The sequence below is a fragment of the Tachysurus fulvidraco genome, chromosome 15, assembly GCF_022655615.1.
Source record: "Tachysurus fulvidraco isolate hzauxx_2018 chromosome 15, HZAU_PFXX_2.0, whole genome shotgun sequence".
Classification (NCBI taxonomy): domain Eukaryota; kingdom Metazoa; phylum Chordata; class Actinopteri; order Siluriformes; family Bagridae; genus Tachysurus; species Tachysurus fulvidraco.
Genome location: NC_062532.1, coordinates 7,188,939 through 7,320,882, shown reverse-complemented (window position 1 = coordinate 7,320,882; position 131,944 = coordinate 7,188,939). Strand labels below are relative to the sequence as shown.

The window sequence follows — 131,944 nt, the reverse complement described above, 5'->3', positions numbered from 1 at the left end:
GATTTGGTGAATATTCTGTACAGCTCAACAATGGATGGTAGTTAGCATGCTCGGTGGTTAGCTTGTTAGCTTGAGGAAATCAGGAGTGTCACAGTCCTGTTATTCCTCACTGTTCTGTTTCTAATAAGTGTCCGTAATATAAAAATATGTGTGAAATCCTAGTAAATCGTAATAATCATACTATTTTACCTGAGTTTTCAGAGGAAATTCTGTGGTAAAGTTAGCAAGACAGAAGGGCTATTCCACAGCTGGGGTGCCATTTTGATTTTTTGCCCTGTTTTTGATACTGAATTCAAGAAAACGTGCTTTTCACCATACACAAAAAATATGTTAAACTATCTCAGGTGACAATATTTAATTTTTAACATGTTTCTTTGCTGACAACGACTGCACTTTGCTTCTATAATTAGTAATATGGTTGAGGTTTAAGCTTGGAATAAGAAAATACACATTAACATGGTTAACTAGCATCCATGCTAATGTCATGATAACATTAAGAACCATTAATTTACTGATTTACTTTAAATCATTTCTCATAAATGAATTGTTTACTTTTAATATTACGTATGTAGTAAAGGTTGTACATTCGTATTGACCCTGGCAGTTAACATTGCCTTTCTTTGTCCCCAGACCTTTTGGGAAATTCCGACTTCTAAATGAACATATCTGACATTTTTAATCAGTATAAACAAATGAATTATTTTATTGTCACATGATCTTTTATAAGATTTGTCAGGATACTGTTAGGTTTCTGTGTAAATAGTAATAATGACTCCTGCTGGGCAAAGAAACAATGATAAAACACTGTATAGAACAATAAATATATTTGAAAAAATAATGTTAAAACATTTCCAACTAGTAGATTCCTGTGAATTTATTTAATTCAATTCGATTTTCTTTGCATAACTCTCATAACTGTTAAAAGAGTTATGCAAAGAAAATCGAATTGAATTAAATTGAATAATAGCAATTAATCACACAACCACTGATACAAACGACTCTGAAAAAAATTACACACGTTGTCTTTAAGTTTGTTGTCACTCATTTTGCTGTTTCTACATTTCAAGTGGCTCTAAAGATGACTTTTTTTCACCAATAAGTGAAGTTAAGCATGCATGTTTATAATACATCTATTTATGGTTTATATGCATAGTATTTTTATTGCCACAGAGGCCCTTTAATACTCTGAGACAGCAAGAGGGATTATAAAACTTAATCCAGCTATGTGGCCCTCACTGAAAACACATTACAAAAGAACAAAGCTCCTTTTTGTGTTTAGCATGGCCTTCTTATTAAATCAGCTTAACATGCTATAAAGAATAGAGCACCGTGATCCCAGAAATCCACTCAACCCTGTCTGCTATAATATAGTCATAAGACTTAATAAACATGCACTTAACTGGTTAGTAGCACAGGCCATGAGAAACATTGAAACAGAATAAAACTGCTCTTGTAGTACTGAAAGAAAATCTCAAAAACTAAAGGCAGTTTTATGATAAAGGGAAAATACAAAACCATACACATCAATACTACAAGAGCTAAATAAATAAATGAATGAACAAATGAATGAATGAATGAATGAATGAATGAATGAATGAATGAATGAATGAATGAATGAATAAATAAATAAATAAATAAATAAATAAATAAATAAATAAAATTATTATTATTATTATTATTAGTATTATTATTATTATTATTATTATTATTATTATTATTATTATTATTATTATTATTATTATTATTATTATTATTATTACATTTAGCTTAATATAGTATAAAATTAGATCACAGGCTAGCACTCATTTCTTCCATGCTCGAGACTACAGCTGGCATAACGATATATAACTAACTCTAAAATATAAATGGATATCATTATTAATTACATCTGGATTTATTAATATCCTGATATGTTAATATTAATAGGATCTTCCTAATGCAGGGACTGTGGAACTTAAATCTGACTCATCAACCATATATTCCTCTCTGTAGATACGAAACAGTAATAATAGCTTCAGTGTGGCACGGTGACATCTCATTTACAATGATGGGTCACTATCTCACATGTGGTATACAGAGAGACTGTAATGATATGGAGACAGACAGAAAAATAGATAGATAGATAGATAGATAGATAGATAGATAGATAGATAGATAGATAGATAGATAGATAGATAGATAGATAGATAGATAGATAGATAGATAGATAGATAGAAATCAGACACCAAACACATCCTAGTTAATCAAGTTCTTTATTTTCTTATTAAATGGTCATTGTGCACGTTTCAGTTTTGCCTGATCTGTTCCTTTAAGGCATTATTAAACATACAATATCAGCTTTCTTTCTTGTCAAACATGCATTGATTTCTTCAGAGCAGTGCTTTTCTTGTTCAGTGCTTTGTCCTGATCTCATGCAAAATTCATAACAAGTTTCCGGGATTAAATCTATAGACGCCGAGGCGGATTTGTGGCGTACAGTAGATACAACAGCAGCAGACATTTTCCATTTCACAAGACAATCATGAACAGTCTGGAAACCATAGAAAATATGATCCTCTGGCAAGATCTGCTGATTGAAGATGAACATGGCACAGGTTACGGTAGAGCTTTAGAGGTTCTCTAAACCTCAGTTCTCCTCACCTGATTAACGGCTGGCTATTTTCGGACAAGTGCGAACAACCTCTGTTTGAACTTTGACCATATACATGTAAAAGAGCAGAATTGCAGAAGCAGCTAAATCAGCAGTAAGAACAGAAGAACCTGCAGGCTGGATTTGGATAGGTTATCTTAACCTAAAGGGAGAAAGGTGTCTCCCTAAGAGGCAGGTGAAATCAGGACATTATGCAGAAAGGGTGAAAGAAAGGACAGAACATACACACTGTGGCCTACACATGAATATATATAACTTCGAACCCAATGACAAAATGTTCCCTATAGCGAGTGATCGTTTTTTATTTTGCTTGAAGTTTGTCTAATGTGGGTGTATAGCAACCATTATTGATTTTGCTTGTAGGGATGTACTGAACATAGTAGCCTTATGTACTGTATATATAGTATAAACATAAATGCTATATACTATATTAGTGTAATATAATAATCAGTGAGAGAAATTACATGTTGTCTTTATATGTAGGTAGTAGTCTTATCTTATGTAGCATATAAATTATATGCTACATAAGCTAAGACGACTACCTACATATACTCACCAGAGGCACCAAAGGTCTTTACTTATTCCTTCCTAACTTTATTTTTCTTCATAATGTCTCCATACATATTTAATGATAGGTTGTAAAAAGCAGGATGAAATGCAGATGAAACCATGGGGTTATTTTTTTTTTCCATTTTGTGCACCAACTATAATTGGGTTCTAACTAGAACAAATCATCAAGCCAGCAGTTTGGATTTGTCTACTTAAAATTGAGAAGTGTTATTCCTTTTGTGCTGTTGCTTTGTTGCTTAACTACATCACAGCAGGAGTTTTTTTAAGTGGAAATTTATAAAAAAAAAAAAAAAATTTGTTAAGAGACAATATACCACCGGTTATTTAACTATTAAAACAAGGCAAACCAGGTACTGTATCATCCTACTAGCTAGCTAGCTCCTGCTACCATTATTTCGATTCGTGACTTTAATCGTAATCGTTAATCATTAATAAATATTGATTAATCGTTAATCATTAATATATAGAGAATGATGGATTACAGCTAATTGGCCATATGCAAACTTTTTTCAATGCCTTTTAGAGACATTTTGAATTTTCACACATCTGATCCAAGGAATGAATAATGTGTGTCACCCACAGAAGTGGAGGCTGGATGAATTATATAAAGTCTTCCAAAAAAAAATGCAGGGAACATAATGATTTCTCTATTCAAAAATATTTTCCCAGATGGCAAGGGGGTGTAGATGGCATTGGCAGAAGTTACGGAGTAATTGGTCCATTAGGGATTTTTTAAATAGTTAGATATTTCTGTTTCACCTACCTAAATGACTAGAAGTGTTACTGTAAATATCACCTGGATTACGTTCTCGTCTGCATGCAAGATTAGTAAAGGTACCCTGTCTTACAAACCTGGTGAAAGGCTGTTTGATTTTGGTGATTGTGATTTTTCCTATGTCTATTGTCTTTTTTAGAAGTCAATTAAGAAGTCTGGTAAAGCTGGTTTGAGTGGGTTTATCATGTTAACTTTCTAGTCTTGGTAGCTATCAACTGCAGTTTTTCACATCACACCTCTGGGTCTAAGAACCTGCAGTCCTGTGAATATGTACATGCTGGTGTCTTTGACAGGTTCTCCCTCACCTTACTATGCCCCGTGGTTATTGCAGCTGGTGTGTTGGGTTTGAAAATCTGCAAAATCTTCCCTATGTCTTAGGGTCCCAAAGAAGCTCTGGAGAGGTGAATGTAGGGGCATCCAGTGTTGAGCAAAAATATTGCTCACTGGGCAGCAACTACATTGGATCAGTGGGATTACATTGATGCAGGGGTACAAACCAACCTATTCATCGCTTACAGTAGGGCCTCATCAATATTAGTTCCCATCAAGTGTGCCAGAAGTTCGTTCTCTCTTGGACAGAGATGAAATTAAATGGGTAAACCACATGGTGTAGAACAGTTGCTTCCACTTAACATAGTTCTATAATTTAGAGGAAGAAGATTGTTTTCTATCTGATTCTTGAATCAAAAGGGCTGATCTGGATCCTAAACGCCCTCCTTTTCACATCTGATGTCATTCAAGCCATGCAACCACAGGACTGGTTCTAGGCAGTAGATCTGCTTGGTGCATATTTCCTTGTAACCATCGCATCAGACCACAGATGCTTTTTGAGTCTTCCAAGGACAGGCATTCCAAATATTAATCCTAATCTTATGGCAACTTTTTTTTATGTATGCAGGCAGCGCTGTAACCTCTATTGGCCAGATTCTGCCTTGTTTGTTTGGAATGTACCCATACCAGGAAGCAAGCCATCTGGTATATGTCTTCTTATTCTGCTATATTACACAGTGCTGACTCAGAAAAGAGCTCCCAATACACTGAAACAGGCCACAGAATTCATTGGTGTAAAGCAAGATTAACTGAGAATACCAGCCACACTCTCTTCCCAAAATGTGTCAAGCAACACGCTCGCAGTGGCTCTTTTTGATGATGCTACAATTGCTGAGTGTAGCCAAGTAAAAAGGATATAAGCTCTAGCTTGTTGAATTCCCCTCTTCATTCAAGTGGGTCTACCAAGTAAATCACATGATTGAGTACTTACAGCACAAGACAAGGGGTGTGTATACTGGAGTGTTCACACTAAAGCCTAAATAGCAGAAACAATGCAGATGAAGTGATTACTTCTAAGATTGCATGATGTAATTCCTTTTAACTCTGTGGTTAAAGTCATGTTGCATTGCTAATTAGCTTGAGTCTTAAGTAGCTGTTTTGCAAACAAAAGTTGGGTCAATTGAACTAGATCTCTCACTCAGTATACAGTATTTACTATAGATGTACTGTATAATGTTCTTTAATTTTAGATGCTAATGTGATGTACTAAATGGGAATGTGCAAACTGATAGGACATAACCTAAACTGGTTGGCCTTTATAACAGCAATGTTTTACATTTTGGTTTGGTTAATTGTGTGTAGCATAAATGCTAGAGATGGATTTAAAAATATTCAGATCCTGCTGTCCTCTAATATGTGCATTATGTTACTTGATTTCCACACATTCCACTCAATACATTATCCAGTATTACTGATTTACACCAATTTGAGACAATACTTATAACAGCTTGCTATGTGGCTAGGCCTCTTACTAGCATGATAACTTCCTAGTAGTTAGTTGAAAAGGACAAGGTCATATTGATGCCATATGAGAAAGTTCTGCACCAGAACTCTGTAAAGTGATGGAACAGTCATAAAGGTGGCTGAAAGAATTAGCAGATATGCAAGGCTAATTGGTACATGTTAGAAACAGGACTGGAAAGCATCCTAGGACAGTTTCTGGTGAGGACCACACACAGCCCACATGTATCACAAACACAAACCCGATGCATAAAACACAACTCCTGAGCGCTGATTCTGTGTTAATCGTGTAGGACGGCTGAGAGAATAGAGTCGAGATTGCGCATGATTCAGCCTGAGAAATGTGAAAATAGCCATGCTGATCTTTCACACAGTGTGGAGGAAGACACTCGGCATTCAGCCAAAGTAAGAATTATGCAATTACACAGCATGATGGTACGCAGAGATTTAACTTTGGTGTCTTATCCCAGCACAGAAATGATTTTAGATAAGGATACCCATCGAATGCTGACAATGATTAACTTTAATTCAGTAATAAAAATAGATAGGACTGACTTTTATCCTTTATGTGACTTTGTGTAATATGCTGAACTTTTGCTGACTTTTCACTAACAGGGAATTTCCTACACTAGGACGATCTTTTTTCTGTATGTGGGTTAGCTCACGTTTCTGTGCAAGCATGAAACAGAGGTCAGGAGAACACTCTAGTGTACAAAGGGCAAAGTGACAGAAATCTAATTATTCTCTCCATCACATATGATATGTGTGTAGGGGATAGAGGGGTGACACATACTTTAATTTGGTTCATTGTCCAATTATAACCACAGGCTCAGGCTCTCTTGGCTTTAGATGCCATACATCCAGGTGTGAAAAAATTTTAACTCATAACGCTTGTCAAGTCAAGGCAAGTTAAGAAGCTTTTATTGTCATTTCAACTATATATAGATGAAACAGGCCAGTACATAGTGAAATGAAATAATGTTTCTCCTGGACCATGGTGCTGCATAAAACTTTACAGATCTAAGGACTTAAAGGAAGTTGTCCTATCCACACAAAGGGTCTTTCATCGTCTGCAACCTAGTGCATACAGTGTGAGACAAAAACCAATGCAAACAGACAATATAAAACACTACAGGACAGATACACAATATAGTGCAGACCAGTGTACATACTAAATATATGGTTGTAAACAACAGGGTACTTACAAACATATATACGCTTATGTTATAGCAGCAATTGGATGTGGTGTTGAAATGTGTGTGTGTGTGTGTGTGTGTGTGTGTGTGTGTGTGTGTGTGTGTGTGTGTGTGTGTGTGTGTGTGTGTGTGTGTGTGTGTGTGTGTGTGTGTGTTCAGTAACCGTTCAGATCTGGTTGTTGAGGATTCTGATAATTTACAGTAAGAAACTATAGGATTGAAGAATATTTCAATCTTATTTTAATAGCATAATGACTAGTCAACATTTTGTCATAGTTTATCCTGTATTCTCTATCATATGCTGGTAGCATAGCTAGCTATAGACTCCTGAGTGGTAGAATTTTAACCAGTGCTTCCTGGTTGTAAACAGGGTATAGGAAAATCCAGAAAGAATAGGAACGTGTTGAGGAAAATCCAGAGCAGATGAGAAAATGCAGTGTGTAAGAATGAAAATGTAGATTATATGTGGTCAAAAATAAATACACGTCTTTTTGGGTTTCTGAATCCGAAAAGTGTTTTGAATTTTTACAGAGTTCAAGTCAGTAGCTAACTGTCCTATCAGTGAGTTTGGTTTGCTAACTAACATTTCTCATTGTATTGCTTTAACAAGCCAAAAAAAGATAAAGTCTACTTTAAGTAGATTATTCAAAACTATGAATAATAGTTAGTGCTGCATTCAGTTATAAACAATAGGGAATACGCAATATTGTGTGGTACAAACATTACTGTATATTAATAAACCTATTGATGCTACTCACGCTTGCTATGTAAGCTCTGGATGTAGCATTAGCACATTCATAAGCACATTAATACCTGTCTTTATTTAGTTAAAAATAAAAGCTTTCCTTTAAGGCTTCCTTTATTATCTTTGTCATGATGCTTTGTTAAAATGGGGGTGGGAAAAAAAGTATATTTTTATGTCAGATTACATGACTATCATGCCAGAACAAAACATGTCAGCATTATATTTATTTTTCATTAAGTTTCCTCTCTGCCTACATCTTACAAGCTAACCAGCTAATCTGCATAATATTAGCATGTTCATTTAATTACAAATGAAGAATATCCTCATCAAACTCCACAAATGAAAGGTCAATTTCTTAGCCCAAAAAACCTACAAAATCCATCTCATTGTAAATGTTTATCACTAACCAAGCCAGCTATAGCTAACATTCTGTGACAGACTAAGAGGAGGTGGATCAAAAAATTACTGTATAAGTCACAAACAAACATTTGAACCAAGAAACACAAACATAAACTGAAAATGAGGCAAAAAAAATACATAAAGACTACAAACACCTATGTGGCACAAAGGGGGATAAAAACCACTAAAGCGAAAAGCTTGACAAAAAAGACGATGATACTAAAGAAGGTGAAAAAGGAAACAGTTGTGTGATTATTAACATAGAACATGCGTGTGGATAAAATAACAAAGATTTCTCTTTTTTATTAACCATCCAGAAAAAAATTAGTCGATTCGTCTGGAATCAGTTTGAAGCGAACAACATGCAGCTCTAACATGTACAGTATATAAGGTTTGAATATTTAGTAAGTTTTGTCCTCAACACAAATGTTTGGCTTTTTATTACCACCATAGTAATTTATTTTATTACCAGGTATGTGTAGTACTGAGCTAAATCACCCTGTCATGTATTCCTGATATTAGTTGCTGTATGCAAATAAACCACACAACCACAGCTGCTCCAATTCTCACAGGTATAATTAAAAATCAGAAATTACTTCCTCTGTGTTCATTTGGTTCAGTTTTTCATCATCACGCTAAAGCAGAGGTTCAATGACAGTGCAGTGGAACAGATGTAATATCGAATATAATGAGTTCTCAAAACTGAAGCAAACAAACAACAACAAAAAAAGGCCCCTTGTGGATTAACAACCAGGTCTGAAGACATACCATATACTATATACTAAAAAATTCTGAAATTCAACGTATATATATATATTTTAAGGTTCTAATTCTTTTCATTTTGTTGCTGATAAAAAATATGTGGAATGTTAAAAATGAGTAAATGAATGAAAATGAATGCCAAAGTGTAGTGTTTCCTCTTGTGGACCCAAAGGTACGAATAGTAAAATATTTTTTATTTGGTCACAGCGCCGCCTTATGGTCAAATCTCGAACTTTTTTAAGTGCTTGAGTTCCTGAAGCTGAAGATTGACTGATAAGTAAGTTGCTATATGAATCTTGAAGAGATTAGCCAATACGATTAGACAGAAAACAATAAAACCAAGGAACTCTTTTACACAGATGTCTTTACACAGTATCTATACAAAATCAGATGTACTGTATAGTGCTTATGTAATAATGAGATATAATCACGATACTAAAGTGTAATATGATTGCAGGTCATAGCTCTCAGGTAGCTCACATTTTCCGCCTCATCGTCTCCTCTTCCTCCGTTCTTTCATATGTTTCTTCTGTAAAACTGACTGAAATAGCAGTAAAATTGGCGTAGTGGTCCAACATGGCCTGCAGAAGGATAGATGGTCATGTGGCACCTGAGGGTTGCTGTAGAGGTTACATACATTGACGTAAACATTTCCTTCCAGAAGTTAGATATCCACAAATCTCCTATACCAACTAGCCCTCTCAGTCATCCATTGTCCATCACAGAACAGAGTGTCAGAGGGTTCTCCACCTTGTCTGTGCTGGGTTGCTCCAGGTTTTCTGTTTTTCTCCCATCTTCCCAAACATGCCGGGATGTTGGCTACAAAGCTGCAACTAGGTGAGTGAGAGAGAGAGAGAGAGAGAGAGAGAGAGAGAGAGAGAGAGAGAGAGAGAGAGAGAGAGAGAGAGAGAGAGAGAGAGAGATTATAAAACCCATATAAAACAGTTCGGCTCAAAAAAAACCCCTGGAAGTGTGTGTGTTTACGGGTTGCCGGGTGATGTGTTGGGTGTAAGTCTTACTCCAGACCTTTACAAGGGATGTGTAAGCCTAAAGGTTAAGGGGTAGGACCACCAATCAGAAGTTTGCGCGTTTGAATCCCACGTCCACCAAGCTGGAACTGTTGGGCCCCTGAGCAAGGCCCTTGACCCTCGATTGCTCAGTTGTATAAAAGTAAGTTGCTCTGGATATAAGGGTGTCTGCTAAATGCTGTAAATGTATGTACATGGTGAATCACAAGGTGGGTCCACTTCAGCCTGTGGATTCTACATATCCACAGTGACCCTGTCTACAATAAAGCTTTTTTACTGAAGTGTGAATTAATAAAAAGTTTAATGGTCAGTTTTAGTTGTATTTGTTCTTTTTGTTTTGCTTTGATTTAGTCCTGAATATGAAATTGTTAAGCAGTGATATGACACGAGACACAGTTATGGCACGGTGCTCGCTTAGTCATGGCTTTATTAAGGCTGTGATCAGAGCTCGATTAATACTGCCTTAATACTGTGGATGCGGAAGTGACAATGTAGCTTCACGTTCTCTGATATATGATTGGATGGTTAAAAATGACGTGTACGAAAAATCCACCAATTGGAACGCGTCAACATGTGTGGGCGGGACTTGTCGGAATACAGGCGTGCAATAATAGCTAACGCCCAAATTGGGTAAAATAATCACGTCTGTGAGCTTTTCCCCTTTTTGCAGGAATGGAGCTGAGTGAGATTTTATACAACAAGGCGGAATACATCGAGACAGTACGTACATGTTTATGACCTTATTACACGTTGTAGTATATTGAGGACGCTATGCTAACGTAGCTAGCAGGCTAACAGTGCTAAGTGTTTGTGTAGTGCACAATGTCTGTAAGGGCTAAGGAGTTATTTATTTATTTATTTATTTAGACAATACAAATACAACGGTGTGTTGATCTAGTTAAAGATTTTAGTTTGTAGGTTGTCATCTCTGTGGGGCAAAGAATCAAGAGATCTTTTGTCACCTCTTCTGTAAAGTCTCTGTGTCCATGGATCAGCTTTGTGCTTTTGTTGGCTCACATTATTCAGTTCCAACTGTTTCTTAGTTGGTGAAGGAAAAGAGACACAAAGTCACTGCAGCGTTTTAGTGACTCAGGGCAAAGGCTGAAAATGAATCAGGCGTTTAAACAAGCAGTTAGTTTTGTCTCCCTGTCTTAAAATACAATAACAATCTCTCTCTCTCTCATTCTCTCTCTCTCCCTGTCTGTATCTCTGTCTCTTCCTGTCTGTATCTTTGTCTTTCTCTCTCTCTCTCTCTTTTAGGATTAACTGTAGTTATAAAATATCAAAACTGTAATGTAACTCTCTCTCTCTCTCTCTCTCTCCTTCTCGGTCTGTCTGTGGAGCTCTAATCGAGACTCATTTCATCTGTCTCTCCATCCATCTTTCTGTCAATGTACCAGTAGCACACAGTCTTTCTTCATATTTTTTTCTCTAAATCAAATTTCCTAATCACTCTCTTACTCCTTTTGTCTTTCAAACAGTAGACTAAAACTGGAGAGTAAAACTTTATCCATCTACCAGATTGTTGGTCTGAACTTTACCCCTGTAGTAATTGTTGTATTTCGTCTCCCTGCAGGCGTCGGGCAATAAAGTGAGCAGGCAGTCGGTTCTGTGCGGAAGCCAGAACATCGTTCTGAACGGAAAAGTGAGTTCGTTACAGATATCTACACAAGTGTAATGTGTCATTTTCAGTCTGCCCCCTTTAACATGACATTCTGTCGCTTATCAGACCATAGTGATGAACGACTGCATCATCAGGGGAGATCTGGCTAACGTCAGGGTCGGCAGGCACTGCGTCATCAAGAGCAGGAGCGTGATCCGTCCGCCGTTTAAAAAGTTCAGCAAAGGGTAAGGACTTGTTTTTATCCTATCAAGATGGAAAAAGTACAAATCAGTCGTTTATACTAACAAGATACTTGTTTATTAATTGGTTCTGATTATTGGTTCTGTTTTTATTTATTTATAATTATCAGCATTTTAACGTGTTCTCTTGAAATGATCAAGAAAAAAATGAGCTTCTTATGTTCCCAAGAAATCATCGTGAAAACTCAACCATGTCAATGACCTGATGCTTGTTTAAGTAACGTCATCTTTACTACATTTATATGGAATGTCTGCCAAATGAGATCCCGCTGTATCTATAGAAACTATAGAAACCACATTAGCACACGGTGCTAATGTGGTAGAGATATTATTGCCTTCGGTACAAGTACACATACTCAGTAAAGACTATTTGGCTTGTTTTTAACAGGGTGGCTTTCTTCCCCTTGCACATCGGAGATCACGTCTTCATAGAGGAGGACTGTGTCGTGAACGCGGCTCAGATCGGCTCCTACGTCCACATCGGGAAAAACTGTGTCATCGTACGTAATTCGTCCGACCGCTCACATGAAACAGACGAATTCTCTATATTTTTTTTTTCTATATGCTTGCATTTTTTTTTCAAGATTACGGCAGATTTTCTGCAAGTTTGGGCCAAAAGATTTTTTTGTGTGACATCATCCAAACGAACATTAATCCAAAACCTCTATCACTTGAGTGCAGAAAAAAGTTAGCCTTAGCATGTAGCTACCTACTATCATGTGTGCCGATAATTGACCATATTGCGGAAAAGTAAAAGTGTATTAAACATTAGTATACTTAAGGTACATTATCAAATGCGCTAACAGTAACCCCGCCCACAGCTAACAGTAGCCCCGCCCCTGACAGAAGCGGTTCTTAAGTCTAGACCAGCAACGTTTTGGTGCTACATAAGAACCACTTTTCCTGGTTCAGAGTCGGTGCTTTGGCAGTCGAAAAAGAAAGAACTGGTTCTAAATTAGGCTCCGAACCAGCATTTCAAACTGCCTCGGTGGAAAAGGGGTATAAGTGACATGCTTAGGAAATGAATAAGAAGAACCACTTAGTCCAATTCACACCATTCCAGTTCAAATCCCTCTGGAATGATGAGAGAGATGATGGTAAGTCATCTTAAGGAAGTGTTTGTGTGTGGTACAGGGTCGGCGGTGTGTACTGAAGGACTGCTGTAAAATCCTGGATAACACCGTCCTGCCTCCTGAGACGGTCGTTCCTCCTTTCACAGTGTTCTCGGGATGTCCAGGTCAGTGCAGCATGGCTCTTCTTTTCCCCCTTTTTTTTCCCTCCCACTCCAAGAACATTCCTACAGTTGTGAAACAGCGTGATTGAGCAAGCTGTTCTAGGAAAACAATCAACAGCAGGGTGGCGAGTTACTCTTCCCTATATCGCATAATAGGGGAGTGTTTTAGTAATCGCATAATAGGGGTGCTCACTCACCAGCTTCTCAGCTTCTCATTTTAGTTTATTAGTAAGATTAAAATATATATAGCTTTTACAGAGAAACCTCAAAACCCAGTGCTGACACTGGAGACTCCTTATATATAAAAAAAATTATAATAATTACAAAGATAAGAAAAAAGGATGAATATAGAAATCATTCTTGATTTTCTTTCTTTTTCAGGATTATTTACAGGCGAGCTGCCTGAGTGCACACAGGAGCTGATGATCGACGTGACCAAGAGCTATTATCAGAAATTCCTACCATTAAGCCAAATCTAACCAGCGAACCGATCCGTCTCTCACACTCGGGACTCTTTATCCATCATCATTTCTTCATTTGCTAACATTGGATGAAACATGATGGATGATTCCAACCATGTCCTCTGATAAAGACCTGTATATTTGTCTGTTTTTTATATTTAAGTTTAAGCGTGATACATGGAAGCGTGTGTGTGTGTGTGTAAGGAAAATGTACTGTGCAGGGAGATTTCTCTGAGAAGTGAGTGAGTATGTGTGTGTGTGTGTAAGGAAAATGCACTGTGCAGGGAGATTTCTCTGAGAAGTGTGTGTGTGTTCACAAGAATATAGTCATGAGGTGCAGATGTTAAGATGTGGTTTTTATGAAAGCCCGTATTTATTGTGTATATTCTGCAGCACAATGTTCCTCTGTTTAAACACACACTCACCGATTCGAACCCATAGCAAATAGAGAAATTTAGCCTTAGTGGGAAATTAAAGATCAGTTTATTTGCTAGACCCCTGGGAAGTAATAGCTCTAGTGATACCCAGGTCCTGTTTTGGTTGCCAAGTATAACATTTCTGTAAGACTGCATTCGAAGTCTGAGCTCAGAACACTGTAATTTCTGCCTAATGTTGTTCGAGCTACAAAGCAAACTCGTACTGATGGATATTGATGTAGTTGAGGAGAGTTTTCCGAGTAGGATTTCTGAGTTAAGGAGCGTTTTCTTTGCTTTTTTTCCTCACCGGAGGTCAGAAATTATGAGTTACAAGCTTTATTCAGATACAGCTCAGTAGACTATTTGGCTAGTTGAGTGGATTTATACAGACTTAACGTGAACAAACAAGTATCTCATCATGTAGAACATTGTGTCTGCACAATAAACGTTTCGACTTCACACATAAAAAGTCTGACTGGAATCTGATCTGCGTCTTTATTTTGGCTTTTATCCGTATAACGAGCACATGAACATGAAGTGTTGCTCTGGCTAATGATCCTTTACAGTTAAAACACTGAGTGATTCTTAAAAATAAAGTGAAGACATGAAAACACGAGAAAAGACTCATGTGCTTCATTCGTTCTCAAAAGTAATAAGATAAATATTAAAAAACAAGGAAAGGATTAGTCGCTGAGAGTCCATTCAGAGAGCCACTGCTGACACTGCACTCGATCCTCCTCACTCTCCTCCACAGTCTTCCTCCTCCTCCGCTTCTTCTCTTCTTCACTCGCTAGCTTCTCCTCCTCCGTCTGTCGCTCGTCAGCTTTGGTTTTTGTTACAATTTCAGTCAATAAGCTCTGGAGGTTACGAACGAGTGTTTTTGGTGTCCAATTGGGGTCGAGTTTAGAGACGAAGGGATCGGAAGCCGTGACCTCGATGACCTCGCGCTCCAGAGGGATTCGGAGGAAGTAGGCGTGCAGCATCATGCGATATGGAGTGCTGTCTGCGCCGAGACTGTACGTGACGTCGCCTACGACGGCGTGACCCACGGAGCTGCAGTGCACTCGCAGCTGATGCGTGCGCCCTAAAGGAAACCGCCGACACGCGCAATAAATCTTTACTTTTCGCTTTATTGGTCTGTCAGTTATTGAATAGCTCTGTGTAGCACTGAAAGTTTTGTTCTCTGGAAGAAAGTCAAATATTTACCTGTAAGAGGCTGCAGAAGAACTTTAGTAACCGGCTCTCCGTCATATGATCCGTATTCCAACACACTTAATAAAGTTTGGCTGGGCTTGGGACTCTCACATCCTATAATTATATAGGATCATAATCATTAACGAAAGACGGGAGGAAACTAAGAAGGGAAAACTGATGGAACTTCCAATTTATACTGAAATGCAGCTATTTTCATCCAACAACTCATTTCGAGCTGTTGCTAAGGAAACAATGAGGTATTATTCATTAAAGCGAGCATGTGATGGTAAAGCTGTGGTTTATCTTACAGCCAGCAGGAATGTCAGCTTGAATCAACACGTACCGATCAATCGGAGCCCTGTGTTTAAACGTTCAAAATGTATTTGAGGTCCACATAATTCTGACCTTCTGTTCCTTCCACACACATCATGTGTGTTTTTCCCTCGGTGGCGTTTTTCCCGATGGCGGCGTCCAGCGTCATTCTGCTCTCAGCCACGGTGCCTCGAACCTGCACAGGAAACAAACAGGTTTATAGTAAAAGGTGTGTGCAAAAAGGGAAAAACAGGACTGTGTGTGTGTGTGTGTGTCAGTACCAGAGCGAGGTAAGCCTTGGTTACTGTTCTGTCTTTGAAACAGCGATACGCTCGTCCAGCTGCAGCTTTATTCAGAGCCACACACAGCGCACCGCTGGTGGAAAAGTCCAGCTGATGGCAGAACCTGCACAGAGAACACACACAGACACAGAGAGAAAACCTCTCAAGTCAAACTCTATTTAGCTTCTTATGAACACACAGATATCCAACACCACACAGGCCACTCTATACGATTACAACCTACTGAACTCTACACTACCCCACTAGGACCCTGATGTCTCACTAATACGTCACCATTTTAATGGTATAAACAGCACAGTCCATTTGCTGCTTACACCAGTTTACCTCAATCTATGTATATTATCTGTGCATACACTGTATATTTCTTGGTTCTTGTTGTACATAATGCGCACATTTGCCCAGCATAATTAATTAAATACATGTTTTAGACATGGCACAGATTACTATGCACATACTAGCAACTTTATTGTTGTTTATATACTTTTTATATATTTATCTGCACTTGTTTCTTCTAGTATTTGCACTTCTGGTAGATGCTAAACGGTATTTCGTTGCTTTGTGCCTGTACCATGCAATGACAAAGTTCTTTCTTTCTTTCCTACATCCATCCATTCATTCATTCATTCATCCATCCATCCACTCATTCGTCCATTGATCTATTCATCCATTCATCCTTTTATCCATCCAATCATCCATCCATCCAATCATCCATTGATCCATTCATCCATCCACTCATTCGTCCATTGATCTATTTATCCATCCATGCATCCAATCATCCATCCATCGATTCATTCATCCATCGATACATCCATATCCAGTAAGAACATACAAAAGTTTGTTGACGTTTGTATCAACCAATACATTATAGGTTAAAAACTTGGAAAAATTATAGCTAGTTTAAGTAGTTTAGGATCAGAATCAGAATCAGAAGAGGTAGGACTTCAGCCATCTTTTGAAGATGACTCAGTTGTTCAGACATCTCGGGGAAGTTCATTCCCCCACCAGAAGAGAGAAAGAGTCTTGATGTGTTAGTAGATCGGAGGAAGCGAGGTGTACGATTATCCATTATACTGTAGCACGATTTTATGATTTTGTGCAGGTTGGTGGTTACTATGTGCTTATATTTAAAGTTAAATTATCGGTGTGTGTTTACCTGAATCCGTAGTGAGTTTGAGGGTCTACAAGCTGAGGAAATCTGTGCTTCAGCTGTTTCTGGACTGTATGAGTTTCACTCCACAGTTTGCTGTCGATGCGAATGTCCCAGTGTTTATTCAGCACCAAGTAATCAGCACTGTGGTACAACACGCACAGGTTCTCCACACTCGCAGGCTCCATGCTTCCTGTATTAAAGATATGAAAACAGCAGAAAGGTTCATTTCTTCTTTAGGTTCCTCTTACTGCTTGGTCACTTCACACAAATACCAGACTGTAAACACAATAATACAGTGGCACATGAGGTGTGGACTGGAAATAAATGACATCCTTGTAGATATGGAATACAGCTAAAATGACATCATGTCTCTTTATGATACATTCTCATATGAGCCGCCATTTTAGATTCAAATAAAATGTCACTACAAATATGTAGCTTCGTTATAAATAAATAAATAATAAAAAATCCCCACACTCTGTCTTTACCAACGAGTAGGTTACATTTTCAAAACCATTTATAAAATCTTTGAGAATAATAAAGTATTTATAAAAATGTAATAAAACAGTGAACAATTAAGAAACTTTTATTTCAGCTCCACAACACTGACCTCACATTTAGGTTCACGTGCGCTTAATTCTTTTATTCCAAAGAAAATTGGAAAATTGTAAAATAATAGTGCATTCGATCAGATTCGTGAACCCAATTAAATTAAAAACCTGAGATAAATTAATATAATTGACGCATCAACACCTATGTGAAAGCTTTAGTTGTTATTACTACTGTGGAGAGGAACATGCTACTTCCGGTTTGTTTCAAAATAAGAGTTAAAGAGTCGGTTAAACATGCAAATGAATATCTTGGGGGAAAAAATCTGTTAGTTAATTTATCTATTTAAATTAACATAACGATGTGTTTAAAACACAAGAAAAACCTGTGAGAAAACATTATAATAAAGGATGTGAGAAGAAGGAGGCTCTGTGCGCATGCGTAAACACGCCGAATCTTTGGTTATATTTTGCTGCTATGCATTTTGGGTAAAAGTGTTTCAGTAAACATGGCGTCCCGAGCACTCGTGCGCTCTGTAAGGTTATTACAGCACAGCGGAATCATTAAATCCGCCAGCCGAAGATCACTGACTGTGGTTCAGACAGCGAAATGGACGCAGCATTTACGGGTGAGGTTTAAAAACACGCATCATTTCCGCCATAACGGCCTTGTGCTGGATTATTGCAGTGACCCTGTAGTGTCTTTGCTGCACTGTCCAATGTGTGTAGGACAAGAACGCTCTGCTCATACTGTGTGTGTGTGTGTGTGTGTGTGTGTGTGTGTGTGTGTGTGTGTGTGTGTGTGTGTGTATATATATATATGTATGTGTGCGTGTATGTATGTATATATATATATATATATATATATATATAATGTGTGTGTGTGTATATATATATATATATATATATATATATATATATATATAATAATGTGTGTGTATAATATATTAGTGTGTATGTATGTATGTGTGTATAATATATTTGTGTGTGTGTGTGTGTGTGTGTGTGTGTGTGTGTGTGTGTGTGTGTGTGTGTGTTTGGTGATTTGCTTTATGTAACAGACACCACTCTTTCCACCTGTTTGTTAACTAAGTAATTGAATCTGGTGTATACATGATCATCTGAATCGTGTATCCCACACAGGGAACCTGGAGTCTATCCCAGGAGTCTCTGGGCACAAGGTTTGGGGATACCCCGGACAGGGTTGCCAACACATCTCAGGGTCACGGAAAATTTAGAGATCCTAATCAGCCTACAGCACATTTCATTGGTCTGGATACCAGATCAAACAAATCAGCTTATGAAGTCATTCAGTCTGATACCTCAGTCAGTGGCATGATGTTCGCCATGTTGTATGTCACCAGCTAGCTTCAGCTTGACTACACGGTATAGTTTCTCTGCATTCTTGATCTTTTAGTCTAATATTCGCTACATTGGATTCATCTAAAACTGAGGAAGGACGATATCTCCTTTCCATTTTAAGGAGTTAAGAGCAAAGGCTGACTATCATCTCTTAGGTTTTAGACAGAAAATACATCACCACCTAAAAAAAATCAGTCACTAGGAATGTCACAAATCTTACAGTCTAAACATTGTTCATGTGTCCCCGATTACATCCAGTCCAAGGAAAGAATTGTGTGCTTCCTTTTCTATTGAGTAATCACTCATGATAACGATGAGCATATTTGTTGTTCGTAGGTCCCCACTCCAGCACTGCAGTTGTGTCGGCTGTATTGCGATTCGCAGCCGTTAACTCTGCAGAGCATCGAAGAGCGTGTCATGAATGTCCTTCAACTGTATGACAAGATCAAACCAGAGACGGTACGAGCTCATATCTTTACACTGGTTAGAAGAAACATGAAGGGTTAAGTAATAGGGTTAGAGCTTCAATACACATGTATACTTGGGGCAAAATGGATGAATAAATATAGATAGATACATTAGGCTAGACAGATAAATAGAAAGTAGCTCTTATCTAACAAATTACTCCCAGATCTGTCGACTGTAAAGGCCATGGAAAAAGATTTACTTCAATTTCCTTCTTAAACTGTTTCAATGAGCCTTCATAGAAAGACACGAGTCTTCATAGGACAAAGGATGATTTGAAAGACAAATATAGAGACATGGAGATAGAATAAAACCAGTAATCCTGCCACTTGTACTGTATTACTATCTTTGTCGTACTTGTAATGTATGGTGTAATGGACAATGCTACATTTATACATGCAAATAAATAAATATTTCCACCATAAGTTGCCAAGTGCTGGACTATAAAGTCGTCAGTAAATGTGCCTACTACTTGTTTCCGTAGTAATAACATTGAACTTGAGCAGTTCTTCTTTGCTGAGTTTCACTTCCAGGTTAAATATGTCAGTTTTTACTTGATTCACTGTAATCTACTGGCTGAGTAGCGAGCCATGAGGAATTCCTTGTAATGACCCAGGAAAGCTTTGCGTCTAAAGGCTACACAATATTAAAGATGTGCTGAAACCAGATTGGTGCAAAGCTCAATATGCTGAAGAGCTCCGCATGAGAGACTGTTTAACAGAAATAAAGATTTTTTTCCCACGCACTTCTTTCTGTTCACTAGATTGTAGTGTGCCTAGTGAATGATTCAGGCTAATTATGTCTCTCTCTTATCCCCCACTCCACACCACAGCTTCAGACATCATCACACTTTATGAAGGATTTGGGACTGGACAGTTTGGATCAGGTGGAAATTATCATGGCAATGGAAGACGAGTTTGGTCAGTGCATCAGAATATCTGCTTATGGCTTCCTCTATCCATGGAGGAAGATATTAATATGCTAAATAATTTCCTGGTACAACAAAAATGATATGTGACGAAATGTAATATTAGAATGAACAAAACGGAGACTAACAAATGATAATGTGGTGTTATGGGTGTGGTGTCTCCTGTGCTACATTAACAGTTTGCCAACAATTATTATTTTTTATTAATTCATAGAACTGTTTTTGTCCACCGATCGTAACATTTAATGCAGATGTGATCAATCATTCCCTCATTTCTTCTTGAAGTTAATAAGAATAAAGAATGCTGTTCTCAAAGGTGTTTTATATTGCAACTGCATTTCTTACAGGGTTTGAGATTCCAGATACCGAGGCAGAGAAGCTGATGACTCCTGCAGAAGTCGTACAGTACATCGCCAGTAAAAAGGACGTGAAGTGATGATAAAGCCCCGCTTTCCAAGTAAGCTTTCCTCTGTGTTTCTTCTCTAACGCACAGCATTGACGCGCAAACTCCTAACGACTTCCACAAACGGCCTTCCTTCCTGTTCCACTTCAGAGAAAAGATGGCAGAAATGTAGCTTGATATTTTCTGTGAGAAACATTATTTACCCTCTCTGTACTCGCCTGCGTATGGTAATGAAGGCCGGTCACATGTAAATTACAGTGTGTGCGCATGACAAAGCTGATTTGCATTTGGTAACGCCCACCACACTCCATAATCAGAATCATAAAAGGCAAACCTTGCATAACTGAAATGACAAATAAACAGCAAGTGGAAGAAGTGAAAGTCTACCTGTGTGTGTGTAATAAAACTACTCATTTCTTAACAGCCCATGAGCTGAATTATAGTAAAGGTGACAAGAAAATGGTTTGACAGGAAAACAGGGAAAAAAAAAAAAAAGAAGCAAATTGTTTCAGCAACTCTGATCAAGAACTCAGCAATGTGCCGTCCTGATGCTGTCTTGACAAACCAGGAAGACATGCAAGTGTCATGACAGGCCAGAAGGTGGCACACTAGGGAGTACATGGAACATGTTTATTGACATACCAGATCGGTCACTTATTGGACACTTAGTGCTGGCTTGAATGAATAGTGGGGAAAAGAATCATTATCATGCCGCCCTTCTATAGTTATTTCCTGGAATAGGGGTTTTACAGAAGCGTAAATAAATCGAAGTGAGGAATTGCTCCTATGAACAATTTACAAATCATATGCAGCAGTTTACAAGAAGCATTTGTAATTATTTGTAGTTATTGATTTGTACTTACTTCAGCAAGTGGTTACATGTTTCTGTGTCACTCTTTTTCACAGGCATCAACATATTCGACCTGCACCTTTTCTGTCCGTCACTGGTTTTGTGTAATGTTTATTAAATAAAAATGATCATGTACATTTGAACAATAAACAATAATCTGAAATATCAGCTTTCAACGTGTCCAGACTTTGTTTAGATGTTTGTTCTAGATGTTTATTTATACATATAAACACCGGGGCTATGCAGTATGAGGACATATCATCGATATTAATATTAGGAGCGATTATTTCACACTGCACTTTGGTGATATCGCTTTCATACTTTTTCGGAGGGGAAACAGATTATTTGATATTAACATTTTGCACTTAAACGTCTCTGCTGATCAAATTATTTTGGTTTCCATCAAAATGTCTGAAAACTTATCACCAAGAATTCATTGATACATAACAACATATTGTCACACTACTTTCCACTTTTTTCCACTACTTTTTATTGGCATACCTGATCAGACACTTATTGGACACTTAGTGCTGGCCAATTCAGAGAGAGGCAGAGAGATTCAGACAGAGAGAGAGAGAGAGAGAGAGGCAGAGAGATTTATAGACAGGCAGAGAGATTCAGAGAGGGAGAGAGAGAGCGATTTAGAGAGAGATTGACAGAGAGAGAGAGTTTGTAGCATGTAGCAACCCCAGCAGAGGGCGCCGTGATTTCTTCGCCTCAGGGTAGAGTGAGTGAGTGTGTGTGTGTGTGTGTGGGGGGGGGGTCTCTGCTGTGTAGAGGTGTGCACTGAATTTAAATTAGCTCTGGAAAAGCTGTGTGTGTGCGGTTTTCTAGGCTTCTGCAGAGGACGTTTTATTTGTAAATTAGGAAATATACAGAGAGAGAGAAAAAAAACGAGAGTATTAGAAAAAGGACGAGAGAAATAAAGGCACACGGAGACACAACGCCAGGAGGAAGTCAAGGTGACAGAAGACACAGGAAACCCGCGACATAAACAGCAAGGGCTGACTGTCAGGGTGTAATGAATATGTATGAGGTGGGTGTGTCTGCGGTAACTCCGCCCCTCCGGAGCGACGCCGAGTTTGTTTGAATACTGGTCTTTGTTAAAACGAAAGCGCGCGCGCACACACGCACATTCGGGACACCTTACGAGCCGTCACACTCGTTCCTTTGCTCAGCTCCACACCACGAGTGCCAGACAAAACGGCCATTGTGCTGAAGCCGAGTGAACACACACACACACACCTCTGCTTCTCTCTCTCTCTCTCTCTCTCTCTCTCTCTCTCTCTCTCTCTCTCTCTCTCTCTCTCTCTCTCTGCCTTTCTCGCCCTGGTACCCTTCAGCACTAACTCAACCTTGTGCAGATGGGTGTGTTTACTGGTGTGTGTGTGTGTGTGTGTGTGTGTGTGTGTGTGTGTGTGTGTGTGTGTGTGTGTGTGTGTGTGAGAAAGAGAGAGAGAGAGAGAGAGAGAGAGAGAGAGAGATGAAGGATATGAGAAGTCTTTCTCTGTCTCACCCCCTGTGTTTACATTCTCACAGCATTATCTCTTAAAACCCCAACTACACTTTTACTACCAAATAAGATCAGGGCGTCTTTAATATTTATCATCACCATAATCTTAGGCAGTATAACAACACTCTTGATGCTCATTTTACTCCATGGCTTCTGCATTATCACTCCATCCATTCATGCTTAATTTACCTGTAGGCTTTTGTACACTGTTGAAGACAGCACAGTATAACCATAATAACAGTATAACCATAACCAAGCTGCAACTGTACATTTTAATCTACATTTAATCTATAAAAACCTTTATTTATTCCACCTCAGGCAACCATATCTAAGATTTCTGGTTTCTATGCTGGCATTTCAGTCTGAAAGGAGTTCTAGTGCTGCATTTTTTTTGCACAAAAATGTGGTTAATCACCATCCACAATAATGGCTTGAAAACATTAAGGACATTATAATGATTAACTTAAAATGTATTTTTTCATTAATCATTTATTTTCAACTCTATAATTTTGTTAACAGATTTGTGCCTTCAAAGTGAACTCATTAGTCATTAGTCATAAATACAGAGGGTTTACCACAAGGCAAAGGCAAAGGCTTCTCTTTGATGCAGGTCCACCACCTCAGGGCCACCACTAACAATTTTGGGCCCTATGAAAGAAAATGAGACTGGGCCCAATACCACACCCATTTTGCACCAAACATACAAGCCTATTGGGTCCCCAAAAGTGAGTGGGCCCTTAGAATCGTCCTAACTTTTCTCCCCTTAATGGTGCCCCTGCACCACCTTAAAGAAGGGTGTTTTTTTTTTTACCTGGCCAGCTTTTGTGAAGGGGTAATTCTTTGCCAAGGAAATAATGTTTCTGCAACTCACAACTCTTGGAGTTCCTGAGTTCATCGTATGTTCTTTTTGTTCCATTAATGTACCAAATAGTTGATTTGGAATCCCCGCAGGTTTTTGATTTGTTTTGATTCGTCAGCCTTATGATTGCTCGCGTCACTGGTAGTATCAGCTCTTTGGATTTCATTAACAGCAACAGATTCCAAATGCACATGAAAATTCAATTGATGCAATCAGTTCAAGAACTTTTGTCTTCTTGTTTGTAAGTGAAATAACACACACTTGGCCATGCATCAAGCTGAACAGTCAATTGTCCAATTGGTCTACAATTGGTCCTTTAAAAAAGGGAGGAGCCACATGCACATATTCATGATTTAGCTTTAAGAGTTCACAGGCGAATTTCCAAATTTCTCGGCTGTAAAGATGTCAGTAAACATGTAATTGATTGTGTCTCAATTATTAGCTTCAAAGTGCTACAGTTTGTTATTTAGACAGTCTGACTGAACAGTCTCAGATACATTTACGGCATTTGGCAGACAAATATATTAGATTACATTTTATACAACTGAGTGATTAATGGTTAAGGGCCTTGCTCAGGGGCCATGCAGTGGGAGCTTTGTGGACCTGGGATTCAAACTCACAACTGTCTGATCAATAGTCTTAACCTAAACCTGCCACTTGCCCATTCATGTAGTTATTCGGTAAGCCACGTGGCAGCAGTACAATATGTACATAAAATCATATAGATAAAGGTCAAGAGCTCCAGTTACTGTTCATATCAAACATCTGAATGGAGGAGTCTCTTTAACAGTGGCATGGGTGAAGAAGAGAACAGAGAAGGTATCCTGTTAGTCAAGAGATCCTGATGAAAGAGATCAGAGGAAAATAACTAGACTGGTCTGAGTTGACAGGATGTCTACAGAAGCTCAAGTAAGCAATCTTTACCCATGTAAAGCAGGAAACCATCTCAGGTTACACAATGCTTCAAACTTTGAGGTGGAAGAACTACAACAACAGAAGTCCACATCAGATTCTAGTCCTGTCAGCCAAGATCAAGAATCTGAAGCTATCATACTCACAGACGCACAGTTGAAGACTAGACTAAGACTTTTTATCGTAATCTTTAATCATACAGGTTTGAAGATTCGGTGCTCATCATAGCCTCAGATTTGGTCTTCCATGATTGTAGCTCATCCACCTCAAGGTTGGATGTTTTCAGGAGATCAGCAGAGTCTTAAATATTAAAGCCAGCTCATTTGGCACCAACAATCATGCCATGATTATTTCTTCATTCTGATGGTCGATGTAAATGTTAACTGAAGCTCTTGACTTGTTTCTGCATGATATTCTGCATTGTAGTGCTGCCACATGATTGGATATATTTACTGACAGATGTGAGTGTATATCACTGTGTGAGACAACAAACCAAGCCAAGCAAATTAATACAAGATTTTTTTCCTTTTTTTGTTATTATGAATGCATCTTAATTGTAAGGCTACATGGTCATTTTACCTCATAGCTTGTAGCATTGCTCTAGCTAGATTCATTAAAGAAAATAGAATAAACGATTGTGGATAATTCATAATGGAAAAAGCATATTTAACATACTTTCTCAAAGAATATCATCACACCAATATTTTTTACTAGTAGAAACCCTTTGCTTTTGAGCCCCTAGTAGAAAAATACAACTAAAAAAAGCCGCAATATTTTCCACTCAGTGAAGCATTAAGGACGCTAGACCAGTTCTTCTCTTGTTTACTTATACATGAGGGAGTAAAGTTACTCTTGTACTTGCTGTTTCCCTCACAACGTGTTTTGTCACAAGCATGGATACAATTACACAAGCTTTATATATATATATGTGTGTGTGTGTGTGTGTGTGTGTGTGTGTGTGTGTGTGTGTGTGTGTGTGTGTGTGTGTGTGTGTGTGCTGATGCACTGAGTTACTGCAGTGTGTCAACAAACATCTTCTATTGCACCAATTAGCACACACTAGACTTGACTGTTAAGTAGGACAGGTGATTTTTCAGCTCTGTGTGTGTGTGTGTGTCTGTGTGTGTGTGTCTGTGTGTGTGTGTCTGTGTGTGTGTCTGTGTCTGTGTCTGTGTGCATGTGTAGGCTGATCAGGTTAAGAAAAACATAGGATGTACAGCATTAGAGATAGATAGATAGATAGATAGATAGATAGATAGATAGATAGATAGATAGATAGATAGATAGATAGATAGATAGATAGATAGATAGATAGATAGATAGATGGATGGATGGATGGATGGATGGATGGATGGATGGATGTGTTTGTACTGCAATAGAGTTCACCTAGTGGTTTGTGATTTCAAATCCAATTAAAGATTTAGCATTAATAGGCAGTGAGTCTGATGTGTTAGTGGCTTAATTTGCAACTTTCTGCATTATCACTCACACACACACACACACACACACACACACACACACACACACACACACACACACACACACACACACACACAAATTCTTGTGTAACACACTTCTGGGTGAAGAAGGGGAAGAGGAGGAAAAGCTAAACATTAACAGATTTAGAAAGAAACAGTTGGGTGACAAGTCACACTTCAAGATTGTAGAATATCTGCAAAACAAACTAGGTTCTGTTCCAATGTCTAGTTTAGTAGGAACACCTTGATCCCAGGAGATCAACAGTTTCTCAAACAAACATACCTGGTACAGAAATCAATGCCACGGTAAAGAGTTCACACTTTTTCTTTATCCTGATGTTTGATGTAAACATTATCTGATGCTCTTTACCTGTATCTTTATGATTTTATGAATTATGCTGCTACCACATAAGTTCACAGGTGTACAGGTGTTCCTATTAAAGTGACCGGTGAATGAAAACTTTCCCTTGTCAGAAATTTAAAGCGACTATTTGATATATCTGCCATACTGTATATACTCTGTGAATGAGCTGTTACTATAGAGGCAATACTATATTTGAAAGAGCACATTCATTTAGGGGCTGATTGGAGAAGTCTTCTTTGAGCTACTGTTGCATCAGTCTGGTTTGTGTTTAGGTCTTCATTAGAGATCATTTGAAGACTTCCGAAAAAGTCTAAACAGCAGTGGTGGCTCAACTGGTTAAGGCTCTGGGTTGTTGATCGGAGGATCTGGGTTCAAGGCCAAGCACAGACAAGCTGCCACTGTTGGGCCCTTGAGCAAGGCCCTCAACCCTCCCTGCTCCAGGGGCGCTGTATCATAGCTGCCCCTGCACTCTGACCCCAACCTCCTCAGTTGGGGTATGTGAAGAAAAGAATTCCACTGTGCTGTAATGTATATGTGGCGATAATAAAGGTTTATATGCCCTTTCTATTACTAGTAGCTTGTGTTGTTTAAAAACTGGATTTTAAAAGTATGTTGTTACATAATCAAGTCTCAAGTGTCACTGTTCTGTTGAATGTCTGCGGTAAATCTATTCCTTTTTCAATTTTTACAGGTACTAACTATTGTCCTAATTAAATATTGAGACATTTAATACTCCGGTGCTACATAGTACAGTATGCACAGAAATAGCACACCACTGTTTGGCATAAAAACCTATAGACTGTGAGTGTTACAGAGCCAGATCTGGTTTCAGGGTGGAATTGGGAGTCAGGTGCTTGTACAGTCATGTAGTGTTTTATTGTCTGCCTCCGGTATGCATAGCAGGTAAACTAGTGCATAAAGTGTGCGAGGTCACACATTCTTTCAACAGATTAACCTCGTCTAAACTCGTGCCGAGGAGCCCCGCCTTTCGGTGCTGTATTTGTTAGGTGTGATTTACAGTGTACTGTAAATCTCTGTGTTAGTAAACAACAGTATGGTTTCATTATGTATTAATTAGAGAGTAAAAGAAGCAGGATTTCAATTAAGCACAAAATAGCAACACTGCCTAATACAACGACAGTAGCTTTCAAAATCCTTGGTGTGTGAGGTTCACATTTCTGCAGACATGAAGAAGGAGAAATAGTAAAATACTGTATGGTAAAACAATGAGAAGACAAAAATAAGAAGGATGTGAAGGAAACGAATAGAAGGAAAACGGAAGAGAATGTGTATCTGACCTTCTTACTGATGGCTAGTCCTAATATTAGAAACAAGGCTCCAACTGAATAGCTATCCAAAGCTTAACAACGAAAGAATTTGTTATTTTAACAAGGCTTCAATTATTGTGAAGGCTAATTTATAGAGTTATCTGCATGTATATGTACATAAGATTTTTGTAGATCAAGAATCTTTCTGAATATACAGCATATAGCGAGGGTTATCAATTTGAGACACGGATCATGACGCCAATCACGCAGACAGCGGAAAGTTTTTAAAGAGAAACAGAGCTCTTTAGTCTGTGTTTGAAACACAGTCATTACACTTTGCCTTGTGAACAGAGATATTTTGGCTCTGATGTGTAATCTAGCGAGTATGTAAACCGTTGCACTAACTCAGCAGATGCATGAAGTATATATGCATATTTATGCACACTTAAAACCTGATTATCCCCCAGATTACCAGATTATCTTCTTGCTTCATGTTGTGGTCTGTCTGAATCTAAACATAGTAAAAGAAAAGTTTATTCAAAGTGAAAAACACCAAACATACAGGTTCGTCATCTCTTCTTTCATGTAATTAGTAGTTTTATTCCAAAATATCCAAAATAACCCACTTAAAAATTCAAATAATCTGATGTGGAGGATAAAACAAAACCCTATATCCATTTTATAGCAACGTCTTCTTAGAGTAAGTTTATACCTTCTTCAATTAAATCCATTGCACCCGATGACATCCCATTTATTATTTTTTAGAACAATTCTTAATAACAATATATTAATAAGGTGGTGTGGTGCAGAGAAGGAACGAACAAATGGCATTAGATGAACTACACAGAGCTGTGAGGAGTGAAGATGCTTTTTGCATCACAGTAATAGATTTAGATCAGAACTATATATTATGTATTTTGTCTTTTATAATTTTTATGATATTGGGCTGTAAAAATGTATAGAACAATCAGCTAGCATTGATTTGTCATATATAACATAATATATAACGTTGATTTCATTAATTAATGCATGAATGAATTAATTAAAGAAATCAACATATACACACACACACACACACACACACACACAGTGCCATACTGAACTATGATGCAGTGTGCTACCAGCCTGGACTGCTGTTGCCAAGGCAACATTTATCACACTAGCTGAAATGGCTGCACACACCTTTCGCAAGGAAATATAGTGTATGCAGTGTATGTGCAACAATCAGCAGCAGCAAAATACACTGTGATCACAATAAAGCATGCATACACATACAGTACACACACTCACACAAATCAAGCTTTTATTTGAGAATACTCTCACACCTTGCAACATCTTATATAACAAATCCATTGTTTAATGGTGTGTTTGTTTTTGAGCATGAACATGTTGCATCCTGAGTGGTGAAGTTACTATTTCCTGTGTCGATTCTGTCTGGTATGTGGTGTGTGCTGTGTGTGTGTGTGTTTGTGTGTGTGTGTGCTGTGTGTGTGTGTTTCTTCTGGTCTCTGCGTTGGATGTCTATGCTGTCAGAACCCATCTATTTGTGTCTAACTGATAATGTATTGTAAAGTAAAAGACACTTTCAATTACCGTCACAACATCTTCTACATGTTTTAGATGAATAGCTACTATATACACACTCATGTAGCTTCTATACTTACACTCATATAGCTACTATACACACTCATATAGCTACTATACACACTCATATAGCTACTATACATACACATAAAGGTACTATACCCACACTCATAGCATACAATACACACACAGATAGCTACAACACACATTCATATAGCTACAATACACACACTCATACAGCTACAATACACACACTCATACAGCTACAATACACACACTCATACAGCTACAATACACATACTTATATAGCTACTATACACACTCATATAGCTACAATACACACACTCATACAGCTACAATACACATAATTGTATAGCTACTATACACACACTTATATAGCTAATATACACGCTCATATAGCTACTATACACATTCATATAGCTACTATACACACTCATATAGCTACTATACACATTCATATAGCTACTATACGCACTCATATAGCTACTATACACACACTTATATAGGTACTATACACACACTTATATAGGTACTATACACACTCATAGCATAAAATGCACACACTTATATAGCTACTATACACACACTTATATAGGTACTATACACACTCATATAGCTATTATACACATTCATATAGCTACTATACACACTCATATAGCTACTATACACACTCATATAGCTACTATACACATTCATATAGCTACTATACACACACTTATATAGGTACTATACACACTCATAGCATACAATACACACATATAGCTACAACACACATTCATATAGCTACAATGCACACACTCATACAGCTACAATACACATACTTATAGAGCTACTATACACACACTTATATAGCTAATATACACACTCATATAGCTACTATACACACTCATATAGCTACTATACACACTCATATAGCTACTATACCCACACTCATAGCATACAATACACACACTTATATACAGTAGCTACTATACACACACTTATATACAGTATCTACTATACACACTCATATAGCTACTATACACACTTATATAGCTACTATACACATTCATATAGCTACTATACACACACTTATATAGGTACTATACACACTCATAGCATACAATACACACATATAGCTACAACACACATTCATACAGCTACAATGCACACACTCATACAGCTACAATACACACACTCATACAGCTACAATACACACACTCATATAGCTACTATACACACTCATATAGCTAATATACACACTCATATAGCTACTATACACACTCATATAGCTACTATACACACTTATATAGGTACTATACACATTCATAGCTACTATACACACACTTATATAGGTACTATACACACTCCTATAACTACTATACACACACTCATGTAGCCTCTATACACACACTTATATAGCTACTATACACACTCATAAAGCTACTGTACAATACACACACTCATATAGCTACTATACACAGATTTATATTGCTACTATACACACTCATATAGCTACTATACACACACTCATGTAGCCTCTATACACACACTTATATAGCCTCTATGCACACACTTATATAGCTACAATACACACATTCATATAGCTAATATACACATATAGTGTTATCGCTCTATACACATATAGTGTTATGGCTGTGTATTGAGTTATTTTGAGGGGACAAAGTGTCATTTCTTTAGTGTTGTCTCATGAAAAGATATAATAAAATATTTACAAAAATATGAGGTGTGTACTAACTTTTGTGAGATACTGTACTGTATATAGCTACTTTACACACACTCAAATCAAATCAAATCAAATTTTATTTGTCACATACACGTACTGTACATACAGGGTACGACATGCAGTGAAATGCTTTTTGCATCTGTAGCATAAAAGGAATGCAATTAGGGATAAAAAATAAAACCAAAACCAAAAGGAGATAAATAAAACGTATAAATTATATAAAAACTATGAAAATATGAAAAAACATATGTGAAAAAATAATGTATATACATATACATAAACATATACATAAATGCGCATGGTTTTTAATGATTGTCCTTACATTGTCTATGTCACATTTTCTTTTACATCATGTGGACAGACAGGTTTATGTCACTAATCTGGATAAGACATGACACCAGGATGCACTATGGAAGGAAGGCAACACTGCATTTTGAAGCAGTATCTGAATCAGAACTTGAATCAGAACCTCCACTGGAATAACAATGTGCAGTTTCCAAATCTTAATCAGAATATTAATTAGAGCTCAAGTTTGATCTTACATTGTTAATCAGAATCTGAATTAGTTGAAACATACTTAAACCTGAAACTGATTAGAATTTGAATCAGAACCTGAATCTTAACCTGAATTGAATCTAAATCCTAATCTGAATTTTGGCGTAAATCTAAATTTGATCCTGAAATCCAAATCTGAACGTACAGTTTATTGTAAATAAGAATCATAATTCAAATTAGAAATTAGAATCATTATCTGAAGCTACTGAAGTATAATCTGGATCTGACCCAGAATCTTTATTAGAACTCTAATCTCATTCTCAATCTGATTTAGCACCTGAATTTTAATTTGATACTGAATCTGAATGTAAATTTTATTGTAATTAAGAATTTGTAAAAGACTCAAAATAATTACTTTGTGCAATGTTCTATTGTGGGGGCACGGTGGCTTAGTGGTTAGCATGTTTGCCTCACACCTCCAGGGTTGGGGGTTCGATTCCCGCCACCGCCTTGTGTGTGTGGAGTTTGCATGTTCTCCCCGTGCCTCAGGGGTTTCCTCCGAGTACTCCGGTTTCCTCCCCCAGTCCAAAGACATGCATGGTAGGTTGATTGGCATCTCTGGAAAATTGTCCATAGTGTGTGTGTGTGTGTGTGTGTGTGTGAGTGAATGAGAGTGTGTGTGTGCCCTGTGATGGGTTGACACTCTGTCCAGGATGTATCCTGCCTTGATGCCCGATGACGCCTGAGATAGGCACAGGCTCCCCGTGACCGAGAGTTTGGATAAGCGGAAGAAAATGAATGAATGATTGTTCTATTGGGAAACCAGGGGTGACACATATCACCTACCTAAACTTTGATGCCCAAGCACATCCCTTAATGCCAACAGTATTAACCAGTGGCTTCTTCCACCAGGATGATGCTCCCTGCCACACTTTTTAGAGGTCTTGTGGAGTCCATGCCTTGGTGGGTCAGAATTGTTTTAGTCGAACATAATATAAGACAGGTGTTTTATGCCAATTTAAAGCCACACACACTGTTTACTAGCTGTGGGTTAGCTTTAAACAAAACTGCTGATTAGCCCATTATGACAGATGGAATTTAAATTTCCAATATTACATCAGTGTATTTCAGTGTAATGTGTGTTACATCGGTGTTACTGTTTCTATAACAATATATGCTTTAAAAAAACATGTGTAATTATTTATATGGAGAGGCTTTCCAAAAGGAAACATTTATTTACCTTTAATGGAGTCTCATACGTCAGCAATTGCGACAGAGTTGAGGGTGATGAGGGAACTATTTATAGCTTATACTAACAGCTAGCTTATACTAACAGCTGCTAAGAGCTGATATGTTTCACAGACATTTCATAAGGTTAACTATACCTGGATATAGTATTTTAATAAAAACCTGGGGTATACTAGTAGCTGAGATATAAGAGGAATAAAATATTTTGTTGGGCATGCTGTTATATAAAATATAAACAACATTGGGCATCATGCCACACAGCCATTGATTCTTTCATTCTTATTCCTTTCATTATTACTTATTCTTTCTGGTAGAATTATAATGTATATGATAGAATAGATTTTGAATATGAATGTATTATTCTAATACAAACACTGAGCACAAATTTTTGAGCTGAAATAGGTGAAATTGCCTTGAGTATTTTTAGAGTTGATGGAGTGTTTATAAGGCCTGTGTGTGTGTGTGTGTGTGTGTGTGTGTGTGTGTGTGTGTGTGTGTGTGTGTGTGTGTGTGTGTGTGTGTGTGTGTGTGTGTAGATGGTCTGACGAGTAATTGAGTGAATGCTGCGTGTAGTTCAGCTTCAACAAATCCATTTCACAGCTGGCTGTCTGATGGAGAGAGAGGGGGGTTGAGAGAGCGATGGAGAGTAACTATAATGATAGGGGATGTGAAGAACGAATAAAGCAAAGGACAGAATAAATCGTCCATTGCTGACAGTGAGAAGCAAAAGGGGACAAACGTCATTTATAAAGTGTAATTTATTTGTAACAATAATTAATTTTAAGAGGAGCTTAATATAATCAATTTATTTAGGTCATCGTTCACATAAGAACAGAGCAATTTAACAGCTAAAATCAAAGAAATGAAAAATTAATATTCCTGGGTTGTAGTTTTTCACAGACTAACATTAACACCTCTGTTAGTTCTGCACTTCAGAATAGAGAGAAACCGCAGACTGAACACTATCAAAGTCAGAATTAATTTTGCATGAGACCTGAATATTGATGATTAGTGTGTGTGTGTGTGTGTGTGTGTGTGTGTGTGTGTGTGTGTGTGTGTGTGTGTGTGTGTGTGTGTGTGTGTGTGTGTGTGTGTGTTAGAGGGACAGAGGTCAGTTTGGTGAGTGTAGAGAGAGGGACAGGGTCCTGGGAACGTGCATGAATCCTTTGTGTGTTTGCAGACTGGGAACAAATGACTTTGCATGACAAATGAACGTCTGGTCTCTCTCTCTCTCTCTCTCTCTCTCTCTCTCTCTCTCTCTCTCTCTCTCTCTCTCTCTCGCTTTCTCTCTTGCTCACACACACACACACACACACATACACACAAACACACACACACACACAAACACACACACAAACAAACACACGCATTTTAACCTTTCTGCTCTTGAGTGATACTAAAAAATGTTCTTTTGTAAATGTTTGGTTTTTATATATTCAAGCACATCAAAGCGAAATATTATTATAAAATAAAAATAAAATATATGTAAAATATAAAAAAAAATAATAATAATCTGAACCGGAATGTAAATTTTATTATAAATAATAAACTGAATCTGTATCATAATCTGAATTAGGACCTGGATCTAAATCAGAATTGTTATTAAAACATGAATATGAATTACAATCTGAATTTAAATCTAAATCTCTATTAGAGCTGAATAACAAATTGATTTAGAATCTAAACCTGTGTGTGTGTGTGTGTGTGTGTGTGTGTGTGTGTGTGTGTGTGTGTGTGTGTGTGTGTGTGTGTGTGTGTGTGTGTGTGTGTGTGTGTCTGCACTGAGTCAGAGTGACCTGCAGTTAACAGTATAGTGCTATGTTTTTTCCACAGCATGTGTTCTTTGTGTAAAATACGAACACGTAGGCAGATTCCTGTATGTACTCTCTACTTTGTTGCTAATGCATTTCTGTTTTTGTCTGGTGTTTTTGGCTTGCTTCTCACTTGGCTCTCGCTTTGTTCTCACTGAAAAAAAAAATGACAGACGCAGATGTACTTATGTGTGTGTGCAGCGGAATTGAGGATGACATCACTTGTAATTCATTTATGTCCCTACCATTTATCTTTATTTTGTTTTTATTTTTATGGAATTTATGTTGGTTTTGCTAACAAACACCTAAGAGAGCGATTCATTTCTTATTTAATATCTTCCTTGATGTGACTTTTATTTTCTTTTATTGTCTTTGCTTTCAATTTTTCATCCATTTCTTTGCAGCTAGTTCTTATTACCTTGTACTTTATTCTTTCCATTTGTAAAGCTATATGTGGATTTTCTATTTCTCATTTTTTTTATTTGTTTTTTTTACTATACATGAGATCCTTTTGTTTTTTGTTATGTTGCCCATAGCGTATTAAATTACCTCAATCATGTATTAGCTACATGAGAGTTATGTAAACAGATTTTCTTTAGTAACCTTTACCTGGGTCAAAGACAATATAATGATAACACATTACTGTTGCACTGTGTGTGTGTGTGTGTGTGTGTGTGTGTGTGTGTGTGTGTGTGTGTGCGTGTGTGTGTGTGTGTGTGTGTGTGTGTGTGTGTGTGTGTGTGTGTGTGTGTGTGCAACTGAAGAACCTATTATATAACGACTATGAAGTTCAGTACAATACCAAAGTTACAAACACATGTATGGATAGCTTGGAGAAATAAATCAACATTTAAGACATATGCAGGAAGACGCATGACTGAATTGTGATTGAAGTAATTTATAGCTCAAAACCAAAATGAGCAAAACATGGTCACCAAATATCTCTTGGTTCAATAAATATATTTCATGTAATATAAAGTACATTTTTTCTTCTTTTGAATCACTGATGTGAAATATTTGACGGATTCCAGGCAGGTAATCCAGTTTCCTAACCTAGAGTAAAACATTGTGTTGTAGGCTGACTGATATCTCTAAATTGTCCATAGATGTGAGTGGGTGTGTAAGCATGTGTGTGTCCTGAGTGCCCTGGGATAAGCTCTAGGTTCCACACAACCCTGTGTAGTGGTACAGAATATGGATGGTACAGATGCAGCCTGTAGCATCTCTGCCTCACAGCTTCACAGGGCTGTCAAGTGTCACGCATTGAGAGTGACAGTCACTCATTTTGGTCTTTTGTCATGTTCTCCCGTCACACATCGTATTTCTCACGCAGAAAACTTTTTGACTATTTATCATATATTTAATAAGCCGCAGCGCCCAAAATGTATCAGTCCGCACCGCTGTCTCTATGGAACCGGGCAGGAATTAAAGCTTGGGCATTCACTAAATTCCAGGGGTTTTTTTTGAGCCGAACTGTTTTATATGGGTTTTATAATGTCTCTCTCTCTCTCTCTCTCTCTCTCTCTCTCTCACACACGCACACGCACGCACGCACACACACACACACACACACACACACACACACACACACACATTAATAAATGGGAATAATATATTTATTAAATTAAATTGTGGTCAGTGATCCTTACCAAATAAAACAACTCCCCCATTATTTATTTATTTATTTATTTGGTGGAGATGTCACGCTTGCCTGATTTCAAAACTTGAGAGCCCTGGCTTCAGGTTCACGTTTCATCCTGTGCTTGGGTTTCTGTCTGTGTGAACTTTGTTTGCATGTTCTCCTTGTGTCTACATTGGTTTCCGTCCACCTCTCAAAAACCTGCCTTATGAAACTACCCTTAGGTGTAAAAGATGGCCTGTGACGGTTTGGCTCCTCATTCAGTGTTCCTGGGATAAGGTCTGGGTTTATCATGACCAGGACCAGTGTTTATTGAAGATAAATATAAATTCCACCGAAACAAATATAATTTCATACATGTATTTAATTTATAACTTCAGTGCTAAAGGTGAGTGATGCTAAGTGATTAGTGATATGCTAAGAGTGATGCTAAGTGATTAGTGCTTTGCTAAGAGTGATGCTAAGTGATTAGTGCTTTGCTAAGAGTGATGTTAAGTGATATGCTAAGAGTGATGTTAAGTGATTAGTGATATGCTAAGAGTGATGTTAAGTGATTAATGCTATGCTAAGAGTGATCTTAAGTGATTAGTGCTATACTAAGAGTGATGCTAGGTGATTAGTGCTATGCAAAGAGTGATGCTAGGTGATTAGTGATATGCTGTGTGATGCTAGGTGATTAGTGATATGCTAAGAGTGATGTTAAGTGATTATGCTATGCTAAGAGTGATGCTAGGTGATTAGTGCTATGCTAAGAGTGATGTTAAGTGATTAGTGCTATGCTAAGAGTGATGCTAGGTGATTAGTGATATGCTAAGAGTGATGTTAAGTGATTAGTGCTATGCTAAGAGTGATGCTAGGTGATTAGTGATATGCTAAGAGTGACGCTAAGTGATTAGTGCTTTGCTAAGAGTGATGTTAAGTGATATGCTAAGAGTGATGTTAAGTGATTAGTGATATGCTAAGTGATGTTAAGTGATTAGTGCTATGCTAAGAGTGATGCTATGTGATTAATGATACGCTAAGAGTGATGCTAGGTGATTAGTGCTATGCTAAGAGTGATGCTAGGTGATTAGTGATATGCTAAGAGTGATGCTAGGTGATTAGTGATATGCTAAGTGATGTTAAGTGATTAGTGCTATGCTAAGAGTGATGCTATGTGATTAATGATACGCTAAGAGTGATGTTAAGTGATTAGTGCTATGCTAAGAGTGATGCTAGGTGATTAGTGCTATGCTAAGAGTGATGCTATGTGATTAATGATACGCTAAGAGTGATGTTAAGTGATTAGTGCTATGCTAAGAGTGATGCTATGTGATTAATGATACGCTAAGAGTGATGTTAAGTGATTAGTGCTATGCTAAGAGTGATGTTAAGTGATTAGTGCTATGCTAAGAGTGACGCTAAGTGATTAGTGCTTTGCTAAGAGTGATGTTAAGTGATATGCTAAGAGTGATGTTAAGTGATTAGTGATATGCTAAGTGATGTTAAGTGATTAGTGCTATGCTAAGAGTGATGCTATGTGATTAATGATACGCTAAGAGTGATGCTAGGTGATTAGTGCTATGCTAAGAGTGATGCTAGGTGATTAGTGATATGCTAAGAGTGATGCTAGGTGATTAGTGATATGCTAAGTGATGTTAAGTGATTAGTGCTATGCTAAGAGTGATGCTATGTGATTAATGATACGCTAAGAGTGATGTTAAGTGATTAGTGCTATGCTAAGAGTGATGCTAGGTGATTAGTGCTATGCTAAGAGTGATGCTATGTGATTAATGATACGCTAAGAGTGATGTTAAGTGATTAGTGCTATGCTAAGAGTGATGCTATGTGATTAATGATACGCTAAGAGTGATGTTAAGTGATTAGTGCTATGCTAAGAGTGATGCTAGGTGATTAGTGCTATGCTAAGAGTGATGCCACAGTTACGAAATGTCCTTAAATAAGTCAGATTTTCTTTATTGCCTATTGGTTAACTCAAGGGTTAAACACAAACAAACAAAAATCTTAGTTTTTATTACTGTTATTTATTCTCATATAGTTTATTATATAGTTATGTGGTTTCATTAAATAGCGCAAAGCTAGTATCACAACCCTATCAGTTTGACTCGACTCCATATGCACCGCGCATGCGTCGGATTAGTGGGCATGCGCATTGCAGCTCAGGAAAGGGGGGGGGTCAACACTGGGGTAGTGACAGACAGATGCAATGCGAGTGAAGGAAATGGCGGCTGAGCAGGACGAATGTTTCCCGTCCTAGATTTTGCAAAAGCGTTACATTCATATAGCCTTATCATCCGCTTTCATTTGCTCTCTACTGCACTTTAAAACTTACGAGGTGAGATATGTTTTTGCATTACAGTTTTCGATTTTGTGTTTTTTTCCGTCGTGTAAAATGCGCACGAGCGTCATCGTATTAAAGCAGCTTAGATCTGCGAAATGTTTTTTTTTTCGGCTTTCAGTAACTAGCTTTAAAATTCCATCGTTTCCAGCCTGTTTTTTGTTGTTATTTTTTTATGAACTGAATAGTTGCTTGTTGTCTTTTAAGACCGATTTTAGTCGAATGTTTACGCGGATTTGAAGCAACAACAAAGCCATAAAATAAATCGAGGCTTTTTCTCCAGCACGCGCAGAATAAAGATGCCGTATGGTTAGCATTAGCATTAGCTGTTGTTTAGCTCGCGCAGCTCCCTCACTTGCACAGATATTCTAAAGAAATTCTTCTAGTCAGTATATTTTTTTTACTTCCAGGGTTTCAAAAAGGCGTTGTATTAAATGTTTAATCTGTTGGGTTTTTTTTTAAAAATTATTTTTCTTTTAAAAGCTGCCAATATTTAGTTTACATATTCGACCTCTGCACTGAAATGTTGTAAAAATACATTTAACATCTATATAAAAGAGGTTGTGCTACCCGGTAAATAAGTCATATTTTTCAGTAACATATTTCATATATCGGTGTATTGTTAGATAAACAGTTTGTCCGGTTATTCGCTTATATAATTAAGCAGCTGATGCTCTTAGTTAGCATTAGCAAGTCGCGTCGCCGCAGTAACTTGATTTATACGTTTAAACTGGGTTTAAAATGTGTATTTTGGTTTCACGTTATTGCTTTAAAAATACTTATAATGTTGCATTCGGCAAATATTAAAGTGGGTTTAACACAAGCTGGTGTTTGGGGAGTTTAACTCTGAGCTGAACGCGGTTACTGTATGAGCACAGAGACGTTAGCATGATGCTAACTAACGCGAGCCGAATGGGGACAAACATTATACAAACTTTACAGTGTTGGGTTAAATTTTTTTTTTTATTATTAAACGTTCGGGCAGTTTATATAAGTGCAGAATAAGAGAAATAAATGGTGAAGGAAGCGTCGATTGTGATGATAACCGGCTAAGTCTGTGTGCAGTGCACTAAACAGGTCGGAGGGAAAATATTCTGTAGAGCTTTGTGATATCTGCACATCTGAGATTTACATAACTCTGAGGGTTGAGCTTTAAAGGATTTGGCTCCGGTCCAAAACAAAACTTGTGTACGCCACAATAGGCGCTACACACAACTCAGTGGGGTGGAGAGCGGTTTGGGACGCGGAGGTGGGGGAGGTGTGAGAGAGAGTGAGTGAGAGTGTGTGTGTGTGTGTGAGTGTGTGTGTGTGTGTGAGAGAGAGCATTTAGTGTCTGGTTTTTGCGGATTACGAATAGGTTGAGGATCACTAACTAATATAGAATATAAGACTTGGTGCGCCGCTGTTTGAATGGTTATCATCATGTACCATAAAATCTGCACTGTTGTTCTGCATGTTGGTGTTAATTGTTGCTCAGACCAATGGGGAAAACTTTGCTTTGCGCAGTGAACAGGTAAACAGGTCAGCTTTTCTTTACTCTTCTAGATTGGTTGATGTTTTTGCTGAAAGTATTTTGTGGTGTGTTTAATGTTGCTGTGTGTGAAATTGCTAAACACACAGTTCGAGTTTGAATTCGGGTGAACAGCAATGTTATGGCTCTAACATGGCATTTAGTGGCTACTTTTAATCCTCCGTGTGTGAATGGGTCGATTTCACATGGAAGTGCTTCCTCGCAGTAGTAGACTGCTGCAGTACCAAGTCTCTGCTCAATCGGGAGGTTGAATTGTACCAATGAGGAAAGCAAACTGGAGTTCAAGTTATGTTTTTGTAGGACGTTTAGTACTTGTGATCAATTCACGTCGCATAGGAGATCAATGTATACATGAGTGCTAATGTGTTGAAGATGTATGCATGGTTGTCACTAAGAATTCCAGTGGGTACCACATTCTTCTGTAACCTCTTTATTTCTACAAGCAACATGGCCGATCCAGAGCCTCAGAGTTTATGCAGGCAATGCTGGGTGAAAAGCAAGAGAATTCACCCCTGCATGTGCATAACATAGACCTAATTTTACCACCGTTCAACCTTTATCATAAACACTTTTGTAGGACTTGCACTTGGGTTTTATTTAATCATTAAGTAGTCACATGACCTTACCCTTTGTAGGAACTCAATAACTTAAGTGTCACTTTCTTTGGCAACTCCTTTTGTAAGTTGTATACAAAACACATTCATATTTCAAACTTAAATTGCTTTCGCTGTGCCGTGATGGAATAGAGTGCCTTCTGGAACGTTTAACGAAAAATCGTAAAACCTTATATTTCCCTCAGGAGATAACGGAGTCTATGTGAACTTGTCAGTTCAGACAGGTTGTATATCCTGGGTTTCCTTCTACAGGTCATTTTATAGAAGATAAAATCTCATAACCGTTAAGACACGCATTCGTACATGCTTAAGACACATCATTAGAACACCTTAAAAAAAATGCTGCCCACAAACCAAAACACACAACATGATGTACAATTTTTGTTTATTTAATGGCTGCGTCTTTGATATCTGAAGTCCTTGACCCGGCGGCACAACGTGATACACGAGTTTCTCATCAACTGGCAATAAACTAAATTTGAACTTAGTTTGAGTTTTTTGAGATTTGTGTGTGATGTTTACATTACATGATGTTGTGTAGGCTTTCAGCGAGACCAGGTAAAAGTTATTATTAATGGAGCTGTTGGCTGACATCCAAATGGGTCCCTTTTCGATCAGTAGTGCACTGTGTAGGGCGCTGAAGTCAATATTTTACACCTTGTGTAGGGCCTCCTAGGTAGTATTGCCCATTTGGGACCAAATTACACTTCATGTTATACCACAGTCATTATCAGTTTCAGTTTGAAATCTTTTGTTTATGTTAATGTTGAATGAGTCGTGTCGAGTCGGTTTTAATAATTTCTTTCTCTTTTTACTTAGAGATTTGGATGCTGTTGTCACCAAAGACGTTGACAGAGAAGAAACAGGTTAGTTCACCTCGACTCATACATCGGGGTGTGTTTGTGTCCTTTCTGTTTTTTTCTAACTCATGCCTCATACAAAGCTTCAGAGAGTCTGCTAGCATAAGCAGTTTTTTTTTTTTTTGTTAAAGGGGTTCAGAGTGCTGCATAAGCTTTACTGATTTAAACGGGTGTGAGTGAGGGAGTAGATTTTTTTTTTTTTATGCTCACTTGACTGATTTCAAGTTTTTCCTTGATTGAAGTTAAGCTGCAGATGGATCTGTTGGTATATAAGATGTCAAACGCACGCAAGGGTCCGAAAGGACAAAAAAATAAAAGAAATGTGACTGGAACACCTTTTTCTTGAATGTTTCTAGGCATACAAAATGTGGGGTGACCATTGGGGTTCTTTTCGCTATATCTGGACCAGTTATAAGCTGCTGACTTACATTTGGTGCCTCTGACTTAATGAGCTGTCGTGTTTTAATAACGCGTGAGAGATAACATAAGCCGGTTTCACGTAGAAGTTCATTAGAGCTCGAGTTCTATTTGTGCACTCCCAGCTCCATTGTTCAGGCTAGTAAAAGCTCCAGTCTTTTTTGTAAAGTTGCAGAGTTTTGTAATGTACCACGTTGTGAAAAGTTGTTGCTTCCTGATTTGACAACATTTGCTCTGTCAAATCCCGATCGTGCTGAACGCTGTTCGTCGTCATGCTTTCAGGTAGAAATGACCGTTGACTTACTTTTGATCCATTATCAATCACAACCATTTCAGCTAATCGAGGTTTTCTGTGTGTGAGCTTGTGTGTGTGTAAAAGAGGGCAGAAATTTACTACTGATTTATCTACTGCTATTACCAAAATAGTCTGCAACACAGGTTTTCCATTTAAAAAATAAAAACATTTCTATACTTTGATTAAACTAGTGATGTCCGGCCTGTTTCTGAAGCGACACTGTTGTGCTTTTGGCAGATTTGTCCACTTTCTCTAGTCACAAGTGGACATTGTAGATGCATTGAGGCACTTGAAAAGGCTGTGTTTGAGTGACTGTCTGTCTCGGCTGGCCACTTCTGAGCTGACGACCTGAGCCGCATGTTAATGCCAGGTGTCAACGGTGCCCCTGAAAGCCGGAACCTTCCTGTATGGTATGTTTTATTTTCCCTTTCCAGAGCTTCTGGGTGTTTGCGAGCTGCCAGACAAGCGAAAGGGGTGGGGTAGTAAAGAGAAAGTAACGACTGTTGAGACAAAATGTCTGCATGCTTTGATGTAGATTAGGATGTTGTTGTCACAGTGGCTTTATCTGCGGAAGATGAGGCTGTTTACAAGAGAGAAGACGACTGAATACATCAGGGGAAAATACTTAGTGTTTGTTTACTTCAACCCTGTTTAAAACAGAACGTTCATTGCTCACGATTGTATTATAAAGATATTTAAACTTGAATGGACAAAATGATCTACAAATAAACCAGTCCAAATTTGAGAAGGTACATGTAAGTGGATGAAGTGCATCAGTGAAATGATACTATTTTTCTTTTCCGATGTGGAACCTGCCAGACAACTCGGTAGACCTGGTTCCTGTTGACAAGCAGATTATGTATCGTTTTTTCATTCATAGTTGCCTGGCAGATTAAGAAGGTTTAAGTAAGCTTCCTCTACAGTGGTCACAGCACCCAACTCTTTCCCTATTTATACTTCTATATATTCACTCATGCAGAAAACAACAAGGCATATCGATTAGCTCGATTAGATGCAAGACCGCACAGAAAAATTGGTTCCGCGGTGGAAAAGAAAACATTGTCCAGATTCAAATAATTCCAGTAGTTGCTTAGGGTGTTAATGCATTTTTGCATAACTGCATGCAGTTTACTTTGGAACCCAGACATGAGACTGGGCAAGCACCTGGTCTTGTGATCATATTCTTTACATCGTCATTGAAACACATGAGCTGGTCATCCAGAACGGAAGGACTATGTAGGCATGAAATGACATGAAATCTCTCCTCTTTCAGTGTACAATCTTTCCACCCAGCTGAGATAAAAAGCTTGCTACTTGCTGCAGTTGTGGTAACTTGTAGCCTAATTTACTTCATTTTGTTTTGCATTGCTCTACAATGAAGTCTGGGATATTTGTCTCTGGGATTTGCTTCTCTCGGTCTCTCGACCAGCATTTGAGATAAACAAGTCGGTGCCAGAAGGCAGCGTCATGGCCGGACGTTAACATTTACTCACTTTTAATAATGAATTCCAAATTTAGCTATGCTAAATAAAAAAATAAAGATCATAAATAATTGTGCAACAGAGCAAAAGCTGTTATAAAATCGAGGTTAATGATATAAACAACGCTATGTGTTGAATAGCGGCAGAGATCCTTACTGAATTCTTCAGTGTTTTTGGCCTAATTCAAAGTCAGATAACATATTTTACTCATGAGATACAGGCTTTCTTTTTGTCTGTCTTAAAGCTACAGAGTCACATTTTCTGGCAAACATTTAAAATAATCAAACTGTTTGGCCTGGAGCTTCTATCACCAATCGTCTCTAGCCCAGTCTACAGACTTTGTTGTGTTTTTTTTTCTTTTTCCCCTCCCCTTTTGCATTTTTATGTGGGTTGTTGGAGATTTCAGCACCTCCTCAACGCTCTGTAATGACCTTCAGAAATGCACAGTAGACTGCTTAGATTAGATACAGTGGCATTAGATCCAGGACTGTTTTGTTTGGATGTTCTGGCATTAGTGTTGGAGACTACGGTCTGATTAGCTACAGTGGCTTACGGTCAGGCAGTGAAACCGCTTAGTCAAGGCCAAAGCTGACCCGCTAGCTATAGATACAGGGTGTTGTGTTATAAACCAGAATCCAACATGGTGCACTTATGTTTAAATCGGTGCACTGGCTTCATTTTACTGTTTGGTTCTGAAGCATTCGGTTTGGATTCGTTTATCAAAAAAAAATTTTTTAAACCATCCTGTGTAATAAAACTTTTACCTGATCTGCAATAATATTACTAGGGTTTGTAGTGTTTTCTTTTATTCATCACTGATTGTTTGTGTCAAATGTGTGGTGAAATATTTAATGAATTGCCAGTGATGTTAGTCAATATTTATAAATATCGATGGATGAAAGTATTGTGCATTTGTTAATAGAAGGTAAGGCTACATACCTGTATCTGCCATTATAAAGCCTCCTTAATCAGCCAGCAGGCTCTCGCTTTCCTTAATGCTTCTTTTTCTTTTTCTTCCTTTCCCTTTTTGAGTGTGTAGTCAGTCGTAAGTTTTACCACCTAACCCAAGGATGTGGTTCAGCACCCCCTTAAAACCTCCATATTTCATGATTTTAAAGTGTTTAAAAATACAGCTAGTAGGAAATATTTGGTAGCAGGTCACTGGTACTTACACTATAAATAAGAATGAATATTGCAAGTACTAGCATTCAAACCTTTTTTTTTCTCCAACGTAAGGTAACATCTGCATAGAAAATCACTGTCATATACAGGGGTTAGACAAAATAATGTGAACACAAAGAATTATGTAATATCTCTATATTACTAAGATGACGGACCGTCATTCGCATTTAACACAACTTTCAACCTTCTTGGTTAGAATCATACAAGGGTACAAAATTGCATTCGAAAATATTCAGACATTCATCTTGCAGAATATCTCCTAGGGTGGTTGAACCTGCTTCTCGTTCTTCTCTTCAAAACTTACCACATTGATCTAAAGTCAGGTGATTGAGCTGGCCAGAGCAGATGTTCATACTGGTGCTCCTCAGACTCTTTTTGCTGTGTGCATAGGTGCATTTAAAATCTTATTCATTATCATTGGCAACAAGATTTGGACCATAGTATGCAGCTGATCACTTCTATGACAACGTCTATGTAAACTGATGTGGCCAGCAGAATACCAAAATATGGCTGCCCAGATCTTTACAGATTCACTCCCCATGTTTGATAGTCGGAACCAGACAGTCCAAGTTGTACTCTTCCATGGAAGTTCTCCATCCATAAACTCTGCTTTCTGTTGGGAATAATGTAATGAATCACTCGTTCTCTTTCACATGGATGTTGGCTTTGTGAAGTTCTCTGTTCTTTGTTTGGACACGATCCTTCCTAGATTTTGGATGGTCCCTATCATTGGTCCTTATGATTATCACACGGTAGCCTACACAAATCTCATTAACCACTATAACAAAGGGCGTTTGTGTTATTTTTGCCAACCTCTAGGTCAAGACGTCACTCAAATAAGACGACCGACGCATTTGGCAAAACCCAATAGATAATTCAGCCTTTAATTCTCTTTTGGAAATAGTGTGATAATTTCTAGGAGAAATCAGATTTAGTAATTGCTTAAGTAATGACAGGAACACAGAACAGATTTGCTACACGTCTTCTGAACGCCTTCCTGACTTGAGGCAGTGAGGGTGTCTGTGGCGACCGCTGACTTGCCTTGGCAACCCAGACGCCTATTGGTCGCGTCTTCTACATTTAACCAGTCGCTCGGCTCTCTTTGTTTAATGTGTAAAAGTGACTTAATTTCAAGTTGATTTTGAAGCCACAGGCTGTAGCATCGAAGCATATTTGATTTATTTCATATATCATATTTGTCCTACAAAAAAATAAATCTAAATATTTATATAGGAGAAAAACCTCAAACAGGAGACAGATGCAAGCATTACATTAGCAGTTTGTCTGTAGTGGAGTAATTTACCACTCTGATCCTGTAAGTAGATTATCCTAAGCGTTCTCAACTCATTACCCATGCGCTTATTTCTCAGTGCTAAAATTAAACTCACTGTAGGGCCTGTGATTTTAATCCATATGTTTAAGGAAATCGAAAGGAAAAGGGCACAATATATTGGGACTATTGCAGAGAAGACATCTGGGGGCACACTGGCACATGTGCCCGTCACGTCATTACAGCCGAATCGCTCATTAACGGGGTCAGAAATGCTGCAAAGCCGAAGTCAGGGCTAAAAAACAGTGTGCTGTAACTGAGCTCTTAGAAAATCAGTTATGTTTTGCAAAGTGCATTATGGTGAACAGCAGCAATAACACTTTTATTTTCTTAATTTAACCCGTGTTAATGTTTTGCAAACGAAGACATTTATCTGTAGGCTTTATCTGTTTGGCATCACGGACACAGGAAGCTAAGATGCGTCAGAGAAGGACATTCTGTTGCTCTGCTCCGAATTCAGACAGCAGGTATTTAAGGTTCATTTAGGACACAAAATAGGCAAAAAAAAAAAAAAGCAACACGTTGCGAAATACAAAGCATTTTATTTTTGTTGATCTTCTGATTGTGATATTGGACATTACATTTGTTCGAGCTCGTGTGCGACTCTAAATAATATTGACCATCATCCAGACCATACATGGTAAAGAGATTTGAACTGTTATGCTGGTGTAGTTCGTCCTCGTATGGCCTCTGTTGTGTTTTGTTGGGCTTAATGTCATATTTACTGCAGAGCTTAATGGAAAGTCTGATGATTCAGAACTTTATCTCTTGACCTTGTCTCAATTCGCTTCATAGATTCAAGCAACATGGAAAAGAAATCTTTGTGTATTTGGCAAACACCACCAAGTATCCTGCATTAAAGTGCTGTACATTGCCTTTTCTACAGCAAACTTGTTGCAGCATGACTGTTTCCTTCCCTACAGTCAGCTATTTTTGCTTCTAATTGCTCCTTTGTCTGTGTGACTTAGGGTGCTTTCACACCTATAGTTCGGTTCATTTGGTCTGGACCAAAAGCAAATAAATGATACATTGTAGCTTTTTAGCAGTTTTGGTTCCTTTTCACACCACACTGATCGTTCTGTTCCGCACCAGTTGAAACGAACCAAAATGCAGTCATGTGATAACATCCACATCACTCATTGGCCACATGTATTTCCTAAACTGCTTCTCGATTGGTCAGAATAAACGTGCAGGAAATTTCAACGAAACTCCGGAAGTAAACAAAAAGGGGAAAATACAGCATACAGTACACCATGGAGAGACGACTGTGCGCTGCAATTATGTTCGTGGTTGTAATCTACTACATCGCTTGTATACAGCATTCTATGCAAAGTCTTAATTTTCAGAATTAAGCGCGGGTTTGGCTTGAAAATATAATTTTAATGCACTGCAAATGGCTGACGCATCTCAAGACACTTCAGGAGGCGGCGAGCATTACTTTTGCGAAACTGTGACATGCTCATCTTCCGAAAATATTGCCAACGACCCACTACGGCAGCTGGTTTAGTCCAAAATGCACAATACTTTTTGCAGTTAGGTATATTCGATCTCGCACCGTATTCTCACCACAAACGGACCGTACCAGAGTTCGTTTGAAAGCGTACCGAGACCATCTCTTCAAGGAGGTCTCGGTACGCTTGTTTGGTGCGCACCAGAGTTCGATTGCTGCATTCTCACCTGCCCAAACGAGCAATCGAACTCTGGTACGATTCAACCGAACTAAACAAGGCAGATGTGAAAGCACCCTTAGGGCTGGGCGATATGGCTGAAAACTATATCACGATATCAGTCATTCATATCGGTCGATATCGATAATTATTGATTATTTTTTATGACCCATTTAAAATAAGGACCAGGAGAAAAATTTATTACATTTAAACATTTTTATTTTAAGCTAAACCTTCCTCTGATCATAATCCCCTCAGTTATTAAGGCAGAAACGTCAACAACCAGGAAAACTCAAATAATTAAAATGTAAACATAAAGTTTAAAGTCACAATGAACACAACTATTATCTCTTAACATTTAAGGTGCAAAATGAAAGAAAATGTAAGAAATGCTTAAAGTGTAATAAAATAGTTCAAAGTGTTAAATATAAACACAGGGAAACCTGAGAATTTAGTGCAAGTTTAGTGCGAGGAAGTTCGCTAGCTGTTCACCTTCTGGTGAATAAAGTGTTTTAAAAAATGTGCAGTGTTTTGTAAACATAAAACTGAGGTAGACTGAGATTAGGGCTGTAGGTGTTTTCTTTACTTTTCGATTTGAAATGACCCCAAACCTTGGACAATTTCTGTCGTTTTCTCCTGTTCGTTTCTTCTCTTTGCTCATTGCCGCACTAGCACGCGCCCTCAAATCAAAAGACCGCTAATTCCTCGCGTCTCCTTCCGCTTTGACGTAAGCGCGTTGTCACGCACACAATATTTGCACAAGAATGTGACGTAAGCTTTAAAATGAATTAAGAGGCTTCGAGGCAGATGAATTTGCCTCGATGATTTTTGTAATCGAGTTACTCGAGGAATAGTTTCCACCCTGAGATACATTTGTAATATAAAAAACAAACCTGATACACTACAGTAACATTGTTTGAAATATAAAACCTGCAGAAATATGAAAAAGTAGCTGACTTTTCCTCTTTTACTTACAATTTCCTCGCTCACTGCGGCGCTCATTTTCTGCTTATCAGTCGCCGGTTACTGAAGCGGAATCTAGCAGACCAGCACGAGACAACAATATGGCGCAGCCAAACATGATACTGTTACATGATTGGGTGTTAGCATGTCGCTCCCTATGTTGCTAGGTTACCAGAGAGTGATTGCCTTTGATAATGCAACCAAACTTGCTTTGCAACATCGTTTTTCTTTCGACGAAGGATAAAAAGTATCGAATGTTTTATCGAGCACATTTTTTATCGCTATCGTTCACGTGTCTATCGCAATACATATTATCGTTTTATCACTCAGCCCTAGTGTGACTTGATGCACCTTTTCACAGATCAGAACAGTTCCTTGTTCAGGTAAAGGAAGAAACATTCTGGGTCCTGGGTGAGTGGAGATTTTGATGATGCTGGCCTTTGTTTGCAGTCGGCTAGCATGCACGATGTCCTGTGTCCATGATGCGTTGTGCTGTTTTCTCAGGTGTAGCCAGCATACCACACGGAGACACCATATGTGTGTATGCTCTCAACAGTGCTGTGAGGGAAGTCTGGCCTGTTTCAGTTTCCGTAGCAACAGTAGTGTTTGTTGTGCTATTTCATCAGATAAGGTGTTGTTGAACCACGTGAGCTCCTTTAGAGTACACTCCAAGGAACCTGATGTTGTTTACACTCTACTACCTCACCATGTATATGCAGAGGGAGATGAATGGAGCTCCTGACGTCTACGATGATCTCTAGTTTTTGTGGTGTTCAGGACCAAGGTGTTTGTGCGAGACTTAATCAGATGTTGACACGTGTCTGTGGTTTTATAAAATTCTCACTGGAATTGCATTTTGATGTTTTAAACGTCTGACCTGTAGGTTTAGACTTTAAACATTGTGCTGCTTTGTTATTTATGACCACTGGATAAATAAATACATACAGGTGTTCCTCTGTAAGTGGCACACATTATGCTTTAAAACAATACACCTACAACCCAATCACAAAACATCATTACTTAACTCTAACAACAGACTTCTGTACTTCTCACCCACTTACAAGGTGAAATAACATTACCCTGTACTATCGGTCTTGCACTAGACTATATTCGCCTTTTCAGTTCTTGTTGTGTCTGAATGCTGCGTTTGCGGTGGGCAGATGAAAAGAAAAAGCTTTAGTTGAACATTGATAACACCGTGCTGTATTGTTTGTGTTGCATCCTCAAGTGAGCAAGCTGTTTGTGAAAGCAGTGTACCAAGTTAAGTGTGTTGTCGCCGCTCCTGACATCTCTAGAGGATTATTTAAAAAAAAAAAGGCTACTATTCTATAATCAGATTATAGAATAAATTAATCCTATGGTGCAAACAGTAGGCCGATTCTGGCTATTCTCCCTAATACAGTGAATCATAAAATTCCCCACCATTTAGATTTTTCGTCTGTGCTGGAGGCGTTGTTTTGCTGTATCTGAAATTGTTATAGGTGTGATCTCAAACAAGTGGCTTCATATTGAATTTGTTGTAACCTGCTGATGAACCAATTAGAATTTGATCCAAACCGGGTCAAGGTCACAGCAAGGTCTTTTTACACCTGGTCACCTCATGCGTTTTCTGTGATCCGATGGTAAAAAGACGTGTAAATGCACTTCGAAACGTTTGGAGACGGATATAAATCTGATCGTTCACACCACTTCGGGAGGTGGTCTGGGACTCATTTCAGATGATACTGGACAGGTGTAAATGAAATGTGGTTGTTCTCATTCGTCAGCGCTATTGTGATCCTCGCAAGTGATCCTTCACCCAGGTGTCTCGTTGGGTCTTAAAACGCAGCAAGTAGTAAATGCTGTTTTTTGTAGCATAATCGTCAAACACGTTTTTTCGTCTTCTTTTTGATTGCATTCTGAAAACCGCATACACCAAAGTGTTCCATTTCAATTACCCCGGAAATGAGGTCAAACATATTTGCATATTGGACGAGAGTAGAAAGATCAGATTGATATCCGATTCGCCAAAATGCATTTATGTGGCCTAATGTAAATGGAACAGTTTTAACAAATCAGATAGCTATCGGATCAGAGAAAACACATGAAGTGACCAGGTGTAAAAAGGCCCTTAGTTGGGTGCCAGTATTGATGTCTGGAGTGTTAAGGTTTGATCTAATGTTCTCATTCTACCTATAATGTACAGATGATTCTTCAGCTTTAAACCTACCATTAATCTGATGACCTTGCTGTGCTCCATTCCCATCAATACTGATGTATTTCGTGGTATAGTGGATGCAATAGGTGGTGTAAACCAGTCAAGCATTTAAAAACAGTTACAAAGGCTTGCTGTTCAAAAGGAAAGGCATGAACATACAAAATCAAACCGTTGCCTTCTGACCATTTAACAGGGACCTCTGGGCTTATTTATACTGTAGTGTCTGAAGATTTGCATTTACCTGGTGCAGGGGTGTATGGTTTTAGTGTCCATATGTCACTGGAATGGAATCCTGTGTCGGAATATTTCACTTATTTGAAATAGCAAAGATTACTAGTAACACTGAGTAGGCCTGAATCTAAATGTTTCCTTTTGCACTTTAGTGCCAGAACATACGGAGTGCAGTTCCTGCCAGCCTCAGTCTGCCGATTGCAAACAGCACCACCTCTGTCGAATCCTGCGCCATCAGCAATGCCAACTGGCGCAGAAACCGCCAACGCCCGCCACATCTCAGCCGGATTCAACTGCTGAAAGTTTAGCGCCGTGTCGCGGCCCTCGCCGCCATCCTGGGAACTCAAGTGCAGCTCACGTCCATTCACAGAGGGAAGCAAAACGCTGAGGGGCCTGAAGTATTCTGCACCAAAGCTCACGTCTCAGGTATGACCATTTATCTCACTGTATCCACAATGTCACCCATAATGCCATTTATTGCACATTGATTTTCTCATGAGTATCTATTTAGCTAATAGGCTAAATAGTGTCGTCTAAAATCTGACAAGTGATGATTGTAGTGTTTTGTATGGAAACAGTGCATGGGGCATGCTAATTTGAAAACATTGGCTTATGCAACACGTTGAAACTTAACGCGACATGTCTTCTGTAATCTATTCAGAAAAAACACTCTAACTGCATTGCAGCCAGTTCACTTAGAATATCTTAATAGGACATTTTGTTATGCACTGATCAGCCATAACATTAAACCCCTGATGTGTAACATTGCTACAATGACACCTGACAGGGGCTGGTGATACATTAGGTGTCAACACCTCTGGGTGATCTTTGTATCCATCTTGAGCAAGGGGTAAATTGTGAATGCTAGAGCCTGGTCCAATGAATCAGGTTTTCTTTCAGCTCTGTTTGTCTCTTACCTGAGAGAGTGATGGCAGCAGGATGCACTATGGGAAGAAGGCAAGACTAGAGGAAGTGCTTGGAAAGTTTTGGGTCCTTATTACTCTGACATGTACCACCGACCTGAACATTGTTGCAGGCCAAGTGCGCCAGTTTATTGCAATTCCCCCCTTCAGCAGGATAATGTGCCTCGTCATGCTTCAAATTTGACTTGGCCTCCATATTCTGTAGATCTCAGTCTGAACAAGCATCAAGCATGGTGGTCAAATTATGTCTCGGTCCCAGATACCACTGCACATCCTGAGCTGTTTTGGCAGCACAATATATTAGGCAGGTAGTTTTAATTACATTTTAAATACATTACTTATCTATGTACTGTATTGAGTTATCAGGATACAGTAGCATAAATATTATGGAGGAGCATGCAGAGCATTAAACGTACTGTTAAATTTTTCAGCAAGATCGAATGAGATGCTAAATTATTAGAATTTATTGCTTCACACACTCTTTTTTTTTTTACTAGCTATTTATTTGTTTGTTTGTTTATCTATCTATTTATTTATTTATTTCTGTGCTGACTGCAGGTTGACCTCTGCTTTGTCCATACCACGTGGCTTTTTGAATCCACCCAAATTAAAGTACATTATCCTAGACCAATCTGGCTTTTACCCTTGCTTTGGTTTAATAGATATTGCTAACAGATGAGCGTTAACATGAGCGCATTTGGTACTGTATGCGTTGTGGTTTCTACCTTTTGTCTGAGTTGTGAAAGGACTAGATTGTAAATCTCCTGCGCACAAAATGCAAATGCTTCTTGGGTGTTCGCACGACCCTATAGCTCCTAGTGAAATGATGGCTTACATGATTAATTTTATTAGCACTTGGTCGCAATCCTCATACCAGCATGCACCCAAGTCTGAGCACAGTAAATAACTTGGTCCTGCACAACATGCAAAGCAATAGATGAGTTTGTTTGGCAAAAACATCTGTACTGTCATGTGCTGGAATCAGTTGAGCTATGTTTTTTTTCTCTCTTCTAACTGTTAATGGAATCGCATCTACTTTCTCCAATATAAATTGTTGTTTTTTCTATATGCTGCCCCATGTAGTAATGAAATGGATGTTCCGTTCATTCTGAAGGTATCATAAAGTTTAGCTTTAGGTACCCAGTTTTAATATCTCCTAATGCATTATTTGTGAGGTCCTTTATAAATGAAACGTTATTATTGTGCTTATAGTGACAACATTGGCATATTACAAGTATATTTTTGTTGTTTCTTAGGCATGGCTCCCATTCGGGACTCGGTCAGCCACTCCCCTAACCCAACAGGTGATACTTTATTTTTGTTGTTGGTTGCTAATTTTAGTGTGCCTTGGGGGTGTATGTGGGGTGGGGTGTGAGGAGTGTGTAGGGGTGGGGGTGTGACGAGGGTGTGGGGATGGGGGTGTGAGGAGGATGAGGGGATGGGGGTGTGAGGAGGGTGTAGGGATGGGGGTGTGGTGATGTGATGGCGGTTATGTAGCACTGCTGATTGATTATTTTCATGAAATAGGGCAGTGTAACATCCCAGTAAGTTTGTATTTGACTATATATATATCAATATCTATATGTCTATATAATTTATGGTCCTGTTAGGGTCGGTCCATGTTTTTTCCTCTGTCTGCAGGTATGCAGAGTAAATGAAGGCCCTGAGGTAAATCACATCTTTCCCCACATGCATTGTGTAAAATGCTATAAGCTTACAGGGGTACTATTTTTGACCCCTTGCTATGGCATAACCAGAAACCATGCTATTACAGATAAAGCAGTGGTCAGACCAAACCCAAATTAAATTTGCCTGCCGTGAAGGCCGGTTCTCTAAAATGGAAAGGGCACAGACCCTGTGAGGCTTAATTGTTTACGAGGACAAAAGTGATCTTTGAATTTGACTTTTGAAGACTTTTGCTTTGCTGCTTTACCAAAAAAAAAAAAAACACTATCTGGAACTCAGTAGATGGAATTGAATTCATTTGTGAAATGTGGGTTACAACGATTCTGCATATAAACAGACAGACCTTGCTAAAAATTCGTTAGGTGGGATGTACGGTACCTCTTAATTTTCTTCCATTGTGTGGTGTTTTAAGCGACATCACTTTTCTACACTTTTTCTTGAAAACGTTTACTGCTGACCTAAATAATATATGAGCATCCTTGCTCTTTCTCCTGTGTTTTTAGCATATGATTTAGAGACTGATCTTATTTGGCTGATGCCAGTTCAGTGACTCTATTGTCTGCTGTTCAGAATTATACAGCACACATGACTGGTGTGCTTTAGGTTGCTTGAAAACTGCAGGAACACCTTTTTTCCCCATTGTATTCATCAGTTTAAAATACTCAGAGATTAAGTAATTTTAGCAATTAATTCACATTGAATCGATTTTGATTTAATGAAAAATAACGATGAATGCTTAAAAATATGCCTTCTTGCTTATTGTAGGCTTTGACTGCCCAGTCCTTTTCCTTATTGTAATTTCATTCAACTTCTGTCTTTGTCACTTCAGAAGGTCTACTTGTTTCCTTCTTTTTATTTTGTTTCGTCTGTTGCCAAACCTAACTGCTCTTCAGTGAGATTTGGCAGCCATTTTTAGAGCAGCAAGCACAGACTCGTAGAAATAACTTACTGGAAAAAAGAAAGGAATGCATATTTTGACTTGAACTTGCATGTTGAGTATCGTCACCTCGTTTGTCTGACCGGTGGCAAAGTTTTTTTTCTTAATAAAAATATCCGTATACCCTTAAAATATGTGCGCTCTCACTCTCTCTTGCTTTCGTCATTGTATTCACTTTATTTGTTTGATCCTTGGTCATGCTGCAGTGTCATGCTGCTTTAACAAAATGGTGGGCGCTGAGCTTCGTATTCAGCCAAGCTGGAACAAGACGCTTCCTGTGGTGTGAAATGTCTGCCAGTTTAATACTAGTTGCGTAGTATTAGAGTCTGGGTCAGTGAAGATCTGTGGCTTATCAACTTTACTGAATTTTCCCTGTGTGTGTAGAGACTATCTATTTTAAAGCACTTTGACAAATGCCAGAATCAATGTGTGATCTGAAGCAAAACCCTTAAGTGTGTGTTGCACGTAATTTTTAAAGCTTGTACTCATTTGGCTTGTTCTTTAAAAGCAATTTTAGTCAAAATGAAAATAGGTAGCAATCTGAGAACGATTGAGAAGTGGTACATAAGCGTAGATAAGAAGAAAAACATGGAGAAAGACATGCATGCTGATAAAGAAATCCCACAAACCAATCCTGAGCAGGAGGAGGAACTTGTTGTGAAACGAGGTGCGACATCCGTGGTATGGACGTGGGTCACTACTAATGCTAAATAAAAGAAAAATTAATAAAAAAAAGACGAGAGCCTATTCTTTATTTTTAAAGTGTTAAAGTGGTATTTAATATATTAAGCACATTCCTTTTGTTGATTTACCTGAAAAATTATTATTCCATGATATATACCGCTACCACGAAATAAAATTACTTATTCCGTGAAACAGATTTTTGGTCATTTCGCCCACCCCTAATAGCTAGGAAATTTTAGCTGTGCTGATATGTAGGAGCATCTGACTTCATCCACTTCAAAGCTGTTTAATGAGGGCAAACTAGATAATAGGACGAGGATTTTAAATTGCTATGATGGAAGAAATGTTTTAAGTAAGTTATACAAAATACTGTTATCAAGTAGACGTTAAAATTGTTCTTTAAAAAATTTTAAGTTATATATTGTCTAAGGTTATCTTGTTCTGAAGGGTGGGTCTGGGTGAGCACTGTGTTACTATTATAACTGTTTTGACTGAATTGTTTTGTGACTCTTGTGATCACTTGTGTTTGCAGGTTTGGATCACGCTGGTCTGGACCCTCAGTATGAGAATTCACCCTGGAGCTCTGGCTCTCCCTGCAGTGACTCAAACAGCAACTGGGGCAAAGTGATTGTAGACAGCTGTGATAAGGGAGCCTGGCCTTCCATCACTGGTAGTGACCCTGAGCTGGCCTCAGAATGTATAGATGCTGACTCTGTCTCCAGCTCTGGGTCTGAGAAAAACCTCTGCATGATGGCGTCTGGGATTGCTGGCGGTGACAGCAATGGCAATAGGCAAGGAAGCAATCAAGGTTCTCATTTTATGGTTGCAAAAAGCAGCAATAATGTGGCTAATGGGAGTGTTAAGGGTCCTTGGGGCTCAGTGCTAAGCACAAGTCAAGGTTCTGGAGAGAGCCCCAGTGACAAACTGGCAGAAGGTGGTCATGGAAAAATGAATGCATGGGGTACCCAAGGTCCCTCGACTAATGGAGGTGTAAATCCAAGCACTTTGAACCCAAATGCCAACCATGGTGCCTGGCCTGTTCTGCAGAATGCTGCTCCCAACTCCCACGGAGCTTTAGGCAATGGGAACGGGGGTGCCAACACTCAACGAAGCACCATAGGTCAAGTGCCCAACATGCAGAGTGTTAACTCTAAGATGTCTTGGGGAGGCCTGCAGGAAAAGGTGGTCGACCCTGAAGTCAATGGTACAAGCAAGGTCATAAGTGGGCAGCCTCAAAACCTTAACACTGAATTTAACGGACCAAATAACACTACTAACCCTTTGACCTCTAGTTTACCAAACTCTACAGGCTCACTGCAGATGAACGAACGATCCTGGCCTGTGAGCACAGGGGGAACCTCTCAGCTCCAAACTTCTCCTGTCTCTAATGGCACTTCCATTTCACAGAATGGCAACGGCGAGGGGATGAACAGCGGGTCCTACGGTACAGCATGGGGTGCTCCGCCCAGCACTACTTACTCTGGAGACAAATGTTCTGTCCCAAAAGGCCAAGCTGTGGGCGACACTGTGAATGCAACTCTAATGCAGTCCGGAACTAATGGATCTTCTGTGAGCGCTGCTTCTTTCAAAAATAATAATAATAATAACGGGATCATCAGTTGTGGAGGAGGCTGGGACTCTCAGTCCACTGCCTCTCAAAATTTGACTTGGGGAGCAGGCAACAGCATCGGTGCTGCTGGAGCCTCATGTCCCTGGGGTAGCACCTCCTCTTCCTCGTCATCCTCCTCAACGTCTTCAAACACTGGCACTAAAGTCTCGAGTGGGGAGTGGGGCTCATTGCCAAGCAACAATCAGCATTCCAGTGATGGCACAAGCGAGAGCAGGAAGGGAACAAATGGGTGGAAGTCCTTGGAAGATGATGCTCTTGGAATAGGGAGCGGTGGTCAGTCATCCCAAGGCAGCACATGGAACAAATCTACAGGGAGTGAAGGAAGTGGAGAAAGCTTGGGAACTCATAGTGATAGGGATGGACAGCGCAATGGCAACCGCAGGAGGAGCAACCAGCAAACTTTGGTACAAGCAGCTCTCTCAAGAACCGATATGGACCCAAGGGTGCTCTCCAATCAAGGATGGGGACAGACCCCAGTCCGTCAAAATACTGCCTGGGATGTATCCAGCTCTGAGAGGAAGACCGCAAATGGGTCCCAAGGATGGGGTGGCGTTTCACCCCAAACGTCAAGCTCCCAAAGTGGATGGGGAGACACACCCAACACCAACACTAATGATGGTGCCTCTGGATGGAGCGAGCAAAAGCCTTCCTCTGGTTGGAGGGAGACCAAAGCTCAGAATGGCTGGGAAGACTCTTCAGCTGGCATGAACAGGGCTAATTCATCTTGGGGTAACTCCAAAGATGACAAATCATCTTCCTGGAATAATGGACAAAAGACGAAACAAGGTTGGAGTGGATCTTCTGGGGAGGGTTGGGGTGGAGAAGGATCAAGAGGAAACCACTGGGGGGAGGCACAGAAGTCTGGATCTGGAGGGTGGGATAGTGACAGCGACCGTTCCGGTTCAGGTTGGAGTGAGACAGGGCGTTGTAACACCAACAACACTTGGGGAGGAAGCGGCAGCACTATCACTCCTGACCAAGGTGGTCAATCAGCTGGATGGGGAGAATCTGTGAAGACTAACAATCAGAACCAAGGCTGGGGTGAGCCAATCAAACCAAGTCACTCCAGCCCAGCCTGGGGTGAAGCTACAAAATCCAGCAACCAGTCAGAATGGGGAAAAGGCCAGGATACCAACATAGGGACCTTCAGATCAGGAAATGGCTCTCAAACTGTAGCCAAAAACAAGCCGACTGGATGGCTGGGAGGTCCAGTGCCTGCTGCTCTAAAAGAAGAGGCGCCAACAGGTTGGGAAGAGCCCTCTCCTGAATCTATCCGGCGCCGGATGGAGATTGATGATGGCACTTCCGCATGGGGAGATCCAAACAAGTACAACTATGGCAATGTGAACATGTGGAACAAGAACAACTCTGGAGAGCAGGATATTTCAAAGCAACAACCACCTCCTCCTGCCCCAAGCTCCATGGGGCAAAAAGAGAAGAGCTGTAGCTCAGGTATGGTGCCCTTTGCCCTTTTTTCCCCTCTTATTTTCCTCTCCCTTTTCCTTCCCCCCCTCCTTGTGCACCAACAGTGACTAACAGTCTGTATTTATTCACTGCTCTGTAGTCATGCCTTAGGAATTCTCTGCACACTGTCCTCCCACCTACATGCACACTCTGTTCTACTTCCCCTCCCCCTTCATCCTTTTCAGTACTTGCACTAGCTAACAAAGCCATAGTGTCATGTCATGTTCCTGTCTTCAGTGCATACTTGCTTTGTAAAAAGTTTTCTTTCCTAACAGAAATATACAAGAATTTGTTTGTAAAGTGAAATTTGGCGATCATGCATACACACTCCGATCGAGAGGTGTGTGTTAAACATGTCAAAACTAGCCAGATGTTTTTAGCATCGTTATTAGTTTTCATAGTTATGCAACAACTTTTGCCTATTATGAAGAACCTGGAGAAGACCATTAATAATGGAATTATTTCAGTAGTGTGTACATATTAGGAACAGTGTCTAATAAGGTACATTTAATATGGTTCAACCAGTATAAAACATTTTTTAGTAACGGAGTTAATAAACAAATCTGAAAAAAATAAATAAATAAAAATTAGCAACAATAATTGGATATGGAAAAAGAAGCCATGTAACCTGGTTTTCTGTCAACATCCACATAGTCATCAATTCATCAATATCAAAATGTGTGTTCATTGCTTTGGTAGTTTTAATTTTATGTGCTAACCGTCCTTTAAAGTGGTGCTGTGTGCTTGTGCGTGTTAGGCAGATTTGTATCATAGCCACAGCTTTGAAAGGTCAACATGGTGTTTCTCTGAGCTTAGCTGTACATGATGAGAAGCAGGCTAAGGTTACAGTCATATGCTAGCAACTTGAGCAGGGGAGCACGCTGAACTGAGCTATTTCCGTCAGAGAAATGCAGGACATGCGCTGAATGGTGAAAGTGCAGGAACCACAGTGTTCCGATGCAAACTGATCCAATCCGCAACACAGGAGAGTAAACATGGGTTATGTAAGTGTTTTATGGATGGGTGGTTTATTGTGAGGGCTGGTGCTAGAGGACAGCGTTGTACTTGAGCATAATCTCAGAACTGTGCATGGTAAAGAATTAAGACATGATTCATTAAACATATGGAGTACTATGTAATTCTTGGATGAAAGTTCTAGATTACTTCAAAGATCTGTTGCAGATAAGTTTGCTGTGTAGTTTTACTGGTAGTGTAATGGCCACAATTCAATGCCCTGTGCTTTCAGCCTAGAAAAGAGTTGTGATCTGTACAATCCACACCTCACACAATTTGCATGTGCTACTGGTACTAAGTGTCGTGAAGAGTGAAATCGCTACTAAAGGTAGAGGCACTCTCAAAAGTTCACTTTTAAACACCCTATCTAGCCAGCGACAATTATTCCCTAATTCAAATGCTCTATATGTCTACTTCACAAGATCCACCTAGTAAGTACTATAGTGTTTCTGATGTACCACATGTACATGTGCAGGATGGGGAGAACCTTATATTGGGCCTCAAAAAGGGGAGTCTTCATCATGGACAGAACCTGCGGTGGACGTCGGTACATCTGCATGGGGAAAGCCAGTGGATTCCGGGTCGAGCTGGGATGATCCAGGAAGAGAGAACACCGGAAATGGGTGGAACTCCCAACATCAGCACAAATCTGGTGAGACTCTGAGTAAATCTAATATTAATCGGTTGGTTAATCGGTAACGTTTATTATATTTGGGAAAAAAAATTGCAGTCTTTTTGATGCAGCAGATACATGTATATAACTTCCCCGGTGATCTACAACAGTAAACAGTTGTTGTTGTTTTTTTATTATTTTTTATTATTATTATTATTTTTGAGGACAGAGTGGTGTTTTCTCTCCGTTATTGTAAATAATTTTTGTTCCTAATATTTCTGTCATCATGTAGTCTTTTCCTTTCTCTTGATGCTGCAGGACCGAAGCCTGTGCAGAGCAGCTGGGATGGGGAGATGGCGATGCCTGCTCCCTCTAATTGGGGGGAGGAGGAGGAAGAGGTGGAGATCGGCATGTGGAATAATAACACACCACAGGAAGTGAATCAGTCAGGAAACTGGTCCTACTCGAAGAAGGTCCCTCCAAAGGTAGCTACCTAGAGATGTATGCCAGATGCTAGTGTTTATTAGCTTGTGAAGGACATCCAGAAAACTTAATTTATATTTTATTTTTCGAAGGGAAATTAGATTTTTTTTTTTTATTTGTTTGGTCCACTATAAAGAATTTCTTTTGGCTCACCTAGAAAAGCAACGATTAGAGCTTTTATTCGATTTTTAGTTATGCACTTTTATTGAAACAAATGTGGCTTAACATAGTCACTATGTTTTAAAAACAAAATAACCTGCAGTCAACTATATTGGAGTGCTAGTGAAGATTAGCATCAAAATAATCATGTTTACTATTTGCAATTCTTGATCGGGGAGGTTCCGGCGGAATACACACAATAGCCGATGAGCGCAATATAATATACTTGTTTATATACTTTGGTATTATACGTAACCTTTGTGTGTGTATGAGTGTTTATATACGTTTGTTCTTGACTGCTATTTATAATCATTTAATCTTTCCCTTCCAGATGAACAAAGGCACTGGGAAGCCTGACGATCCATGGATGAACCAGTTTGTGAAGCAGTTCAACAGCATGAATTTCCCTGTAAGCATGTTTTCTTTTAAAATGCCTGTAAAGCCCTTTTCACACATCAGGCCCTGAACATGGCTGGGTTGCATCTTGTTTTGTCCAGAACATTCAGGCACAATGGAAGTTAGGAAATGATGTCAAACATGCGGAATGGAGACCGATGCCTCTCGACACGTTTGCTCAAAACACTGTTAGCACGGCTGATTTGCCTAGTTGACTGGTTTTAGTCTTTTGCTTGTATAAATCTTTCAGGTTTCTGCTCTAGTCGTTAGTTAGATTTCAGAAAGATTTCTTTTGTTTGAACAAGGATTTCATTGGAAGCTGTTGAAAAAGAAGCTCTGTATAGCTTTCATACAGCTTTGCCATGAATATAGTTCCATCTTTTTTTTTTAGTCTGAACTAATCCAATCTGTTTTTGTGTTATTTGTAGAGGGATTCTGAAGACTCCCTGAAGAGCAATAAGATGGACATGCCTGCAGGTGTGTGATGTGACTTCTTTTTTTTTTTTTTTTTAAAGATTTTTAAAGAATTTTTTCTTTTAATATTTTGATTTTTAGATATTTTGTATAGTACATTTTATATCTTCCTCATCTTTTATCTACAGGAATGATGGATAAGAGAATGGATGTGGATAAGCATAGTGTTAACATGCAATCAGCCTCACGCCACCCGATCCACAAAGATCCGTCGCCCATCGATCGCAACTCGTACATGGAGAAGGTCAGTGACAACAGCAGTGCCCCGTTTCTCCGCTTCTCCCTTCAGCCTAGTGCTTTTGTAGCGCCCTCTGCTGTAGGTCATATGCTTCAAGCCCATTTTTCCCGCTAGACTTGTCTATTCATGGTGAAATTAATCAGTGTAATAAGACCTTTGCTGCTGTTACATTTTGGGCTTTTCATTATACAGTGTTTATAAAGGCTGTTTGTTACACTGGGGTATTATTTGGGAGAATTTTAAGAATTGGTTATTGCATTCTGCAATTTAATATATATTACTATAGACATTTCAAAATGTACAGCATTTTGCAACAGTATTTTACTTGGAAGGAAGCATAAAAGGCATTTTGTCACATTTGAAAGCATGATGGTTAAAATGCTTCTGAACTCACTGATCATTTATTAAGACTCTTTTCTTAAAACAATAACGTATAATAAAGTGCAATATCAACACCTCAGCTTGGCACTAACTCTCCGCTTTTTCTCCTGTTTTGCTGCTTTCCTCTTCTGGCTTTTTCCCTTCCTTGTCTGTGCCTTTATATGTATTTGCCTTCAGCTGTCTCTGCCCTGTGATAACTCTGTAGTGGATGAACAACAAAATGCACAAAGCTTGAGCTTTCCCCTCTCTAACTCTGCTTCAGGCAGGCAGGTGAGTCGCCGCCTGCGCTCAGGCTAACGTGTAGGAGTTCTGACCTTCGGCTGGTCTGAGAGAAAGTTCATGGCTTTCAACGATGTTTCCATTTGGTGTGTTGAAATTTTTGTTGTGTTTTGTGTTTTGCAGAACGTAAACATGTACAGTGGTGGACACGGAGCAGCACAAGGCCGAAACTCCCAGCAGCCTCCAGCACAACCTCTGAACTCGACTCAGTCCAATTTACGCAACCAAGTGCCTCCTCCACTGCTCCCCTCTCAGGTACATCATCTGTCTTCTGCCATTATTTTGTCATAATCAGTTATGATTATAGTGCTTCTGAATATTGTGAACATTTACTGACCGGTTTATTTAGCATCTGTTATCAGTTCATAACTAAACGTTATGATTGGCTGAATATTTTGGTTGGTGGGCTAGTTCTCACCCTAACAGTGACAATGGGGGTGTGTGGGGGTCTAACCCTTTTTTCTTTCCCTCTTCTCCCCCTGCATTGCTGCTCTGGCCAACATCTATCTGTATCTCTCTCTCTCTCTCACACACACACACACACACACACAAATGCCACCATTATGTCAGTGTCCCTGCTGCTCTGAAAATGGTCTACCACTTAAATAGCATGTACCAGCTGTCTTGTCTGTCTTTTGATAAATGGCCTTGGCAGGGCGAACAACAGCAGGGCTATATTGTACAACTGTGTGGTCTGTGAGCTTTGGAACATTTTAAATGCATAATATCTTGAATAACTTACACTCTATACTTACCTTTTTCCCCTCTTAAGGTCCCTCCGTCATTGTTAAAGTATCCACCCAATAATGCCGGTCTGAACACAATTTTTGGCCCTCAGCAGATGGCTATGCTCAATCAGCTTTCCCAGCTCAACCAGCTCTCTCAGCTCAATCAGATAAATCAGCTACAGGTAAACCCAACCCTCTTTGTTTAAGACATTTCATTTAAACACACGTTAGTAGTGAGCACAGTCTTTGAAATTACCCATAGCACCATAGATGTCAACATTATCCAAAAAAAAAAGAAAAACACTTTAGAATTCCTTCACCAACAATGTGTGCCATTAAAATAAAGAATATATAATGAAGTATGTATGGCACGCTTTGTTAAGATGTGTAACGATTTATTCCACTGAGCTCAACATCACTTTTGTGCATTTTTCAGCGTCTCCTTCAGCAGAAAGCTCAAAGTCAGAGAGTCATGACTGGCAACAACCGGCAAACCCAAGAACAGCAGGTGAGTGATTCCACATTAGACATCATAGGTTTACAAACTGCCTTGGACTTTAGTCAGCTGTCATTTATTGTCTGTATAAGTTAAAGGGGGGGTGCGGGATGTTTGAAAGCCAACGTTAACATTTGAAATCACCAAAACAAACACGCCCCAACCCAAATGGGTCCCACCCCTGTATTGATAGCTCCACCCACACATACATACCTAACCCAGGCAACTAATGGAAAGAAATGTGTCTTTATCATAGCTGAAGGGAAGAACAGTACGATTGCAGATAAACAAACAAGCAAAAATGACACAAGCATAATCATGCAAAGCACGGCATATATTAGTTCTGTGTAACAAAGCAAAACCAACGTTACTCACCTATCGAGAAGGAGAAAAGCGACCCATCAGCCTCCTTCAGTTCTCTCCCGCTCCTTAAAGCTGATCCTATATTAACACAGGTCCTGCTTCTTCGCTTAATGTTTTTCTCCACCATGTCAATGTTTCAATCGCTTTCTGCTAATGTCAGACATGCGCACTGAACACTCTCTCTGCCGCATATTGACAAGACACGCCCCTTTCTGCTCATTGGCTACACATTTGTTTTGTTTGTCGGCCCGACTCAGTTTTCTGAAGCGCTTCTCAAACAATGGAGACCCTACCTTTTAAGGGCCATGTGCAAATTTGGTATTGTTCCTTATTCCTATCTCACGACACACACTCTTATCACTGATATTGCATATAATCTGAATATGGAAACGAAGCAGACAAGTTTTAATTCAATATGTTTCTTTGCAGGGTCGTGTTTTTCCTGGAGGTGCCATGGTCCCACCTCCTCGTCATGTGGATCAGCCCCTGCTGAAGCAACACTCACCCCCACAGCCTGCATCACTGCACCAGCCCAAACCCTATATGGACAACTTCATCAGCCTGAACACACCTGACTTGCACAAAGAACACGCACTCAATTCTTTCACCAACTTCCCTTTAGGTGGGTAACCCTGTTCAGACAAGCAGGCTGATTGTAAAGGATTTGCTAGAAGTATGTTATACAGAACATTTCACACACGCCTTGACCATATTTTCCTGTCCTCACCGTAGGCTTGGCCTCAAACTTGAATGTAAACAATCCTGATATTGGGAGTGTTGGGTTCAAAGAGCCACAGTCCCGTCTCAAGAAGTGGACCGCAATGGATATTTCTCTTAACACGCCACTTGATCAAAACCCCAGCAAACCTGGTGAGGGAAAACTTGCAGCTTTGTTTGTATTTGTGTGCCACAGAGTTTGTGACGTTTATTGCATTTCTATCATGGATTTATTTAGTCACTGCCCGAGTCGCACGGTATGGGGCTGTTATAATTTCAGATGCCCTTGGACTAGTCCTTGTAATCTACGGTTGACAACGCTGTACTGTTGGCCGTTCGTTTTGTTGACAAAAAATGCTGCACATTTGTTGAGCTTTGAGATTCTGCAATTAGAGGGTTGTACAGTATAACGAAACATTTATCAGAAACAAAGTCAGATTATGATTTTGTACATAGTATGTACATGGGAAATAATTAGCATTAACGATATTCTCTTCCATAGGTGCTATGTCCTCTCTGAGGATTGAAGACCCTCCCTTTGGTCCGTATGACTTTATAAACTCCAGTAATTCTCCCATCAGCCCTCCCGGTTCAGTGGGGGACGGCTGGCCCACTCGTGCCAAATCACCTCATGCATCCTCTAATGTCAACTGGCCACCAGGTTTGGATGAATTATTTATTTATTCATTCATTCATTCTTTCTACATAGGGTGTAGTGTAATGGTCTGGTGCACCTACAGTACATGTAGAGTTAAAATTCATTTACATTAAAACCTTTTTTTTACTGTTCAAATGTGGTGATAACCACTTCTTGGTTTACAGTAACTAGGCAGAATCACGTGCAGATCTACAGTTGGCTAAACATGACTCGTGTGAGAGCATCATAAAAATGACAAGAATATGATGAACGTATGTTTTGCAGAGTTTCGTCCCGGTGAGCCATGGAAAGGTTACCCGAACATCGACCCTGAGACGGACCCGTTCGTCACTCCTGGCAGTGTGATTAACAACCTCTCCATTAACACAGTGCGGGATGTTGATCACCTCAGGGACAGGAACAATGGTAAAAACTTGTTTAACACTTGGACTCTCAGCACAACGCACGAGTTCTGGAAGTTTTCTTGTTATTGCACCACCATGATGCCTCATCTATATTAATGAAGTCTAGCGTTATGCACATTAACATTTGCCTGAACTAAAGATTTCAAAACCAATGTACTTCTTGCATGTATATTGTCATTTACACTCAGTACATCTTTTGGAACAGTAATGTCCAGCTTTTCTCTGTAGCAGTTGGTTATATAGTCAGTATTGATGAGCACGTGCAGTTTGAGCAGTAATTCTGCCTCGGGTGAAGTTTTACCACGTTTCTGTGCAGTTCCCAACAGTTCAGACTGGTTTGTGGAAGGTTATCTACATCTATGATGCCCTAACACAGGTTTTTATCTTAAAAACAGGGCCATCCTCATCACTAAACACCACGCTGCCTTCCAACAGTGCCTGGACATCCATTCGTGCCTCCAACCACAGTAGTTCCCTCAGCAGTACAGCACAAAGCACTTCAGGTAGGACAGATCTAGAAGCGTTGTATTTTAGCATTCAGATGCCACAGTCATGAATGGTTTTGTGAAAACTGATGGAGAGTCGGTTAGAGTGTAAAGCGTAAAAAAATACTAGGTGTCACTTTTGCTGGTTATCAGATTGGCTGTATTTCTATTGCCGATTTTTTTACTGACCCACTCATGACCGCACTGGTTTTGTTTGGAATGTCATGGCTGTTGTATTGATGAGAATTCTCGCTCCACCCAGTGGCAGTGTGTAACGTCATTTTTGTTAACAGAACTATGAGCCTAATGCACTAACACTGGCCCGTCAAACATGCACTTAATAATACCTACTAGAAAAGAGCATCATGTGGCCTGGAATATATAAAACACACACCTAGTGTTCATTAGCTCATTTTAATGGTAAATGCACTATAACAAATAGTGTGAAGCTGCATTTTGTCAGTGCATAATGATCATTTGTGTTGTGCTGTCTCATTGTTTCTTCATGCAGCCAGAAGCAGTGACTCTAAATGGTCTCCTGGTTCAGTGTCTAACTCCTCTTTAGCTCATGAGCTGTGGAAGGTTCCTCTGTCGTCTAAAGGCGTCTCTGCTCCGTCCCGTCCCCCACCCGGCCTCACCGGGCAGAAGCAACCCTCCTCCTGGGGCAATGGCGCACTGAGACTCGGTGCCTGGGGCAGCTCTGAACCCAGATACACTCCAGGTCAGTAGAAGAAGTGCTTCAAGCTTGACATCGTATGTGATCATGTTGTATATAAAAGCTCTAAAACACTGTGTTGGACTTTATGGTCACAAGAATTGAATATTAAACAAGTAATATGTTGTTTTTCCTAAAAAAATGACATTATAAGTGTGACTTAATAAATGTTTGAATGTGTTTGTTTTTTGTTGACAGGCTCCAGCTGGGGTGAAAGCAGCTCAGGGAGAACCAACTGGCTTGTTCTCAAAAATCTCACACCTCAGGTGTTTAAATGATTTAACCCTCTTTCAAATTGTCATTTATAAAATACTCTTTGTCTGTAGTTACATTTAGGGTCATGTCATATTCACAAAAACATGTTAGCTAGCTGTGTTCAGGTTTGTCCTTAAACAACGATAATCAGCAGCTTCTGATTAATCTAAATCAAACATTCGACAGAAATGGGCAGTTCTGATCATGCGCATTAAGCACGGTGATGTTCCTGTCAGATCTGTTGTATAACGTGACTCCTTCTGCTCTGTGTACAGAACTTTAAAGGCTTACATTTTAAATAGAAAAGAACTACGAACTAAAATGGTTACCATGACTAAAGTTGTGACCTGTGTGCATGTGTTGCAGATCGATGGCTCTACCCTGCGTACTCTGTGCATGCAGCATGGTCCACTCATCACATTCCACCTGAACCTGCCACATGGAAATGCTCTTGTCTGCTACAGCTCAAAGGAGGAGGCGGCAAAGGCTCAGAAATCACTGCACATGTAAGTATAGCCTCGCGATCGTTTAGTTACTTGGATGTGGTAGCTCAGTGGCTAAGATGTTGGGCTACTGATCGGAAGGTCATGGGTTTGAACCCCAGGTCCACCAAGCTGCCACTGCTGGGCCCCTGAGCAAGGCCCTTAACCCTCATTTGCTCAGTTGTAAGTCACTCTGGACAAGGGTGTCTTCTAAATGCCGTAAATGTAAATGATTGCAGCCAGTGCGCCCGGTGACTCGCTGGCTTTTTCTTTCAGGTGTGTGTTGGGGAACACTACGATCCTGGCTGACTTTGCAAGCGAGGAGGAGATAAATAGATTTTTTGCACAAGGCCAGTCGATGTGCGTGTCTGCAGGCTGGCAGGCGTTGGCGTCCTCTCAGAGCCGACTCTCGTCAGACGCCTTTTCCAGCGGCGGTGGGGGTGAGCTGCACCCGTCCTCCTCACTATGGGGGGCACCCAGCTACTCCAGCAGCCTTTGGGGATCCAGCGCCTGTCCCGATGGGGGCAATCGGCTCAGCAGCCCCTCCCCCATTGCTTCCTTCCTGCCAGTGGATCACATGACAGGAAGTGGCGACTCCATGTAATGCATCAAAACACAACACAACAAAAAAGAAAACCCTGTGACCTCAGCGTGGCATAGCTCATCAGAATCATGACTATTTAGATTCTTTATGGAGAAAAAAAAAATCTAAAGGCACTAGTTTCTTCACTTACAAGCGTAATAATAATATTAATCATAATAAGGCGGGGTCAACCTGTGGAAGTAAGTTACGACTTTTTTCTTTTTGATTTTTTTTTTCTTTTTTTCTCTCTGCACATATGTCCACTTTGTTTTAGCCCAAAAACAAAAACATATCAGTGTGAATACTTGAATCATGCAGGCCAATACGATAATGTGAAAGGATGCGTTTTAAACCTTCCAGGTCGTGCTCTTCATGCAGACGTACAGGAAAAAACAAAATCTTTCAGCTTATTCAATGTGTATCTGAATTCCAGTTCTTTTCATTTCTTTTTTTTTTTTTTTTTATAAATGTGTCGTTGTTAGCTTTTTTTGTTTGTTTGTTGTTGTTTTTTTTTAAACTTTGCACTGAATGTGGTTTTTCTCAGTATATAACTCTGCAATATCGAGGGAGCCGACAGTTCCAGTGTAGATGTTTACTCAAGGATGTTCTTAAAATGCGTGTGTGTGTGTGTGTGTGTGTGTGAGCGCATGAGTGTGTGCTCTACTATGCCTTGACGTACGCCTACCTTATCGTGGTATTGTGGAGTCTGAGATCAAGTTAAGATGCTGACCTTTAGGATTACCTGATGGTGATATTACACGTTAAATGAGTATTGCACCAATTTATCTTTTTTCTTTTTTTTTTCTTCTTTTTTTTTGTGTGTTTTAAAAGAAAACTAAAGAATTTAGCATTCTGCAGTCTAAAGAAACTGTAGCCACAGCTGTGACTCGCAAAAAAAAAAACAAAAAAACAGCACTTTGAAGATTTGGATTACTTTGGTCTTTTTTGGAGGCACCACATAGGGTTCCTCTTGTTTACAGACTTTGGATGGGGGAAACGTACGCTCATTCTTCCTTCATTTTAAATGAGTAACATAAAATGCACAAAAACCTTTAAAAAATTATAAAATAAGGAAAAAAACGAATTAAAAAAAAAACCTAAAAGTTTTTAAAAAGTTGAAAAAAAAAATAAACAACAAACAACTACAGAAACTGTTGTGGATGAAGACGATGCCGTGTATCTCTGGGAAATACTGATCAGTGTTCGGCCATGCCGTCGGTTATAAGATGTATTCCTGTCGTCTGCTCAATAACCAGCATGGTTCTCAGGAAATATAGCCAGTTTTTTCCCCCCTCAAATAAAAACCCCTAATTGTAGGAAAAATCAACTTTTAGCACTGAAACGACTACTTGGAGCTGAGTGCGTTTATTTCTCTGCCAAAAACCTGCTTTAAGCTGGAGACATTCTTACACACCGTCGCGCTCATTAACTGCCCCGCTCACTTCCTTTATCTAATTCTGCTTCTTTCTATTCTACTCTTCATTCGTTTTATTAGTTCTATTATTTACTCCTCTTTGGAGTTGTTTCCCCCACCTCTTTTAGTGTTTTACTTCTCCTTGTATTTTTCTCTTTCTCTCCTTATCTTTTTGCATTTCATTTTTTTCTTTCACACATTTTTTTGTGTGGTGTTTTCATTTCATTTAGTTTTTTTTTTGTGTGGTCTCATCTGTTCTTTTCCTTCAGTGTTTGAGTGTTGGTTTAAAAGGAAAGAAAAAGCAGAAACTATGCATTTCCTGTAGCTCTGTGACGGAATTGCTTTTTCTTTTTTTAAAGCTGAAGTTTTCCCAAAAGGCATTCTGAATAGCCGATTGTAGACGAGCCTTCATTGTGTTTTGTTTTGGTTTGTTTTTTTGTCTTTTTTTTCTTCCCCCAACATCGCCACAGTCGGCAGTTCGTTTAACTTTTAAGTAATCTACATTTCATTAAAATGTTTTTTTTTTCTCGTTTGTTTCCCGAAGATGATGCAACACCGTGGCTTTTTAACTGTTTACAAATAGAGTATGATTGTAATGTGTACAGGTCTCTGAAGTTCTTTTACAATATGGATCAATCTGGCTGCTCGTGTCATTACTATTATCACTATGATTATTATTATTATTATTATTGTGTTTTTCCCTTTGGTTTCTCAGCGCTGGTGTGTCGGTGTGTGAACAGCTGGAGCCTCTGATTACGCCCTCAGAGGGGAATGTAACCTAAACACACGTGTTAGTCATGTACATAACCATTATATCGCATTGTTGATGCACAGAGATGTCAGCATTAGGCGAAGCCATGGACCTTAATGTGTGTGTGTGTGTGTGTGTGTGTAAGCTGTTAATGCTCCCTATTGTGTGTGTGTGTGTATGAGAGAAAGATATATCCATGTTTAAACCCATGAGTATTAGCCTTTCTTTTGCGACTTTATGCTGCGTGTGCCAGTATTGAACCGTTTTAATAACCGCTTTACCAAATCGAACTTTAATCAAAAGCTTCTTTGCTGAATGATTCCACATTTCCATTAAAAAATATTACAAAAAAAAAAAACTAAAAAAAAAAAAAAAATCCCAAAATGCCTTGCGCTTGCACTTGGTGTGAACAGCCGCTGATTAAAGCGTTTGTGCATGCAGAGTGTAGCTGTAGAGTGAGAGGAGGATTGTGTTGTGCTCGTGTGTCATTACACCCTGCTCGTGACCGTACCCTGCTGTAACACACACACTTCCGTCGTGTTACTCCTCATCTTCCGTGACGTGCTGGTGCTCCAGACTTTTGCGTGCGCGCGTGCAGATTGAAGTCCACAGTGTCTGTTACACCTCAAGTGTCCATGACTACAGTCCTCTTATCTAGAAATTAGCTGTGTGTGTGTGGAAAATGCTCAGCAGTGGTTTAGCTGCCTTTGTCGGTCCCCTCTTACAATAATGCAGACTAAATGAGTGTTGGTGCTGGTTTGCTCAGCGTGTGTTCGCTTCGTCTTTACGTTCATGTATCGCTCACTCTGTCAGATTCTGTGCAGTGTTAATTCAACTTCACACACTTCTGTGTTTAGCTTTTTGTTTTGTTTTGTTGTGCGTGGGAACGAACAGCAGTGGATCTTCCTCGACTTCCCCGTCCCAGTACACACACTCTATCCATATAGTCTCCGTTACACTCTTAACTACATGCGTCCATTACTACACTGCTGTTTATCCACCCAGAACATGTGTGATTTTTAATATGGAGAAAAATCCTCTCTGAGCTTTAACAATGGTTCTGATTTGTGCTCATTTCCTCCAACTTGCTGACTGAAATTGAAGGGGGGATGGGGGGGTGCCTCATAGCCACTGAGTTTCTTTCGTGTTTTTGTCGTCTTGTACTTGTGTTTATGTCTGAACGAGAAAACAGTTCTGTAATCCACTGTCATGCCAAATGTAGAAAGAAAGTGCAGGAGGAGTGTGCGTGTGTGTGCGCGTGTGTGCATTCAAACTGGATGGCAATGTACAATCCCCATAATGCATAACGGCAGCCGGGTGAATGGGGTGGGGGGCGGGGGGTGTAATCTGGCATAGACATTCTACTTTTGTACTGAATGTGTTTTTCTTTTCTTTTCTAATTGATCCTGTGAGCGAATCATCACAGTATGTGTGTGTGTGGTTCATTTTTATTTCTTTTTAAAACAAATATCGTTCCTACTGTTTGCAATTTTTGACTTTAAACTGTGAGAGCGTCTCGCCGTCGGTTGTCGTCGTTCCGATTCTCGATTGACAAAAAAAACCCTAAAAGCTTTAGAAGAAGAAAAAAAAAAACCAGCACAAAGAGGCCGAACGAGAAACTCTTCCATCCTGGAGAACATTCGGAGAACGTCTATGCAGCGAAGGACGAGGCTTCCATTAGAATAATGTGTGTTAACGCGTAAGGAACAGAATCAAAATAATCCCAAGTGGAATTTAAGGGTTTTTAAAGAAGAAAAAAAAATCCTTCAAACGCACGTGCCATGACTGACATCCGTATATTTTTTATTTTGGTGTTTTCTTCTCCAAAAATTAAAGCGGGCCAGTTGTAGCAGACTTTTGGAGCATTATTAGTGTTGATGTTATTGTTAAATGTTAATTCAGCGACTTCATGACACTCCTCAGCGGTAAAAATGTCAAAAAAAAAAAAGTTTTTAAACTGAAAATACACCATTCTGGTTTTATGCTCACACAAATGCGCGCATCCTCAGTATGCACACTGCTTCGCTAGGACTGTTTTTGAAATATACAAAGATTTAAAAACGTTGCAGAAATGACCTGAGCGAGCAGGAGGTCTCCTCAGCGTTCCTGCTGCCGTCTTTAGCATCAATGTGTTTAGCTTGGGGGGGAAACTGCACTTTTTGAAGGACAATCCTTATTTGTAACGGTCATTGTTAACAATATTTAGTCGGATAATAACGAGAACACAAGGTAGAAACTCTTGTAGTGATGAATGTTTCCTCTAATGCTGTTTTTACTTTCCTCTTTTTGTTGCTTGGTTTTCGAATTAAGTGGAATAAAGCCGTAGAGTAGGTTTTTAGCTCTTTTTTTTTGTTTGTTTGTTTTTTTGTTGCCTCTACTTGTAGACTGATTTACTGTTTGTATTGTTCTGATCTTAATATCAGAATACAAAGCTGTATAAACCTGGGTGCAACCCGCAATAAATAAATAAAAAGTCTAACATTGAACTGTCTCCTTTTTTTCTTTTCTTTTGCACGTCCTAACATTGTGTTTTCTCCCTCTTGTTAATCACGAAGATCTTTGTCATAATCGAAGGTGTCTGGACCGATTAATAATGTCCTTTAAATCTAATTGAGTGGCAAGACTGGACTTTGCAGGACACAGAGAGGGAACCAGTGTTTGGTAGTCAACCTTAATTTACCAGAGGTTCAAATTCGAGACGCACTTATTTCCAGGGATTTCAGAACAGCGTAACAGATATTGCGTCATCGGGTAGGCGTGGCCTATTTGGTAATCCAACCCTAACCGTAGTTTTTGGTTGTTTATTTGTTTTTGAAAATAGCTTAACTGTGTAATATAATAGATCTAAAATATAAAATCTACCCGTATGGCTGTTTTGTCCTTCATTATCCATCATAGGTATGCACTTTTTTTTTTTTTAAAGGGGGCGTTTTTCCAAGACCTCCAGAAACACGCCCACTTTACGTCGTGGTAACGAAACCCCTGGAATTTAGTGAATGCCGTTCAGATCCACTGACTACCTTTTCACCACAGACTCATCACAGGTCCCAGTGTATAATACCTGAGCCTGCAGGTCTCTCCATCTCTGTGCTTACATGTTCACTTCTGAACTATTGTTACACTATTAGTCAATAGTATGCTAACCTAGCTAGCTAACACTGGAATTGAACACACAATGTACTTTAAAGATCGAACATAATTTTCTACCAAACATGAAAAAAGGACAAGTTTACATTGTGGTGCATCTTTGCATTAAGTATTTTATATAGTATTTCAACCATGTTGACTTGGCGGGGTTAGAAAATGAAGCGAAACGCCGTATCGCTACTTTAATAATAAACGTGTCATTCACGTTTTGTTCCCTTGGATAAATTTCCATTCACAATTAGCATTGAAACCATAAATACAATCATTTTGTCTCTGAGATAGGCACAGGCTCCCCGTGGCCCGAGGTAGTTTATATAAGCGGTAGAAAATGAGAGAGAGAGAGAGAGAGAGAGAGAGAGAGCGCCGTCAATCACGTATAATAGTGTGCGCTTTATGTAAGAAGCTACTCGCATGAGTAGTGAAACGTTCCAGATAAGCGCACACTCGGAGAATTAGAAGTAGGATTTTCAGACACTGGATTATAGTGAACTGGACCAATTGTATAATGGTCTAAGCACCGACTGTCCAATCAACGACTTAATCAAGTTTGAGGAAGATGTTTAGAGAGACTGGATTGTTAAACCTAATGTGATTGCTGCAGAAAGTCTAGACAAGGCTAGAAAGTAAATGAAATCGCTCCACATTACATGTAGATGTTCACCAGAATTCAGCCAACGTCCAGATTGCAAAATTCAAAAAATTCTAAAAATAAAGCACTGATGTGATTTGAATATTAAACTGATAAGTTTATTAATTTATAGATTAGTTTTTCATTTGGCATCAACTTGATCCAAACCTGCTTTAAATGACCACATTTTTCTTCTAAAAAATACATATACAATAATGTAATGAGCAACAAATCAGATACTGAGCTCTGAAACCTGGACATTGTGTACGCTAGATGACTACAGACCAGCATCATCATCGTCTCCATTCACCAAGGACACAATTTTTGTCCTCTTACCGTCTGGAAAGAGCTACAAGGCCATCAAGTCTCCACACCCCACACCCAGCTTCTTTCCATCTCTTTCCATCACTAGGCTACACAATCAGGGGTGGTTCTAGGATTTCATCTTTAGGGGGTTCTAGCCCTCAGTGAGAATTTAAAACAAGAAGAGTTTTATATTATATATTATATGACTACATAGTAAGCCAAAAGTTATGCTATTATTTAAAATGTCAAAAGTGGACACCAAAATTTTTACACATGATGTATTGATGCCAGTCTTGAATCAAATCAGTTTATGTATGTGTGCATTCTCTACAAACAGTGAGTCCAATGAATGCAGTCATTAATATAAACATATTCACAAGACAAAGACCAAATCAATAAATGTTATTTTTATTTAGTATTGAATGGATTGTTTGCATTAATATTTTGTTTGTGCTACAACTCTGGTAATAAGAATAGTGAAATTTCACTGCTTTTGGTTGCCGTATTTGCGGTTTTCTGCCGATTAACGTTATAGATAAACGCCTCCAGCTCTGACTGCGCGTGCACGCTGCGCGTACCTGTGCTTCTCCATTCAAATAAAGCAGACAGCTGATGACGCACTTTTGAAAGACTACTACGCACGCGCGTAAACGCAAAGTAAAAAAAAATCACCCTTTGATCACACTGATAAATAATTTTCTTTCCCATCAACATGTCCTGCATTTTAACATAATTTGTATTGTTTATTTATGAAAATAAAAATTATAATTTTAGTTTTAGGGTGGCTGAGATCACAGACAGGGGGGCTGGAGCCACCCTAAAGAAGGCCTAGTACCGCCCCTGTACACAATCATGGGAAAGACTGCTGATCTGATCATTGACACCCTTCACAAGGAGAGTAAGCCAAAAACATTCATTCAAAGAAGCTGGATGTTCACAGGGTGCTGTATCCAAGCATGCTAACGGAAGGTTGCGTGGAAGAAAAAGATGCATTTTCTATTTTCTTCCAATAATTTGTAGGTGGGGGAGAGGAAGCATGGAACTAATAAAATTAATGAGGGTAGATACATCCAACGCTGAGTATCTGACTCAATTATCTCATAGATTGACATAAGTTTTATTTTTGAGATTGGGGTAAAGTAGGTCTGAGTTTAATCCCTAAATATTTAACTTGTGTTGATATTAAGATATTTTTTGGAATAGAAAAATGTAGACCATCGGAATTAGGCATCAAAATAGTTTTTGAATGATTAATTTTAAATCCCGATAGTATGTCAAATCCGTCTATAATTTTGAGGGCGTTAGGAAGCGAGCTCTGCAAGTCAGAGAGAAATAATAATGTGTCATCTGCATATAAGGAGAGTGGCTTGATCCGCCAAACCGAATTGGTGTAATGAGACTGCACTGTCTAACATAGTGTGCCAGGGGTTCTATTGATAAGTTGAACAAAAGGGGGACACTTGTGCCGTGCCAGTTCCCACGCAAAGGTTGTGATCTATATAAAAAAAAAACTTGACGGGAGAATGTGCGCACCTTTAAGCAAACTTTGAGACGTGCGTACGCACATTCTGGAGACAAAGGGATTTGGCGACACAGATGGTGAGGTCGTGAACTGCAGTTAGATTGTAGAAAATAACTGTGAGAAGAACGATTATAAGAATTAATGACATTTAATTTTCACTCCATTTCATACGTTGTATCCACATTATCATGAAGATTAAATCCAACAGTGTTATTTGTACCGATTGTTTTAGGCTATATACATCTAGTAAAATCCAAACGTAATTCAAAATGTATTAAAAAAATAAATAAATAAACAATACTCAGCGCTGCCTTACAGTCACATTGTCCACAACGGGAGCGCAGGAGGAGATGGCGCGACTACATGTGATACAGAATAGCATGAAATACCCTTTTATTAGAGAACTGCAGAACACAGTGTAACAACGAAATATTTTCCTTAATGTACATATATCATAAAATGTCAAAGTCTGCAAATACAGTCATGAAGCACAATCGCTACTCTACATCGGTCCTAACTATTACGGTGTTCATTACAAAACCGTCATGAAGAAGCATGTGTTATAACACTATAACACTATAATATAATATTTTTTGCCGGTTGCCACTCTTGTATTAGAATTGACCAGTTGTCAGAAAGAGACAATATTCCCTCTGTATGAAATAAATATCCAAAAATAAGAGGTTAATATTCGGGAGCCTAGTGTTGTGCAGCCATCTTGCAATGCGCGCCACCGGAAGTCATTCTCGGAATTTGGCCACAGTTGTGGTATTCCTCTTGTTAAGCCACTGGGCTAAGGAGAAGAAGAAATGAACAAGTTTTGTATTTCATTTGGAAAACCAAGGTCCTAAAGTCTGGAGGAAGAGTGAAGAAGCTCATAGCCCAAGTAGCTTGAAGTCCAGTGTTAAGTTTCCACAGTTTTTGATGATTTAGGGTGCAGTGTCATCTGCTGGTGTTGGTCCACTGTGTTTTTTTGTCACTGCACACATTTACGAAGAAATTTTAGAGCACTTTATGCTTCCTTCTGCTGACCAGCTTTTTAAAGATGCTGATTTAATTTTCCAGCAGTATTTGGTACCTCCCCACACTGCCAAAAGCACCAGAAGTTGGTTAAATGACCATGGTGTTGGTGTGCTTGACTGGCCAGCAAACTCCCCTGATTAGAACCCCATAGAGAATCTATGGTGTATTGTCAAGTGATAAATGAGAAACAAGAGACCAAAAAATGCAGATCAAAGAAACCTGGGCTTCCACACCACCTCAGCAGTGCCACAGAATGATCACCTCCATGCCACGCTGAATTGAATCAGTAATTAAAGCAAAAGGAGCCCCTACCAAGTTTTGATTACATATACAGTAAATGAACAATCTTTCCAGAAGGCCAACAAGTCACTAAAAATGTTTTTTTATTGGTCTTACAAAATATTCTATTTTTTTTTTTAGATTTGTGAATTGGTGCATTTTTGTTAAATGTGAGCCAAAACCATCACAATTAAAAGAACCAAAGACTTAAACAGCTTCAGTCTGTGTTTAGTGAATTTATATAATACATAAGTTTTACTATTTGAGTTGAATTACTGAAATAAACTTTTTCACGACATTCTAATTTATTGAGATGTACCTGTATATGGATGTTTTAAATGAGGACATGAAGGTAACTGGTGCGAGAGCAGGGGATGCTGAGGATAGAGTTAGGTGGAAACAGATGATTTAATGTGGCGACCCACAACAGGAAAACCCAAAATTAGATGATGTTCAAGTCACCACCCAAGTCAACGCTTTCACCTACCCATTCTACCAGAGTACAGTTCACTGTGCTATATGTTCTAATCAATATTAACAACAACCCATGGATATCTATACATAGATGTGACCTTGGGGGCCTAAAAATGCGTCAAAACCGCCGCCATCTTTGTACATGGGTCTTGTACTTCAAACACATGCCGGACTATGCCGGACTTCTGTGCTGCGTTTGGATGTTCAAACAAACGAAATCTAAAAACCAGACAGCAAGGGATTACATTTCACAAGTGAGAATGTGTTTTATGATATTGAATGTTAGGAAATTATATTTCTGGTTATGTTGGTTTGTTTCAGTCCTTGGTTAACGACCACAGCTAATCCATGTTAGTTACCCATTAGTTTTTGACAGTTAGGAAAACCGACAATGTTTGTAGATTCCGAAGCTCTTAATAAGGACATTAAAAATTGACCTATGCTTTTTTTTTTCTTTTAAAAAAGACCCAACTTTGTGTTTTGTAATATTCCCTTATCTGTCAAACATATTTTATTAGATTGTCCTGGACTTAACACAAACAGAATGCTCTTTTATCTTTTATCAAAAAATGTTTTTTTATCTTTTACTGCACTTTAAAAAAAAAAAAAAAGTTTTGTATTTTTTTTATGTTATTTAAAAAAAAATGTATATGACTTGCTGTTTATATTTGTTTTGTTTTATATGCTATTTGTGTTTTTGTGATTGAATTTTTGCCATGAAAATAGCTTTGATTGCTGACATGGCATTAAATAAAATGATCAGAATCTGAATCTGTTTGTAGATTCCCAAGTGTCTCTATTAAACAGAGTCGTGAAAGCAGAAGTAGGCTCTGAGGACATGTTTGGTCTTCGTGATCACACTGTTGAGACTCAAGATGGCATAGACAACCATCACTTTAGCTTAATTTCACTAGTTGTCTGTGCCTTTCATAAGTTGAGATAACACCATGTCTTGAGGGACAGGAATAAAGAAAAGATTGAACGGTCTTTGGAACCTCAACTATGTAACTTTCAACTTTCACATTATGTTCCTCTCAAATTTATGATTTGCTTCCACCTGCAAATTGCTTTGTGTATCATATTTAATAAACCAATACACTTTTTAAATTAACATGTATAGTTACACCATTGTAGCAGTGCTGCATGTGTAGTGAAAATTTTAAATATCATGAGTGTTTTTTGTGCTTTAATGGTAAATTCTGTGTGTCAGACTAGGGAGAGAACAGGACCAAATGTCCCTACCATAAGCAGTTCTACGACAAAAGGCCATAAAACACCCCTGCCTTATGGGTGCACGTGCCTTATAAGATCTGACATTATTGGGGTTTTTATTGACTTTACAGAGGTCACAAACACAGATGCGCACACACACAGTATAAAAGGGAGAGCTGAATCACCAATCTTTGCCTCTTCACTGTGTAGACTTGGCACTCTGCACTGCGGAAGACGCCTTTTTGCTGCAGCAAAAATAAATCTCATTTTTCTTCTTTGCTTTTACCACCGTTTCTGACTGTGTTTTTTATATGTAGATCAAAACTGCCACCACAGATGCAGTAGTCTAAGGTAAGTAGCGATTGTTCATTTGAAGTTTACTCAAGTGGAAGAATGTACATTATAAACTTATACCTATGAGCACTATGCATTATATTGTGAAAAAGTTATCTTCATATCAAATCCTTAACATTTCTCTGGACTTAATGATAAATACATGTCTGACCTTTGGAACGAACCAAAAAAAAATCATTCACGCTGATTAATAGGAGGGGGGCCCCTGTAGCAAGATGGCGGCTCTATTGACACATTCGTTCCAATGTACTGCCGTAGCCAAGGCGACATCTAGTGTATATATCTATGTCAACAACCATGATTGTGATTGCATTAAAGCCTTTAAATGTTCAGAAGCAGCCCTGAGTAAAAGTACTGCTTTCTAGATAAATTATAAATTTCAGATAAATGGGTCAAGGCATAATACACTGCATAAGGGAAATACACAGGGGACTCGTTTGGTTAAGTTGAAGATCAAATAACCTCATGATTTCTACGAAAACGTTAACTGACTGTACCAAATGCACCTCAAAGCCATTAACTGGAATACAGTTCTAGCTCTTTTTCCCCTGTCATCCATGAGGTCTTCATCAGCTTCATCCTTACCTTACACTCTTATAAAACTTCATAGCACTCACTTAAGTAATCGAATTGAAGGAGTGAAGTCAATATTTGAATGTATTTTTTTCTTCCAACACAATATCTTTTAATATAAATCTTAGGTCTCAAAAAATTTGACAACGAGAGCAAGTAAATTTTGCTCCATTTTATTACCATAAACAAAAAACCTTTTCAACTGGTAATTTAAATTAATGATCATGAGAATGTAATGTAATATTAAAAAAAAAAAAAAAAGAGGAGGAAAATATTCACAGTGCAAACATCTCTGAAGCAGATCATTACATGCTGTGCCTGCCACCCATGCTATATCCAGTTGCTATATCCAGTAACAGTATTTTATCATACAGTCATAATTAACGATCGGCTTCCTCCAATAGTGGGAATAAAAGGGAGATGTAAAAAGGGCACGTTTAAGTTTACATATCTAAAGTGCCTGTTTTACAGCCTCTACAGCGTTAACGACAAAAAAAAAATCAGAAAACAAGGAACAGATCCAAAATATGCATCAAAAAGAAATCAGAGCAAATTAATACACCAGCCTTCATTGTTAAAGGAGGCTCCTCCCTTCATGTGGCAGAGTTTAGCATGGTTAAATCATTCATTTCTACAGAACAGGACCCAAGTAAACAAAGCTTGAACAGTAGTCTTTGTAATATGCAGAATTGTCTTTATTTGCTGTACCAACGAGCTTTATATAAACAACTCGCATAAGTCTCAAGATCTCAAACAGGGGTTTCGTTTTGTTCATCTTTCGCCCTGTTGTCTTTCTCGTCCCGTTCTTTGTCTCGCTCATCCTTGTCCTTATCCTTACTCTTTTTTGATTTCTTTTTCTTATGCTTGTGTTTTTGTCCCTTTGCATCAGACTCTGATTCGTTGCCCACGTGCTTCTTGTGTTTCTTGTGTTTTTTGTGTTTCTTGTGCTTTTTCTTTTCCTTCTTATCTTTCTTATCTTTCTTCTTTTTCTTGCTGTCCTGACTGCCTGGTGAGCTTGGGCTGCTGCTGTGGGCATGGCTCCCAGTGGGGCTAGCGCTTCTGCTGTGAGCAGGACTTGCACTGCTTTCTTGTCCCTTTTCCTTAGGATCCGCCTTGTTGTCGGGATCTGATGCCTCACTGTCACTCTCGCTGTAGTCTGGGACAAATGCGGCCTCGTCCGTTTCCCGTATTAAGTCTGAGGACAGTCGCATGGCCCGGGCTGAAGGAGGCTTCACTCGAGCATCGCTTCTGTCAGCGTCACTCTTGATCTCTGTCAATGTGGTACTTTGGCTGACTTTGTGCGGCTCCTTGTCTCTTGCTAGCCGATTATCATAGTGCCTTGTTCCTTCTCTGTGTATCGCCTTGTCTGTTTTAGTGTCCTCTGCGGAAGCCCTTTTGGGCTCCCGAGACATCTTCCTGTCTGTGGAAGGACTATGTTCAGATATTTTTGACTCTTGGGATGTAGTAGGCACCCTTTTAGTGTTGTCTGTGGGCATTTTTGAGGGTGGAGGTGGGGAGTCCTTATTCCTGAGTTGTTCTCTTGACTTTGTCTCTCTTTGCCGCAAATCTGTATGGTCTTTTGTGCTACTGCGGTGCTCCTGCTTCTTGTCACCAACACTTGCATTGCTTTCCCTATTTGATTGCTTCCGGGATGTTGATGAAGACCTATCAGTCTGTCTGTCTTTAGAGGATTGAGATGAGGAGCTTCTCTCGCTTCCATGGTCACTTCCCCTTTCCTGCACTCGCTCTCGGTCCTGACTTAATGCTCCAGGTTTCTTTCTGTCTGAGACATCACGATCAGTGTTGCTTTTGTCTCTATCTTTGCCTCGGTCACGCTCCCTTTCCCACTCACTGTCTTTCTCCTTATCACTTGGTGGATCCTTGGTAGGTTTTGCCTCAGGATGAACATCTTTATCTTTAATGGCATGGAGTGTATCATTAGCCTTTTTGTCGCTAGGTTTTGCAGCAGCAACAGCAGCAGGGTTAGCAGAGGAAGCTGTGCCATTTCCAGTAGAGGCATTCGCAATCTTGGATTCATCCTCCTCCGATTCAAAGTCTTCTTTCTCCCATTTGGAGCGAGGTACCTGGATCATGACTATTTCATCCTCAGCAGGGGTTGAGCTGTCATTGGTGTATTCCTCCAATGTTTTCACCACAGTCTTCTTCAGGTCTGGTTTCTCCTCATGCCTTTTGATGGGACTTCCACCAGTTGAGCTGGTGCTGTCAAGATACAATGGACTTTATATATAATGAACATATGCAAAATAATGAAAATCAATTAGATAATTTTATTTACAAAATACAGGGATCCTTTAAAGTTGGGAACCAAAATGAATACTTTGAACAAAACCCACACATGATGTGGGTAAGAAAATGTTCAGATCAAGATTGATCAAATCAAAAGAGAACATGTAAAGCATTTGTTGTAAGCAAATATACAATTAATTATATACAATTTATGTGCAGTGGTTCCTGACTTTCCAGCACCCTGTATATTGATATTAACCCCAATAGCTTTTTTTGTGCAAATCAAACATCAGAGAAATGATCTCAGTGACTGTGGCATTGTTTTTGGTTTGACGATTTCAAAAATTGCTGATTTGTTGTGATTCTCTCACACACACAACAATCTCAACCATTTTCCCAGAAAAACATTAATTGAGCAGCAGTTCTGACCATGAAAATGCTTTATCCATGAAAGAGCACAAAGGAAAATAGCCACAGTGATTAAATCTGACAAGAAGTCAGTCTGTGGTAATTCAAATATGCAGACAAAGTTTTACCCATTTTCAACTGTCTAGTTACTGTGAGCCTTTGAAACTGTAGCCCAAGAGTCCTGTTCTTGGTTGACAGACGTGCAACCTAACAAGGCCTTCGCTGTTGAAGCCCAGCCAGCTCAAAGTTTGATGAGTTTTACAATCAGACATGATCTTGGTTTACCACATTTTACAATGATGGTAAACCAAAAAAAGGAACCTAAGGCTACAGGCAAAGGCTCACAGAAGTGGACAGCTTGAAGATTGGAAAAACAGCCTGGTTATTTGGGTTACTGGAGCCTTTCCAGCAGCCCAAACCAGTCTGGCCTTTCTCCGCAATGTGTCATATGATCAAGGTACATAACCTGCAGGACTGTGACTCACTGGAGGTTTTTATTTGTTCCATCATTGTGTGTATACACAAATAAAAACATATATACACTCTAGAGATTGTTCCAGATCGACAGTTTTTTATAAATGTCCAAGCTATTTCTAACGACTACGCCACAAAGTTTCACTGAGATGACACTGTGCTGCTAATGCATCATTAATTGCATGAATAAGCAGATATCCATCAATAAACAGGTTCATCTTACCTGGTATAATCAACCAACGTGGATCCAGATCGGTCGGTGCCATGTACCTGGCGTCGCAGCTTGACCTTTGACTTCTGGTCTTGTTTGTTCTTCCCAGTTCCAGATTCCTCTGAAGAAAGTCGCTCAGTACTCAAAATCCTCTTACCAGTCTCGCGATTGAGCTTGATCTTTCTAACAGGTTCAGGTTTAATGTCCATCAGAGAAGGAATGGCAGGCTTCTCCTTCTGCACTGGCATCTCGTTCTCCAACTTTGGCATGGGCTTGGGTGAAACATCGGCCATCTCAGTGACTTCGACCCGTGGAGATTTGTTTGGCATAAATTCCGGCTCCTTCACAAGCGGCTTTTCCTCTTTTCTTTTCCGTTTCTCCACCTTCACATCGCTTGATTTAGTGATGGGTTTCTCATCAGTTTTTATGGGCTTTTCCAACTTGGGTTTAACATCTTTAGCAGGAGGTTTCTCAACTTTAGCCACCTCTTTGACTGGTTCTTTTTTTACTTTAGGTTCATCTTTGATTGCTTTTTGCTCTTGGTGTTGCTTGATCGGTCTCGACTGCATAAATTTGCGAGGAAGCATGAGTTTCTCAGACATATGTGGTTTGCTTGCATCAGTTTTCTGAATAGGATCTTTAGGGTCTTCTTTGATCCTTTTAATGGCTGGTTCAGTGGAAACAACCCTTTCCCGCCCAGCATCTGACTCTTTTTCTCTGGCAGGCTTGGTGCTTTTTATTGGGGCTTCTTTCTTTTGTGGAACACACTCAGTCTTGCGTTTAACCTTTTCAGTCTTGGTTTTGGTTCTCTCTTTTTTCTCCTTGTCTGAAGCACTCTTGTATGGCACAGAGGTGCTATCCATGGGCTCATCCCTGACAGGTGTGGCATCATCACGACTCGAGTTCATCAGCATTGAGTCTCCCTTCCGTTCATCTTTCTTGGATTCATCCATTGAATCAGAATGACTGAACACATCTCCCTCCTCCCCTTTCCTTTTTTTCCTATGTTTCTTATGCTTCAGACCCTTAGAATCCACAGCAGTGCTTGTAGTTGCTTCTCGTTCTTTGGTAGGTTTCAGGCTCTCTTTGTTTACTCCTCTTCCAACTGCCATATTGTTGACGTGAAGATGGCCGTACTTTTCTGCACACCTTTCCTGATACGTCAACGGGCGATTTCTTGGCGGGACGGGGTGTGGTGGATAGTCCTCCCTGCGCCCCCTGCCATATGGTGAGTTGTCTCTGGGCCTGTGAGGTGTAAAGCGCTCTGGAGAATATTGATCTCGTCCTCCTGGACCACGACCCCTTATCTGACCACCTTGTGTCCCCTCGTAATTTTTGAAATACTTCTCATACCACTCTCTGTACTCTCTCTCCCACTCTCGATACCTTTCCCTTTCGTAGGGGTCGCTCTGATCAAACGAACGGCCATAGTAAGCTTTGGCATCATATGGGGGAACCTCTCTGTATCTTCCTCCAAATTTGCGGTCTTCAACCTGAGAAGCTGGCTGTGGTTTCTTGCCTGGACTGTAAGTCCTATAAATTGGTGACCGAGAACGAGAGCGATAGGTGCCTCCACTCGCTCCTCCACCATCACGCCCTCTATAGGAAGGAGAACGTGTTCGAGACCTATGGTATGGTGGTGAACGGGATCTAGAACGATAACTGCGGCTACGACCTCTGCCCCTTCGAGCGTATGGAGAGTAGGAACGAGAACGAGATCGGGAACGAGAGCGGGAACGAGATCTAGAGCGAGACCGGGAAAGGGAGCGTGAATAGGAACGTGGAGATCGAGAACGGGATCTGGACTTTGAGTAAGAGTAGGATGAGCCACTGTAGGAGGAGCGATATGGAGACTTTGACCTGTAAAGTAAATAACGGTACATGTTTGTTAGAGTCTTACTTCAATTTAGCACCAGTTGGAAAAAACATAGGGTTTACCTACCTGGAATAGGACCGTCTTCTCTCCTTCTGGATTTTTCTGTACTCCAACAACTCTTTGGCAAAGTCATTGGTAAACTCCTCAAGTTTTGACTTCTCCCTAATAGCAAATCAATAAGGGAACAATATATTCAAAAACAAGAAAAAAACTATACAACAAAAAAATCATAGCAGTAACTGTTTGTCTGTGTTCAAAGCAAACAATTTAAAGTTCCTAAATAGCTTAAGAGACAGTTACGTACTCTTCCTTCAGCCGACGCTGCTGTCTGTAGAACTCCTCCTTCGATAGAAAGTGTGCTGATGGTATTGGGGGTACTGCGGGGGTTGTGAGTGGGGGCTGAGTACCAGGGGGTACCCAGGGATTGGGTACATTTGTTGGGGCAGGGGGGTAACCTGGAGGAGGTATGTTGAAAGGGGGGGCAGGTTGTTGCCCAGGAGGGAACTGTAATGGGAACTGTGGGGGCACAACACCAGATGGATGGGGCATAGTATGTTGTGGGGGAGGGAAAAGAGAGGGTGTGTAAAGGGTTGGAGCAACAGGAAGAGGTTGGACTGGAGGAACCAGTGCCCTCGGGTGCCGATCATTAGGGAGGGGCCGGCCTCGGCCTGAGGACCTAAAAAATAAGTGTAAAGAGACAAACTGACTACATATTTTTTGATTTAATGAAAATCCAAGTTTCACATATTTACACATCAGGCATGTCAAAAGTGTGTCAGGCTGATGCATTTGTTGCAAAATATCCCAATTGATAAGAGGCTCTGGAATGAAACAATGCACTCTCTCAAGTTCTAGCACATTTATTGCAGCAAACTCAGTTGTGGAAGGGCAGCCAGATATACGAGAACTATTCTTCCACCTGTTAGGAACTTAATCACAGACAATGTCTCATCACCAAATTCTATGCTCACGTGGGATTCTTACATTCTTTAAATTGCACACATTCCTTCAATTTCATAAATGTTATGAAAGTGTGATTTTCAAAGATGTCATTTCAGTTATTAAAATTTAACAGCCGCCATAGTTATTTAGACAAGACTTTTTGCCAGACACATTCAATTTTCTAATTTTAAAGAAAATTGCCATAACATGCAACTATATACTCACAGATCCCAAGGAGGCCGAATTGCTGGTAGTCTTGGGGCACCAGGCCTCAGTGGCAATGGTCCTAAGAATGAAAGTATTCAGCATGTCAAAAAGTTAAAGAAGTTTTCTTTAAATACATTTTTAAAAATCCAGTAATATATAAGCATTACTGCTGACCCTAATAAACCTGATTTTTTTTCAGCAAAACGGTGTGTGCGCGCACACAAAGGCTCACCTGGTCTGGGAATGGGGAGAGGAAGTGTGTGCACATGTGGCTGGCTGATCACTGGAACATGGTGACTCTAAGGAAAAGAAACAAAGAATGTAACTGATGTACATACAAAATGTCCTTATTAAAATTTTAAATGCAAGACTGTGAGCCAATGAGCACATGCAATACTTTTGGGATAACTGGAGTAGGTAGCAGACTGTCAGGTAAAACCACAGGTGCTGGCTGTGTTTCTGGCTCTCTGTGGAAAAAAGTGATTTGCATTAAATACCCAGAAAGCAATAAAACTGCAACTTTCACCTTTAAGTACTTTTATGCTACTCATATCAGTGTAGTAGAACTTAACAATATTAAAGGACATAGTATAAATGCAAGATTCAGCACCAATGCTGACAAACGACAATATTAAGCAACGATGCAGAAAAAAATAGTGCCTTGCTATTTTTTTTTTAAACTGTTGCTTACTTGGATATGACAACATCATCTTGTTTAAGCTGCTGTGGAGGTGAAAGAGCCACTGGAAGAGGGCCACTACTGTTCCCGGCCACAGATGAAGCATCAACCTCAGGTGGTGTCGCCGGGGCCTGCTGAGTGACAGCAGTGGGTGGTGTAATGGCAGGGGGTGGGGCTACAGAAGCAGGTGGGTTTTGGGGCGGTGTGTTGGCGCGTAGTGGATCCTGTTGGCGGGAATTCAGAAGTTTGAGGGGCTGAGCAGGGCGTTGAATTCGGGGCTGAGGCTGGGGGGCAGGGACAGAACTCTGAGCAGCAGCTTTGCGAATTCTCTTTGTGTAGCCTGTTTCATTCCTGAAGTTGTTCACAGCCTGAATTAAAAAACATTTTTGAACTTGTTAGTAGTAGACTAAAAGTGTAAATAGCCATGTTCTGATTTTGCATTATGTAACTATGTTACAAGAGCTAATGCATTTCTATCCACCATTTTATATGTTCTTACTTGACGTAGGAATTTGTTGGCAATTAAAGCGTCAGGTGAAACTTCAGACTGGTTGCAGGTGGGACAAACGTGTTCCTCTGACTCCAACAAACTCGTTCGAATACCTGTAGGGACAGGGGCCACATGTTATTTACTCATTGAAACACTACTCAGCAAGTGGTTCTTTGATGGGTACAAAATCTGTGTAACTACAGACCCAATACAGTAACAATGCCCTACCTACTGTGTTAACAATACTGAATACACAATGCAGCACCAGGTGAACACAGGTCCACAATGATGGAGTGAAACGCTCACACAGTGTTCTGACTCACATTCATCACAGTAACTGTTTCCACAGCAGGGAATCACAACGGCATCAGTCATGAGGTCTTTACAGATCAGACAGAGCAGCTCATCTGGAACGGGATCTTCATCATCAGATGAGGAAGACTGTTCCTGAGGAACGAAAGGTGGCTTCTCCTTTTTTCCAATTGCATAAGCTTCACTGTTATAAGCACAAATATCACAAGAGTGAATTGAATGCAATTCCAAAATACTAGGGACTAGAAATCTAGAGGAACACTTATATTGCATTGGTTGATCACTGGATTGCAGAATACTGAATGTTTAGAGGGGTTATTCTTACGCGTCAATGGTGGGAATGGCGTAAGTGCCTGTGTTGGTCAGCATGGCACCTTTAATATTTGGATCATCCACTTCCATCATGAAGCTGCGAGGAATCCCTGTGCTCTTTTTAATCCGCTGTGGAGCCTCAAAACTTTTATCCTGCTAACACAACAGTCAGGTCCAATTATGGAATTTTAGCCACAGAATTATACCACTTTTAACATAATGAAAAGAATAAAAATATTTTTTAATATCAAAAATTTTTTCCAGAAAGTTCTCAATTAAAATGCTGGCCAATTATAATTATTAATAATATTACCACTACTACTATTAATGAAAACCCAGTTACCCCGTTGGTTGGGCAGTTTCTGATGTAATGTCCACTTTTCCCACAGCGAAAGCAGGTGTAATTTGGAGGAGGAGGCCCCACCAGCTTCTTTGTATAACTAAAGAGAGAAGGAAACAAAGGGTTTAAGTAAATACGTCCTGAAGTAAATACTGTGGCTTGGAGAAATATAAGTAGAGGGTTGGGGGGGGGGAATAAGAGATCTCTCTTTACACTAGGATCATCGACAGAAAATAAAAAAGTGGAAGAGTGCTAGCTAATAGGTCAGCCTATTTCACAAATAATGGTGTTTTTGAGAAAAAGTAATAACGTAATAATACTTACTGAATGGGGTCGTAATCATGATTGGACTGCGACATCATTGCTTTGATTTTGTCTTCCTCTGAGGCATTTGCCTCTGCCAGATTCGCCGTCTGTTCAACAGGCAATAACGGTTTCAAACGACGACACATTAATAATGCAAATAATTTAATGCGAGCCCAGAGATCCTTCATGGAGTAAAGAGATGCTTTATTTGTTTAAAACTAGACAGGGAGTACTGGAAACCCGGGAATGATAAAATAAACATTTCTCCTTTCAGAGCTTTCCAATAATTGTACAAACAGTTCAGCACAGTGCATTTTATCCACTCGCAAACTGGTAACATAACTGTTATACTTTGAAATATGTTGTTACATAAAATACCTATGTAGATTATAAATGCTACAATTTTCTGCACACATCTCAAACACAACAGGTTTGAGAACACATGACAGACAATTTCTGATTAACACTCAAAATTACCAGGTAGACATCTTATATCAACATGCCCTGAGGAGCTAAGTGCTATCAGTTATAATCTCATTATTTGTGTGTTTATATATGAGATTATAACTGATAGCACTTAGCTCCTCAGGGCATGTTGATATAAGATATGTCTATATACACACACACTTTTACAAAATGCTATGAGAAAAATCTTCATAGTAAAAAAAAAAAAAAATCCCACTTCCATAACAACGTAGTGTTGAATCAGAGGTGAAGAAAATTTGGTTCGGTCTTCAGTAAATGATGAAAAATAAAAAGGCATTTCGTGTACTCCATGTCTCAGCGCTAAAGTAAGACTGAGAGCATTCTCTTTACATCACCAAGCATTCTCATGACTTATACAATTAAAAGTAGGGATTTGGAAGTTAATACAAAGCCTTAATAAGGAATGATGTTATATTTTAATGTCCTAATGTTTTGTTTTTCTGCTCATTCATTTGGTCAAATCTCGATAAGGCCATGTGACATGAAAGTCTGGAGGTTGCAAGTAGATAACAGTAGTTTTCAATCCTTACACACACACACAGAGTTCATCCTAACAAACCATTTCCGGACAGAAGGAAGGATCTGATTATATAGCTGTTCATGTCTTCTTCTAAAACAGCCACTTGGACAGTTCGTCTATGTTCCAAGGCATATTCCAGGTTTCTATAAATATATGCTGTCTAATCTATTAGTTCTCTGGAATAACTTAGACAGATCTTTGTGGCAGATGCACCACATAATTGCATGAAAAATCTGTAATTGCTGATAGGTTTCCTGTGAGGAAACGTGGAAGGAGCCTTCAGTGACGGTGCTTTGTTTCAGCATGGGAAAGTCTTCAGAACGCAAAGAAAGAAGGAAGTCAGGGAACAATTGTTTACAGCTGCTAGAACATGAGTCATAAGAGCACCTTGGTTTGTGTATATGCCATGTTAAATTTAGAACTATGAACTGGATACAAAAGAAACAGACACGTAACCTCCAAACCTTTAGGTCATATCAGTCTTATGAGGTTGAACCCTGGGATCGTGATAAAGCTGAGCAGCAAGCTGTCTTTAAAAATGTGAGAAACACCAGACAAATCACTGACACACACTCAAAATGACTGAATTGAAACTTCCAGGAAGAAGATAACCCAAAAACATCTAATGCTTGACAGTCAAACATCTGATTCATCAAACACAAATGCTGAAAAGATGTTAATCAAACAAACCCCTGATGTGTGTAGAAATGTGGAAAGAAAAACATGGAACTTCAGTAGCTTAATGATGGATGACAAACAATATTTCATCTCAAGACAACACAGTCGTGCCTTTTTTATTTATTTCAACCCATTTGTTAAAAATTGTTCAAGAATTTTCAGTAATTTAATGCAGCTAAAAGGTACGATCAGAAACTTTTAATTTAAACTCGTCCCCCCCGGCAGACTATATAACTGATAGAATATCATTGTTTAAATGCGGCTACGTCGACATGCACTACTTTCACACAATCGATATAGACAAATTATATGTACCTTAGAGAGCTGGGCCAGAGAAATGGAGGGAGAATCATCGATCTGTTCATAAAAAAACAAAATATTGGACAAGAAATTATATTGCAATGACATGGAACAGTGAAACGGCTCCTAACTGAGTCACAACGTTGAAATTAAAATGCAAATTTGTGTTAGATAGAAAGGAAGCACAGATTTCCTGCAAACATGTACATAAACTTCTCTGAAACCGTTTTTACAAATTGTTTTGTCCTCGCTAGTTGAATTAGCGCCATGTCTTCTGTAAAAACATGCTGAAAATGTTAAAAATGTCACAACTGACTTTACCGTAATGTAATGATCTTCGTTTGGTCGCAACTTCGGGACTGAAGTGAAAACACGAGGCCTTATGAACGGTGTTAGAACGATTTAAAACGCAGGGAGTTTATTGATAAATCTCAACGTTTTTCAGCATCATACAGACAACACTTACTTTAGTCAGAAATAAAAATAAATGAGGAGTGGCACTTTGAGCACTGATGAGACATCATTGCAAATAGGAGCACAGACGATTTAATTAGAGAGAGAGGAAAAAAAAAAAGAATGGTGGATGAGAGATTTTTATGGTTAGCCATTACAAGTGCAGCAAATTATAAAAATTATTTGAGCATGATAAAAAAGAATAAACAGAACATTTAAATCAGAATAAATATTTGTAAAAAGCTACAACATACATACACAAACGTGACTGACACGTGTCATCATACACAAAGGAAAACGACCAGGTACAAGTTACCATGGAAACAAGCACAGCTCTATCCAGTAGGAGGAAACTATAGAAATTAGTGTCAACATGGCAAGAAGTTCAGAACAATGCTAGATGCATTACTGTACAGATTTGTGATATACTTATCCTTCACATGGGTGATTATTATATCAGATAAGAGCATCTAAAGCATTTACAATAAAATATATATATATAGTGCAGAAAAGCAAAACATTCCACCTTCAGCCCCAATACAAAATTCAAAAGAAAAACAAAACAATAAAGAACGAAAGCAGTGTAAATGATGGGAATTAAATGTTAAAAGAGCATCTGCTCAGACACCTTAAATAAAGTGATATAAAATCTAATCGCCCTTTAAAAAAATCTTTGCCTGTGAAAATTAAAGGGAAGCACTGGGTTAGTCATTCATGGAAAATGCTTAATATTTGCAATTTGAGTCACGTAGCTGCAGATCATTTGCACTCAAAGATAAAGCGAACAGAACAATTAAAACCTTATAAACAAGTTTAATTTTAAGTGGTATAATAAGAAATGATTATTCTTTCAAAGACTGGTGTGTCTATAGATCTATAAATCTAAAGCGGTGTACTTCCTACATGTAGACACACACTTGCCTATATATGTACATGTACATAAACATACATACACACAATTCAGTCTATGTTTATTAGACTCATTTGAATTTGGGGTTTGATTTTGCCAAATGATTCTATAGTACTGAATAAACAGAAAGACACACAAGACAGACCAAATTAAAAAAAAAAATTGATGTGTGAAGTTTCAAATTTGAACACTGGAGAAACTAAACATTATTTCAAAAGGTCTTTCTGAAGCGAAAGGACTGCTTTTTAAAACCTTAGGCAATCCTGGTACATCCCTGTTCTCCTGATCAGTTATTGTTTACGTTATACTTAAACTCCACTTTCAATTAAAAACCATACAATGGACACGATTGGCTATGCAGTCTCTTTGTCTTTACAGTCTATACTGTGAATGTAGATTTGTCAGTGTCATTTACACTAGTAATATATTAAAGGGAAATATTTCTCTTTAATATATTCATCAATTGCAAAAGAAAAAGAAAAAAAAAAAGAAAATGTAGCACGCATGAGTATTAAAGGGTGGGACATTATGTCTTCATTTTGTATTTTTTTTTTTTAATCCTTGACCTCAAAAAATGCATGCTGGTACACAAGTTAACATGTGCTTCACGGTTTATTTGACTTTACTTTGTGGAATTGCTAAAATATGAGCAAGGATATGCTTTTATGGACGAATCACATTTCAGTTTAAAGTTTGTTGGGTATTGGCTAGTATGATGGTAGCTGAATTTGTTGTAACATCCATTTTTGGCAAATCGGAAAAGACTGGTGAAATATGACCACTCATGCAGTCATGAAAAATGCATTTGAGACACACGGAAAATACTCGGGGTGACCAGCTACCTGTAACATCCATTTGAGGGATAATCAGCAGGGCCTGAATATTCTTGGCTTCTCCGAATGACTGACTGTTTAACATGCCATCTTTACATTACATTGATTAGATCCCAGAGATGTGAGTTTCTATAATGAACACCCCAAAGGGCTGTCATAATATTACAGAACAGCATAAATCTGGAAAGTAACGATGCTTTTACAAACAGCAGCAGCAATGTTCTTGTGCCATATACTTTATTTTATTTTATTTTTTTTTTATAAAAGGGATCCAACATTAGATTACAAATGCAGAAGAAAAGCAGTGTTTTTAGTTGTACATATCAATTGTCTGAGGGTTGAGGGGTTAGAGGAAGACTGAAGTTTATCAATTTTGCATAAAATATTATAAAATATTAGTGGTCTATTTTAAAGTATTAAAATACTTGAGTATTAAGTAAGTATTAATACTTTTAAAGTATTAGTGGACAATTTTTCCACTGAATATCCCACATGCACTAGGTACCGTGTACAAGGCCGTAATGTTACACCCTATATAACACCCGGCTTAACTAGTGGGTTGGAAACCGTTTGGGATTCAGCTGAACATTTTTCATAAGAAACCCATCAAAAGTAAAGAACATTTTTTTGGGCGTCTGAAACTTAAAGACATAAGGACGGTAACTGAGGACGCAGTCATGGAGAGACAGGAACACACACTCGTTCCGTCATCATTTATTCCACAGAATCCCTGTTCATCACATCATCTGTTTATCCACACTATAATGTTTACACCAACATTCAAAATGTGCATGAAAACAAGCGTCTCAAAGTGCACTGTTAAATATATTTGTCAAGGGAGAAGTCGAACACTTCATTTAATAAATTAGTGACAATCAGTTACCTTCACCTGAGCAATAATATTAAGCATTACCATTAACTGTTATAACAATTAGCATAAATTATTAAAACAGACAGTAAAGCTGTTTGGTAAACTTAAAAAAAATGTTAAAATAAAAAAAAAATTTTTTTATTCATAAAACAGAAAGACAAATTGTACAAAGTACAACAGACAGACTTTTGAAGATCTTATAAAGATCAGTGTGATCAGACAGTACATCAAACTGTACAGTAAACCCCAGTGTGTGTTCAGTGTGTAATACAGAGCAGCAGCAAGCACACACACTTCCATACACATGTATCAATGTCATTGCCAGTCTCAGCACAACACATGATATGAAAGAACAAGGCACGTGAGAGGGAGAAAAAGGTGTGTAGTGCGTGTGTGAAAGATTAGAATAAATGATCTGGTGTTACATACGGCTTTTGAAGATCCAACTGATGGTTCAGAGCGATCACTGCAACACAAACACGATCACAATCATCAGAAGGGCTCTACCACAGTTCATTAACAGTTAGCATTTACAAACAAAAGGACAATTACATGAGAGCAATGATGATCTTCAAACAAACAAACAAACAAACAAATAAATAAATAAAATAATGCAGACATTCATACAAGATTGAGTGCATCCTACCAACATGTCTCTATATAACTTTTCATATAGGCCCAATTACTCCTGCGGCTGTATGCCGATTTGCATCTATATAAATATTTTGTCTATTTCTGTCTAAATAGCAGAAATATCAAATGCATTTCTCCCCATATATAAATAAGGCGGACAAAGGATACACAACACCTGGTGACTGTGATACATACAGTAATTGAACACTAGCACAAAGCTAGTCTGAGATTTAGGATGAAAAATTATGAGACAAAGAGCTGACTTACATGAGAAATGTTTTGCTGGCTGCTTTTACACCACCGATTGGTATTCGTCTGATGATGACAGACGAGTTTTTGGGGATTAGAGCACCATCATCTGTGTATTCTGAGGAGAAAAATTCACAGAATAATTAATAAAAAGGTTCAAACTTACAGTGATCGATAATAAAGATTAAACGGTTTAAGGTGATCTGGGTGCCAAAATACACATACTAATCGGACCAGTGCAAGCCAAAAATACAGCTGTAACTAGAATTTTTCTTTAATTGGCATAACAGTTTATTCATCTTAGTCATGTGCAATCAATCAGATTGTCATTAGCAAAGAAATCACTGTACAATCAAGTACAGCATCAGTTAAAGCTGGATGTTAACGGCAGAGTAGGACAAATGCAATATCTGAAATGTATTCGAGTGTTTACAACCTTCAAAAACAACTTTGTTCTCCTCTGTCTCTACAGAAACTCGTCTCCACTTGCAGAGCTGCGGCTTAAACTGGATGTTTTTTGTATTTCACACCAGTCTGCGTGCACACTATACAGATGTGCATGAAATTCCCAGATGATTTCAGTTTAACACACGTAAACCACACCGTCTGATACCAACAACAATGTTTTGTAAACACACACGTAAACCACACCGTCTGATACCAACAACCCATTCTGATAACGTGAGCATGAACACGTTTGGTGTCACAAGGCAGGTTGGTTATTTAACTGCACAATTAATTTACTTTTAAAGTGCTCGGTTGGTGTATTGTGCACGACATTGTTCTAGAGCTACTATACTGTAAAATGGCTCTGGTTTCTGGCCAGAGCACACTGTTTAATGAGGTGTGTGTGAGAGAGAGAGATTAAATGGAGTACCTTCTTTAGTCTGGGCGTTGGTGATCTGCAGGTCGCAGTCAGCAGCTTTCAGCTTCTCCCTCCCCATAATCTGTCGCTTCAGCTCGCTCACGGTGATGTGCAGCCCGTCGAAAGTCACCGTGTCGTAGTTAAGTTTAGAGGAAAACTTGTAATGAACACAAGACATTTTTACACACACGCTTTCCTGTCAGATCACAGGTTTATTTACTATAAACACAATGAGCTAATGCTCCCTTTCCTCTCTATGCCAAGGCCAACAAACCCCATTAAGCCCATAGCCCAACAACAGCAGCGGAATTAGCAGCTAAAGAAAACTCGCAGGATGTCATGGTGGATCCAGAGGCGGTTAATGATTACCAAACACTACAAACAGTCCGGAGTTAAATATGTTACAAGGTGAAATAAGCGTCCGTTGTTGGGGAGGTCAGTGTTCATTAAAGCGTCCGTGTGAAAGCCTGAGCAGGTTCACGGCGTAAACACGCAGCGTCCACTTTCAACAACGACTTTACAAATGCACAGATTCCCAAATGTAGTCCAAGTGATGGGGGAAAAACGCAGTCCCAATCAAAAATCACCCGAGATTTATTTTCTCCAGAAGCTCTCCGATGTGAAATCCAAAAATAAAAAAAAAATCTAAAGAAAACAAAGGCCTACAGCACTGCGGCTAGCAGCTAGCATCAAAGGGAAACGCGCTAAACATTCAATAAAAACAAAACACGAAGAGGAAATAGAATATCCAAGATTTTGTTTATTCCTGCAGCAATTAAACCAATTGTGCCGTGTTTCCAATCGCCGTTGTAGACATTTTAAAGAAACAAATCCGAGTTGTGAAGACGCGTTTCGCTAACCAGGCCGTTCACTCCACGGGGTTCACCACAAAGAAGCGCAGGGGCAACGGCATCTACGTCATAAATAGGAGACCGATGCTGCATTATTCTTCAACTCGTATCTCAATTCCTGCCCTCGTACTGGGAAACTCGGAATTCCTGCTGGTCGACGTGGGACGTATTTTTTTCCCTCGGAACGGTCTCCACCACGAATTCAGCAACTGACTTCAAATCACCACGGAACCAAATTCCTTGTGTTTTTCAACACACTTGGCCAATAAATCTGATTCTGATTCTGATTCTGATAAACAAACGCTTCACTCGCACTCGACGTACCTCGGAAGTGGGAAGTCGGAGCTCGGTTATTCCACCTCAGTACATTCGAAACTGTATACTTTTGCTAGTAACAAGCCTTGTCATAAATACTTACATTGATGTACATGATTTTTAGCGCAAATTAAAAACGAAAATGTATAATACAATATTTATTTGTTTTTGTTTGAGAAAATAAAACATTTTCTAAACACAAATAAAAAGTGGTCTATTTTTATCAATTATAAATAAAGTTTCCTGATATAATTGCAATGGAAAATAAAATGAAAATGTCTCAACAGGTTCTTTACTGCTGATGTTTTGTGTAGACGTGTTGATTTGACGTCACTTCTTGAACTAGGTGGCGCTCGTGGTTAAACATAGATATCTATGGTGGTAAAAAAAAAAAAAAAACTGCCTCAAGTAGTAGGAATTTCGTGTTGATGTGATTTTCCGCGTCGGAACTCGGGAATTACGAGTTACGACCTCGAATACATGGTGTAACTCAACTCTTCGAAAACAGACAGGAAGTGTTTATAGAAGGCAGTGGTGTGGCACCACACTGTTGCTGAGGTGTATTTTTTTTTAAAGCAATGGATGAGTTTATCAGGACATAAGCAAGTTCTAGAATGACCAAAGTGTCTACAAAAGCAGTGTCTATAAAGGCAGTTCTCTTCCCTGTCAGTTTATCAAGTAAAGTCGAGAGCTCAAGAAAGGAGCCGATGACTGAGTCAGTCCTTTGTACATCCGTTACAGTCTGGTTTGGTTCAACCACCAAATCAGACAAAAGTAGGCTGTAACAGACTGGTAAAACAGCTAAGAGGATTATTGATGTGCCCCTGCTCATTCCCCAGAACTTGTACAACTGCAGGGTGAAGAAATGGGCAGGTAACATCATCAAAGTCCCCTCTGACCCTATACACTTCTGTTTGCACTTCTGCCATTAGGCAAACCCCTTAGATCACTACACACTAAAACATCCACGGACAAGAACGGTTTCTTTTCACAGGCCATATGCATTTTGAACAGCCAGCACATCCACCGTTACCTATCCTGTCTGTTAAATTGCAATATTCTAAAGTGCAAAATCTCTTACTTGAATCTATGTAAATACATATTTAGTAGTTTATGTATTTCTTTCCTCTATTTTTTGTGTTTATGTGCACTCTGCCGGGCATTGATCTGCATGCTCAGCCAGTGACTCATGGGATTGCTGTGGATGGGACTGCTCAGAGACTGTCATGCCTTCTTTGAACCACTGATGTGAAGGAATTAGTGTTGGGTCTGTGGTGAACTCAGAATTTGAGCCGACCCATTAGTTCCTCAGGATCTCTCAGTTGCAAAATTATAAACTGTAATAGAAAGGACATTATTGATATGTACATTATTTACTGTCCAGTGTCACCCAAATGATGATGGGTTCCCTTCTGAGCCTAGTTTCTCTCAACGTTTCTTCCTCATATCATCTGAGAGAGTTCTTCCTTGCCAACGTCTCCTCCGGCTTGCTCATTAGGGATAGATGTTAGAGAGATGTAGTAACTTAATTCTAAACTTTAAAATATTTTTTTTTATTCTGTTCTGTTTCTGTTTCTTTTCTGTAAAGCTGCTTTGAGACAATGTATCTAAGTCTGATTCTAAAAAGATGAGATGAGATGAGGTCCCCTAAGGGCTGCCTGATTGCTGAGTTCTCCTTTCTTAACAGTCACTGGAACAGGACACTGTTTCAACCTGCTGGCATGGATCCACTGAGGTTTTGAGTTTGTAAGAACTGCATTCTACTGAGTGGAGGCTGTTTCCCTTACTTTTTGCTAAAAACTGCATCACCTGGGTGAAAAGGGTGAATTGGCTGCTCTATGGCTAAAGGTTGAGAGGCAGAGAGACATTACCATGCATAGTAATGTAACAAAAATTGGTTAATTGGTCTTAACGTGCATGTTGTTTCAAAGAGTAAACAAATTAACCATGACAGGAACAAGTATGAAGGGAGTCACAAATGGCTTTGATTTTGCTTCGGGGAGAAATGTCTTTACAGACTTGTACAAAAGAGGCAGCTGCATTGACTTCTGAAGTGCCAGGTTGAGACCTCTCCCTCAAGGCAGAGGATTATTATTTTTTTTTAATGCTTTCAAATTAAATTTTAGGATGCCTATCAGGGTGATGAATTAGTGGTATAGGCTAAAACAATGTTTCTGTTACGTTTCGAACCTGACTTTTTTCCATTTATAGTGCTCCCTATCTGAATTCAGTTTCAAGCCAAGTCTTTAATACATCAAGCCAAGCCTTTAATGCATCCGTTAAAGACAAAAACATTAGCTACATATAAATCATTATCTTTGAGGATAGGGAAGCCATTGTTACTCTCCCTCTGTCCACAACACTAATTGATCAACAAAAATATCAAACTCATTAGTAGTTTGCTTGAACTTTCCACTTCCACCCATTGACAATACAGGCACAAAATCTTTTTAAGTTTGACTTGAACTGAACATTTAAGGTATTTGCAAAAACTCCCAAAACAACAACAAAGATAAACTGGAATGATCAGACCCTCTAAGTAAGGCTTTAAGGCAATAACTTTTCAGTCAAATCCTAAACTGTTTACCTCAAGTATTGTATCCATATGTGTATCATTATCTGGCTGAAACTGAGTGAGTTTATAAAAGAGAAGCTGTAAAGGTTGGGAACATCTGCACTTTCAGTGTGAATGACATTTCCGTTGCCTGTGTTGAAGTTAGAGCTAGACAAACAGCCAGAATGACAAGGCAGTTCAGTGCTTGGATCTTTTATTTTTAAACTTCTAATGCATAAACTTGTGTTGGTGCATTTAGATAAAAATATATACTTGTTAATAGAAGTACAAGAAGATTAGTACATGTATGATGCCAATTTTAAACTGAGCCAAAACCAGTGGCAGACATTGACTTTTCCATGCCAGCCAAACTTGGAGCAGTTCAGCATAGGGAGCCTGTCACCTCTACCGAAGGTCCTTGAAGGTAAGGAAAATGTATGCAGATGAATGACAAGGTGTTATGTCATTTCTATGGATAGTCACTGCAGTGGAGCCCCACATACAGATATATCAGGACTCTACATTACCACCTGTCCTGGGCAAGTGGTTTCATTTCATATTAATGTCAAATGTATTGTTGAATTTGTGTATATGCATTCATGTACTGCTAGTTGGTCTCCAGGCTTCACTTCTACAATCTAAGTGTCACATTGTGTTTTCTTTTGTGGAAATCAAGATTAAAGAGCATACAATCACTCAACGACACAAATCTGAATGTTGACATTATTAATTGAACGATTATATTTAATGATTGTAATATTGTTGTGTATAAACAGCCTCCTTTCAATATTTTGTATGTGTGCAACAACTAGCCACTTGGAGGACCAAAGACATCAAAATGGTCTCTATACAGAGTTAGACCCTTGTGTAATAGCTTTTAATAGAAGTTCCCATAGCTCAGTAGACTTGAAAGATAAATGAAAGAACCTCAAGGAACAAAAAAAACACTATATTGATCTGAGTATATCTGGGATTCATATAACTTGCTAAACTGTTTCTTTAATGCACTATTGTTGACTTTGTGCAGATTGTGCTACACATTTACAGCACACTTGTCACACATTACAGTTAATAGGGAAATCCTATAGTTAATAGGATGTGTTGAAATAGGGACAGTGATAATATAGCTAGACCCCATTTCTGTCTACCAATTTAATCTAAATACTTTAATTAATTCGATGCCGTTTTTTTTTATCATAACCATCAGTTTGTTTTTACTAGTGTCCTGCTTTATGGCCACCAGGTGGCGGTAACGTGTAGTTCCTGAGTTTTAATAATTACAGGTAATGGTTTAATTGTTTTCAAGGCAGGTCAAAAGATTAAATGTTATTAAAATTTATAAATCTATTAATTACCAATATATTTATTACTTTGCTCATATTGTTGAGATTTCGGTAATGTATTCCATCATATGGAATATTTTTACTGCCGTATTGCTAGTCAATTTTTACTGCCGTATTGATATGAGCAAATCATACTATACTGTACAGTATGATTTGCTCATATCAACCTGTACAGAAAAATTCATAATAACGACACTAATAAGATCTAAACACAGCTACAGTTGTCAGAACAGCATGTTATATTTACCCTTTTTGTTCTAATTTGATTAAGCATTACATACTCTTCAAAGTATTTATATCAAGATGTAGATAAACAATTATATAGGAAATGTTATGAAATATGCCAATTATTGATTTTTCGCCTGTGTTTTTTCTAACACACACACACACACACACACACACACACACACACACACACACACACACACACACACACACACACACACACACACACACACACACACCTGCTTGAGTTAATTAGATGAATTGAACACACTTACCCTCACTGCAGAGTAACACAAATATGTACCCATCTGAAAAATATTTAACAAGAGGGTATGTCTGTTTGAAATGCCACAGTCCTTAAGGTTACATAATACTCATTTTATTTTATATTGATGTTTTTTTAAATAGCGAGGTTGACTCATGGCATGACTCAGACTTCAGCTTGAATTCCACTCATAATGAAAACCTCTGAAATGTCAAAAAGATTTTTTTTATTTAACCACCTATCTAAAGGCAGTAAACAAATATAACAAAAAACAACAACCATAAGTGTGGTACATTGTCTGTTAGTTTTGTGACTAATTTTATAGCAGTGCTATGTGCATCCATCTAAGTAGTAATTAAGCACAACAGCAGAAAAAAACACAATGCATTGTTGATAGAACTGTATTCATAGTGTGGTACCCCAAGTATCTAAAGGAAGAGAGAGAAGGTATCACTGTGTATAAAAGATAACTAAAGAGTTATGGTACTCTGCAATAGTCTTGCTAGTGATTATTTTATACATATCAACCTCTGCTGATTTCAGAATCTAGAATTATTTTAATCTTGTGAATCTTGGACATTGGATCAGGAGACTCTGAATGATTACTGATCAGAAGTTTAGTGTTCTGTGTTTAACAGAAACATTGATCAAACCAAACAAGTTTGTTGCATTAAACGAAGCTCATCCACCTGGTTATAGCTATATACATCAGCTACTCCTAACAGGCAGTGGAGGAGGGGACACAGTTATTCATAATGATAAGCTTGATGTCAAGCAAGAATCTAGACACACGTTCTCTCTCGTTTGAAGTAACTCATTCGAAGTACTTTATACTAACACATATGTAACCACAAAATTAAGTCTACTTATTTTTATTTACAAGAACACTCCTCTTATTGTTATTACAAACCTAGACCATATTCTGAATTCCTCCATGAATTTGCAGATTTCATTTTCAAACCTAGTTGTTTCTTTAGACAAAGCAGTAATTGTTGGAGACTTTAATATTCATTTTGATAACTTAGAAGATCCTCTGAGAACAGCAGTTGTTTCCATCTTAGATTTAGTAGGGGTAAATCAGAACATAATAGGACCCACTCATAATGGAGGTCACTCTCTTGAGCTTGTTCACATGCTCAGATTAAGTATAGAAAATATAGTCACACTGTCTCAATCAGAATCTATCTCTGACCATTATCTCATTTCATTTAAATTGTGCTTCAGACACGATATTTGGGATTTGCCACGTCACCGTGTTAAACGTACATTTACATCCACTACTGCAGAGAGATATACCAACAGTCTTAACAGTCCAGAATTATCATCCATGATTGGATCGCCATCTGACCCGACAGAACTTGACCAGGTTTCTTCTTCAAAATGGTCAACCTGCATACTGGATCCCCTACCCACATTTTTCTTTAAACGGATACTACCAGTAGCTATCCAACCAATTCTAGAGTTCATAATTTCTTCCCTTAGCACTGGCTATGTGCAGAAATCTTTTAAGCTAGCAGTTATGAAACCTTTGATTAAAAAACCTGACCTAACCCAACTGTCCAACTATAGGCTGATACCAAACCTCCCCTTTATCTCCAAGATCCTAGAAAAGGTTGTAGCTCAGCAGTTATGCTCATACCTACATAGGAATAATATTCATGAAATGTATCAGTCAGGATTTAGGCCTCATCATAGCACAGAGACAGCGCTGGTTAAAGTTATAAATGACCTGTTGCTGGCCTCTGATCAGGGATGTGTCTCTTTGCTAGTATTACATGATCTTAGTGCAGCTTTGGATACCATTGACCATTCTATGCTACTTGATAGATTCGAACATGTTGTTGGTGTTAAAAGGACAGCCCTCTCCTGGATCGGGTCTTATTTGACAGTTCGATATCAGTTTGTATTTAAGTCCAGGCTAAAAACACATTTGTTTAGTATAGCTTTTTATGAATAGCTTTTCTTAGGTAAAGGAGTAGATCTGGAGGGTTCATGGCATAGAGTGTTTGGTGAACTGGGATGTCTGGATGCTGTTGGCTTACCACCCTTGCAAGTCGCTCAGGATTGCAGACTGTTGAGTGGTGGGACGCTTTACATCCCAAGAAGCCCTCATCGTCTGTCACGCCTTCTGGCTGTAGCCTTTTAGTTATGCTGTCATAGCTAGTCTTACAGGAGTCCCTGTCTGCAATTTGTACATAATTTACATTGTCCATAACCAGATCACGGTCATACCTAACAATTTTTCTCTCTCTGTAGAGCTACAGTATATGTGCCACTCTGGAGCTCCTAGTGTTCCTAGCCCGCGGTCTAGAGTCTTGTCGCCCGGTAGTCACCTTGCCTGAGATTGATCTGCATGGTCAGCCAGTGTCTCATGGGTTTGTTGTGGATGAAGCCACCTGGAGACTGTGATGCCTTCTGTGCAAGGTCTGGTAGGGTCTGGTCAATCAGGTCTGTGCTGAACTCAGAGTTTACGAGGACCCCTTAATTCCTCAGGAGCTCTCGGTTGCACTATTATAAACTGTTGTAGAAAGGACATTATTGACATTTACACTATTTACTTTAGAGTGTCATCCAAATGAGGATGGGTTCCCTTCTGAGCCTGGTTCCTCCCAAGGTTTCTTCTTCATATCATCTCAGGGAGTTTTTCCTTGCTGCTGTTGCCTCCGGCTTGCTCATTAGGGATAGGGATAGATATATAGTATTTCAAATTTTATGTTAATCTTTTTTTAAATTAATTTTGAACTTTAATTGTATATATTCACTTATTTATTTTTATTCTTATTTGTCCTCCTCCTCCTCCTCCTTCTTCTTCTTCTTCTTCTTCTTCTTCTTCTTCTTCTATATTTATTTCTTTTTCTCTCTCTTCTTTTTCCATACTTCTGTAAAGCTTCTATGAGACAATGGAATTGTTAAAAGCGCTATACAAATAAATTGAATTGAATTGAGTCATACTCAAAAAATTTGATGGAGCAGAAGACCGCTGCTTTGGGTTCTTACACCAGTGTGACATCTTTTATTTCCACCCCCAGAAAGGGACATTTCTTTGCTGCTCCTCTAACTCGGCAGCAGACTTTGGAGTTATGTTCTGGATCCTAGCCTCACAAAGCAGGTGGAACGACACCGTTCTCTTTACAGTGTTCTGAAAAAGACCAGAACTCCAAGCTGATTTGGCCTGTATGGACGTCATCATGCCACTGTCTCAGTTAATCACCAGAGACATTTAGTTGGATAATCTGCTGTGTCAAGAGCAAGCTGAAGGACAGGTAATGGACAATGCCAGGTGTATGGAAGATCTTCCCTATCTAATCCTGTCATCCTGCATCAATCATTGCTTGCAACACCATTCCAGACTCCACTGCCTGAACATGTCCGTGGAGAGCCCTGTGTCTTGGGGTTGAGTGGAGATTGTAAATACAACCACCTCCACGACATGTTTAACAAGAAACAGGCTACTAAATTACGAATCCCCCATTGAACTATCCAGTACCATGCCATTTCAAGTGCAGAGTCTACCCACCATAAAAAGTCAAGTTCCCAAAAAGTCAAGTCATGGAGAACTACATAGAGGAAGCCCTAGCAGCTGGGTACCTCCACGTCATCCGCCACAGCAGGATTCTTCTTTGTTGAAAAGAAAGATGGGGCCTTTGACCTTGCATAGAATACCTTGCTACCTGTCTCACCTCCCCTTAGTCCTGGCTGCTTTTTACAGCTTCAGTCAGCATGCATCTTCTCCAAGTTGCACTTAAGGAGCACATACAATCTGATTCGCATAAGAGAGGGGGTAAATGGAAAACCACCTTTCACACCACCCAGGGGGCACTATGAATACCAGGGAATGCTGTATGAACAGCGCTCCCATAGTTTTTCAGGCCTTCATCAATGTGATCTTCAGGGACTTAATTGATCGCTATGTTATTGTTTACATTGATGACATTTTTGTTTTATGTTCATCACAACAGCATTGTTCTCATCTGCCTAAGGCAATACCACTTCTATGTGAAGCAGAAAAGTGTGATTTTCACTGTGACACCCTTTGGGTACATTATTAGCCAGTAAGGTACATGTGGTAACCATGTGGCCCCTTCCCACCACTGTGAGAGAACTACAATGATTGGGCTTTACCAATTTCTACAGGTGTTTCATTTGGAATTAGCATAGCAGGTCCCCTTACCCCAATGGAAAGAAACCGGTAATGTTGTCTTTGAGAAACTAAAACAATGCTTCACAACTCCTCTGTCTTTAAACATCCAAACCCAAGCATACCATTCATCATGGAAGTTGATGCCTCCAGTTGTGGAAATAGGGGAGTTTTGTCACAGCACCATGAGGACCCTGGCAAGCTATTTCCATGTTACTCCTGGAAATTAACCACCGCTGAAGCCAACTATGACATTGGTAACTAGGAGCAATTAGGAGGCCTTGAAGGAATCCAGGTGATAAAAGATCACAAAAATCTCAAATATATTAAATATAAATGCCAATCTATATAATGCCAGGTGGACATTATTCTATACAAGATTCCACTTTGCAGTGACCTACCGCCCGAACAATAATGACAACGCCCTCTCATGTCACCATCACTCCGTAGACCAACCGTCATTTCTGGAGTCCATCCTGCCTTCGGCTATCGTTTGGTGAACCCTCCGTGATCACAGCCATCGATGACTGGATGCAGCAAAGCCTCCACCCTACTCTACTAAAATAGATGGTGCCTTCCTCGTGCACTTGTTTCTTGACTCCAGATGTAGGAGTACCTGGTAGACTGGGAGGGATTTGGCCCAGAGGAATTGTGACACCAACAACATCCTGGACCTTACCCTATTTGAGGAGTTCTATAGCACGCACTCAAACAGACCCCACCCAAACAGACCCGCACCAAGACCCCGTGGCCAGCCTTGTCCGAGATCACTGGTGGTGTTCCTAGAAGGGGGCTCTGATACTATGGTATACTGAAGTATAATTCTGTAAATGTTGAAGGCTTTTATTGACAATTACATTAAGTTTATGCAAAGCATCAATATTTGCAGTGTTGACTATTTTTTTTCTCCGGCTGTATGTCTTGGACACTCGGGTAAAGAGAGGAGCGGAGCTGTCAACTGATCACCACCTGGTGGTGAGTTGGATCCGATGGCGGGGGAGGAAGTTGGACAGACTTGGCAGACCCAAACGTACTGTGAGGGTCTGCTGGGAACGTTTGACAGAGTCTCCGGTCAGAGAGATCCTCAACTCCCACCTCTGGCAGAACTTCAATCAGATCCCGAGGGAGGTTGGAGACATTGAGTCCGAGTGGACCATGTTCTCCACCTCCATTGTCGATGCGGCCGCTCGGAGCTGTGGCCATAAGGTCTCCGGTGCCTGTCGTGGTGGCAATCCCCGGACCCGGTGGTGGACCCCGGAAGTAAGGGATGCCATCAAGCTGAAGAAGGAGTCCTATCGAGCCTGGTTGGCTCGGGGGACTCCGGAGGCAGCTGATAGGTACCGAAAGGCCAAGCGAGCTTCAGCCCAGTGGTTACGGAGGCAAAAACTCGGGTCTGGGAGGAGTTTGGTGAGGCCATGGAGAAGGACTATCGGTTGGCCTCGAAGAAATTCTGGCAAACCGTCCGGGAATCAGTGCCCTGCTCACACTGTATACAGTGGGAGTGGGAATCTGCTGACTTCGACTGGGGACATCCTCGGACGGTGGAAGGAATACTTCGAGGATCTTCTCAACCCCACCGACATGTCTTCCACTGAGGAAGCAGAGAGCGGGGGCTCAGTTGTGGACTCGTCGATTCCCCAAGCTGAGGTCACTGAGGTAGTTGAGAAGCTCCTCAGTGGCAAGGCACCGGGGGTAGATGAGATCCGCCCTGAGTACCTCAAGTCTCTGGATGTTGTGGGGCTGTCTTGGTTGACACGCCTCTGCAACATCGCATGGAGGTTGGGGACAGTGCCTCTGGACTGGCAGACTGGGGTGGTGGTCCCTCTGTTTAAGAAGGGGGACCGGAGGGTGTGTTCCAACTATAGGGGGATCACACTCCTCAGCCTCCCCGGAAAAGTCTATGCCAGGGTACTGGAGAGGAGAATTCGGCCGATAGTCGAACCTCGCATTCAGGAGGAACAATGCGGGTTTTTTCCCGGTCGTGGAACACTGGACCATCTCTATACCCTCGCCAGGTTGCTGGAGGGTTCTTGGGAGTTTGCCCAACCAGTTCACATGTGTTTTGTGGATTTGGAGAAGGCTTTTGACTGTGTCCCTTGTGGTGACCTGTGGGGGGTGCTCTGGGAGTATGGGGTCCGGGGCCCTCTGTTAAGGGCTGTCCGGTCCCTATATGACCGGAGCAGGAGTTTGGTTCGCATTGCCGGCAGTAAGTCAGACTTATTCCCGGTGCATGTTGGACTGAGGCAGGGCTGCCCTTGGTCCTGTTCATTACTTATATGGACAGGATTTCTAGGCGCAGTATGGGGCCAGAGGGGGTCCGGTTTGGGGACCACAGGATTTCGTCTCTGCTTTTTGCAGATGATGTTGTCCTGTTGGCTTCCTCAAACCAGGACCTTCAGCATGCACTGGGATGGTTTGCAGCCGAGGGTGAAGCGGCGGGGATGAGAATCAGCACCTCCAAGTCCGAGGCCATGGTTCTCAGTCGGAAAAGGGTGGCTTGCCCCCTTCAGGTTGGTGGAGAGCTCCTGCCTCAAGTGGAGGAGTTTAAGTATCTTGGGGTCTCGTTTACGAGTGAGGGAAGGATGGAGCGGGAGATCGACAGGCGGATTGGTGTATCTTCTGCAGTGATGCGGTCGATATACCGATCTGTTCTGGTGAAGAAAGAGCTGAGCCACAAGGCGAAGCTCTCTATTTACCGGTCGATCTACGTTCCTACCCTCACCTATGGTCATGAGCTTTGGGTCATGACCAAAAGGACGAGATCCCGGATACAGGCGGCCGAAATGAGTTTCCTCTGCAGGGTGGCTGGGCGCTTCCTTAGAGATAGGGTGAGGAGCTCGGGCACTCGGGAGGAGCTCAGAGTAGAGCCGCTGCTCATCCACATCGAGAGGGGTCAGCTGAGATGGCTCGGGCATCTGTTTCGGATGCCTCCTGGACGCCTCCCTGGGGAGGTGTTCCGGGCATGTCCAACCGGGAGGAGGCCCCGGGGAAGACCTAGGACACGGTGGAGGGACTATGTCTCTCGGCTGGCCTGGGAACGCCTCGGTATTCCCCCGGAAGTGCTGGAGGAAGTGTCTGGGGAGAGGGAAGTCTGGGCATCCCTGCTTAGACTGCTGCCCCCGTGACACGGCCCCGGATAAGCTGTAGAAGAAGAAGAAGAAGAAGAAGAAGAAGAAGAAGAAGAAGAAGAAGAAGAAGAAGAACAAGAAGATGCTGTGAATCAACTTCTGGGTCACATCCTAACTGATGCCTCTTGCATAATCAACTTTGTCACAATGAGAGAATCACTGACATGATGTCAGCTGGTCCTTTTGTGACAGGGCTGAAATGAAGTGGATTTTTTTTGGGGATTTTTTCAGTGGTTAAGGTGTTGGGCTACTGATCGGAAGGTCACGGGTTTGAACCCCAGGTACACCAAGCTGCCACTGCAGGGCCACTGAGCAAGGCCCTTATAAATTAATTGTAATTCATGTTATCAGGCTTCATAAACATTCTGAAGTATATGCAATTTGCCATAATAAGCATAAGCAGCAGACTTTGTTAAAATTAATTTGGCCATGGCTGTACACGGGTGTTTAGTGTGAGGTATTGTTAGTTTCTCTGCATACGGAGCCATTCTATTGCCTTTTTCTATTGTTTCCCAAGTGTATGACCTGTGCCTTGTTCTCTTGTTTTCTGATTTCCCATTCATGTGTGTTTACCATTTCTGCTTGCCTCTCTGTTTACAACTATATTGTTCCTGTTTTGCGAATATTGTATTACGTTTGGATTGTCTGATTGCTTTTTAATTAAAGCTCTGCACATGGATTCTCAACCTCCTCTCCGAGGCTTCTTTATAGCTGGTTTCAACAGTAATTTTTAATAAATCCATTTTCAGCTGGGGTGGTATAATGGTCCAATGGGTGGTGTTCAGAATGCTAGATCATGTGTAATATATCATAATCCTATTATGCCCCCAACAATTGCAGAGTACAGTCATGACTGTAAATAAATAAGTAAATAAGCACATGTAAATTTACAGTATGTCGATTACGTGTGAATGTGCTCTGTGTTGAACAGCAGGAGAGATACGTATTGAATACTTGTATAGTAAAGTAACTATGATAACATTTTCTTAATTTAAATCTCTGTTCATGCGTTCATTCCATTACCTGAGGGGAGCTAAGATGCATTAGAGAAAAGATGTTTCGTTACCCTTCATCACAGTTAGACAACTCAGGCTATTAATGTTTTTTAAAGGACTGAAAACTAGGCCACGTGGGTTTCCCCCAGTCTTGTTGGTTTCCACCCAAAAGCATGCCAATAAAAAGTTCACTGTAGCTGTGAATGAGGATATATACTGTATGTGTAGGTGATGGTGCCCTGCAGTGAACTAGTATAATATTCAATGTGTATTCCCACTTCACACTCACTGTTTTAAGGATAGGCTCCAGATCCAACAAACACTTATCAGGTTAAAGAGGTTATTGAAGTAAAGGAACAAATACATTTTCAACTTTCAGATTTTTGTTATACACAAGCTGGATACCATGCTGACTGATCCTCTTAGTAAGCACCTTAAAAATAAAACCACCACACACTTTGTCCACTGCAGGAATTACCCAGTTGGAAGTTTAATCAAACAGTCTTTTTCATTCCTTCAAATTTCAAAGATTTTTAAATGACTGAAAAAGCAATGAAAGGAAGCTAATTAGAACATCAAAGTGTTTGAGGGACAGATGTTCAAGGCGGGACGTTCTCCTCTTTATGTAGTCATGAAAAGCATCTGATTGCAGTTTGTGTGTGTTTGTGTGTGCATTTGTGTGGGTCGATGGGATGAAATAACTGTTAAGAGACCTTACAGAATTGTCCCTCTAGGAAGTACACATATACATACAGTATGTTGTTGTTGCATCCAGATGTTCTGTCCTCATGAAGTTCTGCCCTACAATCTGATATCAACGCAAATGAACATGCATTTGGACAGCAGCGGATATTATATAATAGGTATAAATGCGGGAAATATAATGTCACAACTTTGTACAGAGATTTCATGCTTTTGTTACCATTAGAACTATTATAATACTTTGTGTGGATGTTAGAATGTGCCTAAGAAGCAATGAGACCAAATAAGACCAAAATGAAATAGAGACCATAATGAAATAAAATGTCTCTGATTTTCATACAAATATAAAGATATGATGTGATGTTAAGATATCTTATAACCCTGATTAAAAAACAACCTCCGAAAATTACTTTATTACTGTTTACTTGCTTGTGCTGTGTGTCTACATCCTTATGGGATGAAGAATGCCTTCAGTACATCCAGTGGCCACTACTAATACCTTGTCATGTCATAAGGGCTCTCTAGCAACCCCTCTGTGTTTCTGTGTATGATAAGTGAAGTGCTGAGAGGCATGCTTCAAATGATTGTTGTGCTGTACGTTGATGACACCTTGGTGTACTCCCCATCCTATGAAACCCATGATCATTGTCATAAAGACTTATAACATGATCAAGTCCTCCACAGGTAGCTCATGTATTGGCATTATTAAGTGGGAGAAGTACAAATACAAAGTACATCATAATTCTCGATGGATTGGCTATGGTCTGGGCTAAAGTATCAGCAGTGGTGGAGTGGCCTGCCCCACAGATTTGTAGTGATTACTGGGGTTCACCAACTTCTACCTCTGCTACATCTGGAGCTTTAGCTCTATTGCAGTATTTGTACTTTGAGAAAATCTTAGCCTGGACAATTATAATCTAGTACCCCAATCCCAGTTATTGGGTTTCCTAGTTCCCCCAGACATCCCAGGCATTGTGGTTCCAATTTTCCCTCTACCCTAGATTCTCCTTGTACTGAAATGAATCATATTTTCTAGCCCCAGCTTTCTACTCTCCACGTGTCCTTGCCTAGTACTAGTTTCCTAATTCCACTAGTTTTGAATTCACTCCCTCATTGTTTAAGTTGCATTTAAAATATTTACATATCTTTAGTATTGGTGTAGTTAGGTCCAACCTTTTAAGTGCACTGTGAAGAGCTGTTTTTGTTTCAGATGCAATTTTAGAATTTTGTCAACTGTTAACATACTATATTGCCATGTAGTGATGAAGTAAACAGTGTGTGAGCAGGATTGGAGCAGTGCTTTCTTTGTGATGTTTTTATTAATCGTGAAATGTGTGCTGTCAGCGCTTGCACTCTTTGATTTTTGTATTAAGCGGCTTGTGTGCTCTCTCATTATCTGTTTTCACCAATTGACTTTGCCACTTCCTAGCACCACTATCTCCCTCACGCAGAGTGTGAATGACATTATGAAAAGCTGCTATGAGTGCTTCCTCGTACTGCAGGAGGAAGCATTTGAAATGAAATTCATGTTCAGCTTTTTATGGCTAGTGATAAAGAAACTGAATAAATAAATATAAAGGGGGAAAAAAAAACCCCAAAAACCCTGCAGCTGTTAGTCAAATAACACAGAGAGAAGGCTATGTTTAATCGGTGAAATTGACATCAAAGGCCTCCTTAAGCTCTAGAATTTGGAAAAAAATCTTATTTTATAACAATTATATGTATATATTATGCACATTGTGGATTCGGAAAGTATTCAGACCCCCTTCAATTTTTTCTAATTTTTTATATTGCAACCTGATACTACTATTGTTCAAATTCATTTTTTTTCTCATTAATCTATACTCAGTACTCCAAAATGACAAAGTGAAAAAAGAATTCTAGATATGTCTGTCAATTTATTTAAAAAAAGAAAAGAAAAAGAAAATATCACACAAGTATTCAGATTGTTTGTAACAATTGAAATTTAGCCTCCAATTTCTATTGATCATTGCTGCGATGTTTCTACACCTTGATTGGAGTTCCCTGTGCAAAATTCAATTGATGGCAATTCACAGATGACAACGCATATCAGAGCAAAAATCAAGCCATGAGGTCACTGAGGAACTGCCTGCAGGCTTGAAGACAGGATTGTTGCAAGGCACAGATCTCGGAAAGGCTACAAAATAAATTCTGCTGCACTGAAGATTCCCAAGAGCAAAGCAGCCTCCATATTTCTCAAATGAAAAACATTTAGCACAACTAGGACTCTTCCAAGGGCTTGTTGCCCAGCCAAACTGAGCAATTGGGTAGAAGGCCCTTACTAAGAATGGTGACCAAGGACCAGATGGTCACAATATAGCGTTCAGCATCAGTTCAGGCAGGCCACATAGTCAAGCTCGGCTATCAGCTGATGTCAATTTTCTAACCCCGCCCATCAGCTGATCTGATTCCTAAGCATGCTATTGGTCCATTTTAAACAGGGCGCCCTATTTAAATGCTTTTTTCAGTCTGTCTGCTTGGCTGTTTCCTCTGCATTGCTGCAACCCACCTCCTCCCCTAGCTCCTTGGAACTGTGTTTAACTTAATCAGTGTCATTCTGTTGTCACTGATGCAGGCTCTGTTCTAAAGGGGGGGGGGTGTATGACTGCTTTCCCAGTTAATGGGAGATTGTCCCCCCACGAAGCTGCTGCTGTTCCCTGACTAGCTTTCATGGAGCTCATGAAAAGGAAGGGGAATTCAGAACAGAGCCATACCGCCAAATGTAAATTTCATAGGCTTGCAAATAAAAAAAATTAAATATTTCAAAGAATTGTCTTTATTTTGACTCAGGTGGTCCTGACTGAACTGACTGAGCTCCAGAGATCCTGTGTGGATATGGAACAAAGATGGAACAGAAGGACAACCATCACTGCAGCCCTTCACTGATCTGGGCAGAGTGGCTAGATGGAATCCTCTCAGTGCAAAACACATAAAAAACCTGCATAGAGATAAAAAAAAAAGCACCTGGGCAAGGACTCTCAGAGTGTGACAAACAAGATTCTCTGGTCTGATGAAATTTTGAATTGTTTGGCCTTAATTTTAAACATCATGTCTGGAGGAAACCAGACACTCCTCATCACCTGCCCAATATCATCCCAAGTGAAGCTTGTTGAAGAACCAGAAACCGGGCAGGAAAAATCAATACTGAACCTTCGCACCCTGGACACAACCTTTTTCAGCTCCTCCCTTCTGGCAGGTGCTACAGACCTTTGTTTACCAAAATTGCCAGACTCAGGAACGGTTTCTTTCCTCAGACAATCACCCTCATTAACAACTCACCATAATTATATTCCCTGCTTCATATCTATAAGTACTGCATTATCAGCTCTGTCAGTCATCACATCATACTTATATATTACACACACTACTGCTGCTGTATATTGTACAAAAGCACAATACTGCACAATACTGTTATTTGTACTTCCATGCACTCTCACACTTTATGTACATTACTAATCTGTCATATATTCTGTATTCCTATTTAATACTGGTATACTGTCTATATTGTCTCACATCATCTGTATTGTCTCGTATAGTCTGTTTTGTCTATTTATGTCTGTACTTTTTAGAGTCACCAACAGCTGGAACCAAATTCCTTGTGTGTGTTAACACACTTAGCCAATAAACCTGATTCTGATTCTGGTGGGTCAGCATCATGCTGTGGGGTGTTTTTCAGTAGCAGGGACTGGGAGACTGGTTAGAATTGAGGGAAAGCTGAATGGAGCAAAGTACCATGATATTCTTAATAAAAACCTGTTCCACAGCAGAAGTGGAGAGTGGCTGATGGTCCCCATCCATCACTGAGAGGATTTGCTAAGAAGAATAGCAGAAAATCCCCAAATCCAGTTGTGCAAAGCTTATTGCATCATACCCAAAACGACTTGAGGCTGCACTTGCTGCTAAAGGTGCTTAATTTAAGTAATGAGTAAAGGGTCTGCATCTACTTATGTTTAAAATACAATAATAATATAAACGGGAAATGTATTATATTTCAAAGATTTATTATAAAATATTTTATTATAAAATGAAAAGTTACAGGTATGAGAGAGACACCAGGAATGTTAAGTAAATGGTATGAAAGCATTGGGCATGTATTTTTTTGTTCTTTTTGGTAATTAATGTTATTTCTCATGTAACCGGACCCTCAGACCCAAAAGACAAAGGAGACCATATTATACAATACATATACATGATTCATGGTCTAATTGATTGCTGTTTTCAGGCCCATCAAGACACAAAAGCTGGAATGATGGTAATAAGTCAGGGTTTGTTGTTGTGTGTCTTACAGATTAACACTTCATGTTTCAGGTCTGCTGCTGCAGTGCAGAGCCACGGTGTCTGATGTTTCATGCTAACTGGATAATCTGGAAGAGAGACCCTCATGTCTGTGTTAGGCTTCACAAGGACCTTTGATTTCATCTGCAGCTGTATGTGACAGTGAATGTGTGGCAATTGTCAATTCCACATATGGTCTGAATGTAGATAAATTTTTTTGTCTTCCTGGCTGTATGTTGATCCATGTTGCTCATGGAAGATGATTTTTTTTCTTGGGCCAGTACACCACAATGCAGTGTTGTTAGTAATAGCAAATACAGGTTAATTATTGGGTAAGCTCTGCCTAGTTTTTATCTGATGACCCCCCAAAATGTAATCTTTCTTGTTTTCTCTCCAAGAATATAAATTACTTTCTGAACACATCGTTCAACTGTTAAATCCAGGATGATCCACATGCCTCGGTCCTTTTAAGGATGGTTATATGGAAAGTGTGCTGTATACATTTTTATCACAATTGACCCATAGCATAATGTGCTAGCTTGTTGGACACATACTGTCAAATGTGCCATTTCCCCGTAAAGCAAAAAGCCATGTATCATCAGTTCTGTATGACCATGGGATGTAGGAAAGAGCCAAATGCTGAACCCATCTATCCCATTCCTTTTTGGCTGACAGCTTGTCATGTTCCTGTGTATGTTTTCTTGTGTTCTGCTTATGTGTCCTGGTAAAGTGCATGGAATTACTCACAAGACATGGATATTTACTGTACCAATAACATTCCAAAGGCTCAAAGTTGCTTCAACTTTAGACTTGTATTCTCCTCTGAAACATTTTTATTTTATTTTCTACACTTAGACATGGGGTAAGAGAGTGTGGAAAATGTTCACATAAAGATATGAAGATAATCAGTATAACTCCACAACAGACATAAATGAATGGGTCACTCTCAATTTCAATTCAGATCTTTCACACATTCATCAAATTCTGTTATATTCTCATCAGGTTTACTGACACAAAAGCACATATATAGTTTTATTACACCAGATTTCACTGAATTAATCATAATTTCCAAACACAAAAAACATAATACCAAAATGTCTACAATTGCAATTATGATATGAAAGTATATAATACATTTCTTTAAAAATGTGCAACACAACATATATATCTCACTGTTCCAGAGACAATTAATTATTTAATTAAATGTTATTATTTTAAGCACAGTGTGTACTTTCCAGGTCAGAATGATATACATAGAACAGGAAGTCTGTAACTTTTCAGTTTTTAATCTTCTGTCCAGTCCTGATTTAAACACTAATGCCATATCGATGATGAAGATGTGGACTTCACAGTTCGCACAGTGTAAATAGGGCCCTTATTGATTTAACAACTCAGTTTGGTGCTCAGCTGTGCCCTCTCTAGCATACAAAATTCTTGCCCTTTGTAGAGGGCCTTGATAAATTGCCCTTCACTCATCTTTTTGTACTGTACGTGACACGGATGTGATCGGTGTCTTACCTTTGCTGCAGTCCTGTATTCTGTTACAAGTTTTAATGCATACAGTCATTTGCCTTTCATTGACAAGCTTTGATTTAATTCCTAAAAAACTTTATTTTATTAGTTCAAGGGTTTAAGGAGGAATTTTTATCCTGATACATAAAACACTCAGAGGTAACAGAGATAAAAGGATGAATGTTAGGCAGTATACAGCATTGAGAAAATGCTCTGTAAAATGTGTTCTGTTTGAAAGCAGAGGAGGTGTGGTTCTCAACAGATTTTATTTGATGGCCAAGGGGGCAAGATCTCTTTGACAAGTGAGTATAGAATATGTTGAGGGAGGCATCGTTGATTGAGGAGGAAGTGTTGGTTGGTCTGTAGACTTTGAGGATGTAGATGTACCAAGGGTCAACAGGGGTTATTTAAGTTCTCCACTTTCCTCTTTCTATTTGTCTTTCTTTATTCTCCCTTCCTCTTAGTCAGGCACTGGATGAGCTGTAGGCTTCCCAGGGTTGGGACATGCCCTTAGTAGAATGCAGATTATTAATCATTATTTATCCACTGGGGAATGTTGTAATCCTCTTACAGGTACTATATCGTTACACCTGCTAATGTGGTCCAGAACAAAGTTGGTGTATATAAAGATGCTATAAAGCCTAGGTTGGCCTATTAATCAAACATCTTCCACTGTGTGTGTTGGAACTGGTGCTGTAATGAAGAGTCTGCTCCTTCAATCTACACATTTACAATCTTGATGATGGAGGTGTATTTGGGAAGTAGAAGCAATGATAAAATGATCACTTTGTCCAAGTTGCAGGAGAGGAATGTCTCTGTATTCTTCAGTAACAATGGTGTTCCATAGTCCAAGTGTTTGTCCAAGTGGATTTTAGGGAAAGAATTCCTCAATTTGACATGATTGAAATTGTCAGCAACAATAAAGGCTCAATCCAGATCTGCTGTTTGCAATTTGCTAATAGCAAGGTAGTAACAGTACTATTTACTAAATTCCCTGCAAACAGTGTTGCTAGGATGTTAGAATGCTTAATGATTAATGAGTTTCTACCTATACCAATGAGTCTGAGATGGCTGGCAAAGGCTTGGTTATAAATAGTTTTGGCGATCACATCAAGGATTGGAGTATTACATACTTTCGCAACAAACTCTGTTTACATGTTATGGTGACCAGATGGTTCAAGGGTAACATTATGGTTAAACCTGGTTTTCTGTCGAAGGTTAATTTGGCAAACCAATCTACCACCATCCATGATGGTAAACCTGAAGGGAGTTCTCTGCCCAGTGCATGCCCTACAGTACTATGTATATGGCGGTGAAAAAATTGTTGAAGAAAAGTCATTTTAGGGCCAAATTCTTCTCTCCTCCACCCATAGCATATCCAAACAAGATGCAGACAGCATTTGAGGCACTACTGCTTGCCATGGTTAATTTCACCATCCTGAACATCACCCTGCAAAACCTTCCCATTTTGGTTTGCAGATGATATAGCTTAAACCATTTTCATAACTTTCTTTAAAGTTAAATCCAGCTTTGCTGTCTTCTATTGATAGTCATTCTTGACTCCACGTATTAACCAGTTTATTTGATAATTAACATTAAACTGTATGCAGGACAAATTATTTTTTATATTTACCAATATATCATTGGGCTTGAAAAAAATAAAGTCTTTTTCTGTGTTCCATATTGTTTTGTGTTGTCAACATTTATTGGTTTATGAGGTGCAGAAAATAATCATATGCACACTTTTAGGTGGCCTTTACCAATGTGACTCAATACTGCCTTGACCAGTACTGTTTGCACTCCCACCTATGGTCACATACTACAAAATAATACTTTGGCTCTATGCTAACAAAAGGACATATTGAGATATGTCATCATAATCATTTTCTGCCATTCTTTCCTGAGATTTTCTCCTTCTCTGAGAGATTACCATTGCATATGGTGAGGTTGCTTGATAACAAAACTGCAGCTATGGTCTGGGCTTGGATTTGCACTATAGTTTGAGGGAAAGTAGAACAAAGAAAGACAAATATAAGCTCCTTGACCACATAGGACATTTTTATATTCTCTGTAATTTGGCAGACTCATCACGACTTTGTGTCCCCATAGGCCGTTTTAAACCTACAATGCAAACATTTCCAGAGTACAGTCCTGACATCTTTTCTCTTGGGACTGTAATGGAAGTCGAGCTGTATGATGAGCAATAGCTAGACTTCTAGTTTACACAGCTTATTTTGATTGGCCAAATGAAAGCTTTATTAATATGTAAGCTAATCTTTGCGGTCGATTCTGGGCCTGTAAGAACAAAAATGCACCCCACAATTTAGATGCAGATGCTTTGGGGGGCTCCAATAGTTGCAATGTTGTCTCTTTCATTATATACAATTGTCAGAATCTTTTTAAAAAAACATTTTCGGAATGTCCTATGATTATTTTTGGATATCAGGATCAAGGTATGCGTTGAACCGTAGAAAGCTGTAGATACTACTTTAATAATTTACTTTAATACTTCAGTAGTAGTAGTAGTAGTAGTGCTTAATTAATTAACTTTCTGAATTTAGTCATTGTTTTCACACAATAGCTAGTTCTCCTTTTGAGAGACTGAGGGTTAACTTGCTACTGTTCATGCATTGTTAGAGGGCAGCTAAATGCACTTGAAAAACACTGCTGATTGCTGATTCCATGGTCTCAGAGGGTTGTGATTCTAGTGTCCCTGATTTCAGAAAAAAATTCTATCCTTCCCAGCTGAAAACACAGCCAGCCCTGGATGTGGATGAATATTGTACTGTCCAGGAATTGAGCTTTCCTAACATTGGACTTCCAATTTCTGAATGAAACATATGGAAAAGTTTCACATAATTTTTGTCTAATTTCTTTATCCCACCCTTTTTCTACAAACATAATGACTCTAAACAGATTTATTCTGCTGTCAGACTTTCCCGAAATGATTTCTTGAGAAAATTAACAACCATTCTTCTAATTTGAAAATAGTCTCCTCTGCCTGGACCCTGTAATCTCTGCTAGACCATATTGCATTTTCACTAAATTATCTTGTATTCTAAAATACTTTACTTTTTCCAAGATAATTCCAAGATACTCTTTCCAAGAAACTTTCTTTACGTTTGCTTGCTCTGATTTTTACTGTAATTTAGTCTCCTGGAAAAATGACCATTTAGCAACTTTAATTTGATTGATTTTTGGCATGTTGGTTTCTGAATTGGTGTCTGAAGCAATCGAAATAAGTCAGCCATAAGCCAAGGTTAATTTAAAAAAAAAAAAACTAGATTTAAATGCCAGTAACAGCCCAAAAATAGCAACAAAAATAAAATACCTCCACATTAAACAGACATTCATTGTAAAATTATTGGATTGATGTTTTAAACTGCTACTATTACCCTATTGCATTTACAGAAAGCTATGATTTAAATCTTTAGAGCCTAAAGTAGACAATTTAGTGCCTGCATTGCCTTATTATACAGTATGTATTTGTTTTAGAATCTGCTTCCCTCACAATCCGGCATCAATTCTGGTGTGAATCTTTAACATTTTGAGATTTACACAAGGTCATTTGTAGATATTCTGTTATGCAATCCATTTTTGCATGCAAATAATTGGCATCAGACTGAATTGATTTAATAGAAACTGATAAATTAAAATAAAAGTATATTACAAAATACAGAAATTGAGCCGGAGAGGAAATAATGTCCGCCAGACAATTTTCCTTAAAGTCCCTGTTTAACTTATTCCTCATATTTTTCCTTTCAGTATGTATATAATGAGAAAATTTCTTTTTTCTTTGCTTAAGATTGTTCCCTGCTGTGGAAGACATACCAACAGTACAGACCTTCTAGATCTTGTGAGCTACACTAGCTTTGTAGTTTTAATACAAATCAACAACAACAACAACAATGAAATAAAACACACCATAAATATTTGACTGACTATATTTATGAACTTTTGAAAGACTAAAAGAAGCACAGATAATAAAAGTGCAATTTTTAAATATACTTTATTATCTACTTTTAAATATCTCTGGCTATATTAATTTTTATTTCAACTACAGTATTCAAAAAGTGTGCTTTTTCTACAGAATGTTTAAACTGAAACTGAAATTTCATTGAAAGGGTCACATGCATGGCACAAGCTCCTGAATGGTTGAAACAGGGGAATGAAGGTGAGGCTTACATGAATGATAACATTCCTGTTATTGGTTTAGACATGAGGAAGAAAGAGATGTTTTAACCTGCTTTGTTCAGGTCAAAATAACAATTTTTTTTGCTAAGAAGTGGACACTACAGGAAGTTTAAACACTCCTTACACACTCATTAGGTTACATATAAAACAGCACAACTTTAAGAACACAAATAAAATAATATTATCAGTGTACAACAGAGCACAATAATAACCCAAATAGTCATGGCAAGCTTTAGAAATTGTTGTATATTTGTTGTATATTTGTTTGTAATATAATTGTTGTATACCCAAAGATTTTGATTATCTGATTACTTAACAGTACCGAAGGGAGAAATCCCCAGTAAGGGATAAAACTGTGGATAAAGCAAAATGTATGTATGAATTTAGATGGTGTACACATACACTACTACACAAAAAGTGAACACTTTTAATGTTTTTAAACTGTAGTAGCTAGCTAATTAAAGATTAGCATCTGAGATAGCGCTTTAGGGCACCTATAGGTTTGTTTAACATACAGTATATGGCCTTCAGCTCTACATTACAGATATCATAGCAAACTTTTCATTTCACTCATCTGAATGTTAAAATATTTCCGAAACATCTCGCCACATAATAATATTCATTACCCTGCATTCACACTAGAAAGTGACAAAGCGACAGGCGAACATTTCTTTTCAAAATGTGAGCACCGCATGAAGTTTTTCAGAGATTTCAATGACAAGTTTTCAATTCTATGTAAATTAGCTGAGACACTGTGAAGTGGACAAATCTGAAGGATTATAATCCTTGCATGATTTTGCATCCTTTGGCTTTGTGTGGTTCAAAATGACTTCAATCCCTCACTCACAAGATCCTACTTTAATTACACAAAAAATGTAGGCTTGATGAATGTTGGGTTAGATGTATTTTCTATGCATTGTGGGTAAAAAAAAAGCATTCCCTCATACACAGGTTTGCTTAGAATGGCTAAAAGTGTAGTATAACACTACTTCTCATTTGAGACCCACAACCTTTAGACAAATAAAACATGAAAGATTCAGATGTGACAAGACAGAAAATGGCCAAACAATGTATTTTTTTTTATACATAATTAAATATACTGTATATCTGCATGGCTTATATTTAAGTTTGTATTTACCTTTTATCCACCATAAGTTTAAAGTAAAGGCAGTAAATTGCATTACTATGTTTTCAGCAGTATTTCATCTGGCCATTTTATTACACGAATATGTAAATGTGCCATATTTGCTATTTAAATGTGATTCAGTTATTTCCTCAGGCATTTCTATATGCTGAATTTAACTTCTTGAAGCCCTTGTAAACATAAGTCATTTTTAATTATTTTTTTTTAAATCAAAAAGCCCTTGAGGTGTGATGTTAATATAACCACTAAAATACTGTATTATAATTCTATTTATGTATTTACATCACATTTATATAGGTGTATGTATATACTGTAATACTGCATGACTCTAGTATAGAGTTGAACTTTTTCTTTTTGTATTAAAGTGTTTGAACATCTTTTCTTATTTGAGTGTTATTTTTAAACTTCCTAAACTTTAGTTTCATGGAGACCGAGAGAACGTGTCTAATATATTCTACTTCATTTACACTCTACAAATTAAATATTAAATCCTACACTCAGAAGACACGGGCTAATCTGTTCTCAAATACAATAGAATAAATAAATACATACACAGTTGTTATTATAATTTGGAATAGTACTGAAAGTAATGGAGAAACATAACACCAGTGTATGAAATGGACTGTACATGACATTCAATAACAAGACTTTAAAAAAAAAAAAACCCTGTTTGTATTAGATGAGAAAGAGAGCGAGAGAGCGAGAGGTTTATATGAGGTCTCTGTGGGCACCTGGGTTGTCTTTGTCAATTTGTGTTTGTTTGGATGCCGAGATTTACCCTTAAAACTCTAGAGAAGACTGTGAACTTGTTCCAAGGATGAATAAATGAGTTTGAATGAAAATAAAAGGAAGCACTAAAAAATCACTATCTATTTTTGATAGCACGTAATCTGAAATATAATTATTATCCATCATATTTAAATTCGAACTATGGCCATATTGTCACTTTCTGTCTTTCTGTGTGTACTCTCCTCTCCCCTTCAACAGTCAACAAAATGAAAAGATCTAACAATCACTAGCTTGGGTTTTATATTATTCTAGGTACAGTAAAAGGTTTAATACTAGGAGAGAAGGCTTGTAAAGTTGTTTTGATGTCACTTCCTGTATACTTTGCTCCTCCTGATTGTTTTCTATCCTTCTGCGTAGTTGTGTGTGTCTTAACGCTACTTCCTGGGTCCTTTATTTTCTGTATTTTCTCCGTCCATCCAAGTCACACTGGTGTCGTTCTCCGATTGGCTGCATCTTTAGCATTTGAGTTGTGCAGGAAGTCTCTGTCAGAGTCAAGTAGCTTCCCTGTGGCAGTTTTGTCCGAGTCGCGTGACAGCGTGAACATGGGGACATCACGTGATGGTGTTTCACTGGAGCGGCGCCCAAAACGGTAACGGTAAGTAGGGATGCGACCAAAGCCTAGACTGGACTTTTTGACGAGTGTTTTGGCACGTTGCTGCTTGCGATGTTTTTCAATAAACATATGCACTGCGAGCACACCCACTGTCTCAGCCATGATGAAGGAAAGAGCACCAAAATAAAAGGACCAACCGTACGAGTAGCTCTTCTTTGAGTCACTCTGACCCGGGTCACCTGAGTTAGCTGAGATGTAGACAATTATTCCAATAATGTTACTAAGACCTGCAGTGAGACAGAGACACAAAGACAGATAGACACAGAGAGAATGAACATATCTATCTATCTATCTATCTATCTATCTATCTATCTATCTATCTATCTATCTATCTATCTATCTATCTATCTATCTATCTATCTATCTATCTATCTATACAGTGAGGGAAAAATTATTTAGTCAGCTGCTGATTTTGACTGTTTGCCCACTGACAAAGAAATAATAAATCCATAATTTTAATGGTAGGTTTATTTCAACAGCGATAGACAGAATAACAACAACAAAAATTCAGATAAATGCATTTCAAAAAAGTTATAAATTGAATTGCATTTTAATGAGTGAAATGTTGGAGTATTTGATCCCCTATCAATATGTATCAATCAAGATACTGTATTTTGCTATTAGGCTTCTTTTATACAGGTAATGAGCTGATCACAGCTCCTAATCACAGCTCGTTACCTGTATAAAAGACACCTGTCCATAAAAGCAATCAATAAATCAGATTCCAAACTCTCCGCAATGGCCAAGACCAAAGAGCTGTCCAAGGATGTCAGGTACAAGATTGTGGACCTACACAAGGCTGGAATGGGCTACAAGACCATAGACTGCTCGTTTCTTTGTCAGTGGGCAAACACACAAAATCAGCAGGCGATCAAATATTTTTTTCCCCTCACTGTAAAAAAAAATAAATATATATATATATATATAGTCATGTGAATATGTATATATATATATATATTAGTCAAAGAATCAGGACAAAAGTTTGTCTGGTAAGGGATACGTGTATATTAAGATGTCAATAATTTTTGTTGATTTCTTTTGTTTAATAAATGAAAGCAAAGTGATTTTTATTGTTTACATGCAATAACATCACTTTCATCTACAGGTACAAATTAAAACAAGATCCGAAATTGACATTTCTTAATAAAGAACTGAATATTTAATGTGTCCTAATTTTTTCTCATGACTGTGTGTATATATACACACAGTCATGAGAAAAAATTAGGACACATTAAATATTCAAAAATATTTATTAAAGAAATAATAAATCCATAATTTTAATGGTAGGTTTATTTCAACAGCGATAGACAGAATAACAACAAAAACAAGATTATTAAAACAAGATCCGAAATTGACATTTCTTAATAAAGAACTGAATATTTAATGTGTCCTAATTTTTTCTCATGACTGTCTATCTCAATTTCATTCGGATCTTGTTTTAATAATCTTGTTTTTGTTGTTATTCTGTCTATCGCTGTTGAAATAAACCTACCATTAAAATTATGGATTTATTATTTCTTTGTCAGTGGGCAAACAGTCAAAATCAGCAGCTGACTAAATTAATTATATATATATATATATATATATATATATATATATATATATATATATATATATATATATATATATATATATATATATATATATATATATATATATATATATATATATATATATATAAAATGCAATAAGGTCAAAAGTTTGCACACACCTGAGCATCACACTTCTATGTGTTTCTTGAACATTCCACTCCAAAACCACGGGCATCGGTCCCCTTTTTGCTGCTATAACAGGATTCACTAGATTTTGTAAAGTGGCTGTGGGAATTTGTGTTCATTCAGCCATAAAATGATTTCAGACGAGAAGGCCTTGGTGTGTAGACAGTGTTCCAATTCATTCAACACAAATATGTTCAGTGGGGTTGATGTCAGGGGTCTGTGAAGGTCACTCGAGTTCTTCTTCACCTACTTGAGCAAAACAAGTCTTCATGGAGCTTGCTTTGTTCACAGAGGCATTGTCACATTGGAACCCCAATACTCTTTGCAATTGTGTTGCAAAAGTTTAGGTCAGGACCTCAAATGGACCTATGGGTGTGATGGTCTGGTGTCCACAAACCTTCGGCCATATAGTGTGTTTATATATGAGAAATTGTACAAAGAGTTAATTTAAGACCTCTCAAAATATTGCTACTGTACTAGATTCTGTTTACTATTTTCTTAGCATGAAAGTTCAAAAGCACTGCTGTGTGTGTTATTTGAGAAAAAAAACGGGACTAGAATTTTAGGATTTTAGTTAATGGATTGTCATTGGTTTCATTATAGGTTTATGAAAAACACCAAAGAAAAAAAGGATGGAATAAAATGAAGACTTAAATAATTGATGCTGATTTTTGAGATTTTAGGAACTGTTCATAGGCACTGTGTTAACATCTGTTTTAAGTGATCTGAGCCACTGAATGAATCAGATTGAACTGAAAATCTTTGCATAGCTTTTATTGACCAATCTGGAAAGCGAGGAGTTAATATGGTCTACACTCCAGAAATATACAGTCTGATTAGTCTGATCTTTGGTATTGACTTGGTTTTGAACTACTTAGTTTAAAAGTAGTTACAAAATTTGGTCACAAGTGGTCAGTGCCACACTGTCTAAACCACATAAAAATATTGGGTGTGAACATCTATGTGTCTCATCTTTTTATTTCTGACTGGATCCAATCAGTGTGATGTTGATACCAGATCTAGACATGACTTAAGTAAAAGAGATGACGATAAGAATTAAGGAACAGGGAATTGACATTTAGAGAATGACAGAGACAAAATGAGAAAAAAATGAATCTGAGGGAGTGCAGACAGGGACAGGACAGACAGGGAGGGAGAGAGGAAATGATGGAGAGGGATAAATAAGGGGAAGAAGAATATAGAAAAAGAAAGATGGCATGATTCAAAAGGAAAAAGAAGGAGCAAAAACTGTAAGGATTCTGAAGAAAGAAAGCTAAAGAGTACAATTCAAACTGCATCTTAATTTGCACCTTAATTCTTATATTAATTTGTGTGTGTGTGTGTGTGTGTGTGTGTGTGTGTGTGTGTGTGTGTGTGTGTGTGTGTGTGTGTGTGTGTGTGAGAGTTACCAGCAGAGACAAAGAAGATTCCAGCACTGAGGATGACATTGTGTTTACTCCTGTAAAACTCGCTCGCTGCTACACACAATCCACCCATAAACAACAAACCCACACTCATGATTGGAAACACACTGGAGGCTCGGAGTGCACCTGAGAACACGCACACACACGCATACACAGACAGAATGAGATTGTGGGTCCATCAATATAAATCTGCATTAAACAGTATGATAGAACATGTTACTACAATGTGTAATCCTCGACCTGTGGATGGGTCGTGAAGAAGCTTGCTATTTTGACTCATTGAAGAAAACTGTAGTTTTTTCAATTTTCTGCATTATTGGGACTGTTTTAAATGTACATACCCTGACCTCTGTCAATTATTTGTCCTCTTAATTAAAGTGGTTATGGCGATCACAAAGTTGGTCAGTCCACATCACCAAAAGTGTTTATCTTATGTCAGCTAACTTGCTAGCAAATCTGGTTAGCTAATTAACATTAGCTACTGCTGAAGTCCATCCCACTCCCCAACAGTCTAAATTGATTTAAGGCAGATTTCATGGAAATAATATGATGAGTATTTTTCCTACAAAACAACATGCAGGTCCTACACAGGTAGGCTACATAGAGGTTTGATCAAAGGTCAAGATCATAGGAAGATGTACACCATTCCCAGTAAGAGGGGCCAGATTTGCAGATTAACTAATTTGGGTTGCCAAATCTTGCCTGGGTCAGCAGATCTGTTCAGAGCATCTTGACTGCTAGTGAAGCAGCAGAAGGTCTTTCCAGCCTTTTTAAGCTCAGAATATAAATGTAACCCAAGTCCTGAAGCAATCCTGTTAGCTGTGATCCTCTCAATTCTCCTACAATGGGATAGGCACTACCAGTAGAACACCTTGTTTGGAACTGTACTGTCTACTTTTTCTATAGTTCTCAACCCAAGAACCAAAACTGCCAAACCTTTTGGGCCACAGAAGAAGGGGTCCAAAATAGATGGCTCATTGACTCTTAAAAGTTTTTGGACAACAATATTGAACAATGAACTCCTACTTTATTAGTATCATAACCATTGGGTTTGATGGGTCCGTTCTCACTGAGTGATGTTCTCAGGAATAAAAAATGGCATTGCTCCATGATCACTGACCACATTAGGTTTAAAAGTCCTGATAACCAGCTCACACAATTCAGGTAATTGCTCAATCCTTAACAGAAAACTAAGAATGACCCAACATACATACTTATAGGAGTAACTACTTCAGTTCTAGGATGATAGCCAATGATTTAAAGTTTAATCAAGACATCAGTAGCGCACTTCATCAGGGCACTGTACATCTGGGTGTAGGGATTCTTCTGGGGAAACCTATAGTGACAGTCAACACAGGACCACACAGATATGGGTGAGCTGGAGCCTGTCCCTTAACAAATGACAGTGCAGTCTTGTTGTCTAGCAAAGGAGTCCTGGGTGTGATTGGAAAACCCACTTCAAAAGAGACGGGAATCCCAACTAAGAATAGCAGTCTCAGCAGTTAACAGTGTGTAGTATGTAGAGTAAGTATCAACTTGCCGACGCTTAGCAGCTCATCTTAGCCACAAGCTCCGTTAGCCAGTTAATTAGCAGAACCCATCAAAATGTGAAATGCTTAAAGGGAGAAAAACAACAGGGAAGATGATAAAATGGTGGGAACATGAGTGGTGTTGTCCAATTCACACAACATGGAATCATTCACTAGAGACCACCCAAGATGAATGAGGTATAACAAAATGGAAGGAGAACCAACTTGGTGAGAGAAAATACCTGAATAGTGTAGTCACTAACACTATGGGGAAAGGACTAGATTAAAAACTGACTCAGAGCTAGAAAATGGTACTGAGCTACTACAAGCTTTTTTTTCAATGCTTGTAGAAATAATTAGAAAATGTAGTTCTAACAATAGTCTCAACAAATGGGTCCATGCTGTGTTCATGCATTCTGACACGTACAGATGTAATGGTAATAGGGAATGATTGTTGTGTGCCACTGGTATTTTTGCACAGGTGAAACTGTTAAATTAATGAAATATCACACACAACTGCAAATATTATATGTCAAAAATATTTTCAAATGGTTGTTTACATTCCTAATGCATTTTACACACACACACACACACACACACACACACACACACACACACACACACTGAGCTATCCATTCATCAGCGTCTTCAGAGGAGTCGGCAAACTGCAGTGACAGAACTCATTCATCTATTAACACTCAGGGGAAGAACAAACACTCGTCCATCATCCAGTTCTCCTTTCGTTTTTGAAGAATGGATCAGTCACAGCATTTAATTACAGAGGAAGAGGAACACGCACAGAATATTTTATTCAAAACCTGTCAAAATAATATTTCAGATATTTAAAAAAAATAGTGACACTACAGGTCTGTCACTTTAAAAGCTTTTACCAATGGTAACTCCAAACTCCAGATGCTATATTATTAATCTATATGCTACAAAAGCTACTATATGGATTTCTGCTGCACTGCATTCAGCTAGTTTATAAAACTACACTGTTCAACAAAGGACAGTATTGCAATCTGACTGGTTAGAGCACTAGTTTAAAACAGGCTTTTATTGTCCTTAAAATTAGCCCCAACTACCACACTGACAGTAATGAGGTGGCTGTAGGCAGTGGGAATACAATGGCATTCCAGGGGTTAACTTTTTTCCTAGTGATCCTAGATTCCTAGAATCCTAACACAGGTGAGTGTTTAAGTGAATTGAAATCTGACACTAATTATTTACATTTTATTGTTAATTTAATGTCATTTTTATTAGTCCAGCTCATACACACATTGCAAAACACAGGCATGATCAATATAACAATGCAGCTATTTCATATTACTTCACAAATGTGCTATTGACTGCATCTCACACCATATGGGCCACCAATACATATACATATTTACTTCAAGTCTGCTGTTTGTAGTCTGCTGTCTAGCATCCATAGATGCTGTTTTCTATTTTAGCTCCAAATTTACTGACAGAATGATAGAGTTAACAGGATCGGGATCTACTTCTAGTTAGTTTGTTTTGCCAGATCACATCACACTTTTGTTATGTGTAGAAGTAACGAAAAAACAAGAAAGAACAAATATAATAACGCATGGCCATTTATAAAAGACTTAAGGTATGCTGAAGTCAATAAAAACTTTTTTTTTATAATTATTATAAATTGTATTTTATTATTAATTGTTTTTGATGCATGCTAATATTCGTTCTTTTTATGCTATGTGCTCCTGATCCTGTTTTCCTTTCCTTTCCTGTTAAGAGCCTTGAGAGGGTTTTATTAAAGGTGCTATCTAATAGATAAAAAGTAAAATAAACCAACAAACAAACAAACAAAAAAAGGAATTTATTTTTCAAAATCTGTTCTTATATCACTGGTTCATATTTAGATATTGATCACAGCCTCCTGACGGTCCAGTGGGATTTCATTGCCATGGCCCAGGGTTGATTCCCAGGCAGGGAGCTAACCCAGCTACTGAAGAGTTAATTCTCAATGCCAGTCCCAAGCCCGGATGAAATGGGAGGTTGCGTCAGGAAGGGCATCTGGGGTATTACCGGCACCAAATCTAATATGTGGACCACATGATCCGCTGTGGGGAACAGCTGAAAGAACAACAACATTTAGATATTGATCACACTGTTATATCATTATAAATTTTCCAAAGCAGCTTACAATTGCTACATTTAGGACAGGAGTCATTAAAGGGCCAAATCTCATCACTGGCAGCTTGGTGAAACTGGGATTTTAACTCACAGCGGTTTGATTAGTAACCGAACAGCCTTTATCCCCAATATCACAACTTTCATACCTCATTTTTTTGCATCCACAAAATTCATTCAGTAGAATGTATCTCATTGCTGGATGAATGTAACTTGACTCAGACTCATAGGTTGCCTTCTTACTTCATGTACAACCTGAATACATCATAGACATTTGCATATTCAGGATGAAACCTGCAGGACCACAGGACCAAAGCTGTGTGCATCTGTGTTCATTGAGCATGTTAGAACACTGCAACACTTTGATTGGCCTGCAAAATAACTCAACATTTGCCCTATGGAAAATTTGAGTTGATTTGGAAAATTTCTTCTCAATAACATTAACATCACCATTGCATCAATAACTTTACCAAACCAGTTAGGTAATGATTCCAGTACATGTTTGTCCACTGACTGCTGGTGTTTTGATGAACAATTTCTTAGTGATGCTTCACCTGCTGTTCTGAATAATCCCTTACCCAACCAACAGCTGTCACAGAAGAAGAAGAAGATATGACAAAGCCAATATGACAAAGCAGAAAACTTTTAAATGAGCACACACAAACTTTTCAGTTGTATCACCCATCCATTCATTTTCTGTACTGCTTATCCAACAGAGAGCTTAAAGACTGATCCAAGGGGAACTTTAACTGAACTTGAACTTTAACAATTGCTCATTTTCTCACGCACTACAAACAATTTAAAAATGCTAATCAGATTACAATGCATGTCTTTGGACCAGAATCAAACCAAACCAAGACATATATAATTGTATTATGCTATACTAAATAAATGATACCTGTACTGTGTAAGCAGTAAGCTCTGTGGAAAATTTGTCTCTTTTTATATCCAATGATGTGGTGTACCTTGTCAGAATCCTAATAAGCACATTTGTTTGAAATGACACAACAACTCCTCAAACGTGTGTGATGATACTATTTTGCATATCATTTTCAGATTAAGGTAATAATTAATAAAGCACAAACACACTGGCTACGTTATTTGTATTGGATTGGTGTTTAGTTTCCGCACATCCACTGTCTTTAGCTGTTATCTGACTCCTATAATGCACTCCTGGCACTACCTCTCTTAGGTTTGATTAGAGTTTACTTAATAGCATGAAAAATACATATTTTCTTTAATCACTAGCATTTGGGGAACAGCATTATAAATTCTGTACATCACATGGATCTAGAAAAGTGTCTCCTCCAAAGCTGTCTGTTTGAACTTAACCACTGTCTAGGTGAATACATTCAGCTTGAGTGTGTGTGTCAGAGAGAGAGAGAGAGAGAGAGAGAGAGAGAGAGAGAGAGAGAGAGAGAGAGAGAGAGAGAGACTCACGCAGTAAATACTCAGCTGTGTCCTGTTTATAATCAGCATCCTCGGGAAAGTGATCAATCTTCTTACACACCCCACGAAATGTCCCTACAGAGAAACACAAAGGGAGAGACTGAAAAAGAGATAGAGACAATATGAAAGAAAGCCAAAAAGAGAGAGAAAGGAGAGTCAGATATACAGAGAGAAGACAGAGAAAAAGTGAGAAAGACAGATACCCAGTGAGACAGATGCTGTGTGCATATTAAATATTTTATATCTTTAAATTTCAAACATTTGTTTTCCTTGGTGTTATTAATATGGATGGTCACACTGAGTGCTGTGTGTGTTTGTGTGTTTGTGTGTGTGTGTGTGTGTGTGTGTGTGTGTGCTTGGCTGCACACTCAAGATGACAAATGAACAAAAATAACACGGCTGCCCTCAGGCAGAGCACGCACCACACACACACACACACACACACAAACACACACAATAAAATGAGGTTTAGTGGCCCTGTGCTGCATCTACTAATTAGTACACTGTGTGTACTAATAGTATAAACATGTCAAACAGCAGCGAGACTCGTCCCACTGATCATCACACACTCATTCATTACGATCATCCGATTGATCAGTCAGAACAAAAAAATTTAACATAAAAAACCCTATTGCTTAAAATCCTG

At 39.0% G+C, this 131,944-nt stretch overlaps 6 protein-coding genes across 14 annotated transcripts in view; 3 read left to right on the top strand and 3 right to left on the bottom strand.

Annotated features, from left to right (window-relative positions):
* Positions 1–10,476: 10,476 nt before the first annotated feature.
* dctn5 (dynactin 5) lies at positions 10,477–14,371 on the top strand. The gene is made up of 6 exons (XM_027171827.2): positions 10,477–10,636; positions 11,493–11,561; positions 11,646–11,764; positions 12,168–12,279; positions 12,914–13,016; positions 13,395–14,371. The coding sequence occupies exons 1-6, from the start codon at positions 10,589–10,591 to the stop codon at positions 13,490–13,492; spliced, it is 549 nt and encodes a 182-aa protein (XP_027027628.1). The 5' UTR covers positions 10,477–10,588; the 3' UTR covers positions 13,493–14,371.
* On the bottom strand, positions 14,361–17,684 carry rpusd1 (RNA pseudouridine synthase domain containing 1). 2 transcript variants are annotated; one of them, XM_027171826.2, is made up of 6 exons: positions 17,458–17,684; positions 16,852–17,044; positions 15,678–15,801; positions 15,490–15,592; positions 15,097–15,198; positions 14,361–14,974 (listed from the first exon to the last, which is right to left on the bottom strand). In XM_027171826.2, the coding sequence occupies exons 2-6, from the start codon at positions 17,031–17,033 to the stop codon at positions 14,574–14,576; spliced, it is 912 nt and encodes a 303-aa protein (XP_027027627.2). In that variant the 5' UTR covers positions 17,034–17,044; positions 17,458–17,684; the 3' UTR covers positions 14,361–14,573. The 2 variants fall into 2 exon arrangements, with proteins under 2 accessions (XP_027027627.2, XP_027027626.2); XM_027171825.2 differs by having other exon boundaries at positions 16,852–17,038; positions 17,459–17,684.
* A 77-nt stretch (positions 17,685–17,761) lies between these two features.
* On the top strand, positions 17,762–21,572 carry ndufab1b (NADH:ubiquinone oxidoreductase subunit AB1b). Of its 2 annotated transcripts, XM_027171828.2 has the most exons (5): positions 17,869–18,025; positions 19,095–19,217; positions 20,056–20,143; positions 20,499–20,608; positions 21,461–21,572. In XM_027171828.2, exons 1-4 carry the CDS (start codon positions 17,906–17,908, stop codon positions 20,585–20,587), a joined length of 420 nt encoding a protein of 139 aa, XP_027027629.1. In that variant the 5' UTR covers positions 17,869–17,905; the 3' UTR covers positions 20,588–20,608; positions 21,461–21,572. The 2 variants fall into 2 exon arrangements, with proteins under 2 accessions (XP_027027630.1, XP_027027629.1); XM_027171829.2 differs by lacking the exons at positions 19,095–19,217; positions 20,056–20,143; positions 20,499–20,608; positions 21,461–21,572 and adding an exon at positions 18,540–18,782 and having other exon boundaries at positions 17,762–18,025.
* A 16,927-nt stretch (positions 21,573–38,499) lies between these two features.
* On the top strand, positions 38,500–73,326 carry LOC113659103 (trinucleotide repeat containing adaptor 6A). 6 transcript variants are annotated; one of them, XM_027171677.2, is made up of 24 exons: positions 38,500–38,657; positions 41,625–41,671; positions 42,615–42,787; positions 51,581–51,854; positions 53,608–53,655; positions 56,191–58,740; positions 60,242–60,418; positions 60,698–60,864; positions 61,353–61,430; positions 61,846–61,894; positions 62,020–62,135; positions 62,688–62,780; positions 62,913–63,044; positions 63,562–63,699; positions 63,954–64,025; positions 64,806–64,998; positions 65,109–65,246; positions 65,596–65,754; positions 66,016–66,156; positions 66,551–66,658; positions 67,152–67,361; positions 67,554–67,621; positions 67,977–68,116; positions 68,369–73,326. In XM_027171677.2, exons 5-24 carry the CDS (start codon positions 53,610–53,612, stop codon positions 68,694–68,696), a joined length of 5,103 nt encoding a protein of 1,700 aa, XP_027027478.2. In that variant the 5' UTR covers positions 38,500–38,657; positions 41,625–41,671; positions 42,615–42,787; positions 51,581–51,854; positions 53,608–53,609; the 3' UTR covers positions 68,697–73,326. The 6 variants fall into 6 exon arrangements, with proteins under 6 accessions (XP_027027478.2, XP_047656484.1, XP_047656488.1 ...); XM_047800531.1 differs by lacking the exon at positions 38,500–38,657 and adding an exon at positions 39,970–40,173; XM_047800528.1 differs by lacking the exon at positions 42,615–42,787.
* Positions 73,327–80,515: 7,189 nt separating this feature from the next.
* rbbp6 (retinoblastoma binding protein 6) lies at positions 80,516–97,077 on the bottom strand. Of its 2 annotated transcripts, none has more exons than XM_047800472.1 (17): positions 95,973–97,077; positions 95,114–95,213; positions 94,643–94,679; positions 91,162–91,203; positions 89,181–89,269; positions 88,860–88,956; positions 88,530–88,672; positions 88,216–88,388; positions 87,902–88,005; positions 87,415–87,770; positions 87,121–87,190; positions 86,956–87,022; positions 86,742–86,802; positions 85,879–86,250; positions 85,641–85,736; positions 83,711–85,558; positions 80,516–82,578 (listed from the first exon to the last, which is right to left on the bottom strand). In XM_047800472.1, exons 1-17 carry the CDS (start codon positions 96,136–96,138, stop codon positions 81,108–81,110), a joined length of 5,292 nt encoding a protein of 1,763 aa, XP_047656428.1. In that variant the 5' UTR covers positions 96,139–97,077; the 3' UTR covers positions 80,516–81,107. The 2 variants fall into 2 exon arrangements, with proteins under 2 accessions (XP_047656428.1, XP_047656429.1); XM_047800473.1 differs by having other exon boundaries at positions 88,530–88,669.
* Positions 97,078–120,283: 23,206 nt separating this feature from the next.
* The window catches only part of cacng3b (calcium channel, voltage-dependent, gamma subunit 3b), a 32,906-nt gene continuing 21,245 nt past the window's right edge, over positions 120,284–131,944 (bottom strand). Inside the window, exons 2-4 of the mRNA XM_027171664.2 lie at positions 131,290–131,373; positions 126,152–126,292; positions 120,284–123,251 (exon numbers count right to left, since the gene is read on the bottom strand). Coding sequence (XP_027027465.1) covers positions 122,833–123,251; positions 126,152–126,292; positions 131,290–131,373 — 644 coding nt within the window. The 3' untranslated portion in view covers positions 120,284–122,832. The remainder of the gene's footprint in view (positions 123,252–126,151; positions 126,293–131,289; positions 131,374–131,944) is intronic.

Coding starts and splice junctions, on each gene's coding strand:
- rbbp6 (XM_047800472.1), bottom strand. CDS start 96,138: ATGTCTTGTGTTCATTACAAGTTTTCCTCTAAACTTAACTACGACACG. Junction 87,771..87,901: donor CCAACAAATTCCTACGTCAA/GTAAGAACATAT, acceptor TTTTTAATTCAG/GCTGTGAACAACTTCAGGAA. Junction 87,191..87,414: donor GATGATGTTGTCATATCCAA/GTAAGCAACAGT, acceptor TTTTTTCCACAG/AGAGCCAGAAACACAGCCAG.
- ndufab1b (XM_027171828.2), top strand. CDS start 17,906: ATGGCGTCCCGAGCACTCGTGCGCTCTGTAAGGTTATTACAGCACAGC. Junction 19,218..20,055: donor ACAAGATCAAACCAGAGACG/GTACGAGCTCAT, acceptor TCCACACCACAG/CTTCAGACATCATCACACTT. Junction 20,144..20,498: donor GGCAATGGAAGACGAGTTTG/GTCAGTGCATCA, acceptor CATTTCTTACAG/GGTTTGAGATTCCAGATACC.
- LOC113659103 (XM_047800528.1), top strand. CDS start 53,610: ATGGCTCCCATTCGGGACTCGGTCAGCCACTCCCCTAACCCAACAG. Junction 61,895..62,019: donor TAAGATGGACATGCCTGCAG/GTGTGTGATGTG, acceptor TTTTATCTACAG/GAATGATGGATAAGAGAATG. Junction 67,362..67,553: donor TGAACCCAGATACACTCCAG/GTCAGTAGAAGA, acceptor TTTTGTTGACAG/GCTCCAGCTGGGGTGAAAGC.
- rpusd1 (XM_027171826.2), bottom strand. CDS start 17,033: ATGGAGCCTGCGAGTGTGGAGAACCTGTGCGTGTTGTACCACAGTGCT. Junction 15,802..16,851: donor CAAACTCACTACGGATTCAG/GTAAACACACAC, acceptor TTCTCTGTGCAG/GTTCTGCCATCAGCTGGACT. Junction 14,975..15,096: donor TCTTCTGCAGCCTCTTACAG/GTAAATATTTGA, acceptor GGTTTCCTTTAG/GGCGCACGCATCAGCTGCGA.
- dctn5 (XM_027171827.2), top strand. CDS start 10,589: ATGGAGCTGAGTGAGATTTTATACAACAAGGCGGAATACATCGAGACA. Junction 12,280..12,913: donor TCGGGAAAAACTGTGTCATC/GTACGTAATTCG, acceptor TGTGTGGTACAG/GGTCGGCGGTGTGTACTGAA. Junction 13,017..13,394: donor AGTGTTCTCGGGATGTCCAG/GTCAGTGCAGCA, acceptor TTTCTTTTTCAG/GATTATTTACAGGCGAGCTG.